Source organism: Haemaphysalis longicornis, unplaced genomic scaffold (genome assembly GCF_048455015.1).
Source record: "Haemaphysalis longicornis isolate Haplotype H1 unplaced genomic scaffold, Haemaphysalis longicornis Haplotype H1 scaffold_6, whole genome shotgun sequence".
Taxonomy (NCBI): Eukaryota; Metazoa; Arthropoda; class Arachnida; order Ixodida; family Ixodidae; genus Haemaphysalis; species Haemaphysalis longicornis.
In genome coordinates this window covers 44,918,513-45,062,691 of record NW_027526407.1, presented here as the reverse complement: position 1 = coordinate 45,062,691, position 144,179 = coordinate 44,918,513, and the positions used below count along the sequence as shown (strand labels likewise).

The following is a 144,179-nucleotide window of genomic DNA, read 5'->3' as shown; positions in this document are numbered from 1 at the left end:
AAGCCTTCAATCATTTTCCCAGTGCTACCCTACTCCTGTAAAATGGTTCACTGTATACCGGAACTTCGAAGATGACCCACCTTTTGGCGGCACATCGAAATGCGTGCGGTTTGAGGAGGTCGGTCCTTACGAGAACGCCACAGCACTGTGCCAAACGGAGTACTTGCCGGACGAAAAAGAGTAAGATTGACCTGTGTTAATTACGCATCTGAGTGCACATTGAAGGAAGGTATCCTTGTTCATATATTCGTACACGTGCTTTGTTTACTTAAAAAAAACTAGCGTGCAGTTTTAGCGGGAAGCTGTTAGGGGTAACGGACATTGTCTACGTACAAAACACAAACAGGGGAAACTTCTCTGTTATGGGTCTCGCGAAATTTTAGGGACGAAGCACCTTAAGGCCGAGGCCTGTCCGTCCGGCGTCCGGCGTCAGTGCTCACGGTACAGCTCTGTGTAAATCGGAATATCTGTGAACAAGGTTCACAAAAGGTTAGCAAAAACAAAATGAAAGGTTCACAAAAGGTTACACACAGATAGAAAAGGGGAGAGATAGAGAGAGAGAGAGACGCAAAGCACCGTGTAAATCCAAACAACTGTGAACACAAGGTTGCAAGAACAAAGTAAACGGTTCACAAAAGGTTAGAGAGAGAGAGACCGAGATAGACAGAGAGGGAGAGAGAGAGTGCTCCTGGGGAGCCGTGCTGCGCATGTGCGAGGAGCATCAGATTGGATTGGATTGGAATGAATTGAATTGGATTAGAATAAATTGAATTCTTTAAGATTGGAAATCATTTTAGCAGCAGTAAGCACTATCACGGGTGATTTACAGTAAGAACGATCCCCAGTGCTTCGCCCACTCGCCATGATTCACTTCGTGGAGATGCGTGAATTTTTTTTGCTAAGTGTTTCGAACACGGAAGAACTACCCGTGCAGCGTCTGTGGCTAGATCTGATTTTTTTTTTGTCGTTCTATATCGCGCTTGTTTATTTTGATAGTCATTGCGATCATTTTATGTGTTCGCAGAAAATAAATAATTAAGTATCTAACGCTTTTATTGCAGACAGCTAGTGTTACAACTTGATTCAACGCCCGGATTCACTGCTAAGAACCTTCTTCACTTTACACCAGTTGGATGTAAGTGTTCCGTCATGTTGAATGAGATGTTACAACGTGCAAGTCCACAAACCTAAATACCAAATTAAACTTTAGGTTGACTCCCAGGTTCAAATTTTAGGCAATGATTATCATGCTTATTCACCAGCTTCTATTATATTTGGGATGAAGTAATTTAAATAAATTCCAGTGCCTTAAGCTTCTCCTGGCTGGTAACCTTTTTACTACTTTTCCGCTGAATATTTGTACTTTCTGCTCATTACCGTTAAAAAACACGTTCGCTACGCCAAAAAAGACCAAGACACTGAAGGATAAACGATGCAATGCGCATACTATTGTGTGTCCTTTTGTATCTTCGTCACTTTTTTGTGCAGTTAATGTCTGCTGTGGACAACCGATTCACCCAAACCTAAACCTTGTTACAAAAAGTGTCGTGACCAACGATGTTCATAATCACTCTTTCTAATACGGAGGGCAACACCCTTGTCTATAACACCAGTTTCGTACTTATAGCATTATCTTGCCTGCCTCGGCCGAAAAGCATTTGAAGAAAACTATTGTGTCATTCTGAAGTCTTGACCATATATTTTGACCTCAAAGTTTTTTGTGAAAAGTTTGAGTCCGCAGTTTTGAGAGGTAACCAGTTGAAAGTGAACTCAGTGTTACAGACAAGGGTGTTGCGCACTGTACCACAACAGCCTTGTTGTAGTCACGCCAGCTTGTTCCACTAAAACCTTAATGAGGATGATGATGACATAGGGGCAGAAATTATGAAGAGCCGACGTCTCCAGTAAGCCAGAAATCCCTATGAGATATCCCATTACACAATCGGACATTGGTGCTGGTTGAAAACCAATTTAATGTTGAGCAAAGCCTGGCGGACTGTATAAAAACTACATTTTTTTAAACTACGGCACCTGTTGAAGCTTTCCTCTGAACGTGCGGATCGTTAACACGAAATTCCGCTGGGCGAAGTGGACCGGGAGAAATGCTAGGCCATAAGTGTGAGGGAAAATGGTGAAGAGACAAGCAGCCCACAAGCAGGTGTTGGGATCGTGCCTCAAGAAAAAAAATTAAAGCCGTTCCACTCAATACAATGTGAAAGGTGTCGGAAGGGCATAGCAGTGACTTGCCATAATGGGCTGCAGCGCTGTTATTTGCTCAATGCTGACACACAACGCACTTCAAATTTCCCGCCTTCGCAGAGCTCGCGCGCCCCATGTCTGAAGCGGCGCCAGCGGGAGTTCGGTTCTTTTTGTGCTTGGTGTAATTTCGTATGCTGGAGCTTTTTGCGTTATTTCGAACGCGCCATTGTTTTCTTGCGTGCGTGGAGTCTTTGTGCGGCATTTCGAACGCGCCAGTTTTTTCTTGCGCGGCTGGAGCCTTTCAGCGTTATTTCGAACACGCCATTTTTTTATTGCGGGGCCGCTTTTTTCGCTTACTATCTTAAAAACCAACGCAACGAGCGTTCCTGGCTAAATAAACGCGGGGGTGGCCAGTTATATACACAGATTTTGCTGAAATTTACCTGTATTTTTGTTTGCGCTAAACAAAGGAGAGATGTATGACAAGCGCCAGCGGTTCACGAGGTTAAAACGGCATGACTATTTAAATCGCGTGGTTTTCGAAGCTTCAGCGTGACTCCCTGACGACGGTACACACGGCTCCACTTGGGTTCGTTATCTCGCTGCGCCGCCCGATTCCGGCAGTCGCATTGAGCGATTGCGAGCTAGGGCAACAAGGTGAGCCGATAAAGGGCTCTGCACTTAAAATGGGGCTAGCGAGGTGAAACCGGCAACCTAATCACTGGGCGACCCCATAGGTGCGCGGGTTTCGGGGTTTGCAGAGGCGGGGAACAATAACATGTGCAGCCAATTCGAAAGAAAGCACGCTTCTCGTAGTAAGAATCGTACGAGGGTCCCTTGCGTTATGAAACCGGAGTCTATCCGATTGTGCTACCCCCGCATTCCGGGACCACATCATTTCCTTTAGGTTTGTAGCACAAGCGTAGACTTTGTAGGCCTTTTGCTTCAGGCTTGAGCACTTTCGATTTGGACCTTGATTTAACCACGTTTCCATTGCGAAGGCTTTATTTTTAACCATCTTATGAAAGGGGCAGAACTAAGAAAAGCCAAGTTAGAGCAATTTAATACCACCAGCTGCGCTGATTCCTTAGTCTTCACTTCTCCATTGTGAAGATGGTCCAATATTTTACAATATAAGTAAGAATTGTCTGCGTGTCTAATGCTTGTGCGTAGATAATCCGCTATTTTGTAAATTATACTACCAAATTTATTGCTCGTTGATGGACGTGAAAATTCTGAATGAAACTTGCTTCCACTTGGTTGTACCAATTTATGCGATTATTTGAAGGGCATATTCCAGGTTTGTGAGTCATGTATTTCTTTTACAGCAAAAGAAACTTACGATTTGCTACTGTTGTACAGCGAGTGTTCAAGCTGCCACATCTATCGACATCTTTATATTGACAATGGTGAGCAAAGCGGAGAAGCTCTTTTTATGCCGAAATTAACAATATCGAGTGTATGTATCGTAAACACCGCGCTATCAAAATGCGAAATAAAAGAACCGAAAAACGTGTAAACACAATACAAACACTGTAAAAAATCACCAGCCATGCACTACGCTATTTAGTTGCACAAAAATACATAATTAGCGATGTTATTGCACCCAATCTTTTTAAAAGTGCAAAAGCATATTACTGGTCAGAGGCGCCATAGAAAACTTCAAGCAATATATTAACGGAATGTACTTGGCTACTCACACCAAATCTGGCCATAAAATGTGCAATGAATACAAGCGGCGTAAAGACCTGTGCGCATTATTACAGACAGTGACCTGAATTTCTCCACTTTTGTTCGTTGTGCACGACATTTAATTTCAAGCAGAACTGCGAAGACTACAAGAAAGAGCTCACTTAGGAGGAGTGCTTCGAGAGACTGGGCGGCGGGAGGTAGAAAGCAATATAAACGACAAAAATTGACAGTTTTTCGGGTAACCTAAAATGTGTTTGCGAAACGCATATCGCCCTAAAGATTATGAATGATTCCTTATTGAAGGAATGTTGTGCGAACATTACTATAAAAGTATTGGAGATGTCTCATCATCATGGTACGAAATAAACTCTTATGCTATTTATCTCATAGAGCATACATACAAACCCTCTCACACGTTTGGGGCTGATGATTAGTTAGCATAAAGTTTTACATCCCTTTTTTATGGTTATAAAGAAGTGATAAAAATGTTGAAGCTCATATGAAGTTTGTTAGAGAAGTGTACCCTGAACATTACGGCGCATTTGAGGGATTGAAAATTGGCAGCGAAAGTGAAATTTTATGTATTAGGTTTTTTCGCGGACGTTCTAAAGGGTCAGGCTGAAATTGGGTCTTTCAGCAGAGGCGCGAGAGATAACAGTAACTGTTTAAGGTTACCGCCACAGATGAGAAAATCATTAAACACAGCTGTTGGGCAAGGTGCTGCATTATGATTGAAAAATTCATTGCGACTTCGACAACAACACAAAGGAAGAACGACGCGGGACAAGCGCACACTTACAACTAACACATATTTCAAACATCGTCACCTATTTATACAGGTATTACTAGGAGCATGCGCACTGGAATACAATATGTAAAAAGGAGCAAAGAGATGATGGACACAATCAAAATGACATTTAAAAAAAATTGCCCCCACCTCCCCGAAGGGAATCGTGAGGAAGTGCGAATGCATTTCTTGCGCCGAGAGTACACGGCGTAGCAATTCTGACATCGCCTTGAGAGGCGCCCAGCCAGCGAACGGTCTAAACTGGAGCAGAGCGAGCAGGAGACTGTAGCGAGAGAGCGCGCGCGAGCCGACCCACGGAGGTCTGGCGGTTTATCGCTGCATATAAAGGGGGGTACGCCGCGCTGAGCGCGCCGAGCCAGGTGGCTGAGAGAGAAGGCGGGCGCGCGAGAGAGAGGGGTGCGCGCGCAGCTGCAGCCAGCGAAGAGAGAGGAGGAGCGAGCGAAGGGGGAGGGGGACGCGCGCAGCGGCGCACGGCAGCTGCCGGGAGAGGAGGTGGTGCGTGACGTCACGGCGCGGGTGAGGAGAGGGATGCGCGCGGCGCACACCGCCGCGCCGCGAGGGAGCGGTGAGGGCGTGGCGTCACGTGGTGAGTGACGTAACTGCGCCGTTGCTACCGACGCTCCTCTCCGCTCTGCGCCGTTGCTAGGGAGAGCAGGGCTGCGGACGCCGCCGCCGCCGGCGGTGGATGGTTTGGGGTCGCTTATAAAGTGCATCGCGCTTAAAAAATCAAACTAGGAGACACGCAAAAGCGTAGATGCATCGCAGACGCACTTGTCCCCTTTTTTCTTAACGCTTCCAAGAGCTCCGTCACTACTGTACTCTCACTCCTGCAGAGAATGTGAATCAGCTCGAAGAAAGGTCTGCCTTTTTCCAAAGAACGGACAGGCCTGCAATCTTCGCAATGCGCGGGTAAATGCGCGCGAGTATGATTGTTAAGTGAAGAACTGTGCTCGCGTGCCCGGTCATTCACACATCTGCCTGTCTGGCCGACATAGGCCTCCCGCATGAAAGCGGTATCTCATGCACTACTTCAACGTAACAGGGCACAAAGCGCTTGTCATGCTTGACTCCTCCTCGCCACCGCCGACCCTCTTTCACAATGGTTATCACAGCGGTTGTAACAGCGGTTATTCCTTTGCCACCACCGATGCCTCTTTCACAAGTTCCGTAGTCCGCTGATAGCTGTCGTCACACCATTATCAGATGATTGAGGAGAATCAATAGAAGTGCGAATAAATGTGTGTAATATCACCCGATAACCGCCTCCACCGCCGCCGACGACAATGTAGCCGGGGCCGTTGCCGCCTCAAATTCCACCTAGACCACTATCTGCGGGTCCCTGCCGTTGGAACGCCGGCGTGAGCACAAGATTCTTCTTTAGCTCCAAAGCCATTCCGAGCGACAATGTCACGTCAGCGGCCCTCGTTAACCAGCTGGTTGTAGTTATTCGGGCGGGAGAATAATCTTAGTCCCGCCGCATATAAAGTCTCAATGTCCCCCTTCGCTGGCGTATTCCACGCTAATCATGCGCCCTTCCCCGGTTGTCGGTTCAGGCCTGCACGGGTTGGGGCCATGCACGCACACAAGTGCTTAAAGCCGCTACCGATGACATACTCGTTCAGGTGGTAGGAGATCTAAACGTGCAAGTCTTATGGCTCAATGCACCCTCTCAGCTATCCCCCGCAATCGAGCTGTCTGGGCCTGGAGTAGTGTCTTGCATAGACAATAAGATGCCTATTACTGGGCAGTAAAAGGGACACCCACGTGTGAGTCAACTGCTTCAATAAATGTCGTGGCCCTCGAGGTGTTAACTCGCCCTGGGACGATGACATGCGTTCGCTTGGAGGAAGAAAAGCGGAAGCTCAAGATGCGTCAGCCCGAACAAAAGAGTGAATGGGCGCGAAAACAACGAAAAGCCGCTGCCGCCGCCATTGCCGCCTCCAGTTCCAATTGGTCTACAAGCTTCGAATCCTTCGTGGATGAACAGCTACTGGCCCGCTTGGAGCGCCGACGAGGGCCAATTTCTCTTGTTCAGCTTAAAAGGTTTTCACAGCGACATCTTTGACAGTATCTTTCACTTCTAAGCAGCCGCTCATGACCAGTTGCCGGTTTATGCGTGCACGGGTTAGGATTGCTGGCATGAGGTTTAAATGTGGCCGCCAAACAGTCCAATGCGACCTGTCCGGTGTCCAAAGTGTTAGAGTGGATTGGGTTGGCGTATTACACAAACAGCAAGATGCCTACGACGCGGGAGGAAAAGAGATAGCTATGTTTGTCCGCTAGGATAAAGCTCGGGTCTTTGCAAATTTCATTCAGGTGATTGGCTAAGAAATATGCTCTGTCGTAGATTACAATGTGTTTTGTGTTTTTTTGTGTTTTGTTGCGTTCGCTCCGTGGTGGGCGAGCAGATTCGCAGGTCATCTGTTTTCACAGAGTGGAAGCGCAGTATTTGTTTGAGGTAGAACAACAGGCTTCACCTTAGGATGTTCTGGCGGCTTGGCACCTAGTTGGCCTTTGGCTTTCCGAAGCAAGGCTTCGACAAAGCCCATCAAAACATAGCTCGGGTAACCGAACGACAGGAGACTCGAGTTGAGAGTCAAAGCTCTATTGAACAGCATGTACGCAAGACTTCTTCAGTGCGGACTCTAGAACAAGAGACGCCACGGCCCTTTTGGCAGTCTTTGAATTGGAAGATGAATATGGCAGAAGCTGTTTGCGGGCACGCGGTCGATAGACCCAACAAACATGGTCGGATAAAACTTAAAAATTAATGTCTAAAAACTGCCGCAGAACCTGTCGGAGAACCGGAGAACCAGAGAAAAACTGCCGGAGAACCGGAGAACTAATGATATTAGTATTACCCGTCGACTGGTTCAGCCACTTTAGGTCATTCTAGAAATCAATAAAAAGATAACGAGACGCACGAAAGTAAATTTATTTGAACAGAACCCTAGAATAGTCACTCAGGGTCCCGTAACTCGAAGTAGTTTAGAATTCTTGCGCCGGAACCAGTTTAATAGTTTTCGGAATAACGGTATACATCTGGTAGTTACAAAAACAATGCAACTCCGTTATTATCTTACTCATACAGTGCGTGCCTCTTCTTGTATTTAAATCCCCAGTTCTTTTCTTCCATATTTCTCTTCCATGTTTGTCCTTTTTTCCTGAAATTCAGGAGCTGGGTGCAGCTACTGGCGAGCGGAAAGTGTGCTGAAAGAAGAAGACCCCTGCTGCGAATTCATTTTCGATTTTTACTGCGGTCCTGGCCCCAAATATAACATATCCGATGGATGCCCTTTTTAGGAATGAAAGTTCCTTTGGGAGCACAAGTTCTTGATCGGCGTTTTTTTCTGCAAATGACTGTTTCTTTTGCATCTTTTCTTCTGTGTAAATTTTTTACCTTTCTGAGCGTCGTTTCTTGACGTTGCCACCCTTGTAAAAGCGCTTTATTGTCTACTTCATTTCGCAATTTTCCATGCGAATAAACACGTCTTTGGCTTTCACAATGCTCCACTTATGTTCATCTTGTTCTCTTTGTGTCTTATTTTGAGAGTCCTCAATCGCATCACGGTAAAAAGCTTCACCCAAACTGTGTATTGCGGTATCTTTTGTTAACCTGCAGAAGCACACCCGCCCTTGACCATTTCCCGATGCAAGTACACAAGCAAATTCCCCTTAGTGCACTGAGACCGCCGGGAAAGTTGACAGAATGGTGAATTCATAGAGTGATTTAGCATTCGTGTCCCTAGTACATCCCTATGCTTAGTTTAGACTATTTAAAAATGGGAAGCAAGACTGCCACAGCTGTACAATTACCTTGAGTGAGCTTCCAGAGCTGAACCGGGCATAAATTCGGCAAATCTTGATGGAAGACCCTGTAGGGGTAAGAAAAACGTGTATAGCAAAGCTTTCTACCTCTACGAGCCAACGATTCCTTCGTGGCGTGCGGGACAAGAAGCTCCGAACGCGGATGGGGACGAGGAGGGCGGCTTTAACTCCCGGAGCGCAGTGTAGCTGGCGCGGCGATAGGGCGCTATTACCCAGCGTTCCCCGCGCACAGCTGCCTGCTCGCATTGGCGGGCGCGTTGGAGGGACGGCTTTGTCGTGTGCTTTAGCGGCGGTTTTTTTTTACAGTTCGGGCATGTCTTGTGTCCATTGCGCGCTTCCTTCGCACGGCTTGATTAACTTGTTCGACAGCCCCTCCTGGGTAACCCGGACCCGACGTAATTAAGTGGTCGTATGGCAAAGATACGTTAAGGCTTGGATTGCAGGGCGGGAAGACAAAATCCAGAGACCACATACAGACATCTGGCCGATAGAGGAACGCTACGTTTTGCGCGCACTGCTTGCCACGAATAGGACTCGGTTTTCCAAACTGGTGAATACCAATTTGGTAGTGTTTTAACAAGTATTACAAAAGGCGAAAGGAGCAACTGGATCTGATAAATATTATTTATAAAAGTTCCCGCAGCTTTTTCGCAATTCTCAAACTCACTAAAGTAACTAGTTTAAATTGGTATAGATAGGAATCAGTAAGCTCACATGCGGAATTGTTTCGGTGTCTGCGCTTGTGTCGCAGGGTGCTGTAGCCCCTATCTTGCACATCAGGGTGGCTAGCTTTCGCTATCTCCCCCTTCGAAAGACGCTCCTCTTCGTTTTCTGCCGACGTACGGCTGGGCTATAGAGGCGGCGTCTTCCGCCGCTCTAACGCAGCCGTTGCCGACTCTGCTGCGTCCGGGACTCCGCCACCGCGAATTCCGGATAACGGGCTGGTAGAATCTCTCGTTTCGCTTTTTTTAGAGTCACGTGTGTGAAATCAAGGGACGTCGCATGGGCAATTGTTTTGGTTTTCGTTTTGGTTGTTGTTTTGGTCGTCGCAGCGCCATATCTACACTGTGCTGCGGGGGTGAAAACTGCCCTTCTCCTCCTCATCCGCGTTCAGAGTTGCTTGTCCCGCACGCCACGAAGGAATTGTTGGCTGGTAGAGGTAGAAAGCTTTGCTTTAAAAATAACAGAAACTATTTCGCTTACCCTCAAGCTAACCAAATGGGTTGGCCGGTACGAGCGGATGTATTTCTATTGCTGCACGATCTGCATCCGTTGCAGCTGTAGAGGTACGCTGTGTTATTGAGCAACCCCCTTTATTGTTTCCGCTGTCGGGTATCCGGTCGCCAACCGACACGCGCTCACAGGGCGACCGCTGTAAATGAAAAGTGTTATTGCACTCCCGAGAATGTGCGCTTTTATGTTGTCCAATCGAAAGCGGACTAGCACAATCCTGTGTGCGCGATCCTAAGGACAGAAGCGTGCTAATTTCTTTCCCTGAATGTTTCAGCTTGTTTTCTGACATGAGGCGTACGTATCCGGTTTTCCCTATATTCAAGTGGGTGTAACGTCTTGCCGGTGGCAGGTGTAATAGACTGAGCCTACTGTTGCAGCGACTGAAATTCTCACGGATTTTTCAATAGTAGCCATAAAAATTTAATCTGCGCTTGGTGTATAATTTAAGATAAGACAACACGAGCAAAATAAGGTAAAGCAAGTTTGGCGGTATTCCGTTCCTTCATTTTTTCTGTGTACATCGTTTTTCGCAATTATGATCGCGGTCAGCGGCCTCTTGCATTCGACAATTGGTTCAGTTCAATTACATCTAAGAAATACACATATCAAACAATTACTATTCACACCGTCTTGATTGCTTCAGACCTTCATTATGGGCACTAAAACAACAAACGCTTTACTACCATTCAGCGATTTCTTATTTCTCGTCGGTAGTTGCTGCTTCAATAAAACAGAGGGTGCACTTGACTGTTTATTTTGAGCATGGCATGGTAAGCAAAGATACCTTGCTCCGCAATAAACTACCCTACCTACACTACTTCTTCCTCTATATCTGCTGGCGTAGTAAAAAAATGGGTGCACTTGTCTCCCGTTTTTGAGCGCAACTTGATAAGTAAAATAATTTGCGGTGCCTAAAGTGAAAGCAAGTTTATCATAATTAAACAGAGTGCTAAGCTTCATTGGTTGTGTGCAGGTGACGTTATTATTGTGCCTTGTTTTATTTCACTTGGATTCACTTTTTTATTGTGCTTTATAAGAAATACTACTAAAACAAGTTTGAAGATTCATTGGTAGGTTTTTAAGCGACCATGGACATATTTTCCCTCTCCCATTCGAACGTGAGACTCGGTCCGATGGCGTCGGCTTGCTCTGCCTTTCTGGTTTTCTGCCCTGTGAGAGGCAGTTCGTGGGCCGCGCTTCAATACGTCACCGTGGAAACGTTCGCACTATTAAGAAAGCAGCTCTCTTAATTCTCGAACGAAGCTCTCTTAGCAAGCTCCATGCGCTGTCGCGTTATGTCATTTCTTGCCGCCGATCCACTTGTGGTTTTACCTTTGATGGTTAATGTCTGTGCCGAGGCTAAATTTCGGCGTAAATAAAGCGAAATACTTCTGTGGGGCGATAATACATTGCGAGCGGTGAATGAGCAGTCATTCTGCGGCGTATCTGAGGCACACTCCGGCTAAAACGCTTTGTGACCTTACCTTGGTAAATAAGGAAGAATTCGGACCACACGAAAAACTGGATGCGTCAATTGAAAACCATAAGTACCATAATGTGATAGCCAAACGCCTATGGGCGAAGAACCTTGAATTCCTGAAGTATCAATTGAAGGTCTCCAGATGGATTAGCTATAGCTGCAGCGAATTATAATTTTTGGCCGTGCAAAAAGCCGGCCACACTTTAGTGTCAAAAAGATACTGTACACATTAGTGTTGCGTAGGCTGCTACAGTAGCAATTGTCATGCGTACTGTGATACGATGTGGACTCAAATCACCCACGTTGCGCGAAAGTTGAAGGAAATCATAACAGCGCGGGAAAGAACGTCGCGAAGTACAGTTAACAAAAGCATCCTTACCTTTGTATACCTTTTACGCGCTGTATTTACAGTGCAATTGAACACCAAAGCGCACAAAAACAGTGAACAACCCTGCAGTCACTATTGTAAACTGTAGATAACCATGGTGCACTTATCGATGGATAATCTGCTTTGGGCATGCAAAGTCGTTTACCTCGAGGTAGAGAAGTGACGAGGCCAGTAGAACTGTTGTGCCCGTTGGAGTTGGGCGAGTGAACTTTGTCGGGCGCGGAGGATGTTGTAAATTGTATTTGAACATCGCGCTGGACTGTCGCGTGGTTGGAATGAGCCGCGCAAGGAAGACGACGATAAAGAGGATCTGTACATGCAGCATGCAGCGCGTGCTGTGCCTTTTGACTGTCTTCAAAAAAGAACAGGCCACTTGCTGAGATGGATGCGGGGTTTCGCGTCTCTTTTCTTCGGTGCCACTAAAAGCCGAGACGCGGTTTCCCCACAGTCACACTGCAGGGTTCACGTAGCAAAAAGCGTTTGTGGCGACAGCTCATTTACTGCTGGTACAAGCCGAGAAAACGTGTCATAGTGTCAATCTGACCTTCAGCCCAGCCAAGGGGAAGCGAACGGGTCGCACAACTGCGCGAGCCTAAAGTGCGCAATCGCGCATTCATTCTGGCTTGTGGCAGGAGAACTACAACTACCGCTCAAGCAGCTGGCGGGCACGGGGACCCCGCAGGGCTCGGTGATCTCCCCTCTGTTGTTCAACCTCGTCATGATAGGCGTTGCACGAAGATTGGAACGCGTTAGAAACATCAAGTACACGATCTACGCGGACGACATCACGCTGTGGTCAACGGGAGGAAGCGACAGCCAGATCGAGGCAGCCCTCCAAGAAGCCGTCGTAGCCGTAGAAGAACACCTACGACCCACCGGACTCAAATGTTCACCAACCAAGTCGGAACTGCTAGTGATCTCACCGCAAAGTGCGCGACGCCCGACAACGCAGCACATCAACGTGGTAACCCAAGACGGAACGCCGACACCGCATGTGCAGACGCTCAGAGTTTTGGGGCTGCACCTCCAGGACCTGAACCGCAACAACGTGACGGTACAGAAGCTCCACGCAAAGCTCTCGCTGGCCACCCGCCTACTCAAGAAGGTGGCCACGCGGTACCAGGGCATGAGAGAGGACAGTTGACTCCTTTCGTCCTGGCGTAGTTTATCCATTTTCTCCACCCGCGACTTGTCGCTTTACTCTCTACGTTTCTAGTACGCGGCCGCTGCATTTTTCTCGACTGTGGGGCTGTGCTCTGCCCTCTTTTGAAAAATATCCTATACTCTTGGCTTGTTTTTCTTTTCTAGAGTTTTGCTGCGTTTTCTGAAGCGAATATTTTTTTCTATACCTAGCGGCGCTACTCTGAAACATAGAAGGCTTTCGTCTTAAATTTTGAGATGTCTCTTTCATGGTTCCTGCGGGGATCCAAAGAATATATTTATTTAGGCACGTAAACACACCTTCAATGAGGGATCGTTATACTGGGGTTGATAAAACAAACATGCATGGTACTATTCCAACTTGATTTTCACGAACTTGAGCTTATGCCGAAGGCTCCTTCGCACAAGCCCGTGGGGTTGCTTGAGCAAATACAGTACATTCATGTGGCTAAGGACTGTCGCTATAGAAAGCGTCTAACCGTGAGACGTAGCCTGTGGATTTTTAGCAGTGACATGTGAAAAACGCGGCTAAGGGGGCAGTACCAGCTAGCTGAGGCTATTTAATTTCGTTGCTCTATCCTACGCTTCCCTGAAGAAGTGGCCCCTTAAAAGGTTTCTTTGAATATAAACCGCTAGACGTGTTTTGCTTTGTTTGTTTTTGTTGCGTGTGGCGTGGCTCGAGGAAATTCACATTTCTTTTTGTTGTTACTTTACCTCAACCGTTTCTACACTATTGTGTTTTTTTTTTGTTTTTGTTACGAACCATGATGGTAAAAATCTTGCTAAATTCCCAGGTTAATCCAAGCGGATGTCACCTTAAGCATTACGATTCCAAGAAAGACATCAAATTTATTCAATACGTAATTTCAGAGTAAGAAGGCTACACTCTCACACCATTTGAAATTAACGCACCTTCAAAGGAGCCATGAAGACAAAACACAAGTTTGTATTATTCGAAAGATTTCGTGTTTTATAGTGCCCTCAGCGCTTTTCCGAACGCAAACAATGCTTTATTCACTGAGAAATTATTTATTTAGGGTAAAATTTTTATTTTCCCGCTAAATCGTGCGTTTTGGTCTTCTGCAATGACATCACAGGTCCTTGTTTACCGTTAGTGAACATAGATGGCGCCACAACACCGCGGAAAGCCGTTATCTGCCTTTGGTTTGCTTGTGAACGTATTTGTACCTGGCTTGTTTTGTTCATGGAGACAATCGTTTCGTAAAACATGATGCTCGCTCGACAAATACGGTCACGTAAGACATCGTCGCTTGCATCAATCGGCCAGTGTCGTCTGAAACAACCCCAAAGACTCGCAGTCTTGTGCAGCTAAACAAAGCATAGTGCGCGCAGTACCAACAGCAGTATACGCACCGGTACTTCTATGTTTACGTGTGCTTTCTAACTTCCACTATTTGTCCCACCATTCTTAAGCCTTTTAAAAGAATTTTCCCTAAAATTAAGCGCAAATAACTCGTTCGGCAAGCTTATAAGCTCTGCCAAATTTGCGTTTGGTTTTGCCACCCTCCGGCAATTGCAGAGCTGTCTGGTATGACATCTTAGGTTCTGTTGCGAGAAATGAGCTAGTGGGTCGCATGGCCATTCCATTTTTTCCTAATTATGTAACTTATTTGAGCGGAGTTTACGTCAAATGTGGTGTCAGTATGATTCTAACGAGGCAATCTTTTGAATCAACCAAACAAACTTGTGTTTTCTCTTCATGGCTCCTTTAATAGCCCGATCAAAAATATTCAGTGTCCTTTAGTTAATCAACCTGAGCTACTGCAAGACAAGCTGTTGGTGATATAAATATTTAGCCAGGCAGCACACATACTCGTGCTTAATTTTGTTTAAAAAGATATTCCTGGTTCTAAAAATACACAGTCCTAAATAAAACTTTGTGGTGTTCCACAAAAAAGCTTACCTGAGCCATTGCTTCATTAAATTTATCATCATGTTTTTTTTTCATATTTTATGAATGCCACTCTTATAATATTGGCTATTAGTTCAGTTTTAGTTTGAGAATCCCGCAGAAATTAAGGGCCAGACCTTGTTCACGTGCAGGTAAACGAAATAGCACAAAAGATGTTTAAATTTTCTCGAAGAAAACTCCGTTACGCTCTCTATATAATCTATAGCAGGATTTTATATTGATTCATTTTAAATTCTTTCTGCAGCCTTTATTTCAACACGCTATGGCAAATTTAGTAAAACATGTTGTGTTGCTCGGAGACAGAATAATTGGGGTTGTGTGCTGTGTAGTATGTCTTATCCCAGAATATTTAGAGTTCTATGTAACTGCCTATTATATTTCCATGTCTACTTCTGCCAGTTTGTATGACGCACTGCGGCATACGCGGTATATCAAAATTCTTTACTGTAAAAAACTTTTGTAGCTATTCTTGACTGCAAAGTGTAGAGCACAAACCAATGCCTATGTCTTAAAAAAAGCACAGTTGATATAAACGTCTGATACATGAATCTGCTGAGTGTTTGCAATTACACAGTAGCTAAATAAATATAAATTACAATGAAAACGGGACAAATCTGCAACACGAAAGATTACCATTCTGCGGCGCCCAAACTATTTGGTTCCAGCACTCTCAACATGTTTACCATATTCGTTTCAGAAACCTTGAATGTTCAGAATAAGGTGAACCACAATCCTAAGGCTAAAATCCTTGCGACAGAAAACATTATTTTTGGACAGTTTATTTAGAACATAAAATTTGTTAGGATATCGAAAAAAACGTCTTCGGGTACACTCTCCTATTTTTTGGAGTTAATTTTATATCTGTGTGGCTCAAAAGCAAAAGCTGTCCTATTTTCTCTATCCCCTTTGAACTACACTGGATTTAACTAATTATATTTGAAATGTTAGAACCCACAGAAACGTTGTGTCTAGTCACAGCAATAAACACACTAGTAAAGCTTGTCGTGACGCTGAATTTCCAAATTTTGAGCTTTTCAGTTACACCAAAGTACAAAGCATGCTCGGAGAGCAATAGGTACCATTAATATACCTGCCGTGGTTGTTTTACCACCACTTAAGATAGCGTGGTGGTATTTGGCAACAAAACTTCAGGAATCGTAAATCGTCGACACAATGGACGAGAAAACGGCAATAAACCCGCAAGTAAATTGTCCTGAACTTTCTGAGAAAGTGCTTACAAACGACAGGTCGCTTTCAAATTTTTGCGTCCCATGTTTTGCTATTTTAGATGTTAAGGCAGTAACGGATAATTGAATAACGCTGTGTATTTTAGTAACATTAGTTGGCTTTCTTTGGGGACGTCTTCCAGTTCCCTTCAGGTTCGCTGTGTTTGTTACGATAAACCATTTCCCTAAAGCTTTTTCTAAATTTATTGTGCACTTTATTTTTTTTTAAATTCAGGAACAGGGTGCAGCTACTGGCGCCCAGAAAGTGTGCTGGAAGAAGACCCCTGCTGCGACTTCGTTTTTGACCTGTACTGTGGTGCCGGGTATAAATATTACACCTCTGCCGGATGTTCACCTTAGATTAAAATTGCTTGTAGCCCAAAAACGTATCAGCATACCTCTGCAAATAAGTGGTGATTGTGCACTTGTATTCAATATCACACGCTCAATTTAGCTATGACCGTTATCTAAAACTCGTAACATTCTTTGCTTGAGCGAAATGCCTGCTAGCTCCTCGCAGCCATCTTGGCAGAATAATACCTTGCTGGTTGCTGGAAATCACTCGACACGGATATTGCGTGTTTGAGTAGCGCGACCGGTTCGAGCGCGAGTAGGATATGAAGAGCTACTGCGAGAATAACTATAGGTGCGAGTTGTGCGAATATAGTAATGTTATAGTCACTGGTTGCATGACTGTCAGGATAATCGTAGTGCTGTGGCCCACCATTGCGACCGTGTTTAGAAAAGTGGTTGCAGTTGTGAAAGTACGGTTCCAGACAATAAGCGAGGCGGATTGTACATTTCCCATCATAGAAGTTAAGGCTTCTGACTGCTGTTTGACGACGGCGCCCCATTCATTTGTGCAGAGAAAAATATCGAACCAAGGTGCCTAAAAAGAGTGAAAAAAAAGTGAAGAAAACCTTTCCTTTAGCCGTCAACGAGGGAAACAGCAAATTGTGAACAGCAAAAATGCGACAGAGCAATCATATACAGTCATATCTCGATACAACGAATCAGAAGGGATCGCCAAAAACCGTTCGTTATTTTGAAATATCGTTGTACTAAAAAACGTGCGGTTATAAGTCAGTGCTCACGCATAGGAGTGAAAATGACTTACCTTGCCAGTATACACGTGTGCAGGCAAGCAAACTTTAAAATAAAAACATTGCGCTCACTTCAAAGGAGCTTTATTTGAAGAAATAAGTTATTTTCATTTGTCGAGTGCAGCAATTCACCCAACGGATTCCGCTCTGCGCAATATCGCATAGGGTACATAATCACAACGAGCGATGAATAAGGATTTCGCTCATGTGCAGTAAAACATCAATTTTCTACACTACCTCACCTTCTGTGTTCTCTGACCCACAGAAGTCTTCGTTTGTGCCGGGAAAATGACTGCCGTCGCATTTTGTTGGCTGTGTCGTTAGCTGCATTCATCGTTGGATCTGGCACTAACTTCCCAGCAAGATCACTTACAACAACGAAATACCTGTCCGCACACGTGAAGAGCGTGAAAAACAACCGAACCACCAACCGGCCCCCGACTGACACCCAACGAGAGAAAAAAGGGTGGGAGATGGCTAGGCTGGCTAAGCTACGGCACATAAACGTCTAGCTTTGTGGTAGCGCTAGGAATTGTCACTCAACATGGTGATGGTGATAGCTAATCCACATGGGGGTGCACACCAAGAAACGGCGGTTTTTGTTTCCCGCGAAAGTTGCGGCGTTTTTGCTTTGCCCGCATTCGTAATAGTGATGTTCCTCAGCTTTAAATGAGAACATAAAGTACGTGCGTTATTCTGAAATATGCGCCACACGGAATTTCGTAGTTCTGAAATATTTTTGGAATGATAACATAGGCAATCTGGCGGGGATTTGGAAAATGTTCTTAAACGTGCGGAAGTCGTTTTGTGGTGTTCGTAGTAACGAGATTTGTCTGTACTCCAATTCCTTCAAGTATGAAGAGGGTGCTACACGACTTAAAGTCCCCACAAAAGAACGAGGACGAATTTTAGAAGCCATTCTAAACCTCAAGCTGCATGACCAGCGAAGCTGTAGTACATGACACTGTGTAAAGACGGTTCGACGTCGTTGTGGACATCATTTGGCTATGTTAGTAATGATAGTTTTGTGATTCCTGTTTTGTGATTTATGTATAAGCTTATTTTTAGGCTTGAACCTGAAACGGGTCCTTGGTTAAAGTTAGCTTTCATTAACACTCTTGTTCACTAGTTGAATTACATAGATTACGTTACCATTCCAACAGAAGTATTCTAGCACAAACTGGATGTTTCATTCTTTGGGTTGTTTTGAAGTGTCCCCATTGAAGATCCCAACACGATCACAGAGGCATTGTGATCAAACGTGTGGCAAGATAAGGCTAGGAAGGCGGCAACATTTCATCTGAACACGTTTCTATTTGATTCAGTCACCACGGACCTACTTCCGTCTATGCTGTTTATGTTCTAGCCAGAACACATCAGTAAAAGCATTGACGACTACAATCACAATACTGCAACCCGCCTTTTAACGACTTGTTACAACTGTCATGGAATTAAGAAAATCCCATAAAGGTGCAGCATTAGAGACAGATAGACCATCCCGATCCGCGAAAGTGGATTTCCAGTGGAGATGTTGTAAACCAATGCTAACACTGATGGGAAAGGGTACAAAATATTCCGTGTTGTCTCGGCGGGCTTGTCTCTTGCACTCGGCTTCTCTGCCGTCAGATGCTGATTCCTGATGCAGGCGCTCAGCGACTTCGGCGAGAACTGCTGGGTCGTGCCTAGCCTACCGCATCCACTAGCCCTTGAATGACGTTGCCCCGCTTTCAAGAGCAGCTGGAAACCAAACACTTACCAGAACACATGGGGATGGGGATTCCCATTGTTCCCCGATGCCTTATAATCCATTCTGCGGTTTCGATGCTTGTTTTGCTGTTTTTTTTCTTTACGGGAATAGTGAGCTCTCTGCTGCACGCCTGATTAGCCTGAAGCACGCACGCGGCGTCTTTGGCGAGAACTGGTGGGTCCTGCCTGGGTGTTTTTTTTTTACGCAACGACATTTTCCGATCAACGAGTAGCTAACATCGCTGTAAAACGAAACTCCGTTTGCACATTTCTTTCAATCACCATATAATACCTCCCTTTGGAGAAATTCGCGCACCCCTTATGTTCTGTGAATATTCAAAAGGTTGGAAAATATACCCCCAGCTCTTTTAAAGGGGCCCTGAAAGGCGTTTTGAGCACACTAAATGAACTAGCGCAATCGTTAGATTGGGTCGTCAACGTCATCTGTGCCAAGTATTACTCTTTTACGCGCAGCGGAAAGCTCACACTTTTGTTGCAAAGTTTGTGGCTTTTTTCTCACCCTTTCCTTCGTGTTTTTGGACGCCGCCATCTTCACATGTCTACATCATCGATTCCCAGATGTTCGTCATGAGCTAGACATCCTGTTATTGGGCGGCTTTTTTACGCACTTCCGGCAAAGAGATGAGTCGTCTGCTCAGCGTCGGCTCCCCGGCTGATCTGCCGGCGGAGTGCCGGAGTGCTTGGACATTTTACGACAAACGAAACAAGTGTAAAGAAACGTGTAACCGTTTGTATTAAATGCAGCACGGCCATAACACGACATGGATATTCCCTTACCTGAGTACGTTCCGTAAAGAAAGCGTTGAAGCCCCGTGGCACTTCTTTCGTGCAATCGCAGAGAACGCCCTGAGCCGAATGCCCGGGTTTGACGCATACATTTTATTCTACTTGAAAACAATCCAGAGATGGGTTTCGAACGAACACAACGTCACAACATGCGTTGCAAGTCTGAACCGCGATTGAAAGACGATGGGTTGCCTCCTCCTGCCCGTCGTAAATTCGGCACTCACCTCGCGCGCGGTTTGCGGGGACGAACAGCAAGTCACTTAACTACGGCGCACAAGCCGAGATGGCTTTTAGCCACGCACACTGCACATACTCCATGCGAAGTTGAGTCGTACGTCGCTCGAGAAAGATAACCCAGACCATGGGAAGCACTATCCATCCGCAGAAGCACAACGTCGCATTGCATCGCGAAACAAAGACGTCCACAACACACACACACCATCGCCTCCTGTAATGTCAAACGCATCTCGCACTTCCCAATGGGAGTGGGTGGTACGCCTGCAGTGCCCACATGTCGCGAGGTGGGGCCCCGAGCTGAACCGGGAACACGCAACCGTAACTGAGTTCTACAGTGGTTTGTGCCTTGTTGTCAATGCAACCGATGTTTGAGATTCTCAAAGAAGTGGCGCTCGCTCCAGCGCTAGAAAGCTCAGAGCCGCGTTGGAGCATGCTTTTCAAACGTTGCCGCTCTCCACCACGCGTCGCCCCAAGCTGAACTGGTCACATGATTGAAGGGTTTTGTGCACGGGTTCTGTATCGATTTATTATGCCTTTTTCATATGCCGCCGCAGGAATTACGACCGCCGCAAAATAAGACCCGGCACCAGCGGGGCCACATCTGATACGGCACTTTTTGGATAAACAGTGTCGGTGCATCAAAGGGAACGAGCGCACGATCTTCCCCGTACGGCTGCGAGTTCGCCGCCGATAAAAAGTCACGTGCCACCGATAGCAACTGCACCAACGAAGACCGCGAAAGGGCAAGGCCAGGCCGCCGCACACATGCGGCCAGATTTTTCGTTCGGTTTTCCAGCCTTGAGCGAAGTGCGGGATTCATGGTGTCAACAAAGCTTGCCCGTAGCAGACGACAGTAGCAGCGCAATAGCGGAAGCACGTCACCGCTGCGGAGCGCAGCATCATGGGAGGCAAGGCTGGCGCGCCGTCAACAGCGGAGGGTAAGTCGAAAGGAGGAGGAAACGCGAAGCGACGATAATGCGCGGTTTTTGATTTACGATTTCTCAGCTAATACTCATCGCTTTAACAAAATTCTTGCGGGAGGAGATTGCAAATACATTGCTTTATTTGGGTACATGTACATCCATGCATCGGCGGAAGGTATTTCAGGACCCCTTTAAGGCCGACTTTATCGCTCAGGCGTAACTACACATTCTTTTTTACACTAGTATAAGACTTCACATCATCCATTCTTTCACAAGGACCATGAGTGTCTTCTTTGCTAAAAAACGCATTGTTTGCTTTTATCCTCTGAGAAAAAGCTGAGTGACCGCCCTGTACAGAATAGTGTTCATAGGTGCTTCGCATTCTTGCCAAATAAAGGAGTTTTTAATCACTCACAAATGAAAGCGAAGTAGTCGTACGGTGCATCGGCCTCACATATTGATTTTAACACATGAACATTAACAGGTCGTGGGACGAAATTGATGCTGTTGTCATGTGGATTGACGCATTGACCACGGAACTAGCAGGAGGAAGCACGAGGTAGCTGCGTCAAATTGACCCAGAGGTGAAAGACTTAGTACCCCAAGACCCAAGCGCTTTATCCGGAGAGGTGAGAAGCCAAGACAAGGCTGCCATTGGCGTAGCCACGTCTAATGCCGCAGTTGCTTGGGGAAGTTCGGACATAACGGGCTGCCACTTGTACGTGGGGAGGCAGAGTGCAAAATAAAACGATAATCAAGTGAACGGCCTAATAGGCGGCAAAAGCCATGCGGATCATAAGGACGGTGGCAAATGTGGATTCTACTATGCAACAAAACAGCAACACGTTGTCAATGCCGCTAATAAGCAAGAGAAAAATAAAAACCAACTGTGAGCAAGGGCGCTTTGCACTGGTTGCAAGGTGTGCGGGTAGGACTCATCAGTAATGCATCAGCGTGGGCTTGTTGTAGTGCATAGCGGACTGGCAAAGCCCTTAAACTTTGATAACGAACGTGGACGGAACAAAAACTACGGGAACGCAAGAAAAGGTGTCCTTGTCTTTGGCTGCCGTTTTATTTATTGCGTCCAGGTTTGTTTTTCAAAGTTTAGGCGCTTCCCTGCTTCCCGCCGGGACGGGAACGTTCTTTTTTAAAAGTTCTGCCCAAAAACGGGTGTTTTCAGCACTGAATACAGTAGAAAGGGACACTAAAGGCTGAAAGGAATTTTATTTCAATGGAAAGATTGTACGTTTCGTAGCTCTTTTGTATTTCTTCCGACTGGCAACGATCCGGTATTTGCTGAGAAAAGTAAATAACCTGGCGTTTCCTTCACTCCCTTTCTATGATTTTTTTGTAACTTAGCTATTGCGTGCCAAAATAGGAGCGACACCCCGGTGCGTTCCAGAACTCAAACGCTGGAAACGGTGACGTCTACGTCTCAGAGCCATGGCCGAACATGCAAACGTTCCTCTGGGCAAGGAGGGTGGCTTGGACTGCTGATGATTTTTCACCGACAGTATGAGAAACGCGTTTAGAGGTTCGAGCGGTCAGTGTGCCTGCCTGCTCCGATTTCCCAGACCCCATCGAGCCTGCTGCTATAGCATGGAGGGCAACGGCGAAGCACCTTTTGAAGCAACAATCGCCGTTTTGAATATTAAGCGTGGCGTCCCGCGCTCCCTGCTGGCGGCGTTCAGGAGGGCATCTTCACTTCACCTCGTCTCGTGATCAGAGCCATCTCATATTCCCATGTACGGCGCGCACATAGCGTGAAATGAACACTCTTCAAGGCAGGCGTGCCGAGTAGTCATGTGGCGCGCTGAACACTGTCTTGTAAGAAAGGCATAGCAACGCACACTTTACGGATTACCAATGACAGCTCGAGGTGAACGGAAAATCACAAGGGCGGATCGTTCAGCTAACCGCTTCCGGTAAGTTCATTTCACGGGGGATTATGTTAGAACCGGGAATGCGCCACCGATAGCAATATCTTAAATAAATTGTTACTTCTCTCCCCACTCCTCCTCCGCTCCCGGAGAATGAAATATTGGAAGCTCTGGTGGGTCACTTAACCACCTGCACTGCATCTTGTTCCTTTCAGCGCTTCTAATGAAATGAATTTAGCTACTTCCAGCCGAGTATATTTCTTGCAGATACCTGAAGCGCACAGCATCGTAGGTTATTGACCTCGCTAATTGCGCACCAATATTATTCGAAAACGAAATTGAAAGCGTCATGACTAACTGAGTAAGTAGGGAACCAGCCAGCCTCACGGTGTATAAATGCTGCAGTCCGTATTGTTACATACGATAACCTCACGAAACCTATGATTTACGTTTTTTCACATGCTCAACCACTTCGCAATTGTTTGTTTCAGGAAACGACAATGGATGCTTCTCCAATGAGCAGTAGCCATTCATCCCTCTTGTGACGTCACGAATCGTAGTACCCAAAATCGTACAGGGCGTCGTCTACTGTTTTCATGTTTCTGGTGTTTTCTGCCTTGTTCAACAACTAATAGTGGCGGTAATGATGTATTTAGATTCTCGGAACCGTAATCCATCGATACAGGCCAACTCGTTTTGATCCCTCAGTGTCCCTTTATACCCTGTCGAGTTGAATTACAACGTGTATCCGAATGTACCGGCGAAGGTCAAAATTTCGCTATCCCACGAAACGCTATTTTATTATTAGAAAAAATTGTGTTAAATGTTTGCTTTTTTTCGAGGCCGTATTCCTGCGGCTTCAAAACCGCCCATTTGTACGTGAGAAATAATCTTTCAACTCACACGAACCGATCCAGACTTCCAGGACATGTTTACTTTTGGTGCTGCAGACGTATACATTGCAAAAGTATGTAATTCGAGATGGTTATCTAAATACCATAGATGCCAAATGCGGTGCTGTTTTTATAAAAAATTGCCACCCTTACGTAACATTGGTATTTTTTATGTCCTAGTGCCGTCCTATGCATAATAAATTTTACAACAACAACAATATATTTGTGTTAATTGACCAGATGTAGGGGAAATCCCCAAGGTGGAGTAAGTTTCTGTAAAGGAAAGTTTGACATCCACCTAAATGCAGCCATACGGCTACAAAGGAAAGCTATACAGCTTTCTCGGAAACTTCGCAGTTGAAGAAAAATTCGTCCTGGTCCATCCTGGTCCAGGACGAATCCTGGACCAGGCTACAAAGGAAAGCTATACAGCTTTCTCGGAAACTTCGCAGTTGAAGAAAAATTCGTCCTGGTCCATCCTGGACCAGGACGAATTTTTCTTCAACTGCGAAGTTTCCGAGAAAGCAGTATAGCTTTCCTTTGTAGCCGTATGGCTGCATTTAGGTGGATGTCAAACTTTCCTTTACAATATATTCGTGACGCAAATGGCGCACGGGTACGCGGGCTGTCAGAATCGGACCCAGGTGGGCCAGGTTGAACTGAAAAGATTGACACCCAACAGTTATGGCATGCTCAAAAAAACTTGCTTCTAGCTTTCTATGCTCAGCACTTGCAACTCTTGAGATCACTTGACTTACAATTTTAGGTCAATTGAGAAATAATTGAAGAAAGTGCACTTATTGATATTCTCGTAGACTAAATTTCAGCCCCGAAATGCATTTCACAAGAATTCGAACAGGATCATATGTTTTACATGGTCACTTATAAAACGTTTACGAATTGTTATCACCACAAACCGAGCCGTCTTGTAATGCGGACGAAAACACATCAATAATTGCCTTATAAAATACACTTCGTAGAACTGGCGTGGTTACATATTCATTAAAAACGCTTGGGTATAGAGGTTAAATGAATCCAGTCACTGTTCGACATCAGTTTATTTTATATATATGCTCTGCCAGATATAAGACAACACAAAAAAAGCATATTTTATAATCGCACTTCTCAATTCATTCATTGCAAGACATTCTCCGCGGAGAGCAATATTTCAGACTTTATTAAAGAAGGAGGCGGGAAATCCTCACAGCTGTGAGATCCAGTTTTGGTTCCTAGCCGTAGGTATTTTCAAAAGGCCTCTCCCAGTTGTGATATCCGCATACACCACGCCTGCATGTCTGTGAAAACAAAAGGCAACGAACAGGTAAGGATTTGGAAAGGTAAGGTTTCAACAGTCGTAAAACCCACAGCAGTGACGGACGCAGCCTTTCCGATGTATCTATGTCCACGCTCGTTATGATGTACGATGTCAATCTCAAAAAGCCGAACCAGGTATTTAAATTCATACTCGTACAACCACAGTCTAATATGGGCAAAAACGCTGGGCTTCGAAGATTCTGTATGAAAACTTAAAAAGCCAAAAGAAACTGGGATGAACAAAACCTTTTTTCTGCTCCGAAAAAGTATCATATAGTGAAATGATAGAATCAGAACCTTCCGCGATTATTTGTACTAATTACTAGTGAAGTACGTTCGCCAAAGCTGCAACATCACACAGGGTCAGTTTTACACCAAAACACAGGTAAAATATAAGCGAAGAAAAAACGGCATCATCATCAAAAAAAGATAAACGTTGGCTATGAACGCATTTAGGCGCTTGCTTGACGGCCATAGTAGATTCGATGTGATGTTCCGCCTGACGTAAGGCCTAACGTTACCTGCAACAGCGCATTCATTGCTAAGCGACGGGCCGTAAGTCTATCGGCACATTAGAAGGGAGTGCGACACGTGGGTATTCAGCACCACTCGAACTGCTGCCGCCGCAACAGGAGGGGAGAATGGAGTAAGCTTCATCATACATTGAAGGCGGCAAGTACCTCTCACTAGTCTTCAGGAGCACATTGCCTAAAAAACTATGAAGCTTTATCACACCTTCCTGCTGTGAAAAATCTTTCAGAGCATGTCTAGAGGGGGAGTTTTAAGAGCCTGGTTAAAACTACTGAGGAATAAAGAAAATCCAAAAAGCCTGCGGAAATACAAATTTACCGGCGGTATTCTGCGGGTGAGGCGGATAACCAGAAAAGACCAACTGCGCCAACTGAACCAACTGCGCTTTCAAATCACAGTCGTATTACCACTGTGGAAGCAATGTAAAAACAAAACTTATGAATAACCACATTCATGTCGTGGATCTCATAATCAAGAAACGTGCACATAACAACTTAGAACTGCCCTTGTTGCTAGTCGCAAGTGTTACACAACTTTTCTCCCTTTGTGCGCAGTTTCTTCAGATTTCCGATGAATCCATATTATTGAAAGTGTCTTGTAGGTTGGGGAAGAGAAAAAAGAATGCTTAATATCTTATACCGGACTATAAGCATAAACTCAGCCCACCATGCAGAGGGCTTGTGTTTGAAGATTTTTATCTTTCAGGTTAACTTCTGACGAAAGTTCTGCATAAAGATTTATTTTGCACTGATTGCATTGCATTGCATTGCATTTTGCATTGATATCCCAGCAAAGCTGCGTTCGTCTCACTTGGGTAAACTGACCAGCTTCTTATGTCACTGAAAACCATTTACCCCGTGTACGACATTCGTACACCGCTATACTGCACGCGCCATATGCCACTCATAAGCAGAAGACCACATCAAACACAAAATAAAGTATATAAAAGTACATTTTTATATTGCCCTCTTCAGTCCTCGTATACGTGGCGAAGTCTTCTTCGAGTGATCCCTCGGCGTTTCACAACGGGCGGGAGGGCTTCCCATTATACTAAAGACCCCCCAATTTAAAGCAACTAATCTGGCACTGTCTGAAATGTGGGCGCTAGAGAACCTAATCCCTCGTCCAAATGCACCCTCCTCATACATCGACCCTCATACACTGAAACCCTCCAAGCGGACGTTCACTGCTCACTACTCTCAAAACGTGGCTTAGCACGAAGAGTTTTGGGCCTTGAGCCTGTTCTCTTCAGCCCACGCGGCCTCTCCCAGCCTCTCAGGGTGCCCCCATATTTCTGTTATAACGCCCCCTGCAAGATGCCCAGACCACAAACACCCCCCCCCCCCACACTTCTACTTCCGTTTCCCACACTTGACCAGAGTCTTCCTACCCCACAACCTCCTACCCTCCACAACGTAATGTGGTCAGTACTGTCATGCCACCAATATTTCTGTCTAAATCGGAATGTCGAAATTATTGCCAAAGTTAAATTATCTTCATCATCCGGTATCGACGACATAAACTCGAAATATCTAAAGAACACTCAACATATCTGCGCAAAATTGTTGTGCCTACTTTACTCACAGTCGCCTTCCATAGGTCAAGTTCCTGCTTACCGAAAACACGGAAGTATCACCCGAGTATTCAAATCAGGTATGAGACAGTCACCCCATAATTTCCGACCCATTTTATAAACCAGCATCCCAGGAAAGATCATCGAACATGCCATCTATACCCGGATGATGGTCATCCCAGATTCAAATAACTTCTTCAATTCCAAGCAGCATGAGTTTTGCAAAAGATTTTTCGTGCGCGACTAAACTGGCCATGTCTTCGCGCGACTAGCATATTAACTTGGACTGTAACGGGCAGAATAACGCCATCTTTCTGGACATCGTGAAAGCGTTCGATAAAGTATCCCATAAACGCCTTCTGTTCAAACTTTTCCGGTTAAACCTACATCCCGGCGTCGTAAAGTGGATCCGTGAAAATTTAAGTAACCGCACTCAAGGTGTCTTTGCTAACAATGCTACCTCTGCTCCCCGGACGGTAAAATCCCGTGTGCCGCAGGGGTCAGTTCTGGGCTCGCTTTTATTTCTCATATTTATCAACGATCACCCAAATCACCCATTCTGTAAAATCGGAATGTTGGGCGATGAGTGTGTTATTTACCACGCTGTTTGCAACGCTTCTGGTAAGTTAGCTCTACAAAGTGATCTTAAAAATACAACAATGGTGCGAAGATTGGCTAATAGAACTTTACAATCACAAATGATAAGCCTTATTCTTCAGCCGCTGCCGCTCTCCACTTGTTTTTCTTTGCTATCAGCATCATTCAAGTTTAATATCTGGGTTTCACATTCTGCAACCATGTTTCGTGAAATTTACATATTACAGGCGTCCAATCATCGAAAAATAAAACGATAGGATTCTTACGACGTCATGTCGTAACGCTCCTGCAGCTGTATTATAACCTTACAAAAATGTTGCAAGAACTAAATTAGAATATGCTTCCCCAATCTGGAGCCCGCAACAATCGTATCTTCAAGACGCCCTTGGGTCTCCTCGAAACCGTGCAACTACATTCACCCATATCTCGTACTCATATGACGTCAGCGTATCTTCACTGAAAGAAGAAACTGAACTACTCCACCTTTCCTTTCGCCGTTGTATAACAGTTTTTATTTCATAACTTTTCCCACAATTCGATGTAAATGCCAACTTGTTTTTTCCTCCAGCGCACATGTCATAACGCACTGGTCATGCCCTTCAGGTAGCGCGCCCACGTGCACGCGCCGTTACTTTTTCTACATCACTGTTTCCCCGCACAGCAGCTGCCTGGAATGGACTTTAAGGCGACTTTTCTGCAATTATTTGTACTTCAACCTTCACAAACAGCATCACTAATCACCTTTCATGGTAAAACAAACGTTTGTATTCGACTCAGTTTTTGATCTACCAACCCCTTATGTATTTGCCCACGAGGGGTCTTTCAGTAGATAAAATTAGATGAAATAAAATGAAATGAAATTCCTTCCTCAGTTTGAAGAAAGCGATACTTTCTAGATGTCACAAACTGTGCGCATCAATCGAGGGTGCCACACAATCTGAGCATCCTTGACCGATGCTCAGTGCCACCCTTCATAATATTACCAAATCTTAAACGGTCCCTGAACCGGTCATAATATCACTGGATACCGCGGGATGCAGTAGTAAACAAGTGCAACCACACTAGGAGGTCCCTGGGACGCAAACAATATTTTCTCACTAGACAAGCATTTCACAACTTTAGATGAGTAAATTTGCCGCAAACCTGCCAATTGAATTTACAACCCCATTGGCCGTCGGTCCCCCGATGCCGTATTACCACTACCCAAGGCGGCTGAGAGGCAAGCGATGCAGCAGAAGGTGCTAGGGATATCTGGGTCCGCTCAGGCCACCACTGAGAATCATTCATCGCAGTGTTCAATGCTCGAACTCTTTCGAGCGACACCTGTTCGTCCTTTCTTTTACATGAGCTAACTGGTATTCGATGGGGCATAAAAGTGTCGAGGCAGCTATGGCGGGTTGGTGATGGATTTCTAGCACTCATTACCGGAAATATTCTCTTTTTTTCTCGGGCATTCTAAAACTAACGAATCGGGGGTTGTGTCCTCGGTTTATTCGGCTATAGCAGGGAACGTGGTAGAATTTCGCACCATCAAATAGCTTGTAGCATCTCTTGTGATCATGCTCAACAAAAACAACAAGTTGCCCGTGGTACAACAATAATGAGGTTGTAGACGTTTTTTAAAAAACTTTCAATTGGGAATAAGTAAGGTAAACTAAAGCTCCTATACCTGTGACTACCTACAAACCGAAAACGCGTCCTGCGTAAGTACTCCCGCAATACCGTACAATCTGACTGAGGTTTCGAAAAAATGAGTTGAAGCCTCACGGGATTTTTCTTTTAGATACCTTATTTTTTTATTTTCTTTTAGATACGAATTTTGCTGCCTTATTGCACAGTACATGGCATTTAATCTTTAGTTTGCCGTTTTTGTAAGTGATAATTGTAAAATTGCGAACGTGTTGGACCGTTTTTGAGCTAGACCGCACAGAAATATCAGAAAGCATTCAGTGTCCTTCTCGGCTGCTCTATTTTATACATTGCGCCCCTCCTGAAACGTTCCGTATATACGGAATAATGGGAATGCATAGTACGTTCTAGGCATGACACAAAGCCACCACACAACTAGAAAGATTTTTGAGGAGCAAATGAAAATGAAATAGTAAATTCCTGTCAAAACTTTTAACACCGGTTTTGTATCTTTAAGACGACCAGAACCGCGAAATCATTGTCCTATGAATTCGGTATGTACGGAGTATACGGAAATCATACGGAGAAATATTTGCTTATTATCAAAGATAAAAACATGGAAACAGTGCCCAACGTTCATATTGCGCGACCTCATGTGATTTCACTGTTTGTGGAACTAACTGTAGTTCCGCTAGGGGGCGTCATACTCCGTATGAGCTCCCTATTTCCATAATTCCGTATATACGGAACGTATTCACGCAAACCTAATAATCAGCCAAGCGGGCCCAATAAACCGATGTTAGGCCACCTACCTTCCTTTCACCGCAGACCATTGCTTCGGGCATGTTGTACTGTCGACACAAAAAAGAACGGTAGTTCCTGTCCCCACCGGTTATCCAGCAACACTCAATTTTACACCTGCTGTAAGCCACGTTGTTCCTCTGGAACGAAGAGGACGGAACGGTAAAGACACCTACATCGTTCCCCAAAGAAGGAGCGACCGTGCAACAGCAGCAAGGTGATAGGTAGTCGTATTGCCACAATGGAAGTAATATAGGAAGACAAACTTTACGCGCAACCACATCTATATCATGGTTGTAATAATAAAAAAACGTGCACTTAAGGAAGTTTTGTTACAATTGTGTGTAGTCCCAAGAGTTGCACAACCTTCTTGTTAACAGCAGTGCTGTTTAGGCCGACTTTCGTCCGTCCGTCGCACTAAAAAATGTAGAAGCCTAAAAAATGTGGGTTGGTCGTGGGATACGACCCCGGGGCTTTACGTTGTACAACCGGCAACCAAACCACCGGGCCCCTTCAAGGACCGGAGGTGCACGGGGTTTGCAGCGGCGGTGAACAGTAACATGTGCAGCCTATTGGAAAGAAAAATGGACGCTTCCTGATGTTGCAATCGAAGATGGGTCCCCACAGTCGTGAAACTTGCGTCTATCCAATTGAGATACCACCGCATTCCAACCGCACATTTCTTTTGGGTTCGTGGCGCCGGAGTTGACTTTACACTTGGCCGCGGATGCTAGCCAAGCCTCCTAAAATGGTCTCCTAAAGCGGTTCACATGTATCCTAAAGCGGTGCACTTTAGGAGACGTGAAAGCCTGCAGACGAAACGGTCTGGGCCTGCCAGTCATGGAGAGCTTTCAGGAGTAACTTCGGAAATAAATGTAAGGTTCAACAGCCGGTTCTCCGACGAAGGGAGAGGGGCCGTCAGCTCTGGTGTTTCTCCAGCCTTGTGAAATTTGTGCAAGCTGCGCAATTTTTTTTATCTGCAGTTTGTGCAAACTTCCAATGAATTTATTTGTTAAAAAAATTGGTTATGGTGTCCAAGGAAAAACAATGTGGTTATTACTATATTTAGGGTAATATAAGCAATAAACTCCGGCCCGCATTCATTTAGGTTGTATTTGGCGTTGTGTAGTTTTGAGGTTCATTTATGATGAATGTTATGCTTCAAGATTTGTTCTGAAGGGCTCCATCATGTTAACAACACAGCGTAGCAAGAAAATGAACTAAAGGTGGAGCACGCAAGAAGAACGCTGCGGTGTAGTATTTAGGTGGGTGACCAAATAAGCTCAATGTTACACTTTGCTTTGCGATGGCGACAAAGCCTGTAATTTTTAAATGCAAGAGCATTTAGGCAAAGCCAGATTAGACACACGAAAACGCTCGTGCTAGAGAGAATAAATTACCTCAGCGGAGCACATTTATACTGAAAGGAATGCAGACGTAATATTTCCTTCCAAGACCAACATTCCTAGGTTTATCTAAATAAGACACCCCTGAATACTAGCAATAGAAGCTACTTGCAGTCGGCTGCATCAAACACAATTACAATTCACCTTTGTGGATTCTCGGCAGCTTACCTTCAGATAAACCGGTAGGCTGCTAGCCTAGCCGACATGAAATGCTTACTGCTTGTGCTGTGAAAGGGTGGCCTCTTAATCAGTCTAATGAAGTCTATAAACAAAAACGTACGTTGTGTGGCATGACCCCATATTTTCTCGGGTGCATGATGAGGCACAGTTGCAGGTGTGTCAAAGTGTGTCCTGGGAAGTACTTTGTTCTATAACTTGTGTCGTAAAGAACTTGAATGCACTGAGGCCGGAGAGTCCTGCGAAAAGAATAGTTAAGCAGCGATTACACGATTGGTATAGTGGGACTGTCGGCGCGTTCAATGATTTCAAGGACGAGTCTCTTGCAGCTTTCGTCATCATATTAGCTATGCAAGCTATAGGTGTTTTATTTTGAATTCCTTCAACACGGAATCCGGTCTAAAACTTTTCGACATTTAGTTTTGCTTCAATGGCATAGCATGAGAAGAATTCTCGTTGTACCAGTCAATTCTCCCCCAGTCACAGTTCAGTGTTTTGGAAGTTCGCTAAAAAGTATTTTAAGAAGGTGCTTATTGGTTGCACAACCTGTTCCACATCTTAGATCTTAGCTACATCAAATTTGAAGACATATTAATGGCGTTAAGTCAAATGGCGTCGTCTAGCCTCGAGAGGAGCATCATAACAAGTCAGCCTCCAATCAAATACCTGCCTGAAACAATGATCAGGGCTCAGAAGCTCGAACCTAAAGTTACATTGTGTCAAAAAAATGAAGGGGCCCGTCTAAGTAAACACCACACCTGCAATACAAGGGCAACTAAAATTTATGATGCAGCTGCAACAAGTGGAGCTCATAAAATAGTGGAAAGGCGTTTGTATTTTTGCGTATTCAAAAACAAACTTTTTTAATATAAAATACTCTTCGTTTTTATGTTTTTAATGTAAATTTTTCAGATTTCAGAGAATCTTTTGTGTCAAAGGTCATATGTGCTCCTTAAATATGAAGGAAGCTCACACTAACGCGTAAGACTTGAAGATAGAGAAACTGTGCGCATCCTTCGCGACCATCCCAACGTTGAAGTGCACGATTGCAGCCGATTTGCTTTTCCTTCGCTGCCGCAAGGACGCTTACTCCATTTTTGTTGCTATATAACGACGAAGAAGAAGCAAATCGAGGAAGCAGAACAAAATGAACGGAATGCGTACACTTACTAGGCGCATAGTAGGTGCCCGCAGGTGCAACGTGTATTCTATCAACCGTTCTGTGTTGGCAGGGGGACTGATTCCTTTCCCCATAGTCACAGCCGAGTGAGTAAACCGTTTTACTCTATGTGTGACTCTATGTCACTTTATATCAGGCAGCTTGTCAACCGGTTTTTCTTTTTACGAGACTCCCCGGAACGTTTTCTACGAACTTTCTTGCAAAGAGAACTAGCCAGTGCTTTGCCCATATTCATTGTTTCCGCATCGAATGAAATATTTGGTACAATGAATGGCGATATGAAGGAAGTAGTGAACTTGTTTAAGTTTCTTACTGTGTGATGTTCCATCGAGCACCTCCTAACAACCGTATTTAGGGAAGACCTTTACCGATAATATGAAGGAAGCGCTGTTCCCGGTACCGCTGTATCGCTCATTATACAACTATGTGCCTGGTCAGGCTGTTCTATCTTGTGTAAACAAATGGCTGTCCCAGCGCCCATGAAAACATTTTTTCTTTATGTTACACACCAGCACCGTCCCAGTTGAAAATAAAAAGGTTTCTTTGTTGCCTTGTCCAGGAAAACGCATTATGTGAAAACCCAGAAACAGTTGAGCATGCGTTCACGGAGTGCTGGGACGCCATATTTCTAGGGTGTGTTGCAAATGACTTTAAAGAAAGGCAGGCCCATTTCACCAGACAGCATACGATTTCTCTCTGCGCAAAGTGATGGCAGTGTGCCGTACGATCTTATCATAGCTTTAGGCCTGCATGCCATTTGGAGGTCGAGGTTGGCAGTGCGTCGTGCCGATCCTGGAGCGCTCACTCTGAACAAGTGATTTAAACAAAGTATAACCATGCTGTATAACATGCCCAATTTACAAGACCCTGACCACGGATGGCTACCAGTTTTGGAAGAGCTGTGAACTTTTGAGGTTTAATTTAAGTTTTGCCCTCAGCAAAAGCTCGGCAGACGGTTTTTAAACTATCCTTGACTTGAAGCATGTTTTGGAAGAAGTGACAAAAAAGCGGTCGTAGCAGAGTCGGCAAGAGATACGTGTTCGAATCCGGCCGGTGCCAGTGATTTCTTTTCTTGACCCTATATACGGTGTTTCGTGAAACGCCGGAATCAACGAATTGCTAAACTGCTCCGCTGTAATATCTCTGCGTATTCCATAAATAAGTGCTCAAAGTGTAAATAAATGTCTGAAGCTGCACCTTCACGTTAGTATGGAGTACTATACGATAAAGTTCCCAATGCACGCGTGTGTTACGTAAGTTTTTGCAGTACTCAGGCTATTTTTTCTACTAGAGTTACTACACAATTTCGGTAAGTGATACGTATACCCAACATTTTGTCTCGGCAGAGGTAGATTGTGTCGAATAACCGTTGTCACCTGTAAAATGCTCGTATCTGCTGCATTGAACACGGCGACAGTGTGTATTTCTTGAGGCCGCCCTCTGCGTAGCTCATGAGGTATCCTTCGCGCCAAGGACAGCTTCGCGCTCCGGGATGACCAGGAATATAGTTAACAGGACCGTTGCCGTCATGTGTAGCGCCTAGTCTGAAAAGCAAAACGGTTACGGTCAGTGTGTTCCAAGTTGGTGCTTCTCCCTTAGCTTGAGAAAACAAGAAAACGTGCTAGTTGAAAGTGTTTTATTTTTGCTTGCGCCCATTATATAGTTTAACATGGTCGTAAAAGAGATTACTTGTAGAGAAGGTAACCGCAAGCAGTCTCTCTTAGCGTGAAAAAGCTAGAGAAAGTGCAATTACGAGATATTTTGTAGTTCCTTGCGTCACTCATACACTTCGAGATTGCCCAAAAAACTAAGTGAAGAGCCGGTTGCATCACGCAATAAACATTTAATATCTCGTTTAAAATCATCAGTAATACACCAGTGGATGCGCTTACACTCTTCGGCGCGCCGAATATTACCCGCGTATGGAGACATGAGCCAAGGCTGTCTCTACTATATTCTACTAAAATGTCACCACCATTTATAAAACATTTTCCTATGAATGGGTTGACACTGCTTCAGTTTAGACGAGTACACTGTACAATTGTATTGCACTGTACAATAGTATAATTCTACGAAGATGTTAACCTTGTACTGCGAGTTTTAGATGGTCAATTAATTTGGAAAAAGAAATCGGCATAGTGCGCTACCACGTCTGATACGGCCGCCAGTCAACAAAAACAAGGTTAGGGGACCGCACGGCCATTCTTTTAAGTGCGAATGCACTTCTTAAGCGACCCTGAACCTGCGTCCACCGGCGATGTCCGCATAGCATACCCACGTGGGGGATTGGCCAGGAATCTCCTCGTCTTCCTTGGCAACGGGGAGAGATGGGCACGCGCTGCCTGGCCGCTGACATGGCACATACCCACGTGGGGGATTGGCCAGGAATCGGGCGTGAGAAGGGCTAATGCACCCGCTTAAAGGAGTACTGACACGAAATTTCAAAGCTGAGGTCCGCTCTAGCAATCAAGTACAACGACAACACAAATAGGTGTCTGTGAATAAATGCATCTTTCTTTCTTTATAGTTGTGTGTGTGTGTGTGATCTCTCTTTTGCGAACATTACCAAACCGCGCAAATTCAACTCGTGCATTCGCACTTTCACATTCTTCCCCTCGGGGAAATGGGGGGAATTTTTTCTGACCCTATTTCAGAAGGCAACTTATTCAAGCACATTTATTGCTGCCTTAAAGGGACACTGAAGTGATATGTAAACATTGCGGGATTACTAGCGCAAATTGTAGTCCGGAGTCCCCAGGCCATGTTTCGACCACTCTAGGCGCGTTTACGCGATTTTATTTAGTAGAAAAACTAATTCGAAAATGCTGTCCTCCTCTCTTTACGCTCGCCCATTTTCTGTGGCGTTTTCGTGTGACGTCAGGAGGGGATGAGCTGGCAATGGGCTGCGCCACAGCTGCGCTACTGCACGGCTCCCCGGCCGACAGAGTCAGTCGGCCCAGCGTTTCGTCCGCCGGCCGCCGGCGGGTCGTCGCAATCAAGGAGGTTAAAAAAAATTGCTTTGTCGCAATTCGTTCGCTTAGTTGAAACGAAGCCAGGACACGTTTGTGAATGGAAGAATCTGCTTTTCTTTACTTGGTTTGTTTGTACACTGTATCTAGCTCCAAGTCAAGGTCGCGTCACACAAGCGCTGCACAAGCGCACATGCGACGCTTCGCTGACTGGTACGCCAGTAGGAAAATATAAGGCCTCTTGAAGGCGGGAGAAGAGTCAGCGAAGTCAATATAGGTACTAAGGAAATAAAATCAACTGATATTTTTACCGTACAGCGTAAAACTAGGGCGCGGGAAGCACTTTTTTGCGCTGGGCGAGCAAGCACAGCGGTCAGCAGCACGACTACGCATCTGCGAACGCTTTTCCGTCTACGAAATGCAATTGCTAGACGTGAGCTACTGTGGAAACTCGGGCGACGCTTACTGCACGATCGCAGTACAACAAATAGCCACCTAAGCTGCTTGAAATGCCAAAACTAAATAAAAGTGTAAACCGGTTGTACAATATATACCGTATATTAGCAAGGCATGCGTGTCCTGCTCCGTAGCTCAGCTGTCTGGGGCGCTGGGTGTGTCACCGCAAATATTTTGCAAGTCACGAGTTCGAATCCCCGCGGGTACGTGCTTTTTTTTTTGTAAATTACCTTTTGTGTTTTCCGCCGATGTTTTCTATATTGAGTTCACCTTTTTTTGGGCCGCAACGTTCATGGCTACACGAACTAGTTCACAAAACGCGCGCAGGCTGGCACTGGTGCGCTAGCGAGGTCTCGTTGGCGTGCTGTTGCCATAAGCACCGACTGCTTGCGGGCAGTGGGCACAGGCCAGAATGAACAGACGCTTGGCCTGGTGCGAACACGCTTTTTACGATACAGGCATGAGGGAGGCAAGCTCCAAATATGGGGGAAAAGCGCATGACATTTGGTCGTCTGCGGGTACGCGGAGGGCGTTCATGCACTGCGTAGGTCTCGGCTAGTGAATGCTACGACTACAAGCCGTCCTGGGAGGCTTATCTTGTGCATATTACAGCCGACAACATGGCAGAAGCGCAGTACGATGATTACTGAGATATTGAGAATGCCCACCCAACAACGCCATTGGTTATGTTTTACAGAACCGAAACCGAAACCGAAACTTGTGTGATTGCTAACCTTGGGCATCGTCCAATCACGGCGCCCCTCCTCCCAACGTCACAGCCTTAGTTGGTGCGGCCGCCGCAAACCGCGCATGGTAGTTTTTCTACTTTCGCGCTTTGTAAAATAATTACCGGTTTGTCAACCGGATAAACGATGAAAAGTGTGCGAATTTGAACCAGTCTACGCAGTGCAAGCAAAAACGGGAGCTTGACAAATTCACTTCAGTGTCCCTTTAAAGCTCACAATATGTTCGTAAAGAGACTTTTGCTTCAAATTGGGCCAGTACCACAGGCTGTTAGGCAATTCATTTCAAGGATGCGATTTTCCCGTGTCGGAAGCTGTCAATCCCTGAAAATGTGCTGCATTCGAAAGAACGAAAGAAAGAAAGGCCTAGGACACATAGGCATGAGAGTGGAGACAAACTGGAAATTTTTGTTGGCTTATTCAGACCTGATGTCATCCCGAATCCTGTGTTCAGAATACCTTGGGAATTTAGATCTGATGGTTACATTCTGCAACACTCTCCCTCAAGTGTCATAAAATTTCTCGTGAGCGCAGCCTACTGACGTATTTAGAAATCTATGGGCACGTTTTAACACGCAGTGGCGTGCCTCTATTTCATCGAGCTTAACTGGCTGGTGACGTGGTGGCGAGATAGTTCGCATGCTCAAAGCCGTTTTGAGAAAAACCTAAACATTTAATTAAAAATTGCATTATACCAGATATTCATAAGCTATGTAGTACAGAATAGAAACTTATTTGTCACTCGTAGTGCAGAAAATACTGTCTATAAGGCTTTTGCATCGTGTTCGCGCTGTGTCGGCTTCCTATCTTGCTTTACGTCACGAAGTAAGGATTCACTCAATATTCACCCTACCACACGCGGACTCTGAAGACCGCGTTCGACAGATTACTTCTCGGCGTAAACATATTAGTTGCTTGCGCTTTAGAGCTCCAGGACCACTTTATAAAGTTTATTTCTCCTACCTCGTGGTAGAGTAAGAGAAAATCGCTGCGTTGCTAATTAAAACGTTGGCTTCGGCAAAATGCCTTATCCCAAAAGTCAACATCATTGAAATAGATGTGATTTTTGAGGAGTGTTATTAATGACAGTGCTTTACATCAATATGCATGATCTACAATAGGCGACTATGATTCTCAATCCGGCAAGGAAGGCAACGACCATAATGTTCCGAAGTTCGCACATAAAATTTGCTAATTGTGCACTGTGGTAGGCATGGATGACAGTTAGGTTTTGTACAGCGCTCAAGAATGTTAAGCGTTCAAAAATATGACGTTCTCGCTTTTTGTGCACAAACTTTGCAAACTTGCTCATAAATCAACTTGCTGTGTAATGACATAAACACAGCAAAGTACAAGCTTGCCTCTCAAGCGAGGCTGAAACATTTTATAGTGGAGAGAAGAGGGAGAAAACATATTTCTTTTTATCTGTCTTAAAATAACATTTCACAGTAAACGCTAATCTTTTCTGGTAACTTCTCCGTAGCACAGGAACCTTTGACGTGGACTAGAAAGTTTTCATATGGCTGCACATACTCAACTGACTGCAAGAAAACGAAAACAAAAAATTGACAAAATGAACCTTACAGTGTTTCTCAAGGGATGAATGGATGTAATGGCGCGAACGTGTACATTCAAGAGAAGAAGTTCACTTACCAGGAAAACAGCAATTTTGAGTTATTTCTCTTCCGCACTGCAGCCCGGAGTACTATGTGCGGTTGTTTTCATTAGTTCAGTACTTATACATCTCACATGCATTCGAGCGTTTGTTGGGCTGCTATAGGAAGAGAAATAGTCTGAAAAAGCCTGGTCCGTAAACTTTTGATGGTAGCTCTACATAATATTGCACTGCAGTGATCACTCGTCACTCTATATTCACGCACGGTCACCATGGGCTGAGTACCTCATTATTCATTTAAAGCAGTTGCGGGCGGAAAATACCGTTTGGAATTTTGGTGTGCCTCAGTTGCAAAATTTGTGTCCCTGTTTGGCTGTTTTTTCGCCGCCTGCCAATTTGGGGTTGGGAAAAGGCGTACAGCGTGGCAAAATAGTGTTTTCGCCTTCGTTGCGCACCCGAGTCGGCTGGCCATGTGTTGCGGGGAGAGAGGTAGAAGAGAGGGCCGCGGCCAACGGAAGCCTGCACCCGCCGGATTTTCGGAAGACGCGCTGCCCGGGGACTGTGTGCACGGTGCTGCGCGGGGTTTCCGCGGAGAATGGAGTGTGAACTGGTGGTCCCCGGGCGGATGGTCGCGTCGTGGCGTCGGCCTTGAAGGCTGTTCTCTGCTGCCGAGCGACGACAGCGGTGAACGCCGGTCCGACGAAGATCGCTTCAAGGAGGTGAAAGTGCACGGCCGGAGTTCGCCCAAATTGCGTCGCTAATGAGCGGCGCCCCACCACATACGGCCGGCAGTTTCACACGTCACGCCGGTGAGATCATCAGCCGGACTGCAGCTAGGCTGTTCTCCCCTTCTACACTCTTCTTCGGACTTTTCCTAAGCATCTTCTCCGCCGTACTTCTTTAGGTGGACTGCACGGACTTCTGTATCTGTCTTCTTTAGTGCACAATGTTGTACGTGTTCCTCGCTGGCCTTTGTTAGGATTTGGAGGAAGCCTCCGACCACGCCTGTTGTACACCTTCCTCTGACTGTCGCATTTTTTCTTGCATTTTGTTGCGCTGGACTTTGTAGCCATAATCAGAATAAAGAAGAGGATGCTGCCGGTGCGGAAACAAAAGAATAGGAAAGAAGAGAAGGATCATCGGAAGCAATGTACATTTGTAGCAGTCTACCATAAATACAGTTATTTTTTTTTACGGCGCCTTCGCTTTCCTTTCTAACACATCTTATGGTGCCTGGAAACGCCGGAAAGAAGAAGCCGGGTCACCAAGCTGGAGGAACGAGTACCAGCCAAAGTGAAAGAGACGGCGTCGGTGTCCATAAATAGATGAGATCTCGGTAAAGATTCGAAGTATTCCTACCATCGGGCTTTTGAAGGGCACCAACGACGCGGACGGCTACATTCGGCAGAGGCACGGTGGTGCTGCCCAAGGCCGACCGACAGGATGGAAACACGATACCGCGACGACTGTGCCGTTTCAGCTTCCGCGATTTCCCTCGGTGGATCCAGGCTGTGATTCCGCGAACGGTGAGGGGAGTGCCGCAGCCTATCGCACAACGCAAAAGGCACTACCTCAACAACACGAACGAATTTTCATTCGGTCCAAAATACGGCTACAAGAACTAAAGGTAAAAAGGGCCAAAGAAAGGATAGTCGCTCGAGAACTGTGCAGCAACGCAAAAGAGACATTAGGCTTGAATCTAAAGACCCCTGTTGTGCATGTTATGTTGGAGAGATTTCTGAACGACTTACGAAAAACTGAATGCGTGCTCAGACAGTTAAATGATGAAATTGAACAGTTTATCGACACCGACAGCCTACACGAGGAATTCGCTACCTGCATTGAATATGAAGATAAGATAATTGATATTATGAGCCGATTGTACCTTCGATTAGAAGACAAGGCTGACATCAGAAAATATTGCAAAGTCATGAAGACATTGAATGAATCAGCCAACTTCAAAGAGATTTTACTAAATAGAGTATGCTACGAACCATCCTATTTTGAAAGCACCTCTGAAGAAGTTCGCTCACCAGAAACTGCGCTCTTATCACATTTCCGACCGCAAGCAAAAGGAGAAACCGCATCACCTTCGTTGGCTAGACTGGACATCCAAACTAAAGTGGCCTTGTCGTCAACGCCACTTGAAGAGTCCTCGGAGAGGCCCGGGAGCTACACAGTCTGCTAAACCCTGTAACACCTTAAGATACCCCTTACAGAAAATGTCCCAAGCATCAGAATACGAGTGCTTTAGTTGCGAAATTTGAACGGCGAGATGGGAAGCAAAGATTTGTAGTGAACGGCCACAGATTGGCCAAAGATCCAAAGAGTGTCATTGCACGTGGGGGGCGTCGCAGGTTGATGTAAAATTCTCAGGTCACTGCGGGCGTTGTTGGAAGAGCAAGGCAGCATCCCACGTGGACGGTATTAAGTGCGAATGCACTTCTTAAGCGAGCCTGAATCGTCCGCCGCCGTAGTCCGCATAGCAACAGCTGCGGGTGCGCGCGCTCCTCGTCTTCCTTAGCAACAAGGGGAGATGGGCGCGCGCTTCCTGGCCGCTGACATGGCACATACCCACTTGGGGGATTGGCCAGGAATCGGGCGTGAGAAGGGCTAATGCACCCGCTTAAAGGAGTACTGACACGAAATTTCAAAGCTGAGATCCGCTCTAGCAATCAAGTACAACGACAACACAAATAGGTGTCTGTGAATAAATGCATCTTTCTTTCTTTGTAGTTGTGTGTGTGTGTGTGTGATCTCTCTTTCGCGAATATTACCGAACCGCCCACGTGGGGGATTGGCCAGGAATCGGGCGTGAGAAGGGCTAATGCACCCGCTTAAAGGAGTACTGACACGAAATTTCAAAGCTGAGATCCACTCTAGCAATCAAGTACAACGACAACACAAATAGGTGTCTGTGAATAAATGCATCTTTCTTTCTTTGTAGTTGTGTGTGTGTGTGTGATCTCTCTTTCGCGAACATTACCGAACCGCGCAAATTCAACTCGTGCATTCGCACTTTCACATTCTTCCCCTCGGAGAAATGCGGGGAATTTTTTATTGCCAAAGCACTCAGCTCAGGAAAGAACCAAAACGCGCTAAGTAAGGGGCTGTTTTCAGGCCGCGGAAGAATTCGTATCGCAGTTCGAGACCGTACAAGATTGGCTGTGAACTTCACGCTCGATACGTCGACTGCAGCGATACTCTCGGCCACGTCCAAAAAACGGGCCCTTGTGGCAGTATTGACATCGGACCGATTCAGCGGACTTGACAGGAACGGATTTAATGAAAGTTGGGATCTGAATCTACACAGTCTATTCACTGACGGATCAATGTTCATGGGACCTGTGCAGTTACGGTACTCAGGGGAGATGGGCTAACTTCATTTTTTTTTAGGGGCCGGGAGGATGTTGCATTTTGTTGCGCTGGAGTAAGTAGCGATAATCATAGTGCAGAGAAGAACGTTACCAGGGAGCAAAAAAATGAAGAAAAAAGAAGAGAAGGATCATCGGAAGCCATGTACATTCGTAGCAGTCTAGTACCTCTGTGGTTTGTGTTCAATGTACTCTCTGTCAGTCTGTTTTCAGCTCTGACCCCAACGGGATGCGAACTGAAGTGTGTTGCTTTATCTGTATTACCCTCTGTGTCGGTCTGTTCTGTATTTCCTGTGCGTGTTGAGAAAGTAAATGGGCTTTCTTTAAACACCTATCCGCTTTCCCGACTCGTGCCTCAGGCCAGCGGCTAATCAGGCGTGGACCTATCGCCCGTTACAGGTCCGAACTACATAATCTGATTCGCACGTAGGGGGGATTTGTTTGTCGCGCTCTCCTCCTCCCGTCCAGCGCATCGGCCACTAAACCACCTTTAATTTCGCGGCAGCCTCCGCCCCCCCCCCCCCCCCAAAAAAAAAACTCATGTAAACCACAACCGAATTTCAAAATGACTATAGTCGGGAAGAAGTTAAGAACCGCAATCGCTCATGTACTGTATCACTCCGCGTAAGCGAAGAACCCTGATGTCGAGGGGCGCGTGCGTTTATAATGGACATGCTATGAATGCGTGATATCGTTTGCCTGCTATTACGCAGTTTGTTTGTGGTCGCTGCTTTAATTTATAAGCATGTTGAGTTTAAAAAATCACGAACACAGCTTGTGCCATGTTCAAAATACTCCCAGTAACGCACTACTAGCGCCGGGCGGAGTAACGTCCAGCTGCGGTGATGACGCGCAGAGGCAACTTCCGTTGCCGTCTTTAAGTTGTACCCACCCATAACCTGTACTCTGCTATACCACGTTTATTGGAGGCATAATGACTCTCTAATGAGGCAACATTACGTATAAATTATTGTGCATAACTTTAACACTTACGAATGACCCATTTCATGAGCCATAGTGTTCGTCCCGTCATAGCTGTACGGCTTGTCTTCTCCAATGGCTACCTTATCATTCTTACATATTCCACCAACGTAAGCCAGCCCTGAAACATAAGAAGTGAAAGGTTCGGGATTTAAACTTAGGGGTAGTCAGTGAACGTGTTTCTGGAAACAGAAACATGTTCCCTAATTTGTTAACTTCTAGCCAGTCACATTATTCAACAACATAATAAAAGAAATCCCGTGGACCAGCCCGCATCCCACTGGGCTAAATTTTGCAAATACCTTTTGTCGTGGAATGTTGCCGTTCGCGTTCTGCATCGTTCCTATTCCACATGGCACATTGGTTTTTTTTTAAAAAAGCACCAGCCGGAGCATTTGCTATTTCGTTTTATCTCGACAACATTACACTTTTTCAATTATTCTTAACGCAATTATAGTTTTATCAACATAAACTAATATCCTGGAATGTGGATTAGGAACCTTACCTAACAATTTTTTTTTGCAGGCCTGTGTTTTTTAACACCATGGGGCAGGACACAAATTAGAGGATTAACACAATTATCCTTTAACACAATTAAAGGATAATTTTTCTAGCGTTTAAGCGAGGAAAAGTGTTACATAAAGCTACCATCTGGTTATCAATGATTTGATCAGCGAAACTCATTCTGGAACAACACGCAACTAATCATTGGATTGCAGACTGCATGCTACATCCCTAAGATTATATTTGTTGAAAAATGAGGTAAAGTGTTGTTTCATTCGAAGATAAATCAGAGTTGATAGGTAGAGGCGCTACATGTTGTAAAATGATACCACATTTGTGTACTGAAATAGGCAGTTGACAGAGGCACATGCGGAACCGAATACCGTTTTAGGGCTACCTTTTAGAGTGAAAAGAGGCTATCTGAATTTGTTTTATTTCAGTTACCCTATACCAGATGGCAGTACATCACCTGGGAACTCAACCGTGTAACCAAAATGCGCTAAGACCCTGCCTTCTGTTAGCGCAAAAAAAAATCTAGCGAAGTTTCATTTTTTTTTTTTTTTTTTGCAACGTGAAGTACATGCATAATTGTGGCGGTGCAGGTAATTATTCATTACTGCGCCGTAATGTTAAAGCAAAGCTTTGCTACCTTCGTCCTGCGATTTCGCGGAGGATGCACAAGGTGACCTTTGACCGGAGACACATCCCCGGCGACACACCCATCGAAGCGCATCGCGTGATTTGTCAGGCCCGCTGTGGGCGCTGCACACGAGGCCACGTTTTCAGTCGTTCTGCGAAGAACGAGCAATAGTTGCCACCGCCGCTGCGGTGGAGGCAGCAGACCACCCCCGCAGCTTCCCATGCATGCGGCGCTGTGTCGGCTCCCGCCCGGCGATGGTGCGTTCGCTATGAATGATCGCCACGGTCGCCCCGGTAAACACCTCGTTCGTCCGGCCTCCTTCTGTGAGCGTTGCAGGCAACCGAACAGCTCTAAACGTGGTCGGCAATACAGCCAAATCAAAGGTTAACCACGCGAAACCAAGACTACACCAGGCTAAGCCAAGCTTTTGCTTTTCATATCCAAAGTTAACTGAGCAGAGCCGCAGCTATTTTGTTCAGATCAACAACCTCGGAAATCATTTTAGAAGAAACTTGTAATGTGTCTCCGCTTAGGCTTCTCAGCAAGAAGTAATAATGAAATATTGTGGCAAGTATAAATGATTGCTACCAGGGTGATCCCAACGAATAAACACAGACGACATCTACGCTTGTGCGCTTTTAGATGTAGGAGGGATATCGTTCTTCTGCGTTGTGTTGATTATTTATCACGAAAATGGGACCATTTTAGTATCCCGAAGCACCACATGGCCTAGCGCACAGAGCAGCGCCATCCTTCATTTGAAACATAGAGCTGACGGTGTTCATCGGGCCACGGGTGATTCGAAACGTAATTTGCATAAGCATCCGCTTTTTAATAACAGTAAGTTTTATTTGGGACACGTTTTGATACGTTTCTCTTCATATTATAGCCTTCCATTGGTTTTTGAGACCCAGCATTAGCCTTGGCCAATTTTTGTTGTTGGCTGACAGAATGTTAGCTGGGGATCAGGTCTAAGAAGAGGTGCCTTGGTGTGAAGACATCAGTTTCGAGCACAGTTGCGAGCACCGTGCAACCAGCAACGTGGGTAGAAGGGAAAAAATTTGCGACCCGGGTGCCACGGCGCGTGCTGCAATTGGGCACCCTTGTTAACTTCTCCGCCGTGGTATAATTCTATCTGAGGCCGTGATTGGGATCTTGCTGCGCCCGATTTGAGGTTCAGGTGGACGAGGACACCGTCGTAGTTTGCAATTAGCGGGGATATCTTTCTCTGGACGCTTTAGACAGAGGGAAAAACTTTTTCATTAAGAACAATTATGTTCTCGCGGGAGTGGTGCGTGCCTCCCTGGTACTCATGCGCCGTCTTGGCTACAACCTCCCCTCAACCAGCTGGAGCTGGTCGCCGAGATGGGAGCTGGACAGCAGTTCTTCCCACTACCCTGGGGGAAGGTGAGGGGGTACTGGGAATGTAGGCTTGAATATTGGTCGCTCTAGGATGATGCCTTCGAGTGTTCCTCGTTGTCTGCAATGTGTGCATTGGGCTTCAGACTGATAATGAAACAGGAAGTGCATTGGCATAAGATGTGGGATTGTGTTTTATTGGAGTTGTCTGAGTGTTGTTTCTTGCGTTTTAGTGAGCTGTGGATAGGGTAGAGAGAGTGTTCGGCGCTTGATGAGCTAGGATGATAGCGGGCGGCCAGCGCAACACAATACCGCTCGATAAGCAGTCTAATGCTCTGGCGTCACAAATTTGTGCAAAGCATCTACGCTTAGACCCAGAACTATGTATGCAATAGTGCTACTTTATCGTATAGTGATCGTCTTTGATCGCGGCTGCTAAATTCACCATCCAAGATCTCCCAGCTCCGATTGCCATCTGAGAGAGGGATACTAGAAGCAGCGGTTTCTTGTGCTGTGGCGCAAAAACATTGTCTGATCGGCACGCGAGCCGACACAGAGAGAACAAAACATCTTCGAAGGCGTGGCATGCGCAAAAATTGCATATGCACTCTTTCTTTCGGGTAGTACTCTCATTCTCGGCGACCCTGTGGTCACGCCTCTACCTTTGCGAGTTCCAGTTGTCGCGGCGCACTTTTGCGGCTTGGCGGGAGCTCTATTTTCGTTGCCGCCGTCGTAGCTTCTTAATTCCCGTTGATGATGATACTTTTTGTTGCCCGCCGAATGCGCACGGCTGACGAGCAACGCTGAAGAATGTAGAAGCTTCAGGCGACTAAAAATTACTCATTGGGCATAGTAGTGCTACTGCGTTATTAAACAGGCTCAGCTTTTTAGTTTGTGGTGAAATGGCTGTCATAACATGCAATGAGCACCGGATGTTCCGATACTTCCACTTTGTTTCATGTTTTAAGTAACTTTGTCCTCACCTGTAACACTCCGCTCCGCTCTACCACGAGTTTGTGTGACAAAATCTCGGCTGCAACAAACAAAATGTTGATGTTATTTGCGACATATTTTGAAATAAATTAACGCTCGCAGCCCCATTTTTTATTTTACTGGTGTAAATTTGAGTATATATGTTTATATGATTAGTTTCGGGGTGCACTTTTGCCTTCAACAGAAATTCACGCTCAAATGAAACTGCAGCAACCATCAATGTTCCTAATATTTTGTTGCATACCGAAACTTGCTTTTCAATAAATGTGGCCTAGGATAGAAGAAACATGCCGTGAAGCAACAAATTCTTACTTTTGCTCCAGCAAAGATGACCATAAACCTTCTCACTTCCTATGAAAGCATTGTACAAAACGTTGAATACCCATTTAGCAGTACCCTGTCATCATACTGAATAAAACGACGATGACGTAATATAATCAAAGCTGAGTAAGAAGAAACAGCGACAGCTCGAGACCCTTATAGCATTGTGCGCGTGACAAGACGATGAAGATATTTCTTTGAATTTTTAAGTACGTCGTTCTCACGTTGCTTGCACAATATAGACAGCAGTGTCTCTATATTAGCCTTGTAGACATGAAATATTTAGTGAGAATTTGACCCACCATCCTTGTGCTCGAGCGTGCTCCTTCTCACGTTCCTGTAAATAAGCCTCCTAAAGTGCTTTAGGCTTGTTATTTCAGAATGTCTGCACGTATATCTGGAGGCTACGAAAGCAAATGTCTTGATATGCACGCTTCCATGAAGCATGCATATTCGTGCAAGTTCATCAAAACACTGATTGATTTACATTTTTAAAGAATTTTTTTGGAATCTAACAATCGAGGAGATTTGTTTGGTCTATAAGCATGCACTCCAGCATTCCAGCGGGGTTCTAAAAAAAGTTTCGTATTTTATACATTTGGTACAGCTTCTTTTATTGCGTATCCATTTTTTATAGATGGCTTTGATTTTGCATCGTCATTTATTCTACTAAAGAAGATATTGACAATACTTATATATATTCTTGGTAAAAATACTAGAAACTAGGAGTTAATTGCACCTGATAAAATACGAGCGCGTTTTCAAAGACGTCTTGCATGATCACAAAATGCACTTACCTGGTAAGCAGGAAGACAAGGTCACATAAGGAAAAATCACTCTCCTTCACAAGGTTTTTCACGTTTTTTAATGTCTGCTGTACGTCGACACCATGGTAGGCATGTCCAAGCAAGCGATCATCCTGGATATGTGGAACACAGTTTTTCACTGGTTCGGTAAGTTTGACTGTCGCAAGCGTCAGAGAACCGACATAAGGGTGGCGGTAAATAACTAAACTGTGAAACGTTCAGAAGTTTGTTACTGTTGATTTTGTCCTATTCATATTAAAACTCCTTGCGTTAAATACTTTGAGGCCGGTACACGGGACGCCCGGATTCTTATCACATCAAAAATATCAAAAATAAATAGATGAATGCAAGTTCAAAATTCGTTGTACTCAGCGTAAGTACGATACGACTGCGTTATTTTTAAATATTCGGCTATACTGTTGGCCTCTAATACTAAAAGAACTAACGCAGTTTTGTGCTGTTTACGTTGTTTACCACAAAATGAAAATGAGTAATGTAATTACCTTGTAGGTATTTGTCAGGAGGTAACTACTGAAATACTTCTGGTTGTTTTAATTGGTGAAATTCTCCAGCGGCCCAGCCACAATGAATATAGGAAAATATTAAGTAGGCAAGCAAGCAACGTCGTCTGGATTGTAAATAACATCACTACAGAGAGAGTGTCTTACCTCAGCTGAGAGGACACTGTTAAGCTGAAACCGTATTCCAGGATTCATCATGTCAACGTATCGAAGATTTACCTGATGGAGAATGAAACAGTAGAACACTCGATGTGCCTTTGCTAATAAATGCAAAGAAAGGCCTCAAAATTGAAGCAATCAAGGTAACAGAAAAGTTTTGTGAAATCAGGATTGCGGATCGAGAGTAATAATTGGTCTAAGCTGATAAATTGACTTCATTTGTGAGGAGCTGTGCATCAAAACATAAAGTGCGAAATATTGACATGAAATGAAAATAAACTTACCGCGTTGAGCATTATTGCAAGATATACAATAAGTTGTTCTCTGGTGTAGAACGACCTGCTGTATTCTCTGGTTGTAATAACGCAAAGCTCGACCGCGAATGTACCTTCTCTTCTCCCCGTGTGCGCTGGGGGCATATCTGTAGAAAATGTACAATAATCAGCTTTTTGTATTCCCTGTACCAGAACGCTTTTTCCGTTTCATTTCGCTTCAGTTTAATTTAGACAGACGACGTGAGGGGTGGAGAGGCAAAAGACAGATTTAGTCTGCCCGACCGAGGCATTCTTCCCGTACATGCAATGTTGCACTGCAATGGTGGGAAATTAAAAAAGAGGCAAAACATGAAAACGTGCTAAACAAATTATACCAAAGAAGGACAAAATATACTCATTTTTTTCAAGCCACATATCAACAGACCCAACCGAACGGGCAACGCATAAAAGAACTAACTACACACAGTCACGCTTAAGAATTCAAGAAAGAAAGTAATTCCTAATTTTTTCAGTTAACACGTGGCGTGGCATATATTATTGAAATATTTGCGATTTGTTCAGGTTTAACTTCTGCGCTCTGGAAAGTAGCTTATATGAGCAACCAAATTCGACCTTGAGTTAAGCATTGCTCAAATAAGGGCATGGTAAATTCGAAGAAATTCTAGCAACTTGCCTGACGTTGTCCGTGGGTAAAATATACTTCATAGCGTTCTGAATAAAATTGCGACTGAAGCCAAGTAGGCTTTCTTAAGCGGCAATAAATACCCTAATCCTGAAATATATATTTTGGATAAAAATTTCAGTGGCCATCTATTTGTACTTCCGTGTGTTTTAGTTTTTATTTGTTCTCCAAGTACGTTAACAGCGTTAATTTATTGAAGTGCTTGTAATATTATGGTTGTTTTTGAAGTAAAATTACTGACACTCAAACCGGTCAAAAAGTCTTACATAATGTCAGGGGTCTGTCCATTCGTTCTGTGACTTTGAACACCTTATGGAGCATTGTCCCTTCGGTGGAGCGTGCTGCCGCTGTGATTGGTTCGATCCTCAGCTCATGGTTAAGAATTCCTCTCTGAAAGTAGTAAAGAGTTTGCAAGAAATTTCTGTTTCTTCGCGAAATGTGGACACTTTTATACATATGTGCGGCTTGAGGGTACGATCCGTAATTGAGAACATGCACCAGAATATGCTCAAAATGCTTTTTCTAATAACGCCTTTCCTGTGGTAATTACCGATGAATACTTCAAATTTCCTCGGTTCAAAAAGCTTGGTAGGTATTCCTACCTATGTTGTATTCTGTGTCAGTGCAAAAGCGGTACTGAAGAAGTGCGCACAGAAACCTCAGCCTAACAATCTAACTTTGATTCTTTTATGGGAAAGCAACAAAATATTACGTTATACCATTGGTAACAAAACGATCGCTGGCATTTGCGAACGAAACGCAATTTTGTGTACCTAACGATAACAAGGATTCCTAACACGTTCCACGGATGCGACATTTTAGCTTACATTGATCGCTGAAATGAATAACCTCCCCGTGAATCACGTTAACGCTCAGTTAGGCTGCGTTATTTAAGTACCGGCTTGCTACTACACATAAGTAAATACCCTACCGACCCCATAGATAACAATACTTCATTCGGCAGTAAAGATACCCCATTCCACAAAACGCATAACCGGAAGACCAGAAGAGGTAAGCTGTTTTACGTGTCCTTACAAGGCTACAGCGTCGCTGACTTCCGCAAAAACAGCTTTGCGTAATGAAAAGTGAAGATCAGTAGCAGCACAAGAAAATCCGCTAAATTTAGCTAGCATTCTGCTCGGATTCGAGCGTTCTTAAGCTTTCTTTCGGAGACAACAACGTCTACTTTGCATAGAGAAGCGATATTTTTGTAAAGAATGATTAAACTGAAAATGCGAGCACGATGCGAGAGCGAAGTCCCGTGTATTCTCTATTCTGTGCCGCTGTCTTTTCGGCGCATTTTTTACCTTAAACGGCGAGGGGCTTCGCGTTCTTTCAAGCACCTGCAAAGTGCCGTAATTTTGCGTGTTTTGAATCCTAAGAAGAGTGTTAATGTATTACGTTCGACGATGGTATAGGAATATCCAAGGTGCTAGGATTGCAGTTTTCACATCCGTTGATTTTACAGTAAGCAATTTTGGGAGGCTTTCTCTGTGTATTCACAACAAAACTAGTTGTCTCATTTAATTGGAGGGGAAGATCACCCCTTTGTCGTAAACCTCACCCGTTTTTTGTGAATAATCGCTCCCGGTAAGCCTCGGGTGCCACTCGTATAGCCTTATTTCTCCGCGCGAGTCTACGTCAGCCACCTCTAACTGGCCACCATTGCCATCTTGAACCTAACTCCTGCACATCATGCTTGTGTATTGGCATTTAAAAGGCTTCCCAGGAAGCGAGGTGTGGTAAATATATCTCTCGAAGTTGCGGCTATTCCAAGACGACATTATTCAAATCGCTCACATTTTCTTTTTCCAATACCTGCGTTATGCGATTCACTCAGTCTTCAGCCTTAAGTGATTTTGGAGGGACACTTACCACTTCCAGTCCACCATCTCTCCGATTCACGACAACCGATGATTGGTGGGCACTATCATGGTACAAGTTTTCTTCAAGTAGCCGACCATTTAGCTGCGAAATAATACAAGAACATTTTGACACTTCACAAGTATTAAACAAGCACTGGTATAATGAACTCGAATGGTTTTCAAAAACTTTCCCAGCCCTAGAGGCTGGTGTGTTTTAAAAATTGTATAGCTTTGGTAGAACACCCTTTGAAATGGCTGAATGGTAGCTCAACTCTCACAGAAACAGCTCAGTTATTAATGCAAAACGTTCTTAGGCACTCACAGAGTGCCTAAGAGTGCCGACGATTATATATTCTTTGAATGTTTCCTTTATGAAGGGTGCTTTATTTTTTGGCTTTCGTCTAATTTATTCGTGATATGCCTATTTTTACGTGTGGTCTTGGGCATACCTAAAATGAGCACCCATACTAAAACTAGCCACTTTCATCAACAAAACTAGAAAACTTCGGGTGGCTATATTTTTGAAACATAGTGGGTTTGTGCCTTCCATACTTTCTAGCCTGAAGAAGGGGTCCCTAACCATGCGGGGACCGGGCAGGATGCTGGGAGCTGTAAATCAGACTAAGGCGATCATACCCGGTAATACGGTGCTACAAAACTCATTTCATGGCAAATTGTCATACGGGGTCAGGCTACAGGCATATGGTTTCATACACCAGTACATAGCAAACATTTTGGCCCTGCAATCTTCCACTGCTATCGATGGATTGGTCCTCAGTGGCTTGCGAAAGGTTTTGTATGTTGAATCTTACAACCAAATGCGTTTCCGTCGTGGTCCTGCGGCGTTTCGCAAAAATTTCTGGAAAATGTGTTTTCCTTTGGCACTAACATCGCACGCGCGCTAGCGTTGTCGCTTAAACAGGATCAGTTTGATAACTAAAGTTTCCAGTCGGGAAAATAGGGATTTTCAATTCATGTGCAGCTTTCCCGCTCATGACAGTCCTTTGAACAGTCATTACTCTTTCGTTATTTAGCGAAACACAAACTCTTTTTGCACAGCTAATATTGGGGTGAAAACTTGATTTGTGCACTGTTTCAAGTCTTGCACGTTGCGCGACTAAGTTCCAGAGCCAGGGAAACTATCCCATACAAATGCTGGGGGAATAAGATTTGACAGCGAATTACACAACAAATATTCAGAATCCTGGAAAGTCCTTTCAGAGGTTCCATCGGCATGTTGACTTCTTGCTTTATACCAAATATCACTTTCCCATAGTGGGTTTGCTAGCTTCCTGAGAGGTCGGAATTTTGAGCAAGAAAGCTGCGTATGCATTGCTGAAAGAACGAGCCTACAAAAAAATGGCGCTGAAAGTAGAACACAAGCAACGATGTTTTAGAGGTGGGCCGTATGTTGTATGCGAAACACGATCCCGGTCGTCAATTCTTAAACGACGACACTTATCGCCTGAGGCCTTTGACTGGATTCTTTTGAACAATACTTTTGTATTTGTTAATAGTAAAAAATACTAACACCGGAATTAAGCTAAGTCCATGTTCATAGCTAAAACTTTTGCGCAGAAACAACGAGGACTAAACGGAGACACGAAGACCAGCGCAGACTAACAACTGAAATTTTATTCATCACTCAACACATATATACCCTCTTTGACATCACCCGTGCATGCTCAAATGTGTACGCATCTCGTCCTACACACAAACACAAGAAAAACACACTGTAACATTTGCATTATCTCATGTCATCTAACAACTTAATTTCCTTATCCGACCGGGCTACTGACGGTTTACTTATGCACTTTCCCTTTAATTTCGACATCTGCCAGGCTTCCACTATCTCTCTTGTAGTCCTGTCTTGTTGGTGGAACTGCGTCGTCGCTAGGTCAAACAACGGCTCGCACTTCTTTGTTGTGCACTGCGCACTGTGCGCAGCCAGATGCGTGTATGGCCGACCTTTGAGGCTGGACGTGTGTTCCCTGAGCCTTACATTTACGCATCTGCTCGTTTGCCCAACGTACTGGTTCCCACATGTGAATGGAACAAAAAAGTCTACAAGATTCCGTTCACATGTGGGAACCAGTACGTTGGGCAAACGACCACATCCGCAAATGTAAGCCTCAGGGAACACATGTCCAGCCTTAAAGGTCGGCCATACACGCATCTCGCTGCGCACAGTGCGCAGTGCACAACAAAGAAGTGCGAGCCGTTGTCTGACCTAGCGACGACGGAGTTCCACCACCAAGACAGGATTACAAGAGAGATAGTGGAAGCATGGCAGAGGTTGAAATTAGAGGGAAAGTGCATAAGTAAACCGTCAGTAGCCCTGTTGGATAAGGAAATTAAGTTGTTAGATGACATGAGATAATGCAAATGTTAGTGTGTTTTTCTTGTGATTGTGTGTATGATGAGATGCGTACACATTTGAGCATGCGCGGGTAATGTCAAAGAGGGTATATATGTGTTGAGGGATGAATAAAATTTCAGTTGTTAGTCTGCGCTGGTCTTCGTGTCTCCGTTTAGTCCCCGTTTTTTGTGCGCAAAAGTTACAGCGATGAACTGTCACCAACTAGCCCGCCTTTCAGTGTTATTGAACTTTATTTCTAGTTTTTCGGGCTCAGTTTCTATGTACTCTCAAGTGGACGTGACAAACCCTGCTGTGCTCGTTCCCTTGATGGCTGTGTGCGAGTGCAAGGCGCGCATCTATGGGTGGCACATCAGGCACAAGACATGCGCGGATGAAATTCAGTTTTCGGCTGGGTGGCTTCCGGTTTCGGTTTGCGATTGCCGTAGGATGTGCGCTATCCTCAGATCGGAGAGCTGGAGACGGACCTGGTATCTCAAGGATTGTTTGCGTGTGGCCTGTTCATCGGACGTAGGAGGCAGGACAAACTGGAAGGCTTATCGTGACTGGTGTGACTCTCCAGTTAACCTCACCGAAGTGATGCGGCGCCAGGTATGGACTTTGTTGCCGAAGAAGGAAAAAAGCCTGCGCGGAGCCAGGGAAGTTGCTAATTCTTGTCAACACACGTTTGGACGAAGAGCAGCAACGAGTACTTAGATTGGGCCCAAAGTTCTGCACCGAACCGACACTGCAGACACCGGAGAGGCTGGCGCTGGCACGGGACATCTCCAGGAACGTGAGTGAAGAGAAAAAAAAATTTTTGTTTTAAGGACTGTGTTGACGTTGTAGCCAGTGCTAAACGCCGAGGTAGAAAGCAGGCAGATATTGGATCATTAGCTCGGTATTTGCATTCAAAGGATTTTCGAGTCATGAAATCGGACAAAGAAAATTATCTGATCGTGATGCCGGATAGTATGTATTATGAAAGGGCTCTGAACGTGATGGACAAATGCTTTAAAGAAGTGGCAATAAGGCCTCAGGAAGCAAAGAAACGTGCACTAGAATTGTTAGAAAAGTGCAATTTAGACAATTTGGCTTCGCAAGTGAAAAAAGAAAACGGACAAACACTCTAGGTGTTTTATGCGGCGAAGACACATAAACCCGAGGTTCCGTTCAGAGCAATCGTTTCGGAACACAACTCCTGGCAGTTTATGCTCTCGTGACTCGTCCTTCCTTCAAAAGATGCTCGCGAAGTTGAACGGGAAGGACCCATTTTTGGTGTCAAACTCGGGAGAAGTTGTGCAATATGTGTCTGGTCCTAAGGAAGGGAAGTACATGAGGTTTAGTGTCGACATACAAGACCCGTACTATTCTTTGCGGCAGGATGGAATACTGGAGAGTGTGAGAGCATGTATTGAAGAAGAGAATGATGAAGTCTCATTTGTTAACAAGTGTGGGATGTCTGTGAACGCTTTTCTAGAAGTGCGTAGCCTGTATCTTGACAGCACGTACGTGTTGTTCAAAAACAAGGTGTACATCCAAAAACAAGGAGTGTGCATAGGATAGAAATTGGCCCCGGTGTTGAGTGCAGTGTTTTTGAGCAAGGTGGACAGACTTGTGAAAGCAGAGTTAGAGGGAAGGGTGCTCAGAATCTTCAGATATGTTGACGATTATTTGGTACTAGGCAATTACACCGAAATAGAAACGTTCAGTGCCCAGGTAGTTGACATATTCACCTTAAGAGGGGGAGGGCTAAACTTCACATATGAGATGCCAAAAGAAAAATCGTTACAATTCCTGGATGTATAGTTCACCTTTAAAGAACACCACTTGTGCTGGCAGTATTCACCATGCACGGAGAAACCACTCTTAGAGTACACGTCTGGCCACTCAAGGATAGTTAAGAATGGGATAGTAATGGGGTGTATGTAATCCGTTCTCGACAAAACCTGCAAATACAAAATGGAAGAAGCGTTTGGTGCGCAGAAGCACCGTCTTGAAAAGGCAGGGTACCCAATGGCGATGTTGCTAACAGTTAGCGAAAGGCTACTAAAACGAGTAAAAATGGATGGTAAGCAGAAGGAAAAAAGAGCCGAAAACAAGGACAAGAGCATGTTAGTACTTCCTTATGTGCACGGTTTGTCTCAAAGGCTCAAAAAAGCCGCTGCCAGGTACAACGTAAATGTGGTTTTTTGTGCCAAAAACAAAGTGGTACGCGTGTGCCCGGCGGTTAACAGACTGTACAAAGAAAGGGCTAGCAGCAAGACTACTAAATGTACTACGCGTCACACGTACAAATTTTTGGATTTGAAGAAAAAACGTTGTGTACAAGATTCCGTTCACATGTGGGAACCAGTACGTTGGGCAAACGAGCAGATGCGTAAATGTAAGGCTCGGGGAACACATGTCCAGCCATAAAGGTCGGCGATACACGCATCTGGCTGCGCACAGCGCGCATTGCACAACAAAGAAGTGTGAGCGTTGTTTGACCTAGCAACGACGCAGTTCCACCACCAAGACAGGACTACAAGAGAGATAGTGGAAGCCTGGCAGATGTCGAAATTAAAGAGAAAGTGCATAAGTAAACCGTCAGTAGCCCTGTCGAATAAGGAAATTAGGTTTTTAGATGACATGAGATAATGCAAATGTTACAGTGTGTTTTTCTTGTGGTTGTGTGTATCACGAGATGCGTACACATTGGAGCATGCGCGGGTGATGTCAAAGAGGGTATATATGTTTTGAGTTGCTAGTCTGCGCTGCTCTTCGTGTCTCCGTTTAGTGCTGGTTTTTTGTGCGCAAAAGTTGTAGCTATGAACTGTCACCAACTAGCCCACCTTTCAGTGTTAATATAAGTCCGTGTTTTATCGTATTTGGGAGCAAAGAAAAAATGGGCTGCACACGTGTGTTGTTTGTCTAGACACGCTTTGTTATTTCGGACACCCCTCTTTTAACAAACTTTATTGTGCACAACGTAATTTGAAAACAATGGATTGCCTAATATATTTTTTGGCGGAAATTGCAATTTCAGCAACCACAGAAAAGTTTCTCGCCAAAACGAATCGGATCCACGTCTCCCCACTTATTGCCTCAAAGCATATGCACTCTGGGAGTTCGCGTTGATAATAACGCCAGGTTACTCAACAGCTATTGCTGTGTCAATTTCCATGGCTGCTGGAAGAATTTGTATTTCAAATAAAATGATGTATTGGTTAAATTCCCTAAATGTAGAGGTTTCTTGTATAACTTTGTTAGACAACGATTTCAAAACCTACTCTTTGGCTGTTTCTGCCACGTGGTCGAACGCCTTGACATAAAATTGGAGAGCGTGGCTTATTCTTGAAGAAACAAAAAAAAAACCGGCAAGCCCGCACTGCGCGTCTTATTATTTATGGGGAATACAGAAGGCTTTCGTGGGACACAATGGAGGTCACTCAAGCTAAGCTTGTGGACAAAAAGAAAAGAGCTCAATTTTTCGCTCTTCTTTGTCAACTTACGCATCAGTAGCCATCACGATTGGGGCGGACGTGTCGTAGAAGGCAGCAGTAGTCTCAGGTCTCTACAATCTCAGGACCTCATTTTTATGGAAGCAGCATAAAAGGTTGCCCAAGAAATTTCACAAAAGCAAAATCACAACTATGTTTACCTATATCGGCACCTCCTGTCACTCCTGTTCTCATGTATCTTCATGGCGGGCCTCCCTTCCCGGTAATTTTATGCAAACAGCTGCGTCAGTGCATCCCCGATGGGGTGAAACGGACAGCTAGGATATCTGGCATAAAGATCCGAATTCGGCTGATGGTGGTCATATGATCTTATATTCACACGTACGATCTCTCGCACTTCGAATGTTTCTTGGTCCGTATATAGGTATCGATCCATCAAAACGCTGTAGATATAAGCACACCTAAAACGTTGATTTAAGGCAGCTGTCTGCCTATGCGACTCTGCAGTGAGAAATAACAAAAAAGTGGCCGTAACAAATTTATATTTGTGCTCGCGCACACTTGCCTTGGGAGCTTAAAATAGAATGGCGTCAGTACGTGTTTAGAGTATATATATGTATATATATATATATATGTATATGTATGTATATATATGTATGTATGTATATATATGTATATATGTGTATATATATATATATATATATATATATATATATATCTATATATATGTATATATGTATATGTATGTATATATGTATATGTATGTATATATGTATATGTATGTATATATATGTATATATGTATATGTATGTATATATGTATATATATATATATATATATATATATCTATATATATCAAAGTTGCAGTCCTTATTGCCAGTGCTGTTTGGCGTTTTAACAGTGTTTTATAGCGCCGAATGAGGTATGATTGCATTTTTTTTGCAGGAATAAATAATTGAAAATTCAAGTCGAGAAAAAATGCGCCGTTTTTTCCGGAAGCGGAAATCGAACCCACAACCTCCGCATAACGCGTGCGGTGCTCTACCATTGAGCTAGTTCCGCGGCGACTCCCCTCTCGACTATACGGCGGGGTTTTGTATTTACGACTGCTCAGAGCGCAGTCAACTAGCGCCACCCCTCGACCACCGCGGGAAGACGTAGAACGTCTTTTCCCAGCGGCCGCACGTAAGACGTGGTCGGAAGTCGGGGATAGCCAAAGGCATTTCAGACTGCTGAAGCCAGAACCCTCGTAATGCATTTTGTAGAACAGAGACGTACGGGACGGGGGATTCCGTAAGGACACATATCAAAGTTGCAGTCCTTATTGCCAGTGCTGTGGGTTCGATTCCCGCTTCCGGAAAAAACGGCGCATTTTTTCTCGACTTGAATTTTCAATTATTTATTCCTGCAAAAAAAATGCAATCATACCTCATTCGGCACTTTATAACACCGTTAAAACGCCAAACAGCACTGGCAATAAGGACTGCAACTTTGATATGTGTCCTTACGGAATCCCTCGTCCCGTACGTCTCTGTTCTACAAAATGCATTACGAGGGTTCTGGCTTCAGCAGTCTGAAATGCCTTTGGCTATCCCCGACTTCCGACCACGTCTTACGTGCGGCCGCTGGGAAAAGACGTTCTACGTCTTCCCGCGGTGGTCGAGGGGCGGCGCTAGTTGACTGAGCTCTGAGCAGTCGTAAATACAAAACCCCGCCGTATAGTCGAGAGGGGAGTCGCCGCGGAACTAGCTCAATGGTAGAGCACCGCACGCGTTATGCGGAGGTTGTGGGTTCGATACCCGCTTCCGGAAAAAACGGCGCATTTTTTCTCGACTTGAATTTTCAATTATTTATTGCTGCAAAAAAATGCAATCATACCTCATTCGGCACTATAAAACACTGTTAAAACGCCAAACAGCACTGGCAATAAGGACTGCAACTTTGATATGTGTCCTTACAGAATCCCTCGTCCCGTACGTCTCTGTTCTACAATATATATATATATATATATATATATATATATATATATATATATATATATATATATAATGTATTAGTTATTGGTGCAGGACAGTCAAATAAACATATGCCATTACCTAAGTATAAAATTTCAGTGCTCTGAAAACATACTTGGAGCCTGCCGAATATTCCGCGCCTGTTAAATTAGCCTAAACCTTAAGTCCTGTCTCGAGAAATAAATTTAGCTTATAGAATCGTCACCAGAACAATAGCGTGTCCAGTGACCCTGCTGTATTGGACAATGTTGAGTTATATTCTCCGGACTAACCATTGGCTGCATCGTTCAACTTTGCCTTACGCTTAGGTTTGTGACTTTGTGGCACAAGAATGTCTGCAAGAATTCAAGCTACCCCAAATCTGAAATAACAAGTGATCGAGTGGCCCCACAGCAAGTATGTTAAGCAAAATTAGAAAACAGGCGTGCGCTTCATATTGCCTTTAACAGGCTGTTACAAAACCACACGCCAATCGAACACCTAGTGGAAGATGGAGGCTCTGTTTTTATTTAATCGGCCTTTTCAAATTTAACTTGTTTAAAGGGCACGTATTGGATGTGTACATTTGTCCAATTATTTTCATTCACTGCTGGCTAGTTTACCCGCGGATTTAACTATGAGCGGTATTTTAAATCATGCCTGTTTCTCGCGTCCTGTGTTCTGCAGGTGTGTTGGTCAGGTATGACGGCACAGTTTTCATTGACCGCAGGCTACCACGTTTAACCTTTATAATCAGGGTGTGAATAAATGCAAATTCTTTATTACAGTAAAAGGGGGCAATCAAATCCTTGAAGTGTAATATATTAAAACCACATTGCAAGCCAACGTAACGTCACTACAGTATTTTGTGTGGCAGCTGAGGATGGCACATGGTGTTTTGTTTCTGCATGCGTGTACTGATAAATATAGGTCTACTTCTGTTAAGCAGAGAGCGGGGTGGGTCGTGGGATCAATGCGTGTTAACTACATTTCAGTAGAAATTTAGGAAGAAGAAATAAGCGTGCACAGGACATGTACCCCGAAGGAAAATAATAACAGGTCATTAAGGTTAACCGTGCGTATCCCAAAAAAGGCAAGAATGGGATGTAGTCAGAGACAATAACTTTACAAATACACTTCAGTGTCCGCTTAGTTGTATCCCTCAGCGTCGTTCTTTATGTCCGTGCTTTATAGTTGTCGCTGCTGTCAAGTCCTCGCGTCGAGGATGACAGCACGGCGGAAAGAGTACCCCAAGGTGTGAAATATTTGTAAGAGTGGAGGTAAAAAAGTGTTTTAGGTTTAACACTTCTAAACCTAGTTATCCCGTGAAAAAGCAAAGGCTTTCTTACCGTGTTTTGTGAACGCTAGTCTTTTCATGGGATTCCGCACCCTGCGTCCAACTATCTCTATTGAATATTGAATTTATTCTTTCGCTCGAGCTGGAGGGCATGCATCAACCTCCCAGCCGGCGAGAAATCAATGGCGAGACCGAGGATCCAAGCTCTGGCAAAGCTGCTTACAAAGCAGCGCTTCGATGTGTGCGCATCGTGCGTTACTTTTGTCTTTGTTATTAAGTGCAGAGCACTTAATGGGCTCGCTTACGGTCGATGCGACTGCCGGAATCAGGCGGCGCAGCGAGGTAACGGACCCAAGTAGAGCCTTGTGTACCATCGTCAGGGAGTGAAGCTAAGGCTTCGAAAACCACGTGGTTTAAATAGTCGTAACCGTTCGAAGCTCGTGAACCGCTTGTGCTTCACTGCAGGTACATGTCAGGCTACAGGTACATGTCAGGCAAAATCTGTGTGTATAACCGGCCGCCCCGCGTTCATTTAGTTAGGAACGCTCGTTGGGTTGGTTTTTACGATAGTAAGCGAAAAAAGCGGTTGCGCCGGAAAAAAATGGCGTGTTCGAAATGCCGCATAAAGGCTCCAGCCACTCCAGAAAGAAATTACGTGTTCGAAATGACGCAGACAGGCTCCAGCCGTGCTACAAAAAAAAACCACGTGTTCGAAATGACGCAAACAGCTTCAGCATACAAAATTAAAGCAAGCACAACAAGAACAGTACTCCCGCTGGCGTATTTGCAGGCAGGGGGGCCGCGAGAACTACGAAGGCGGGAAATTTGAAATGCATTGGGTTGCAGCCTTCAGCGGATAACTGCGCTGCAGCCCATTATGGCAAGTCATTGCTGTGCACTTCCGACAGCTTTCACATTGAGTGGAGTGGCTTTAATATTTATAAACCCAGTCAGCGCAAAGTTTTCATGTATCAGTGATAAAATCATCGCCTGGTCACGTGTTTGGCTAGCCCTGAACTGCACGGACAAACAGCCCAGCCCCTGCTGGGAGATAAAGCGATGCCGACGCTGCTGTTTCACACTCTCCTGGCCACGTGGCACCTCTCCAAGGAACCTCCGAGCAAGCCAAACGATAAAAACGGCGCAGCTTGCAGTCAGGCTGCAGAAAGTCCTTGCGAGGTGATGAGCGGTTTTGGAAAATGTGGCCTGGTGGAGCTTTGGCTCTAATGTACCGCCATTCGGCCCCTTGCTAGAACTCTTGCCTATGCGTAAGCAGCGTAACCGATGTCGGTACACATAGGCAGGATATAATATCGCAATCAAATTGCCATAAAAAGTTCGTCGCGTAATGTTAATGGCAAAGTTAATGCTTACGAATTAAAGTGTTTGTCTGCACACTTTGATCCTAGCGTGCATTTCAAACATATGCTTTGTATAATGCATACAGAGAGAGAATGCTCTTGATTGAAAACGCAGAGAGTTTTGCCGGCATTTGCAATCACCTACAGGCTCCTCTGCTAGAGGTCGGGGACATAATTTCACACTGAGCGGAGTTCAACTAAGCATAGTTAGTTCGCATTTAAGCCTGTAAAGATGTGCTTACGCGTACTCCGAGCTTTCTTTTACTTGATAACCCTACGCGTACCTCATGTTTGTTTCGCACACTCTTTATTAGCGCGGTGCATTCTCACAACAAATATCACACAAGTGTCTGTCTGTGAGATATTCCTGCTCTTTTAATTCATAGATTAACGTTCTTTCGAACGCGTATCTTTGACCATTGGAGGGGGTTAGGTGTTAGGGTCAACGGCGCATTAACCCCAACGGAACTTTGTTAGTTTCTCGGACTTCATTTTACATGGATAAAATATAGCGCGCGTATATCACATGCAGCAATTTAACAGACAACGGTGAAGCTTGCCGGGGACGTGTGCTTAGAGCTGATGAACAATGGGAACGACCCCTACTCGTTAGCGATGAGGAACGGGCAGAAACACCCCCGTAGCGCATCAACAAGCTTCGGAACACCGTCTGTTCCTTGCATGCAGCGGCGGCTTGGACGCCTGCTTTAGCACTGCTCAAAGCACTTAGATGTCATGCGTCTAAAGCATCCTAAACAAACTCCTAAACAGATTAACACATAAGGCAGATCATCATGTACCACATGCACAACAGACGCCGAGAGGCAAAGCGAAGGAATAAATGCAAGCTTAGCAAATGCGTTTACTGCCTTTGATAAACGCATTTACTAGTGTGTGAAAATGAAGAATTTTTAATTTTTATTCTCATAAAAATAACTGATTACTACGCTGTTGTAGTCATCCACAGCGAAATGTTTCCAACAAACGACCTGCTGAACCGTAACTTACTCAAGACTGCAGATTTCCCCACCCGTAACCATGGTGGAGACGCGTCGTCTACCATTGCAGGGTACTGGTGCGAACAAGGCTCGCACTTTGGGATTTTAACCTAGGCAACCACGTTAAGGAGACACTAGGTACATGTGTGTTTATGCTTTCCCAATCCCTTCTGTTGTATCATTACAACTCCGTATTTCCAATATTGCGACTAAAAACGGGCGCCTACAGCAGTTTTCAAGCGGCGCATTGCAACGAGAAAAACAACCGGAGTCGTAAGTTTCGGGGCCACACTTGCCGGCAGATGGCGATTACAACCTTGTAATCACAAATAGTATGACCTCCGTTTCCTCTTCAAAATTACGACATAAAGTGACCTGCGAAGAACGGCCGCGATCGACAGGGCCCTCGGGCCAACCCGGACCATTACACAATCGTTCAGTGTCATTTTTGCATTTACTTCAGCTCTTGATATTCAACCATCAGTAAGCTAAAACAGAAGAAATGCACGAATCTCAAATAAACACGTTTTCTGTGTCATTTTTTTGACAATAGTTCGCCAAGGTACAATTTGTGGCGTTTGAAAGGAGCGGCCGAGAAAATCCTTAGGTCGTGACTCGTACTCGTGGATTGTAGCACTCCCAGTTCCGAAATTCCCAAAACGTTTTGAGAAATATAGGTGTGGCATTTCGAACCCTTTAGTGGAAGCGATTCTTCCAATTATACAAAATTTTCGCGAAAACTGGTAACCGTGTTCTGGTAGCAGGAAAAATTCATTTCAACTTCTTCTGATATGTTAACTTCCTTAGAAATTTAGTTTGTATTTGCGGATTCCTCTGTTGAATGGTACAAATGCACAAAATATAGAACTCCCCACAGCGCATATCAGATTATTTATTAGCATTGAAATGTTCCCTTTTTTATTTTAATCCGTTGCCTTAGGCACACGCTATTAGTACGGAGTCATCCATAGACAGATTTACAGAGCCCCTACTTTTAAGTGCGTTGCCATGATTGCAATGAATGAAAAAAAAACACAAACACTCACAAGAAGTTGCGTAGAGTCATTTGACAAGCTCCTCATGTGGACGTATTTGGCCAAGACTGAACTCTTCTCCAAGTTCAGCATGAGACCGTCATAGACGTGCAGCACCAACCCCCCATCGAGTGCTCTGCTTTCAAGGATTCGTGGATACACTAGACGCTCTGTAAGGTATTGCACGGTGCGGTTATTCAACGGAGTAAAAAATTGTGTATAACAATAACCATGATTTTATTTTATTGCGGTGGCGTTTTTTTCTTTGACTGCTAGCTGGTCGGAATTTGCTGGCCACTGGTGCCCTAAAATGTTAGTTGTTTTAATTAAAGCATACAACAGAAACCATTTCTTAACGAGGAAACGGATTCAGGGACATTAGAAAACACCGAAAATCATGGCGAGAGTTTACTCAAAATGAACACGTTAAGCTCTAATGCGACACATAGAAGTATTACTCTCACACCTGTAGCACTGGTTCGTGTAATAGGCCACAGAAATTAGTACAAGCACGTCGCAAAACGCACGTATTCCTCGAGAGAGAACATGAGAAACATATATTTAGCTGGTGCCATTAGAGGTAGTATTACGTTTTGCAGCTGCAGTGGCGTTTGAAGAAAATAAAGTACGAAATGTTACGTTCTTACAACGCACTCAGATGTACAATGTATGCCTATTTTGAAGACCAGCAAATCCAGTTATTTGTAAATCTTAACCGTAAGGCATGCCGACATTTCCAACACGTAGTAGAGAAGTTGTGTAATATTTCAATCATGATTAGTACAGCGGATACTGTATTGGGCACTGAAGTGCTCTTTCGTACGTATTACTCATTAAAAAAAAATGCCGGGAAAATATTTTATTCCCTCTTTTGCCCTACTAACCGACATTACTGGGGCGTGCTGTGTCTCTAGTGCTTTGTGCCGTCTTCATGCGATGTACGCAGGTAATAAACACACTATACTGTGTGCTCCCATTGCTTTCTGATATTAACCCTAGAATGATGAAGTTTCAACAAACTAGAAGGTGCTGGTTGCTGTTTAGCTCAATGTCAAAAATTTTTAGTTATGGTTATTCCAGCCCACATTAGCGTATTCCCTTTATTGTATTGAGTGGTCGCTTGAAACCTCCACTAATCGATTAAATTTTTCATTGCATTTCTTTCGAGCTCATACATATAGTTTTGAATTAATATCAAACGATTTCATTTCTTGAGAGTTGATTTCTTCTTAGTTGAACGAGGTGGTTTAGGCTAAAGCATCACGAATTTGTAGTTTTCTTTAGACATCAAGAGCTGAAAACAGCAAATTTGATTTCCAACTAAGTGGTTGAGGAAGGAATATTTCTCCAAACATAATATTAGGAATACATTTTGCACTGATAATTTGAGATAAGACCCACCTACACTTTATGCAGAGTATAAGGTAAGAGCAAGTATTTGGTGTTGGAAGAGATCTTTTTTTATTTTTTTTTATTTTTTACTGCAATATTTACTGCTGGCTGAAACGAAACCATAGTGTTCTGATAACCCACAGTTTCAAGTGAAATGGTTATAGGGCATTTATTCCTTGCTCAGAGAATCCCCTCCACACAATGCATTAATTTTTGTAGGAATTACTGATAGATAAACTACTTTACTAAAGTTAATAATTGTTTCGGTTTTTAAACTAGTTATCACTGTTATTTGGGGCAAATGAATGTGTCAAATTTACCTGTTCGAGTGGGGCTGATCACAGCAAAAAGTATCACGAAGACGGTATTGCCTTCCATTGCGGCTGCCACAGAACTTGTTTTCAATATGTGCGGTGATTCCAAGTTAGCACCAATGTATTTATGATCATACAAAACTTCGAAAAGCCGCACTTCCGTGTTTGGCCCACAAACACGAGTCACGTGACACATTGCTCGTTTATTGTTTAGCCTTAGCTGCACACCACATGAAGCTACTTTACATTAGTAACGTATGTCATAAAGCAGGTGCAAAATCTGCATATATGTCACATTTATGTGGTTGGACCTCCGACATGTATTTGTAGATATAAGTACTTGAAAACCTATCTATTTTTATACACGTCCTCAAAACATAAAGCTTCGCGAAAAGTATTTCTGTATTATTTTTTTATTGAAAACACTCAACTTCGTCTTTACTAACGTGGGACACTTCCAAACCAAAGAAATCTTGGGGCTATTGAGAGACTTTTTGTGGTATTTTTTTTTCAACCTGTTTGCATGGTGATGGGCTCTATTTCTACCAATTCGAAAGTGTTTGTGATACCGTGTGTCCTGTGTAAAGTGATCCACTAAAGACGCGCCTGTTTTCAAAATGCGCATCCTGGTAGTGGAAATGTTTCAGAACAAAACGTCAGCACTGTCTAATATAGATAAGTATTTTTTCAATGAGGTAATGTATTGGAGTCATGTGCTTGTGCTCCGCTAGATGCAAACTGCCTAATGCAACAGTTGGTGCCTTAATAAATACTTGACCTCTGCAGACCCAAAGTTTGCGTAAGGAACAACAGCCAACTAAAACAAAAATACCCACAATTCAAGCACTATGACAGTAAGGATAAACACCACTGTTACCTGTAAGGAAGCAGTACTCAAAAGACAACATCAGCAACGAATGCTGGACAATATGTGCGTAAACATTGCGGAAGGCCATCTTTCAAGCATTGCACAAATTATAGTAACGTAGGTGCAACATTTACGACCGGTCACATTTTAATTATTTTGAACATTTTACAATTTGGAATATTTGCAAGCAGCCCAACCACTGCCGCCTTATAGCGTAGCTGATGGAAATGCTGCGCCTGCTGAACGTGGAATATCACTTTTGAAACTTCCCAGCTGATGGGGCTACGTCTCGGCGAATTGTTTTTTCTTCGCCCTTTTTTTACACGCCAAGCAGAGCCACCACACAAGAAAACATCGCATAGAGTAATTCTCGAGACCGGCAGAGGGTGTACTGGATTTTCCAGGTTCCGGTAGCACTGGTCCGACAACCGTAGTGGCGAATGCGAAACGTCAAAAGACCGCAGCTGATTTTCTGTCGCCTTGTGGTGGCTTCCAATGTTTTCTGCGAAACACCGGAGCCCTGTTTGTTTCTTTTTCGCTTCAATTACAAGGATGATTCAAGAGCTGCTAGGTTTTGTGGATTTACATACGAAAACATCGTCATTCATTGTCTGCTGGAAGCATTTGAAAGCTCGTAAAATATTCTTCAAACGTTAAATTCCCGAAGCCGGAGCTTTTAACTAAACCGAAAGGTAGCTGAAGACGCAGTCATCAGTTTCTGATAGCCTTGCTTTTTTGTCAAATAACCTGATCCTTATTTACCCGAAATAAATACATCCTTTAAATATTAGGCAGCGTTCGGTTTTTTCCATAGGAATGCAAGTTAATTTTGGAGTCGATTTGATTCCCTTTCTTAAGGACTGAATATTCTTTAGATCGCGCTGTTACGGCCACAAGCAAATTATGATGCCCCCTGAATTAGGCGGAATGCCAAAATAACCTTGGAGATCGTGCTTGTTTGTTTTACCATTTATTTATTTATTTATTTATTTATTTATTTATTTATTTATTTATTTATTTATTTATAATACCTCAAGGGCCCCAGTCAAGGGGTGTTACATGAGGGGGTAGACAGTTCACAAACAGATGATTTGTTCGATGGCTTCTTTGAAATGGGCGATGCTGGAGTGGTGCATGATGTCAGCAGGAAGATCGTTCCATTCTATTGATGTTTGCACAAAAAATGAAGAGTGATGGGCAGTGGTATGCACATGTGGTGGATAAACCGCTTTCGAATGGCTAATACGGCATGAAAGACGATGAGGTGGAATGATAACATGGTTTAGGTGCAATGCATGATAAAATTTATGGAACAAACACAGTCTTGAAATTTTTCGGCGTGAAGCTAAGTTAACCATGTTAGCTTGAGATTTTAGTTCGGTGACGCTACTGTGATAGGAGTAGTCTGAATAAATGAATCTGGCTATGAATATGTCTTCGTCATATTGTCTGCACTGGGTACCGCTCTCTTTGTACAGAGTGCATAATTGAACGTCATTGGTTGCAACTGTTATTTACACCAAACTGTACAACGGGACTTCTATGAAACGTGAGTAATGTAATCCGGCCGGCCGAAGAAATTACCGGGGCAAATAGAAATCCCATTTAAGCGGCTGCTTTCCTTCACTAACTGTTTTATCTGGAACTCTTTAGTCCTCGTCCACTAAGATCAGATAGCAGGACATAGCTGTTAATTGTTTCATTTATAGCACCTTCAGACAAAAATAAATCCAGTAGACTGTATTCACCTATGGGGAAGCTGTGATATTAGAACATTGGCCTCGATATCAGCATCATCGCTCATAATTTTGGTGCTTAAAAAGCCGCCGAAGTACAATTCGTGCTTTTCGATGCGCACTAGCGGCGTTTATTATAGGCCATCGGGCTCGCTTTTATCGATGCTCTACTCAAGAACACTAAAGCTGTCGTGAGGGTGACAAAACTCTGTTTTGGGTGAAATAAACTGATACATGCCATGAGAATTTCGAATGGTGGTAAATGCGAATTATGCTATAACCTATAAAAATTCGTCACATCACTTAAGTCTGCTTACGCACTTTGAAGGTGAAAGCATTGCGATACTTTTTCACTGCTATGTATTATTTGTGCCTCTTTTACAGTTTTTGTTTGTATCTTTTGAACCAAATTACCCCGACATGCTTCTTCTCTGCTACGCCGTGCTTGGGATGGTCTCTTCAATTAATTTCTTTGTGTTATTTCGCGAATTATGCCTGACACATGCCACAGCTTCCCTGGCATCGGTTTTGTGCGGCTGATTTGTGCCTGTTATGCTCACGTGCCATCATGTCCGGGTGTGGCGACGCCCACAGAATTCTACAATTTATATTTATTTATGTGTTTCATATACCCTCCTGGCCCTCTGGGCATTGTTGAGGAGACTGGTACAAAGCAATAAAACGAAAAGTTTCAGAACGACCGCAATGAAAGAAAAAAAAGGAGTTGATAGAAATATACAGACCAGTTGTATAACAGCAGTGTGAAAAACGTTCGAAACATTTTTATATAGACGTGTTCATATTTAGCACTTTTTTACTAACAAAAATTGATTTTATCATAAAGACCTAACGAAGTACGCAATATTTTGAACAAAAAACACAAGGCAAACAATGTACACTCACCACTGAGTGTGGTAGTCATTCAGTTGCTTTAAATTGGTCAACTATTGTTACGCGCATTAGGGCAAAGGGTAGTTGATTCCACTCCCGTTAGTTGATTCGACTCAATAATGCTAGAATTGCGTGCCGTTATTGCAACATTAGAATGGTGCTGAAGTATGTATGTGTGACCGGTGACCGCTTCGTTAGCTCTTTGATTTCTAATTGCTTGCTGGTAATGAGGAAAATGCACACAATGTAGCTATAACCCATGTTGATTTATTGTGTTTGTGTCTGTTTGTCTGCATTTTGTGCTTGTATTTTTTTTCTTGCTTTCTTTACCACTTTTCTTCTTTCATCTCTTTTTTCCCTCTGTATCCAGTTATCGCTATCAATGAATGGTTTTGACAGAAGTGAAAGCCGCTGCTTCCAGGTGACACCGAACAATACCACCTGTTGGCTTTGGCGGGCCCATTTTACCTCTGTACGTACTTCTTGATAATAAATTATTATTTTTATGTTTTAGGGATGAATGAATATAACTAAGAAGTAGCATGGCATGGAAGCATGCAAGTTTTTCTGAATGATCTGAGCGTGATGAGATATAACTTCGTTTCTTGAATAATGTGTTCTGAAGTGAAGTACTACGCACATATATTTTAAAGAAAACGCAGATGCGCGAAATTTTCCTGCGCAATGAAAGGAGAGGAAGGGGTAGGGAGATTTTTGTAAGCATTACGCTGGAAGCCCGGTAGTAGTTGGAAAGAATAAAATCGGCTGCACGGATTTGCGCAGCGTCAAGGGCGTCAATTAGCGATTTAGTGAAATGGTCCCAAACTGAAGCAGAGTATTCGAGTTCGGTAAGGATTAGTCCCTTAGGCAAACGAAGTATATGAAAGCTGATGTTTTGGAAAAGTTTCGTTTGGTATGCCCGAGCATGCGGTTAGAATTGGCCGTGATAGTAATGACGTGCATATTCCATGCCATGTTTTATGTGCTAATGATGCCAGAATATTTATACGACGCAACTAATAGCAAAGGGAAATTGTTAATATAAAATGAAGAAAGGAAAGAAGATTCCAGACGAGAGAAGCACACTACTTTACATTTGTTAGGATTCAGGGTCATTAATAACTGCAAACACCTGTTACATACCGAGTTAGATAACATAACATCATTAGTGCCTTTTTATATCATGGTATCGTAGACAATATTTCATCAAACGATGTTTAAGGATGCTAGGTTTTTAGAGAGGTCATTAATATAAATAGAAAACACTGCAGGGCCAAGCCCAAAAGGTCGGAAACACCTGAGGCAGTACCAACTATTGAGGAAATATGGCCTTTAACACACACATATTGAAAGCAATTAGTCAAACACATTCAATTCTCTTAAAACACTGTGGTCCATGTTAACACAACTTAATGTAAACAAACATTGGTGAGAGATTATTTCGAATGCCTTGCGAAAAATTAAAAATGTACAATAACTTCAAAAGCCCGACCAACTGCGGAATTAATGCCGTTTTTTCGAATGTTACTAGTAGCGTTTCGCACGAAAAGCATTTTGAACACTCCTGAACCAATGTTGAACATGCGTAAAAAAAATAAAATATTTGAAGAAAATTTTAAGGCATCACTATGACGTGTTTCGTTATCTTACAGCCGATGCTGGTTAATGAAGTTAGGCACTAATTGCGTACTGAATGCCGCTCGTCGGATTTAGGGATTCGAACCCCTTACCGATCTTCCTGTGGTAAGGTAGATTTCACAGTTCCGTTGAATAGTTAAATATTTTTGTTAATATAATGGCTCACTAGGCCTTTGTGTTTTTAAGAATTTTCTATTAATATTGTCCGGATCACTCTCACACGATAATTTTAGACCATCAATAATTTGTACAACGTGACCAGAGTCTAAACTAATAGGATCTATACGAAGTCTTGCATCAGTGTCCTACTTGGGGAATGAGGGGTGAAAAGCACGTTTCAGTTAGTTCTATTATATCGAGTGCGGTGAAATGGGCAAGTTGGTGAATGTTCATGGTGAAAACAGGCAGTAAAAGACGAAGACAACGATAGGGTAATTCTGCGCCGTGTTTGTGTTTAGCCTATCTCTGTCTTCGTCTTTTATGCACAGTTTTCACAATGTACTATTATATCATCAACCGTAGTTTTCGGGCTAGGTATGAAATCGCCAAGGTGGACGACGCTGCGTATATTAGTAAAAAGCATTTATATGTTATCGAATTTCCGCGCGCACCGTTGACCACGGCCAGATACCTATGGGGGCGATGACAGCCAGCATTTCCTGTGCCGCGTTTCCGATTCACAAAATTGCAAATTTTGTGAAACTGGTAAATGAGTGCATCGAAGCTGCTTATTCAGGGCGAGTGGCCGAAGTGGGTACGTGTACGAAGACAGTAACATTAACAACGACACCAAGTTATTTTCTACTACTCCATCGTGTTGGGATAGCACAGCCGCGAGGGCATCGTACGATGCTGCAACTGAGACATCCGGGTTCAAATCCCTGCACATAATACATGTGCTTTATTTATTTCCTATTTACAGAAGCTCGTATTTCATGACCGGGCAACAACAACAGCGGCGCTTTTTCACAAAATGAGACAATTGAAACTTTTACCTAAATATTTCATCTTCAAGGATTAGACTTCATGGAAGGCTGACGTGGGATAACAGCTTTAACATCGCGAAATTTTTTCCCAACGTTTCAGTCCTGTCAAACTAGGTATGTTCCGGACCATTTATCAATATTATGAAGACATTATTGGTCAGGTTATATGCTAATCTAAATAACGATCGCTTAAGGAGCGGTTTGAGCACCAAAGCTATTAAAAATCAATGTGTGTTGCTAGCATTACAGATCATGTGACATAAACCAATAACGCGTGTATGCACCTTGACGTTTTGAGTGAAGAAATCAAGTAGGGTGGTGCGATTCCGATAGAACAGAATATTTGAGGAGCCCCTAAATCAGCCTAAACGTTTTTTTGCGCATAACGCATCCACGAAAAAAGCGTTTCTTCCGCGGTGTACATCCACCTCGAATTCTCTTCATTGTCCTAAGTACACTCAAGCTTGTGCCTCCGCTTGTTTAGCTTTACGGAACTCATTACCGGCCGAATGCTGCGGTTATCAACTGTGCCCGCTGAATCCACTCCCATCAAGCCGGTCTCTGATGAGGTGCCGAAGCGAAGCAGGAATCCGGATGATCACTGCAGTCCTCCAAGCATTTCTATAGTTTCGGCAGTTCATAAACGTAAGGCTGGGATTTCAGTTTGAACTTTTTTAAGTGTCTCTCCGACCGCACGGTAGAGATATTTTCTGCGTATCTCCACCTTCCACTTCAATAGTAGAAAGACGATTGCCTTCAGCCACATTTCCTCTAGGGAAAAAGTTGAGGTTTTTACTTTCTGATCACTATCCCTCCCACCTCAAGCGGTCTTGTCCTTCCTTCATACTTCACCCGTGATGAATGATGCGATGACTAGCATATTGCAATTCTAATTTCCGGCGATTCCACTGTTGCGCGCCTTCTTTAGGAACCTTTTGTTTTTGTTCTGCTTGAAAAACCTCGAGCTCGAATTTATTGTTTGCTTTTATTTTTATTCTCTCCGGCACCGTTTTTAAGGAGTTCATTGTTTTCGTTTCCTATCGTTACAACAAATCCAGCTTATATTCCTAGCAAATGTGAGGGGGATGCTTAGAAATTTCTAAGAAATTGAGGGCGAAATTGTACAGAACTCACTGTTGATCTGCTGTTGAACTGTCGGTGGAACCTTTCAGTCCCTCCCAATACCATTTCAACATTACAGTGGAGAATACCCACCTAAACCCGTTGCGCTCGCTAGTCCTTGCCGTTTCCCGGTGCGTGCTGCATCGCCCTTTCTCAAAGCCGTCCTCAAACCCTCTTCCTGCACTCCTGTTTTGATTTCCAGGCGCACAATTGTCAGTTCATGCTCCCCGACTTATGCAACTTCAACTGTTTCGACTACTTATTTCTAGACCTCACCACGCACATACTTCAAAAATGATTTAAGTCATTCGTAATTAAGTCATTAAAAATTTGGTGCTCGTTTGAGACCCACATTTTCCCCCTTTCATGCTGAACAGTGTTATTTTCTTACTGTTTAATTATGAATAGTGTCTGTAGTGTTTTGTGGCTGCCTTGCATATACTTCGTGTTCAGGCATCGAGGTAATCAAACATCGAGGTGTTCAAGGCTGAATCGAGGTACCCTCTGAAAGTTACAAAGACCAAAACGTTTTTACAGCAAAAGAGTATATCGGTTTAGAAAAATTCAAGCTTCGGTTATTTACGAACGCAGCTTTACACGTTGATGCTCCTTTTATGAATAGTGCTGTAACATTGAAATGGCAAACACCGGAATATCGACAAGAAATAGAGCACATTAGGAAATGAGAAACTCATCGCTGTCATTAAAACATTTTTATTTTGCAACACCTTTTTTTCTGAAATGTGAAATTGATTTGAATGAAGATGTGTGCAGGGAATCTCTCATTCGCTCCTTAGTATGTTAACCATAACTGTTTTCATATGTCTTTGCCCAGTTGTGCACACCACACACACCGCGTTTGCATGTCTGCGGAAAAAACAGGGAGAACAAAAGTTTGTGACATGGCATTTCAACCACGTTAGGTATTCAAAAGTGCATAACAATTGTTGAAGAATACAAAAATTGTTTTCTGCATAAACGTTTTGCCTTCACGCATGGTTTTAACAAATACCAATCACTTGAATTAAACCGCAAGGTGTACGCAATCTGAAAGCACAACGCACAATTTGGCTCGAAAATGCTTCTTGCGTAAGCGATTTTGCAATCCGAACTTGACGTTTCACACTAACCTATATTCCAGTGAAAAAACAAATCCACCTGTTATCATACTGTTGAGACTAACAGGATGGTGGGCCTCAACATTGGCTAAATTTTTGCGTAGAACAAACTGGTTTGTTACCGCAGAGTGATGTAGCGGAAAGAACTTCAAAAAATTGTATAGCTGTAAGCACTTCGGCAAAATAAATATTTGTGTAGACCTCAAGTCACGGGTATGCTGGTTAAACTTTGAAAGGCCAAATTTGCACAGAAGACCTATTGTTTCTTCACTCAAAATATTCCTAATAAAACAAAAAAAGTATTGTCCTATCCTATCTTGGAAACGGAAATGGCAGTGCCTAACCAGACTTCATTTCATCCCCTTCCAGAAACAAGATTCACGCCCTAAACCTTCTGTACAGGGAATAAAAACCTAGGCTAATAGACCGTCTGAGAGGTAAAAAAGTGAACCGACAAGTATTGGGGTAGCGGCTGCACATGCGGCCGTACGTATACACAGGACATTTGATTCGTCCAGTGATAACAAATATTTCCTCGTCTCTTGCATTCAAACTTATTCCGAACGTATCGTTTCGTTATGAAATGGCATACCTTTCTTCATTGGTGCATGCAATAAAACATGAGTATGAAATATTCCAAAGGTCTTGAAGCTCCTGAACATTCGCTAGTAATGCATGTTTTCTTGCAATGTTCTGTTTTCTGATACTGAACGTATAATATTCATAGCCAAATCATCGAAAAATTTGTTATTTAAGAAGCAAACATTAGAAAATGCGTTGTAATGGCATCAGAATTAATTTCTACGTTTTACTTAGAAGGGTAGCCCTACAAGTAGGTGTTAATTCAACTGGATAAGTAAGTAAAAACTGAAAGCGGCGCCAGGTGCACGCCATATGCGTTCATCAATAGGTTAAGCTAGCGTCAGTGAAGTTTATTCAACACAAGTCTCCGCATTGCAAGTATTACCCAATGCTGGACTCGAGTATGAAATTTTTAATTTTTCAAGCTGACGCAGTTAGTTCACTGGCTACAGGCGCAAAATATCTCTAACGAGATATTTTTGTTGGACGGCTAGGTTAATAGAAAGGCGTACATTTTTTCTGGATGTCGTCCTCAAATATTACACAAAATACCATTTACCACTTCGAAGACCCCCCCCCCCCCTTCCAGAACCGGTGATGCCACGTACCGCGACATCTGTCGGCTCACACGAATCGTATTGCAATGATTTTACGGAAATTGTTGTGTGGTAAGTACAAAAGGGATGTTTCAACAGAGAATGAACATGGTGGCAGGCATATTTCTTATGAGTATGCAAATTTGTATGGGTATCACTTTGTAATAAAATGTTTGTGTTATCATTTTTATCCTACCCCAGTGTGGATATGTGTACTTGGATGTAGGTCTGAAAAAGAAAAAAAACTATCCTTGGTGATCTCGTTTTAGGACGCTGATATCTTCAAGCCACATGAATCCTGTGCAGAATCGGCCTTTAGTTGGCCACAAACCTTCAGCAAAAAAAAATGTTAAATAAAATTTTGAAATGAGGACTCCTGGTAGGATATTTTCGAATCTCCCTCAATTAGCGGACGCACCTAGTTTCAATCTTCATTACATATAAACCGGCAAAAAAATTATCGAAAGTCGTCTGTACATTTTCCCCGATACTTTTGCCGGACAAACCATGATGGGGATATGCGATGCCAAGGCGAACACGAGGAAGTACCCGCGTAGAAAAATTTCCTCCTGTTAAATGTACCTCCAAAAACTGTGCGGCCACAAAAAATCAGTCATACTTACCATGCCTGAACCACACGTCATGGCCTCCGGCATGTTGTATTTTTTACACATGTACGAAATCTGAGAACCAGTCTGTCCTGTTACCCAGCAACACTCAAGTTTGCATTGTGAATACGCTCGATTGTTCCTCTAGAAAAAAAAGAGAAAGGAATGCTGTTGATTGTAATATAAGCAGCAGTCGTTAGGATTACGTTGCACTCCATAAACTTGCAAGTCCTCGGACCTCCGAAAGGCACAAATGTCAATATTTCTTCAGGTAAAGCTGATAATTATGAGCATTTGCGAAATGTTAACTTCTTAGGTTGCCTACCAGTCGTTTACATGCTAGAGAGAACAAGCTAAAAACACCTCGTTTGGGTTAGTGGTCTCTCATCGATGTAAGGTCAATACTTTTGTGTTGGCCTTTTGTAAAAACATTTGTCTAGTTTAAACGTACCGCCTTAAAAATATGTGCAGCATTTCCCAATTGCGGCTTCACTATTGATTCAGTAATTTTTGCGTGTTTTTCTTAGCGATTGGTCAGTGTTGATATGTTCATCTAAATGTTCTTAGTTTTTGTGTGTGTTTTTTTTTTCATCTAGGAATTGCAAGCACTACTCACGCCGTGAAGATTCCCTAATAATTTATCGCGATAAATACCTAGGGTTAAGAAGACAGAAATTTCTTCAGTTAAGAAGACAGAAATTTCGTCTCGATTTCCTCTGCTCACTTACTAACCATGAATTGGCTATCGACCCCTCCCTGTATACATCCGCCCTCACTACAAGACACACGCGGCACCACCTCCCTAGATCGCTAACACCATACCAAGCGCATACTGATACTTTCAAAGTTTTCATTCTTCCCGCGTACCGTGGCTGAATGGAATTCCATTGCTGAGCCATACTCATTACACACTGTATAGCCCCCTTTTTGTTATTGTTGTTGTTGCTTGTGTCTTGGATTGGCAATGCAATGTCCGCCGTTTCATGTTTTGTCCCTTTTGCTCTTTTTGTAATACTATGCTACTCAAGTGCTCGTCCTGCCTGGACCACAACTGTGGTCTGCAGTAGGTATTACATAAATAAATAAATACCTAGGTCAATACCTGTGTTTGTAAAGGTAATGCAGCAACTGTTTAAAATATATGGGCAATATTTTGTAAAACCAATTATCTAATTTATACATAAAACCTCCCTAAAAATACGTGCAGCATTTCCCAATTGCTATTTCACTGTCGCGGAAACTACCGCGAGTCATGGCCCAGAACCCTAGAGAGAGCGACCCGTGCTTCTCTATTCGTTCTGATCGAACCACTTATCCTGATGATGATCGTGGCGCGTGCTCACGCCCGCTTCGTCATCTCCGTCCTTTTCTACATCTTCCCGCGGGCCCAAGATGATTAGGTGGCAAATACAATACAGGTACAGTTTTTAAACTTGGAGATTGCCCATAAAACTTGTCATACAGCACCGACACTTGGCAAAGTCCCCATTGCAATTGCGGTGCGTTATCGGCCAGTGTCACAATCGCGATGTCGTCTATCTCCATCTGCGGTTTTCGGTGTTTTGCTTACTTGGCTTGGCGATGGATTCAACAGCGCGAGAACCTTCCGGTTACACATAACCGTATGAGTTTTCGTCCAGCCACCCGACACCTGACGTTTCGGCCTCGCTGACACAAATGCCTGGGCACGTTCTCGGTTGGTCCTGAGTTGCCTTGTGAAACCGCTTATGCGCTGGGTGGTCTGTCTGTCGTTTCCTTCGTTGCTGTTCTTGCTGTTCTCTATGTGCGCACTCTTGCATTTTCTTGAACTTTCTTGGGGCGTACCTTTTACCTTCGTCTTCCCCTTGGATGGGCTTTCGTGACTGAAAGCTCTCGAGCATGCCTTTACGGTCCCCTCCAATACTGCGCTTGGGTTCGTCGTCGGATCCTTAGGTCCATGTTCTTTCGGGGCCGTTTCGGCGGGTCCATTTTTCTGGAGTCCACGTGTTGCGTTTTCAGTGGCACTATCGGTGCATTCCCGTCTCCACGATGTGACCTTCGACTCGACTGTCTTCTGGGTAGCTGCACGCTCAGGTGTCGGCTTTCTTGCTCTACATATTACCTGCGTCTCTGCGTTGGTAATGACTTCTCAAAATTTTTGCTTTTGACTTCTTACGAGTGCTCGGGCGGGCCTTAGGGTTTTAGATTTACGGCGATGACCAACAGCAGCTCTTCCGCCGCCATACAGTAGATGCTTCAAAGTCGAAATGCCTCCGTGGGCCACCCGACAGGCCCATGGCGCTGGCTAACCTGCACTCCGGAGAATGGAGCATCCCATGAACCGTCCAACCTAAAACAGTTTCCACCACTGTCAGCTCTTCGTTGATTCTCTCCACCCTGCCCGTGGCCACCTTCCAGCAGGTGTCTGAACCAACCAGTACGCTAATTTCATTTGCGTTCCATGTACTCGGCTCGAAGGTGTCGGCTATGTCGTACCGCTTTTCGATAAAGGTTTCCATGGTCGCAGTGTCGTAAGGGAACTCATAAGGGAGCAAATCTTCGGAACTTCTAAAGCTTCCAACGTGACCGGCTTTCCACGAGCCTGTCCGCGTAGCGTCACCTGTACTCGACGGCACCGTAGAACCTTGGGTGACTTCGCGCTGCCGGAAGTTACTAAGGGGAGGTCTTCTGTGCCGTCAACCATGTATTTCAGGGCCCTATCCGCATCCTGGTGAATGAAGGTGCGTTGGTTTCTGGTGTCTAGAAGTACTCGCACTAAACCGGTCGAGCACCCTCTGCCCAGGCCCGAGCCTTCGGCAGTAGTACTGACGTTGCTCCGGAGTGCCCGCTCGAAGCCATCACCACAGTTGGCGATACCCCTTGTCCAGCTTGTACCTGCGGCATTGACCTGGGCTTGGTATGGTCAGCCGGCAGGATCACGTCACACAGCACGGTGAGGTGATGCCTTTTGCAGGTACTGCTGGTTAGGTTGCGCGACGCTTTGCACAGACGAGCCACATGGTTGTGTCTGCCGCATCAGAAGCAGCAGCGAGCATTGCACAATCGCGTCTTCTTCTCGGCCACCGACAGGATGACCCGACAGTCCACCACCTTGTGACCGTGGCTTTCACACAAAGGACACACCGGTGTGGCTGAGGACTTGGTCTCTGCGGTCAATGTCAACGATGAAAGAACGGGTGTCTCCAAATGCCCTGGGGGATTAAAGTCGGTGTACTGGACGGACCTTGGAGGCTGTCCTTGTCTTCCTTCCTCCCGTATTTCGATTTGAACTCTTAGGAATAGCCTCACCTCTTTGACCTGGCCACCTCCTTGCTGCCGCGCCACGGATTCGTCCGTTCGCCCTTATTCCGTCTCCTTAACCCTCTGCCGGTGCATTAGAGTCAGGTCATCCGGCAGGCATCGGAGGAGCACACGGGACAGGACTACAGCGTATTCCTCTCGCGGAACTCCCAGGGCTTCCAGGGCGCTGACACGGAGTTGTACCTTGTCGTACATTTCGCGGAGTGTCTCGATATCCATTGAGTTTCGTATCGGCTTCGATGCCATGAGTTGGTGAATGCGCTCATTGATGAGCAAGTCTCGTCAGCCGAATCGCTGAGAGAGAGAGAGAGAGAGAACAACATTTAACTAAAGCCTTCACCGCGAGGTCATAGTTTGCGTCAGCAAGCTGGATTCCCTGAATGTCTCGTTTGGCGTCGCCGATCAAGTACGTCAATAAGACTTAAACTTCTCTTTCTTCGACAGCTCGGTATTTTCATGGATCGTCACGTTAACATGATCCCAAAACGCTTGCCAGTCGTGCAGATTCCCCGAGAATGCTGGGATCTGGATCTTGGTAGCATAACCACCCGATGACGTGAAGCATGCGTATGCCCACCAGACGCACCCGTGGGGTCAATAACTGGAGCGGCTGTCCCTCCCCTGGCGATGAAATCGGTCGCGCTGGCACTTGCTGGGCGTTTCGTACGAGGAAGCGTGCTTGAGAGACGGCGTAGGATATCTTGCGGGTATACTCTGCCACTCCTTCGAGCTCCTGCTCCAGCCCGTCGTGATCCGTTGCATCGGCGATTTTCTCGTTGAGGGCGGTGAGCTCAGGCTTTCAATGTACGATGTACTCCACGTGGGAGCTCAGGGTTGCCGCGTCAGGAGAGGGCTGCTGCAGCAGGTCATTCAGCTGGGTGAGAGCTCGCGTGACGCCGCTTCTGATGGCGCCACGAGTCTTCCCAAAGCGGTTGATCGACGAAGCCATGCGGGTGATGCTCCGCAGGGCGATTTCCCCTGGTAGATCGGCACCAAAGATGTCGCGGAAGCTACCGCGATTCATGGCCTAGAGCCGTAGACAGGGCGACCCGTGCTTCTTTATTACATGTGATCGAACCACTTGATGATGATGATTATGATGAAGATGATGATGCTGTCCTCAAAGATTTTGGCACGTACCCTCAAGAGAGGATTGGCCAGGGCAGAATCGGTTGTTAAATACGTGGGGACTTCAAAATAATAAATAATCTCCAGAAAGAGGCTGTAAAAGAAAACTTAGTTATAAATAAACCGGAATTACCCATTATTAGCACCCATGAGCAATTCAAACAACCTGAAGCAGAAAGAAAATGTTGAATGCAATTATATGTATCCCTTTTGCGACCCCCAAATTTGATGCGCCAATATATAATATAAGTGGAATCGAAAAAGTCAACCCCAAACGCTCAATTTGGTCCTTCAAAAGCAGTTGTCTAGCTGTTGAGAAACGGCGACAGTTGGGGAAAAAATGTTCGATTGTTTCGGGGACCTGGCACGGCAGACATAGTTCTGCAGGTGAAAGTCCTCATCTGAACAGATAGAAATAGACCCTATGCGAAATTGCTTGGCGATCTAGCAACACTGATGTAAACGAGACCGTCGGCCATATTGGTACGGGCGCCGATCGGGAAGTCTCGTATTGTTTACTGTGGAAGAGCAGGTGACGGTAACGCGGTATGGCTCAAACTGGACGGCGTTTTCCGGCTCCCGACCGCGGATTGTGGACGAAGGACTTGTCTGCGCTGCCGACTGTGTCCGAAGACTCATACCACTCGGGGTGCCGCGCCAAAGACCCATCCGAGCGGCAGCGGAGCAGGGCATGCCGCCTAGCCACCGGGGCGCATTGCTCGCCTTCATCGGTGCGGACAAACACGTGCGACTCGCAGTAAGTAAATCCTTCTTTGTTTTTTACTTGACGCAAGTTAACCGGTATGAGCATTTGTACAGCACTTTGTTCACCGTTGTTTACCATGCAAATGCGCAGCGGCGACCCTGTTGCAGTAACTCTGAAAGAGGAAAGCGACAATCGCCAGACCATACCGCTAGTGGGTGGATTAGGTATTTTCAAATGCTGTACATTGAATTTACGGGATGATTTTTGGCGAAGATGTTCACGGAAAGGTTGCGGCCGTTTTCCGTGACGGTCGTCCGCCCGCGCGTTTGCCGCAAAGCAATCGTGCTTTGCGGCAAAGTCAACTACAAAAGCGCACATATGCCTTGAATTTTCTTTTTTTGTGTGTTTTTATTAATTATTGCGCATGTTCTGCGCAAAAATCTGTTTGTGTGTCTTTCTTCTCCTTTTTTTGGCGGTGGGGTGGTTGTGTTTGTTTCTAAAGCGCATGTTTTTGGTGTGCACGAATAGATAATACAGTAAAACCTCGTTAGCTCGAACTCACTGAACTAGAAGATTTTTTTTTAATTCGATGGGTCATCGGTATAGCCCGAATGTTTACCTGTTTATCTCGAAAGATTCTGGAAGTGAGTTCCAGATAATCATATTATTGTTTGCTTAAGTTATGACGAACACGATTATGCGGGTACTGGTATCATTACCCACGCTGAGGTTTTTAAATGTTAAACTTCCTTTTCTTGAAAAATGCATTAACAAAGCATGCAGAGATACTTGCACGCTCGAACTTGACAAACAATTTTGACATCATTGCTGTTTGAGGTGTAGATTATTGCCCTTGCAACAGTGTTAAGGAAGACACAAAATCTGGTCATTTTGAGTCTGTTCCTTGCGGCCACTTCTTTCTGCTCTGTCCCTTTACCATAAACTGTAGCGGACTAGTCCTGTTCTTCACTGAGTGTTATTTACTGATACTCTCTCTGTTCTTGCAGGTTGGTCCTCATCCATGTGCTCAGCAGCTGCTTTCGCTCCCAGAAGAAAAGTGGCCGGCCCTAAGTTGTGTGCCTATCCTTTGAGACGGACAGTGGGGCGATTGGGGAGGCATCGTGCGAGTGCCCGGCGGGTTGCAGTGGAGCATGGAGTCACATTCTGGCTGCTGTGCACCTACTCGCCCTCTTGCAAGCCGAAGGTTTTAAGAGGCGCCACCAAAGCTTGCGTGCACTGAGCTGCCACAACAGTGGGGACGTCCGAGACAGCAGGGCATCAAGCCATCGAGTGTCCAAAACATTGACTGGAGAAGCCCGCGATAAAATGGCCCCTCCCTTCCCTCGCCAATGCGTCTGTTCGATGCACTTCGAGTACAGGAGCAATGCGAGCAGCAACAAAGTGCCGTGCAGGCGCTTGGGAGAAAACTTGGTAGCCCTTGGGAATGAGTTTTTTGCCCCAGTTGTGCTGGCCTCCCGCTCCTCCTCCTCCTCCTCCTCCTCCTCCTCCTCCTCCCCCCCCCCCCCCCCCCGCCAGTGACAGAAACAAGGACTGGCATGGAACCTGAAGGGTCACCTATGAGCTACCAGCAAGCATTCAGGAGCACGCAGAACACGCAGAGGCTGGGCAACGTCGTGTTTACTAGACCGCGACATGCAGGGGTGCGCGAATGCTTCTTTTTGTTCCATTTATATCCACAGTTTGCTATACTGCAGGCGCTATAAATCAGCGAAGTAGTTTAATTTACTGGGATTTTCTCTGTGGATACAAAAAACGCAAAAGCTCTCAAGCTGATGCGCGGCAGCCTGATGCTACTGTGGCCGTTTTCTTTTTGAATAAAACTTGAAAATTGTCTCAGCTACCTACATCAATGGCCACTATCATTACGTCGGAGGCATGCGTGCAGCGTGTGTCAAACTAGAGGAGTGAGTGTGTATTTTAGGCGCAAAATATTCGACAGTAAATACATCGTTGCTGGAATGACAATGGGCACCAAGTTAACTTGACGTAACAACAAACCTTTCAGCCCGGAAAATCGGGAACCAAGTGCAAACGCTCGAATTTTCCACCGTTAGATCATCATAAAACAGCGTTCGCCACTTCTGCAACGACACGCGGCTAAATGCAACGTAAAGAAACCAACAACACACTCCCATACCGTGCGCGCCCGCCACAGAGGAAATTTTCGACGGCGTAGTGCAGCAAGAAAAGTAAAGTTTGTTTACAGCCCTAGGCAAGATAAAGGCTCGTGTAGGGGCTAAGCGGTACCATTTAACAATGAAATGAAGCGGGCGCAGAGCCACAGGGACGAGTAAAGAAACAGCCTAATTTTGGCAACGTGTGGTACTTTTCCCGGTCGAGCGCCGCTGTCAGTCGCGTGAATAGGCGGCGCACGCTCAGCCTTCATTTAGAATACAAAGGCTGGACAAGAGAACTCCAACACAGCTGTATTTTTCATACGGACAGCGACTACGGAACCCCGCGCTTAGCGAACCAACGATAAATATTCGCTACAAGCGCACCGCGCCCAGCGTGTCACAAAGGTTGCTCGCGCCGCACAGTTCGCGTCACAAAGTTCGTTCAAAAGCGTAGAACTTCGCGTACCTTTTCTCCATTTGAACCGGTATTTCCGCATTGCGTGCTCTGCGGCACGAAGCAATGCTCCGGCATTGTAGTCCATCACCAAGAGCGGTCAATGCCCGCCTTCTATGTTTTGCTAATTGGTTTCGGTTTCAAACGACCGTACCAAAATGGCGGACCTAGTTACCGGAGTCGACGTGAGATGGCGGGGCGCATTTTGCATAGGGTCTATTAGGCCTTGGAATCCTGCAGCGCAGTTCGGTAAAGGTCACCTCGCATTGTCGAGAACCACGAAAATGAACATTCCATCCGAACTTTAAATGTTGGTACTCTTCAAATAACAAAAGTGAGTCTGAACGAGTAGCGTCAAAGTGTAAACATCGTCTTAATGTTGAAGATGCAAATAGAGCCAGATTAGGAATTCTGAATTGAATAGGAGCTGTGACAGCGAGATTAGCTAAATGGTCCGCTAGCTCGTTGCCCTTGATGTCCGTATGGCCAGGGACCCAAGACAAGCATACCTCCTTCACGTGCCTAGGAACAAAAAATAATAGTGTGTGGTACAATGATCCCCATGATGATCGTGGCGCGTTCTCTCACACCCGGCCGCTTCGTCATCTTTCTCCTTTTCTACATTCACTGCTGTTTCAGTGGGTTTTTTTTTCTTAGTAGTTAATTAGTATCGATATGTTCATCTAATATTTTTCTTTAGACGCTTTCTACCACCCAAGGTATAAATGTGAGCACTTCACAGATTCGAGATTTCCAATCGGAGCTTCTCTTATGACTAGTGTAAAGTAATACGATACGCCCCCCGCTGCTTGTGGCGCAAAGTGTGCATTAAAAGTTGGAGTCTTTAAAACTTCACTAATTGTTGAGAAGATAAGGACAGGATAGAAAACTGAAAGACGAGAAAATGAAACACGAGAACATCCAGAAGAAAGGTAAAAAAATTCACCCTAATTGACTTTCAAAATCCGCTGAAAGTTATGCAGGAATTACGTTTGGATGCTGTGGGCGCACCACAAGATGTTCCCAACTTATTGTTCACCATTTTTTTCAATGGTGTTACAAAATCATGGATCGTCGCGGTGAAAGCAGACAGGGAAGCTTTGTGATATCACTGCTTAACTTCCGATAGAGAACTGATTACGAGTAACAGGTATTTATTCAAAGGCACAGTTAGTGCACCAACCTCGTTTCCTCTCTCATGAGTAGGATTATGTTTAGCGGCGAGGCCGGCTTCATTCGGCAGTATGTCTTGTACGCCAGTGTTCTCATGAGTTCCAATGTACACGCTGTCACTTAGTTTACATTGAGACTGCTCTTTAGGTTATGCTCCAAACTGTTACGACTCAAAAAGAGGAAGCGGTGGAGTAAAGAGGGCATGAGAGAAAGTGTGTTATTGTAACTCAAGAGCAAGTTACAAAAAAAGCCTTATTTTATCTCTGTTTTACTAGCACAACTGATTAAATTGAAATAAAACTCGCATGTTTTTCCTGTGAGCGCATTAACATTGACTATTGTGGTTTATACGACCATTTCTACATTTTACATTTATTTATTCAAGGCTACACCTCATTTCCGAATGAGATGATAAAAAAATGACATTCCGGCAATCCGGCGGTGTTCCTGCAGTAAGCGTGTTCACAACTATCGGTTAAGCACGTTATCCATGACAAGAAAAAATGAACAACACGTGATTTAAAGGCGCACTTGCACCCCTGTAATAATGGAAGTAGTTTTTACGGTGTATGCAGGTTGAAACAAATTTCAGGATTCCTAAAAATTTCCCGCTTCACGCGAATAAATAAACATCCCTCCGCGGAACTTTTTTCTGCACTTCCTAGAATATATTTCATTCCTCTGAAGTAGCCAGATTCACTGCTGCGTCTTCGATTGACCACGGAAAAACCTGCCCAGAAATTTCATGGTTTTCTATCCTGCCGTCAATAGCGGTATTAAATTATTTTTCATTTTTGATAAGGCTTCACATAAGCTCCCGTGAAGAATTTTTTATTCATCCGAAAATATCGAATTTTTCTTTTGTTTAATGGGTAATATACTTAGATTTGTTTATGTGTTTCTTAAAATTATCCTTAAAATAATGAGAGGGTTCTAAATCAGGTAACAAATGTTACCTTTATTTTCACTGAGGTTTAAGGTCTAGCACTTCCTTGAAAGGGGTTCCCAAGTAAACTTAGCTACTTCTCACCCCTGGGGGTGTAGCAAACTATGTTGTTAATTTCAATGCAGGTCTTAATACAAAAAATTTAACTGATATTACTAGAATATGTTTCAGGAGGGTAAAATTGAGACAATGACAGAGAAATTTCTTAATACCTCATAAAGATAAACATTATGATTTGTTTCTTTGAATAATATCAAAATGTATTAATAAGATTGGCGGGTAGGCGAACGTGCAACAATTCATTAATTTCAGTAGTGGTGAGATCAATTGTTAAACAAGTTATGCATGTTTCGAAATTAATTTATCAAAGACGTAAAAACGAATCCTTAACAAATATTTTACTCTGTGGGTAAACCGTAGAACGATAGCTACGTTTGAAGTCAAGAGCTGCAATAAAGAGCCAACTGAGAAGTTTATGGTTCAGGAGAACCCTCGATTACTGTGACTGCCACAAAGGAAAGTTCTGGAAGTACTATTGGCTCGCAAAGAGTGGTGTTATTTGAGACGAAAGAACCTGTCTTTTTCTTTTGTTAAACCTCACAATCGATGCATCAGTTTTAATGTATTTCACCGAAACATACGCACGTTGTATGGAATCACTCCGGGATTATTTCGGTGCATGATTTGGCAGAACCTTCTGTCTGTCACCGCATGTCCGGGGTAGTAGGATGTTTTGTAGATGGCTTGTTGCTGAACCTGAATGCATTCTCCCTTTAGGGTTCTATAAAACAACAGTGAGAAAAATCCCAATGAGCGCGTTGAAATGAGCGAAGTACGATTTTATGTTTTTTAGCCATTCCTTGCACATTTTTTAGCCGTCTGCTATGTTTCACAATATTGTTATGGCGACGTTTATAATTCTTTTTGCATTTTTGTAATTTAACTAGAGTTAGTGAAGTAATTGCATTTTCTATCGTCGTTTGTGCGCAGATCAGCATTTATTGGAGTATCGAAGAGAAAAAATATCACATTTAGATATGTTAGGTAAAAATATAGTGAAGAGTTTGTGAAACCAACCGAGATACAGTTCGCAAATGAATCCTTCTTGATCGCCTATACGCAAGCCGCATTCGCACTCTAATTTTTTATGCTTAACTGAACTGATAAGTTAAGGTGCAGTATACAGGGTGATCAAGGTTAATTCGACAGGTTTTTTGCTTAAATTAGGCGCTTAAATATACTGAAGACCAACGCTACAGTGAGGTTGCGCGACAAGGGAGACACACAATGAGGAGTTACCTGTTTATGTCCGTGTCTTTATTAACTAAAATTGAATAATTAACTTTATATGAGCTGCAGTAAGCAGGAATTTTTGTATTGCAGGGCTAGACACAATCTTGTTTCTTCAGCGTTTCGTTCGGCAGAATTTTTCTGTCCCATTCGTACTCCGAGATATCGAACTGGGAAGTTTAACTGCGATTACTGTGATTACGCATGCTAGACAGCCTTTTTTCGCGCTGGTCAGCACTATCGGGTATGCGTAACCATGCGAACGGCAGTTAAACTTCGCAGTTTCATATCTCGAAATACGGAAGCGCTAGAAAAATTCTGACAAATGAAACTGCGTAGAAGCACGATTGCGTCTGACATTTCATTACAAACATTCCCGCTTAGTGCAGAAACAAAAAAGTTAATAATTCAATTTTAATCAATTTAGCCATCGATATCCATAATTACTTATTCTGTGTCCTCCTGGGCGCATGCCCTCACTGCAGAGGTGATCTTCACGTAAGTCTAAGCGCCTCATTTCAAAAAGCCTGTCTAATTATTTTTGATAACCCTGAACATAAAAGAAACTTTTGCTTGATTGAAATAGCTTGATTTATTTTTTATTTCAGAGTAGCCGAGAAGTAGCTAAATTGGGGGGTTTCGTGAACACGGCCTCATTTTGGCGAAGTATTTCAGCAATTTTTGCTCGGCATTAAATTTATCGCGGTTACCCCGAGAAAAAATGCAGATGATTGAGGTCATAAATTGAGATGACAAATCCAACGCCTCCTTCGAGTAAATATTCCTGAAAGAAACCATACTTGCGCTCTAACAAATGGCCCCTAATGCTCCACCGCATCTCATTTCTTTACCGGGTAATGTGAGGTGAGCATTTCGCCCTCTCACTCCATCATCATTGTACAAGATGGAGGTCTTATGTTAGGAGAGAATAGCCTCATTTGTTGTCTTTAAGGCAGACTGCATTTCCTAAGTTGTTTGAAATGCTAGTTTTGACTAAATTGTACACTCAGCTTACTATTGATTTGCCTCAATATTTAACAGCCATCCACAATAATTATTCATTTCAACTTCAGGGGTTACATTGATTTGCTGATTTGTTGTGGTATTCTAGAAGGAAAACTAATGCGTCTACATTACAATACCCCTCTTATTTCAAAAAACTTCCATTGCTTAGATATGAAGAAAAGAATTTATATTTTCTTACACGCGGTACCTGCTATGTTATCACGTTCACTACGTTTTGTACTTTCAACAGCAATTCAAATTACTTTATTCCTTATCCATTTCTTTGCAGCGAACTTTCTGTGTAATGTGCAGCGAGTGGCATCGTAACGGCTGCCACTTTTTTCACGTGTATTTGTTGGCTTGAATCACGTGTCACCAAAACATGTTATTTTTTGTGGTTTTTATTTCCACGGGCAATACAACTCCTCCCAATTTCATTTTTGCTTTCGCAGAAACTGGTGGTTTTACACAGAACCTGACGGGTTTAAAAGTGTACAGCCCTATCATTGCGGTAATTCTACAGATTTTCCGATTATATATCCTGCTACCTTTCCCACAGCATGTCTTACAACGTCTACAACTAAATTTTTCTCCTCCCTCAAAGCCTTCAATTACAGTTAATTAATTGTTATATTGAAAATACAGTGTGCAAAAAGACATATACAGGAAATGGTCCCGGAAGAGACAGTTTGTTGTGCCTCTATCAATTGTTCTTGGCCGTCTTGGTTACTTAGCGGTTGCTCCCGTATTTTGTTTTGGGCCCCTCTCTTTTTATTTTTCGGCAGCGTGTGTTGACGCTTTTCTTGCCACAGTGCCCAAAAAATGTAACTGCCCGGTTACGGCGAAATGCAGAAGGTTAAAAAAGACCCCAAGGGCAGTCCAAGCTATGAATGAATGACAGACAGACAGACAGACAGACAGACAGACAGACAGACAGACAGACAGACAGACAGACAGACAGACAGACAGACAGACAGACAGACAGACAGACAGACAGACAGACAGACAGACAGACAGACAGACAGACTAATGAAGCAGGAAGCAGAAAGAGGTTATGTCTCTAACTCCAAACAGCCCCTTATAGCCTTTTCCATAAGCCTCTAACAAGAAAAAACTCTGGCACTCCTTCCGCACGCCTGGCAAACTGTGCCGTAATCGGGTCCCACTGCCTTGTGACACGACTGGCTGCCTCTCAGGCGCCATACTTGGTGTGTAACCTTTTTTTATGGCAACTGTAACGGCGTTGGCTATCGCACAGTTTTCAGGGGCGAAGAAATGTTGGAATCTTTTCCATTGTGCATATGAGGTTTCCAACTTTGTCGTGCAAGTGATTGGCAGAAAATCCGCCATGCAAGAACATGCCGGCAGGTCATCCGAGCAATGCGCCGCGATGTAAAATGTATGCCATAGACAACCCTAACTTAAACACTGGGGATAGACTTTGTTTACACTAAATAGGCAGCGTTACGTTTATAATTGCTTTTGTGCGACTTAAATTTCGCATGTTATAAACTTGTGGTCAAATCTAAATATTTCAAGCCAAGCTTCCTAGTCGGAGTTTGAGATAATTGGCAGTTTAAATGTAAATATTTCTCCCAGAAAAAAATATGCAAAACATTCCAGGCAACATCCTGATTTGTGTGTTTAAATACATGCCTTTGGTATGAGATTTTATCAGTTGCCGAATGCCCTACTGATCTCCTACTTTTGAGTGATGGGTTAGTTTATCAACGTTGCGTTTAATTGGATGATGTGCTTTCCTGGGGGTACTGTCTACGTCAAAAAATTATTTGGGAATTTCCATACATCCACTTTTATATCTCTTTATCTGAACACCGAATCGCTTCAGGTTTAATGACCGCGCCAATTGAGTGATATAACAGCACAACAGTTCTTGATTATGGCCCAGCCACCCACTACTGCTCCACGGAAGTGTTCACCCGTAGGTAAGACGCCTTCGCCCTGAAACCGTCAAACCAATTAATGGTACAGGTAACGCGAAGAGGAAGATCGAAAAAACACAGCACAGTCTCGCGAGACTTGAACCACGGAGAATTACACAATCTTCAACGTTATTCTTCGGCCCGACTTATTCAGCTGTGGTTGGCACGTTGGTGAGCACAAAAGGATATTGTTTTATATCAGGGTTTTCAAAGCAATGGCTTAGAAGATTCTGCAGATTTTCTGCTCAACAAACGCCAGTTCTTACGGCGTTGGATAGACAATTGTTGCGTTAATGACTTAAAGCCACTACATTACGAAATGTCCGCAGAAATTAATGCTCGGTCACCATGGTGTAGCAGCGCAGTTTGAAAAACGATGCTAAATAAACTAATGATTTTTATTGATCAGAAGCGTACCCACCTGAAAACAGCCTGAATTTGTCGTTTGCTGCACGGCGAGAGAGTGTACTTCCTTAGTCCACCGTCCTCGTAACTCATGAGGTAGCCGTCTGCCCAAGGACACCATTGTGCCGAAGGATGGCGAGGTATGTACTGAACGGGGCCGTCACCATCGTGAGTTGCTCCAAGTCTGAAACATTTTGTACCAAATTCTGAGAATAGCCCCCAAGTCTTCAGCCGTTGCTCCATTTCACAAACCTTAGCTTTCTTTGGTAGCCCATGGGGTGCTATATTTTTTTTAGGTAATGCCGTTAGAGCCGTAGTGTGGATTGACCTTGATTTCGCTACACCAATTCAAGCATCTACCGTATTTGGCATCGCGTAGCCACATCGAATGACTCTTCTCGTGTTTAGTATGCATGTGGGTATATATTGTTATATTTCCCAACCCCATGTATTGGTATTAAATTTTGCATGTAAAGTGGCTCGTTCATTTAGAGTTTTAACAGAGGAGCTGTTTAAGCATCACTTCCAACCGTGACGGGCGTCGCTCAAAACACGGCTTAGAAGAGGGGAGAGGAGGAAAGTGCTAGGCCAAGATGTTTGACGGGAAGTGGGGATGAAGCAACGAGCCAGCATACAGGTGTGGGGAGGGCGCCTCGCGGCGCAGATGATTGGGCGGGGAGGTTCGCATCGAGATTGGCTGCGCCAGGTGATGACGTCATCTCTGACGTGCAGGTGTTCTCCTCGTGGAAAGAGACGGCGTGCACTCGGCCGCATCAGTGACCCCCCTACGTATAAGATGGGCACACTTTTGTGGGGATTGTGGCTGCCCGCATCCCGACTGGGTACGCGGCAGCACTCGAAGGGCCGCGCGGCTTGCGCGGGATTGCGCAACAAGACGGCAAGAACGTGGCCTCGGCACGGCCACGGCAAGAATAGAGGGGTTCGCTTGCGCGTCGCGAGATGGCGCCACCGGCGCGCGCGGAGTGGCCTCGGCGGAGAGGCGGCTGCGGAGAGCGGGGACTTGGACTGCGGCGCTCAGCCAGCTCGGCGGCGGCGGGCGGCCGCTCCGAGCGAGGACGAGACGCTGAGCGACCCGGCGTGTTCCCCTCCAGCCTGGACCGACCATCGTCCACCGGTAGCGGGGGAGTCGAACGACTCCAGCCGCTCGAGCAACGCGGGACTCGTCGATGACCGAGAAGACGGGGCCAGCTAAGGGAGGTTATGGGAATAAACCCCCCTTTGAGGTTAGCTTCGGTTGCTTTTGTCTCTTGCCTGCCTCTCACGCCGGCGCCGTCTACACGGCAGCCGCGTGCGGAGGATCGTCGGAGTATGACCCACACCACACTTTATAAAAGCTAAGTTGAGGTTGGTGAAGGGCAGCACCCCCGCACTTACCTCACTCTTCCAATTTCAAACGTGAAGGTGGGAAAATATGTTTATTGCAAAATGTGTATGATAATTACTGAACAAATGTCTTACGCTCTCTAAGTTTTGTTAAATATGTAGTTTTTAGCAGATTCAGGGCGTTACACAGTGCTTTCCGGCAAAAAGTTTTTCGTTTGTTTTGGACACAAGTTTGAGTTTTTTGTTGTTTTTTCTGCGCAAAGTGGTGGCTACCCTTGGGAGTTTGCGATTTCCAGTTTTATTTATTTTTCCTTTAAATTTCAATTTTCCCCCGACATATCTGCGTTTAATCTCATATAACAAATATGTCTGACTTCACGAGATATGCATTCTCCTACAGATACAAAAACCACCGAATTTTTAACCCTGTACGCGAAGACATTTCCAGTAGTTGCTTTTTGTTTTATTTCATCTTACACGCCCGAGTAAAAAATTAGGTAGACCCCTGTATTTTTGTTGGTTTTCGTGCAGCCTTTTGACCTCTTTTCTTTGAAACGAAACTAAAACTTGAACTATGGCGATCAATAAGTGTAACACTAAGTAACACCGCCGAGTAGCATGTAAGTAACACCGCCAATTGCGAACGTTGGTGGGTATATAGAGCATTCCACTTTACCTGACTGAGATGCCACGCAAGGAATCCGCGTCCATTAGAACGCCGGCAGTGAATATTCAATCCCATTATATTCAGGTGTACCAAAATATTAAAGCCTCACGATAAATTATTTCTTCCCAAAATTTACCTTTGCTTTATTTTGGATCTACCCCAACAACCTGTATAACCAGGTGTGTTTATGAAGGCTGCAATTGATGTAATATGTTCATACATATCGCTGAACGCACTGTAAGCTTTGCAAGCATTGTGAAATATTGTAAAGATTTAAAAGCAAATGGGAGCGAGGTCAGTGGGTAACTTTGGAATAGGCTGTCGAAATAGTCGGAGAGATAAATTAGTTGGACTTGCGGTGAGAAACAACCTGAGAATTATGAACACATTTTTTTTAAAGGAAAGGGTAGAAAAAGGACATGGAAAGGCTCCAACGGTAAACAAGAACAACTAAATTGACGTACTTTTAAGTTGCAACGCCGGTACTGCGCAGAACATGAAGGTGTCAAGATTCAAAGCGGAGATGATACGATGGTTAGGCGCAAAGTTACTCTTAATCTCAAACGAGAAAAAAAATGAGTCTTGTGAATACCAAGAAACCTGACATGATGTAGCTCAGATGATTTTAAATTGCAACTTCACAGCAAATTTACGATTTTCATCCCCGGGAGGGCGAGTAGAGTGTAGACATGCTAAATGACAACCAAACACCAACATCAAGAAATACGCACCAGCTGTGGTACAGGTAGCTTTTTAGGAAACAAACTGGAAAGATAACTCAGTAAGTAACGGAACTACGCAAAACTTAAGAACATGAAACTGTCAAGTACGGCGGATCTGATTGAATTAGTCGAGCTGTCGAAATATTCAGTACCAGAAATAAAACGATCGCCATCCATGCGTACAACATAACAGTGACCAAAGGAAACACTTGCAATACAAGGAAGCTTAACGCAACTAAACAGAAGCTAGCAATAGGGTAAAACAGACTGCACGCCCTCAAACACGAGGAGGGTAACTTTACGCACAAAATGGACGAGAAAATCAAATTAACAGAACGATTTTACGCCAGGCTATATGCCTTGGACGTGTGACCAGGGGAAAGTACTACTAAGCGTAGAGGCTTGGCTTGACAAATTTCACTAATAACGAAAAACAAATTTCAAGGGTCTCAAGGGCATGAAAAGAGGGAAAGCTGTAGCTGACGCTGCACAACCGTGAATCTTATAAAGAAGAGATGAGATTTTGTAGTGAAAAAGCTTGCTGCACCATTTTCTGATTACATAAAGACTCTGAAAGTACCCATATCCTGACAAAACGATAACAGAATCCTGATTCACAAACAGAGGGGCACGAAAGACCTTACGAAATCCATACCGATCAGCCTGGTCTCCATTGTATGCAAGCTGTTGACCAAAGCAATAGTTAACCGGAAAAGTAACAGCCTACGTTCTCATCAATCCAGAGAATAGGCTGGGTTTAGGAAAGCATACTCAACAATGGAAGAAGTTGACGTCGTCACTAAAGTGGCATAAAAATAATTAAAGAATAATAAACCTCTTTACATGGCGTTTATAGACCAAGAAAGCAGCGTCTGATTCAATGAGCACCACATCAGTGTTGCAAGCATTGAAAGTCCAAGGAATAGCGGGCACCTAATTTTACCTCCTAGATGATTTAGATGTCCTGGCAGTATAATCCTTGAGACATCAAGCGGCGGCGAATTCCCGACCGGTAAGGGAGTACAACAGGGAGATACCAGTTCGCCAAAGCGGTTCAGAAGCATGCCAGGGCAACACGAATAGTTGAGCCATTTGAGGCTTGCAGACGATGTAGTTTGCTGAGCGAGTCCGCAGAAGAACAGCAAAAATTGGATCAGGAACTAAATGCAGAAAGCAAGGCCGTGGGGCTAAACTAAACATGAAAAAATCTCAAGTAATGATGAATACACATGCCCAAATCACCCTTTTCAGCATATGTAACGAAGCGATACAAGAAGAAGAACCTTGGCCCGGTCGTCTGTGGTGAATCCAACCACGAGAGACAAATCCTGCGCAGAATTGGTGTGGGCTTTGGTGTACTCGGCAAACACTTCAAAATAGTGAAAGTAAACTATTTCTATCACCAAAAGGAGAATATACAATGAATGCGTCGTGCCGGCGATTACATAAAGAGTACAAACGTGACGCTTTACTAAACAACTTTAAAGAAGACGTATGCCCCTCAATGCGCCATGGAACGAATTAAGTAAGGAATAGCACTCAGGGACAGGGAACGAGCTACCCGGATCAGAGAACTAGAGTTGACGATATCATAGTTCAAATAAAGAAAAAGGAATCGACTTGGGTGGACACGTAGTTTGGCCAAATGACAATCGGTGGACTCCAAGGGTTACAAAGTGGACACCGAAATACGGGTCTAGAAAAAAAGGAATGCCAATTCCTCGTTGAAGGGAAAAAATAAAGAATTTAGGAGGCAATCAATGCACTCGACCGGCGCGGGCCAGAAACGGTTGGAGGTCGGTGGGCGAAGCCTTCGTTCTGCAGTGGACCTACACTCCGGGACTACTTTCTGCGGCAATGCAGTCAAGGCAACGAAACCGAAACACGTGGTTTCGCTGCGCCGCTGAAAAGTAGTTCGACAAGAAATAATTGCCTACTGTAACGTAAGAACTTGAAAACTGTATATTTTTATTTTTTAGCCTTTGATTGATAAAGGCACTAAAATTATGAGGCAGAATATGCGAAACAGAGAGCATTACTCTTAGAGTTTCGTGTTTTCTGGTTGCGTCTTTCGCTGCTAGCGTCGCAAAGGTTCCCTTCCAAACGAAACATGGGGTCTCCGTCGACGGCACTTTCCTTTTCCTCGGGTAGCTCGCCACTTTGTCATCCGCATACGATTTTTAAGAACATTGAGAAGCAAACGCTGTCAAAACAAACAAAGCAAGTGGTTCGGGACGTGTATGCTAAAGTGAGACTGACGAAACTGGCACTCTCCGTCGTTAACGCAATTCGTTTGGCTAGCTAACTTGCCGGTGTAAACGAGCGTGTGCGCATGCGTGTGTGCGTGCTCTCTTTCGGGATTCCGCGGCCGTGCTATGTAAGCGCGCTTCTCGTGTCGATGGTGCTGCCCAGTTTTCAGCTCCCGAATACGTGCATGCCCTAAAAACTGCTGCCCTTATAAAATTCACTTCTGGGTGATACAGACTTAGGCGGTATTGTTGACTGTCGGTCCTACTTCTCCAGGTAAAACTTTTATTTGTGTTTACAAACAAATGAAGCGTGGGGAAGGAGACGCCAATGTGCCGGCATGTTCGGTGATCGTGGTTTAGCCCACTCGAACACGGAGCTCATGCCACGAAATGGACTGAAGCAAATGCGTTTCTGTCACGCCGAAACTGAACCGAAACCACTCTGTAATTAGGTTGGTGCAAAAACACAGACCAGTTAGCTGCTATCCCCTCCGTAGCTTTCTCTGCATTGGCACAGAAAGTTGAACCCGAGTATAGTTGGCTGTTGGTAGTGATGAGGGTGAGGGGCATGCGCAGGGCACCAGTGTGCGCATACAATATTATAAGTGGTTCGTCACACATCACAGTATGGAATGTATTTTATTCAGGCTTTCAGGCTGTGTTACATTCGGAAGTTTTTATAAAATTCTACTCTCCAAATCCAACTCTCGACTCCCCAAATGAATTCAACGGGAAAACCCGCCTAGATGCGTTTGCCGCTTGCTGTTATGAGAATGGTTTTTACGTGAAAAATGAAAATGATTGCTGTTCCAAGGAATAATTTCAACCGCAAATTTGTGGAATCTATGGAGCCACGCCACGATGCTTCCTATCCGTATTTGCATTGTTACGTATGGAGAAATCATTTTTTTTGTCATCTGCACTTGGTGATATTTACGATTCACCCTCGATATAAGCTATTCTTGGCGAATGGGGTTATTGCAGTCCTCATAAGCACGCAAAAATCTTCGTGTGGGCACGTTTGGCCGATCTGCCTTTGTTAGTGATAATCTCAAAATGTCTACGTTCTTTTGATAGTTGCATTCAAAGTTCCAAATATTTATCAATTCATGCTGCCAACCTCGGGCATTTATGTCATGCAAGCTACTTCAAATGAAATGAAAAATTTAATGAGAAACGTATGACCCTAATTTTACGCGGTGCGATAATCCACCGTGGCTCTAAGTCGTATGTGGGAAACCCAAGGGTGCCTAATGTCAAGCAAAGAAACGGCAGAAATCTCTTTTCAGTATTTCTGGTCGGAGAGGCAGATTGTTCAGACTTGCAGCACTGCGAGTTTCTCTCACATGGGGTAAAAAAGTTGTAAACACATATTTTGTTACCTTACTCGAGCACGCCAAAGTACTCTGAATACTGCAACCTCAATACGCTATTCAGTAATAACAACAAGCGTTTGCAACTTACGTGTGCCCCATTTCATGGGCCCATATGTATGTTCCATCGTAACTGTGTGGCTTGTCTTCTCCGACACCAACCTTATCAGCCTTACATACGCCTCCAACATAAGCAAGGCCTGAAATGTACATGGCGTAAACATTGAGCGCTCAGTAGAAATCCCTTGAAAATATATCGGGCTAAGTATTTCGAGCAACTTACTTAAACAGATTACAATTATAATTTGACTTCGTCATTTTCTTTAAAGTACCTTGGAAAGGCATCATCCGGTGGGCAAGACAAACCGAAGTAATAACACAGGACAGACACATGGAACGAGTAAACACATCAAACACCAATTTTAGTTGTCTCAGCCGCGAGCTACCTTAGATGGCCAGCGTCAGTGAAATCGGTATCAGCGTGACGAAAGACAGTCGGCGTCCTGGGAACCGGCTGGATCTCGGTGACGTCGAGTAGTCGCTTCCGGAAGCGGAAACACTTTCCTGCGCTCCTGCTGTTGGTAGTCTCATTTCGTCTGGCCGGGTGTCCCAATGGCATCGACAACTTTGGCAAAGTGGTAAAGACTTAACGCTATCTTTTCAAAAACTAATGAAAGGCTTAGTTAAATAACGGAAACTAACTCAGATAATATCCAATTAAAAATGAAACCGCTAAATAATGACTAATTACACAAATTTTTCAATTACTTTTAAAATTTTCCGCGTCCCGGTTTACCCCGCTAGCCCGGGCGGGCCAACGCCGATCACGTGAGACCACCGTACGGTGCTCCTGAAAAAGCGTGCGATTGCACGAGTTTTTAATTCACGTTACAACTCGCATTTTTTTTTCTGCCAGAGTGGTGTGACGTACTGGCGTTGCCCGCAACCAAACCGTGCCCAGAACAGCCATCTGTACTGCCGGTGACCGAAACCGGAACTTGTCGAAAGAAATGCCTGGTAGCTATTTCTGTGCTGACTGCGACCGGCTTTTGTTCGATTTTTATTACAAGTGGGCGCAGAGGTATTGTTTACAGCCTACACAACAGAACGCTAAAGTATGGTGTCCACACAACTTTAGAGATCGATACCAAGGTGGTCACAATTAATACGCAGCCCTCAAGTACTGCGCGCCTCATCACCTTTGTAGCTTCGGCGCGTTAAACCTTGAATTAAAGCAATCACTTTAAAGCAAGCACCGCATTAGCTAAGGTAAAATTATTGACATAGAAATTGCTGTCGTCATTGAAGTTTTAATGACCACCGAGAGCCCTTTACTAGCAGAACGAATGATCCAACCATTAAATTTTCAACCAGCCTCTCCACCAGTATCGAGCCACAGATGATCTTTGTAGTCAGGCAAATCCTACAGCTATCTCCTTATGATGCCGATTTAACCTCACTTCACTGCTTAACAATAGAGATAATACACAGTTCACAGAATTCAGAATTTGCGAACGGCACGGTAATATAGTGAGAACGCGGAAGTTCAGAAATTCGCCACCAATCCAAAGCACTTACGCTTTGAGCGTAAGCACTTTGACCGTAAGTAAGAACGTAATCTCACCGGTTACGCTCTTGTCAACCTTCTGGTCGGTCACACTCGCAAACTCTTGCCTGAAACAAAGAGACGTTCTAATTAGTACGTAATTTTGGTACGTATGAACAACCCAAAGACAGAGCGAACGTAAGTGGAGGGCTTCCGGCGGATGTTATTAAATTACGTTGGCCTGGGTTTTTCCTTGGGAGAGCCAATATGGCTATGCACAAAGCACTAACTGCGTCTACAGCCCGTTCTCCTGTAGCGAAACAATTACTGTCATGGGTTAAAACGCCAGCCTTTTTCTCTCCCGTTACATGAAAAGCTTGGTCTGCGGCCTAAATCATCATAACTAAAAACTACCCACCGTAAAAAAATTCTCTCCAGTGTCAGGAAAAAATAGAACTAGTGTCATAAACTTTGATATTGACGATTGTACCGCATATTGCTGAGAAATACAGAGCGATTTAAAGGGAGATAAATGATGGCGTAACCACTAACATTGGTGGATATTGTGCCGCATACAGATTATTATCTACAGCACAGGGGAGACCAGATAGGCCATAAACCAAGAGATGTCTTAAAAACTCGATTTACTTGTTTCGAAGCTTCCGGAGTATAGTTTCATACCTGAGGAAGAAAGCACAGTAGCACATGTGTCCAGAAAAACGCCCTTGCCTTGTTTAAGGCAAATCTCTGGTTGTTTTCTGTACAAAATACGAAATTGGAAGAAATAGAGTGGATACGTGGCAGTGAGAAAAAAATTGATTGATGGATGGTAGGGTTTAACGCGCCGACGCAACACAGTCGATGAGGCACGCCGCAGTGGAGGGCTCCGGAATAATTTTGGCCACCTGGGGTTGCGCGCGTCGAAATCTCGTACACACGGGTGTGCCCGCCGCGAGCGGGTATAGAACCCGTGACCTCGTGCTCAGCAGCGCAAGTGAGAAAAAAGCCGTTCTATTTGGCAGCCAGTGCGAGAAACCATAGCTAGCGGTCTCTTCAACGGCAGCTGACGCCATCATCTGTGCTTAACCACACCACTGGCAAAACGATGCACTAGGAATGCAGAACAGGGATGTTCGGTTACCAACTTCCATAGGCACTTATTTATGCGTGGTGATTTCTCTCAAACATAATGTAAATTCCCACCCCACTCACAACTGCCAGTGCAAGAAAAGATCACAGTTTCTCCTTTATCAATGGCTCTCTCAAGATGTGCGAAAAGGCATCTAGAAAGGAGAGTGCCATTTGAGAACTCTTAACGTGTCTCTAAGGTTCTTACGCGACCGGTGTCATCACAAAAGAGGAGATTGGGAACCCGCATGATGAAGCGCTGGATGACTTGCTCCTCAATGTGAGTCAGTGAGTCACTGACATCTCTTGTCAGTGTAAGGAATACTTGGTGATTAGACAACGAATGTTTTGATTCAGTGGCGGTAGAGCCAATTCGGCAGTGCTTCGACCGGAATTTCCGCTGCGCCAAGGGGCTTAGGTCTCCATTAACCCCCTAGAAGGCAGTGTTTTCGCACTTGCTTGGAAGGGGCTCCCGCAGCGAACATCCCTCATCGGAGAAGCTGCAGAGATGAAGGCCCAGAGGCCATACATGGTGGGGACACTAGGATGAAGCCGTGCAGAAGCCACAAGAATTGAAATAAATAAAAAGTAAAGTGCGATGATGAGGTTAAGAATGTGGTGTACAGCGACAGTATCAAAACCAACAGCAAAGGGCAGCATTAATACACCAATATGTGTAAGTATTTCTGCAGAGCAAGTGCTGGCAACCTCACGACACTAGCTCTTTATCCACTTTTGTCTCGGCGAGGCAGAAATTATATTCATGTGGAAGACAATGTTCTGACACTCTTCTGCTGTGTCAAGAGCAACTTACTCTGTTAGCAGGAAGACGATGTCGCATGCCGGAAATTGTCCATAACTAACAAATCTCTTCAAGTTTTTCAGTGTCTGGCTGACGTCCACCAAGCCCTGCTGTATGTATGATAATAAAGCATCGTCCTAAAAGTAAAAATACATTTTAGTACAGTTGTCATTTCTTAGAAATATTTCTTGTGAATATACACAGGGATTTTTCTTGTTGCTAGAACGCGAAAGCCGTGTAAAGACGACCTTCATGACATAGTTGTAAACAATATATTTTTTTATCCCCAATATCTGCAGTTGTTCAGGACATGACAGCAACTTTGCAATCAATGAGAGCTTGCTTCTCGGCTAGTTGATATAATGCTACTTATAAACACTGCGCTAAGTTGATATTTACGAAGACCAGGGAAGGACGACACAAGATGCACACATCCGAAAGCGTCACTATCAACTGGCTTTATTTTCCGACACCATCTGAAAACATTGGAAACGTAAACGTAATAAAAAAATACTCAATCACAGCACAGAAATAAATCCGCGTTCAATTGTTTGATAGTTGTAATCGTCACCTCTTTTTGTCGCTGTCTCGCTCAGAGCTCGTAAGCGCGTGGTCGCTGATTGAAAAAAAAAATGCAAATGCTAACCACACCTCGAAGGGACAACAATGTTGGCACGCTACCACAACCGAACGACCGGAGAAGTTATAGAAGCTTTCAGTATAGCATCGGAGAGTTATTGGGCATGCGTCACCCAGCCATCGAAGTTTTTTAGGATCAAGAAATCTAACTTTTGCGGAAGTACACGCCTGGTGTGAGTGGGAGTGAGAGAGAGAGGAAAGCGAGCGCGGGAGACGAGCTCTGAGCGAGACCAGGGGAAAAAAGATGACGATCACAACTTCCAAGAATTGAACTCAGATTAGCTTTTGTGTGGCGATATAGGGTGTTTTCTTCCTTTGCTTACGTTTCCAACGCTTTTCGATAAGAAAAATAACGCCAGTTTATAGTAGCGCTTTCCTATGCGTGCATCTTGTCTTGCCGCCCTTGCTCTTCGTCAATATCATTTATCGCAGTGCTGTATAAGTAACTTTGTAAGCTAACCCTTCTGCAACTTAGCATATGAAAATATCCGTTGCTTTGTTTTAGGCTAACAAACAAAAGCCCTGCTAGTGATTTATTTTTTCTAATTATGCTTCGAATATTAACCCTAAATGTCCAAGGTTTTAAAAACAGTGACAAACAAAGAGAGGTGATTCACTTTGCCAGAGAAAATTTTGTAGATCTAGTCTTCCTCCAAGAAGTGAACTTTTTTTCTATTGAAGACGTCAGAACGTTTCAGCAGAACTTTAATATTCCGTCTTATTTTTCTTTGGCGTCTAACCACTGCTGTGGGGTGGGCGTCCTAATCTTCAACCACACCATCCGTTGCTCCAGTTTTAGTTCGACAGATAGTGAGGGAAGATTGCTAGTCTTGAAATTTTCTCTTTCTGGTGCCCGCTTTAAGATCATTAACGTGTATGCTCCTGCACGCGTGACAGCTACAAACAACTTCTTTCGTTGCCTAGGGGTTTATCTTTTGGAGCGCGTGCCCACAGTTCTTTGCGGAGATTTCAACTGCGTCCTTGATAGTATGCGTGATGTACGCGGGCCGGGTCAGGGACGACCGACGTGGAACGCACGCGAACTCGGGTTCCTAGTGCAAGACTTTCACCTGGAGGATGTATGGCTGCTCCATTGCGGAAATTATTTCTCTCCCACGTGGAAGCGCGGTTCCTCAATGTCCCGACTAGACAGGTTTTATATAACTCCAGACCTAATCCCGGCTGTGTCAAACATTGAAGTAAATCAATTCCCTAGTATGGCCGGTTACATTTCCGACCATTACCCAGTGCTCCTGTGCCTATTTACAGGTCACCGTAGACTGGATGGCGCCCGGCACTGGAAGCTTGATACTAGAATACTGCAAGATGACGTAGCTTTATTGTCCTTAAAAGCAGATATTTCTTCTTCCCTACCGGTCGAAGTTAGCATACAACAGTGGGACAGTTTAAAATCCATATGGAGGCAACAAGCTCAAACAGTTGGCCAACAAAAAAAGGTTCGTGACACAGCTGAGCTTAACAATACGCTCAAGCGTATCCGGATAGTTAGATATGATAAAGAACTAACGCCGTTAATGAGCGAATATCTTGGCATCCTTAGGGAGCGGTACAAACGCCAACTGAATGAAACAATGCAACCACCCGCTTCCTACAATATTCATGGTCCTTGCAACGGTAGTTTAGAAATTCAAAGATTTTTGGCGACGCGTGAAGCTCCAAACATTATAGAGTGTGTGCGCTGCCCGGATAACACCGTCTCCACAGACCCATCAGCTATAAAATCAGGGTTTCTTTCTTTCTTTTCTGATGTCTTTGCGGGAGATTCGCTCGAGGTAGATGAAAGACACATGGTAGCACAACTATGTTCTGCTTCAAATTCCCTACCTCAGGTTCCACAAAGCATACACTCCCAAATACTGAAGGACGTAACCTGTTCCGAGCTATACGACATTTTAAGAGGAATGAAAACCGGATCGGCGCCTGGTCCGGACGGTTTGCCAACGGAATTCTACAAGCGTTGCTGGGCAGAATTAGGCTCTTCCTTAGTGCAACTTATAAATTCAATCCTAGCAGATCAGCGGCTTCCAAACTCGTTTAAGAGAGGCCGTCTAATCTTACTTTTGAAAGAAGGAAAAGACCCCTCTCTCCCGAGTTCTTACAGGCCAATAACCGTTTTGAATTCGGACTACAAGATTTTAACTTCCCTTTTGGTATCCAGAATTAAAGCCCTTTGGCCGGACCTCCTCTCACTCCAACAGGTTGGCTCGGTCCCATACAGAAATATTTTTTCGGCACTTAGCCTAACCCGAGACATACTAGCCTATACGCACCAAACTGGTATTGCAGGCCTGTGTGTCTCTTTAGACCAAAAACAGGCATTTGATCGGGTCAATCATTCATACTTGCTTGCCATATTTCAGGCATATGGGTTTCCCTCTGAATTTGTTCAGCTTCTCCGAGAATTGTATGATAATTTATCCAGTGACCTGGTCATTAATGGTGTGGTGCAGGGTGAAATTGCAATTCATAGAGGTGTCAGACAAGGATGCCCCTTGTCGCCGCTTGTGTTTGTCTTGTGTCTAGACCCCTTCATCAGAAAACTCGTTGATAACCCCAAAATTAGGGGTCTCCCCTTGCCCGGACAAGGCTCGGTTAAAGTGTCTGCGTACGCAGATGACGTCACTATTTTTATCCGGGACACTGATAGCCTCACGGCTGTTTTAGGGGACTTCAAGTCTTACGCTCGACTTTCAGGTGCCGAGTTAAATGCCACAAAAAGTGCTATTCTCCCTCTGGGAAACGCTACACTCGCCCCCATTCATAACTTAAAAATAGTTCGAGACCTGATGATTCTCGGCGTCAAATTTACCGAAGAAGGTGTTTCTCCAGACATGTGGCCCGAGTTAGTTAAGGATATTCAAAAGAATGTTGCCCGGGCTAGGTCTTTCAACTTCTCTTTTTCGGAGAAATCGTATCTGATTAAATGCGTTTTTCTTGCTCAATTCTTTTTTGTCTCCAGGATTATGCTGCCTCCCAATCCTGTTACGCACAAAGTGTCCCGCGACATTTTTTCTTTCTTTTGGGATGGAAGCACGGAGCGTTTAGCGAGAGATGCCCTGCGCCTCCCACGTCGCTCTGGGGGTTATGGTCTCCCTTGCATCGACCTCATGAGCCAGTTGTTGGCCCTTAGAGTCGTCTCTTCACTTCTCAGTGACGTAGAAGCTCAGGGCAGACCTTTGATCCTGTACTTTCTCGGTTCCTCTAGACGGGTTCTTTGTCCAACTATGGCCAGAAACCTGTACCCCAGTGCAGCTTTCCCGTCAAGACTGTTCAAGGCCGTCATTACTTTAGCAAAGGAAATTCGTGCACTGGATGCTGATCTCGATTTTGTGAATGAACAACCTGCCAGGCTGTGTGAAAAAATAGTTACTGCGAGGTCGGGCAGACGTGTGGATCCACCAGATTTCCCCTGGTTACGGCTGACTTCAGGTAGGCTACCAGAGGACGCCAAAAACATCCAGTGGCAAAAAGCGTGGCGAATCCTTCCCACAAAAGATAGATTATTTCGCTGGGGAGTAACACAGAACTCTTCCTGTCCCAACTGCGGTCAACCAGAATCCACGGCTCACACGTTCTCAAGCTGCACTGTTGCGCGTTGCTTTTGGCGCATCATACACCGTGCCGCTCCAAGTTTGGGGCTTGCACGGTATCAACTGAGAGAACAGTGCCCTGGCACTCCCCTTGGCAAACTATTCGTAGTGATTGGCGATTATATACTATGGCGTAATCGCTGCAGGGCTGTAGCACAGAATCGCAGGCTACGTATGCAGTGGCCCTTGCTTTCCTTCTTCAGACAACACCTCGTGACCTTTTTGGAAGGCGAGTTGGCCCTTTTGGGTGAGGAAGAGTTTTTGCGACATTGGTCTACCCGGTTTATTGAGGTTTCAAACAAAAGGGTTATTATTCATGCCAGTTTTCCAGACCTGTGTCCTTAGGGATTTTCGTTGTAACAATTGATCTTGGTGTTAGAATTGAGTGTTAGTGCGCTACAGTACCCGTTGTGACATAAAACCAACCCTGTTTTGTATATTGCTACATTCTTGAAGCGAATGTTTTTGTATCATGGTTTTCCTCGCATGTTAATCTTTTGGTTGTAAGCAACTCTAAATTGTTTGTATGTTAATCTTTTGTCTACAATCAACTTGAAACTGTTTATGTGTTTCTGTAAGTGTCTGTAACTGGCAGCTTTCGCGCTCTATTAGTTTTGTAGCGACAGGCACTGCACTTGTTTAATTGTTTCTGGTTGTTACGTTGTATCATTGATACCAGGATTTTTTGATAATAAATTTATCCTTTCATGACTACTGTACGTCCGAACATAATAAAAACACACTAAACTAGGCGTCATATGATCATTAATAATGTATTGAATGACAGTATCTAATACCTTTCACTATATTTCTAAAATGCTCCGAGAGCAACATTTACAGGACCTCCAATTTCAGACATGTACACTTAAGACAAAGTTTCTACAGGAGATTCTAATCTGCGGCAGTAGCCAGAAAAAGTGACATTACCTGCTGCGCGGTAACACCATTCAGCTGGAAGCTTATTCTCGGATAGACCATATCCACGTACCTTAGCCGAACCTAATGCGAAAAAAATATACGTAGGAAAATTAAAATCACATCTTTTCGCTCGTTCTTCTGTTCAGAGAAAAGTTCTACAAGGCATCCTCAGGAGAGTGTTGGAAATGTCCGGGCATGCTCACTGGCGACAATAATATCGAACTCAGTCACCTAACCTGAAAACAGTATGCCTATTTTGAAGGGCCACGGATGTTGCCTTCCAGTATAAATGTACAGTTTGAATTCAACTCTGCCACATAATACACTTTGATGTTTTGTATTGCTTCTACGTTATTGGCATTACGTACGCCTTTACAGTCAACATCCGCAGTGCTTTCAGGCCTCTGGCTGCGTGTCGCTTTCTTTTTTGCTGCTAATTTTGCTCAGCTTTGCAACCAACCTTTCTTCGATAATGGGCGTTTGTAATATGGAGCTGTTTTATTCACATAGCTAGGCAAAGATTTTTATCTTTTGACAATCTTTATTGTACCTTTGAAATTTTCATTCAAATTGGGATTTGGAAATTCTGCCCACGTAAGTAATCTCTCGTTTGCCCCAAAAATTGACTGTGAAATTACAAAATATTTTTTCCGGAGTATAACGAGCAACATTTGTTATGAGTGCCGGAAAAACGCTGCAACAGGAAGGAGTAGAAAAGGAGAGGTGCCCGCGCAAGCAGCGCGGCATTTATATTACAGTGACCACCAATGAAACTAATCCTACCAATCTGTAATCGGTGTCGCATCCGTTGAAAATTTTGCTTTTTTGACAGCGTGGTAAGAGAGAGAGCACCGGCAAATTGTGCAAGTCAGAAGTTTGGCCAACTTTGAAAAATATCGCGTTTTAGTTTTTGACGTGTGTGTTGACAGCAGCAGCACAGGCAACGGAGAGATGTGCATCAGCGCAAGGAGCTTCAAGTTCAAAAAATTTATCGCGCACATTTTTAGGATTGGTTTTGACCTCGCTTGCCTGCATTTATATCGTTTAAGAACGTTTCTGCAATTATTGGCAGAAACAATATTTTCGGCTCGTCAATTAGGCTAGACGTTCGATCTAAGACGCTGTTCCAATTTTGTAAAACATTTCAACACGAACACCGCGTCGCGAGGTGAGCTCAGTTTATAAATACCGCAAGCGTGCTTTTCACAAACAGGATCAGGACCATCAGTGAGCGAGTTAAAAGCATACGTTCAACAGACAGTCCATCATTATAGGGCATGTAATTAGATATCATCCTTTAGCACACTTCAAAAAAGAAAGCTTCCTATAATTCTCATTCTTTAGAAACCCTAAAGCAATGTTAGAAATAATTAGGAGCAACAGGGAGGAATCACAATGAACGAGCAGTAACAACATCATTGAATATTGCATTTAGTTAAACAAATATTCTGCGCACATTCAAAGAACAAAATTTACGCCCCAACCAAAATTTTCCAGTCTTTCAACTTATCGGACGTGCAAATGTTCAGCCATTGTTGAAGGTTTCTCGATGAAAACAAACACCTGCATAGGGATTCTATTCCGCGCTCGTAGATGCGGCTCGAACTCAACCGCTTATAAAACAGCAAAAAATAACCTCATCCTACGTGGTCGTGAAGCTAAAATGTTTTTATACCGCATCATTTATCGGATAGGGAAATCAAGACACCTATTTTCTTTTTTAGATTCACGAACACAATGATCGAAACGTACGGGCGGACATAGAGGAAAACAAAGTGCTTCCTTCTAAATTACTGTGGATATTAGGCTGAGACCCAGCTAAGAGAATAACGTTGAAAATAAAAATATTCGATATTTAATGCGACAAAACGAAAGCCGGGCTAAGAGGTGCGCCGTAGGGGACGGACCCCGATTAATTTTAACTACCCAGAGGACCTTTACCCCGCGCCGGAATTTTGACACACGGGCGTTTTTGCTGCTCGCCCCCATTCGAGAAATGGCCATCATGGTCAAGATCGAACCCGCGGCGTTGGGCTCAGCAGAACAACACCTTAACCACTGATCCACTTAGGAAGTCGGTGAGAACATCTGCAGATTGCGTTAGGCTGCGACGACCTCCTTGGAAGCAGAGTAAGCGGTGACAAGAAACAACTGCGGCGTCGTTAAAACTGCTGTGAGTGTTCCACAGGTTCCCCAGCCGCTATCTTTCAGCAAGCGCGCCATGAGCAGTGAGCCGTGGCTTCAGCAATGTAAGGATTGCATTGTAGCGCAGGAGAAGCGATCTTCGGCTACGATTACATCTTTTTAGGAAGCATGGATAACATCAAGTCCAGTTAGCTTCGCAGCAATGATTCCATAACATAGCGTGTATACATTCGGAAGTAGAGCTTGACCCGCCTTCCGCACCATGTTTGGCGCAAAAATCGGAGTCCAGACGTCTCAATCCTATTTTGTTCAAAATATCTAGAAGCATATATAATGCACCTGACCAGAAACGATTGCATTGAATACGCAAGCAGAAGGACAGAAGTGGACGCTCCAACACTAAACACTTGAAAGTTTCATCTAAAGATTCCAAGTAATGTCTTTTTTCTTCCAAAGCAGGCGAAAAGAAAAAAAAAGAACAAGCCATCAAGCTCGAGGTAAAGGCCCGTCGGCCAAGCGGACGGCAAGGTCTTTAAAATGCCTACTTTTGACCCGAAACAAAAGAAACTAAAGCGAAATTGGCAAGACCACCTAATTGGCAAGAATATCTATTAGTGCAATTACGGGGTAGGAAGTGAAGAATAGAGCAGTACTTTTGCGAGTAATACGGACAACCTGGACACCCAGACTGCGAGACGAATGAAACCTCGGGGGTCATGGGAAGGTAACGCACTGCAGGGGGAAATAGGAACCCGACTTGCTCTGAACATGAAGATTAGCGCAAATATTCTTTGTCTTCGAATGGAAGCAGAGTGAGTTCATTTCATTCATTCCTCAATGTACTTTAGGAACAGACCATTTTTGTCACCACCAAAGTGTGCTTTTTAAACAAGAACAAGCGTCACAATAGCCCAAGAATATTATAAACACGAGGTAAACCTTGGTATATGTAGAGGTCCGCATTGGAAAGGCCGGAAATAGACTTCACGGTATGTGAAATTGAGGGCGTCACAAACAAAAGACAGGGCGATGCGCAGTTTGCAAACCGCGCATTACCTTTTTAGTAAATATAAACAAGACCTATGTAATAATGTCTTGTGAAAAACTGACGAAAGGTTTTAATACAGTGGAGAAAGAATTGCGTACCGCGTTAAGCATTATGGCGAGGTATTGAATCAGGGCTTCGGTTGTCTGGAACGCCGTTCGGTAAGACCTTCCGGTAACAACGCATACTTCGACCATAAAAAAATCGGATCCTTGGCCTGAAATACCTGCGAAAAAAAACATGAAAACCAGAAAAGATATTGATTTTTTCTTTCCCAAACAATTTTAGGTTCATGAAATGTAAATGTTTTTATCTTTAAACATGTACCTTGTCTTCTTGCAAAGCGTATTTATTCAAGGTTTATTTATTCTTCGGAAACTCCAACGTTCCACGCATGTTATATAATAGATAACTAATATTAATTTCATTGCGCCTGTCCTAGAATGGTTTTAGAGATCACCCTACAAGAATAAAAAGCTGGACACGTATACGCCAACACCATTACGCTGAATCAAAAATAGTCCCGTTTGAAACCCAGCTTCTAGAATCCTGCGATCAGCAGACAATTCGCGACTGACATTATTTCAGCCTCCATTTCATAGACTTCTGTACTGAAATATTACAGTCGGGCGTTTTGTTTCTTCCTTGGAACCTCGCATTGTATTCATGTATTGCTTTCTCCCCGCACAAATTTTGTGACTGATTGCGTGGCTTCGAAAACTAAACGCGCCAACTGATTTTTAGTGCATGCCGCTGTATGAGGGCAACTATAAGAAATTTGAATTTCCCCGAATTCTCGCATGGCAAATTCCCTTACGTTGACGACGCCTGTAAGAAAAGATTGAAGCGTGATATAAAGATATGAGAAGGTGCTTAAACTTTTCTTTAATTAGCGTACTGAGTTACGCCACAAGGACTCATGCACCGAGTATATCAAATAACGACTATATTTCGACATATTACGAGTTCTCTAAGAGTGGGATTTTCCACTCGTGACCTTATATGGAAGCATTTGTTCACTGTGCTGCGTATTCCTCATATGTATTTCTGGCGTTTAAGCTGCAAGTGAACCCCCAACAAAAAGGGGTGGTTTGTATGCTTCTTCATTTTGCCAAATAAATATTTCATGTTCAGTGCCTTCTGCTTCCATTGCACTTGCAATGTGAATTATTGCGTTTTTAGAAGTAGTACTTCCTGTTGAATTAATTCATTCAGCCCGACATGGTTTCCCGAAGGAGGATACGATGAGCCTGTCTTTACAACCTTTCCTTCTTATTGTGAATGTTTCTGTAGGGAAACACATTATAATAGGAAGCAGCGACTTAAGTAGGTTTCTACAAAGATACTACCTGAGATCTTGTGTCAGTTCTGGTAGACTTTGGGTGCTTGCCGCGCCTACCATATCACAAAGCACGCTACTCTGACTGTTGATCAAAAACTATTGTACCGATCAGTAAATGGTTCACTCAAGTTCCTCACCAGGTTGACATAGCTCGGTTACACGTGAAAGATTTTTGGAAAGCACAATCGCATTCATCCCGGAAACATGTGATACACGAACACAACTTTTCTTGTAATGGCATCCCTAAAACTATAAAACTGAAGGAAGTTCACACTACCACGTTAGATTTGAAGGTAGAAACGCTGTACGCAACCTTCACGACCATCACGATTGCAGCCGATTTGCTTCTGTTTGGTTGCCGCAACGACCTTTACTCCATCTTGGTTGCCATCTTGGCGGAGAAGAAGCAAATCGAAGAAGCAGAACGAACGAACGAAACGCGCACACTTAAACTAGCACCCGCCGGTGCAACGGTATCCTATCACGTGTTCTGTGTCGGTGAGGTGGCGTGATTCCTCTCCCCACAATGGCAGCGGAGTGAGTAAGTGGTTTGACTGTGGGGCACTAATGCACGGTCGTAATCAAGTCTCCGGCCAGGTCATGACCATGAGTTAGTACCTATAGTCAAACGGAGAACTTCTGTGTCCCAAACCAGTGTATAGAAGTGTATAGAATGAAATATCTCGGAGGCAATAAACATGAAGTGCTCAAACGCGCCAAGAAAATGATTATACCCACAGGAGTGAAAACATTCTTTTTTAAATTGCACACTAAGACCTTGCCACTCCTAATGGGGATTGATTACAGCGGGTTGTTTTTGCCTTTGGAGTAGAGATCCCCAACACTGTAACAAAGCCAGAAAGCCTGGAACATGTTTTTGTCGATTGCTTGGACGCCGTCTTCTTCTGGGACGTCCTCCACGGACTCGCAAAAAGGGACTTCCTGTGACACCGAAAGGCATACGTTTTCTTGAAATTGAATGTAACGATGTTCCTTACAATGTATTATTTCTCATCGGCCTCTATGCAACATGGCGTAGCAGAATGGCTGTCAGAAACATGACGACAATGCCAGGCTAGTGGGTTCTTACTTTGAGCAAAATGTTTGCGAACTGAAGGAAGTGTACACCAAACAGGATTATGGTGATGAAATTTTGTCACTTATCAGTGCATCAATCGCAATCAAAGACCACAAATGTTAACGGCCATCTAAAGGATCCGCAGCGTTGTTCTGCCAACCTGAACGGTTTTTGTACGTGTGAGGCCAAGCCCCCCACCGCGGTGGCTAAGGGGCTAAGGCGTTGTGCTACAGAGCACGAGGACACGGGTTATATTCCCGGCCGTGGCGGCCGCTTTTCTGATGGAGGCGAAAAGCAAAAACGCCCGTGCATGCGAGATTTCGGCGCACTTAAAAATCCCCAGGTGGTCAAAATTAATACTGAGTCCCTGCACTACTGCGCGCCTCATCACCTGCATTGCGTCGGTGAGTTAAACCCTATACAATCACTCAATCAAGGCCAAGCCAGGCTGAAAAATAATGTGAAAGGAAGGGTTGTGTACGACCGTTACTACGTGTAGCTGTGAAAACAATCACAAGGCCAAGCCGTAGTTACGGCTGGCCGCTCTACGCAAGGTATGTTTTTCACCAGGTTTAGTTCGTAGTACCTTTTCTTGTTTGTACCATCTGTGTTTATTTATCAAAGACCGGCAATAAATTACAGTAAATGGTCGTAGCCTAGTGGGCAAGACGACTGCCTCTAACTCCGCTGATCTAGCGAACACATGTTCGAATCCTGCCGGATCTTTTTATACTGTTACACTGCATTTGGTGAAACGCCGGCATTGACCAATTGCTAAACAACTGTGCTGTTAAAATTCATGTTCGGGTGTTTGTTCAGCTGTTGCTGACATTTTAAAAACGTAGAGATACACAACAAAGCTTTGTGACCCGGGGGCCTAATAAATATAAATGAATAAACACGCAGATTTCTTTATTATGGACGTTTTTAGCCCGAAAGTGCCGGGTTGGCTACGAGGTGAAGGTAGTACATCGCTCCGAAATCTTCTTGACCACGTCGACATCAATAGCTGCGTCACAATATCGAAGACGTGCGTTTTCGTTTTTACCCTTCATAAGTAAACAACAACCGCGGCCAAACTCGAACTTGCCTCCGTGCACGGCACAGTATAACAAAGTTGAAGCAACATACATGCTCTTGCGACTAAGCTACCGCGGAGGGTGCTGATTAATCTGGTAAGTCTCACCCGAAAATGCATAAAAGCAAACATTCTACTATAACCAGCTTTATTTTCTTTGTTTTGAAGGAATATGAACGATATGTTGTTTTAGTTCAAAAGTGTAACATTTAGCCATCCTCCAGATCCCTGTTTATTTACCCACTGGCAATACTTCAGCCTGCGACAAAAGTATAACTCAAGACCATCGGAAATTTACTGTAGTTTCCAGAATATTGAAGCAGATACGGCTGACTTATACGCTCCAAATAAATAAATCTGTCGGAACTCACCGTCAATTTGGGCACACAACGTGACTGCGCCCGACTGTTTCACACTCCCTAGGCACAGTAAGGATTTCTTAATTTTACGACGTCAGCAGTTTATACCTAACGTCATGGCTATTTCTCCCGAGTTCGTTGCCATCCCCGGTGCGACTACTGGTTGCCGTTCTTAAGGCAACGTTGAAGACCAAACGTTGACGGGATTCATTTTTTGCACTTGCAGCAGGTATCTGCGCGAAAGATTGTGCTTCGATCGCACGCTAGCACCGAATAATGCCTTTTTTATAGCAACGTTAAACAGTACGTGTAATTTACATTCGTTCATGGATGATGTCTCGAGGATTTCAATTCGGAAGCATTGTTTAGTTTCTACCTCTGAAAATCGGCCAGTCTATTTGGAAGTGCAATTGTTTGTAACACTCACACCATGGAGTCTATGTGTAATATTGAATCATGATTGGAACCTTGGATCCTTTAGGCCTTCCGGCCTTTAATGAAATAGCCCTTGAACAAAAGGTTCAAAAACTATTCTGTTTAACAAATGACTGTCTGCCTGGCGAAGCGAAGATGTATCGAATGACCGCCCAATGCCGTAACTTTAAAGTCGCCCCCATTCTTTAAAATGTGGTTGCATTGGAGGAAAATAACTTCAAATAAGACACACATACCATAAGCCGGTTGCATATGTGGCCAAAATGATTCCAGCTGGCGGGGTGACAAGGGAACTGAAAAAATGAGAACACAGCAAGGAAAGTCGTCTTCGGCCATTCGCTTACCATTTCCGAGATAATGTAAGATTCATTCGGCGGGGAGTAGTTATGATACGTTAGAAAATTCTACTTGCATCTGTTCTTCTGTCTTCTTTACGTAACCTGTTGCGCTTGGGGGTATGCGCTTGAGGGTACGTGAAACACATAAAATAAATCGTAAGAAAGGGTTTACTTTAGATTGTCTTGGCTTTTGCACGCTAAGAAAAAGTTACCTTGAGTGAAAAATTGAAAAACTGAAGAAGTATATTTTGAATGACTGTGGCAATGAACTATGAGACCTTATTTAGTGCAGGGTTCTTTCAAAGCTGTTTTGGTCTATGCAATTTGTATGCGGCGTGTTCATTATTGTTTTGCTGTGCTCAAGTAGGACAGTAGTGTTTATTGCCGACCGCATTACGATGAACATGTACATCCATCCAACATACCAGCATGACTTTAAATGTTCACAGTGTTTCCATAATGTACCTGCTCTACCTCTCTATCCCTGCTACCTTTCGCGGTGGTATTTTGGTTCAGCATACAGCATTTTTTTTACATCATTAGTGCCGCACTGCGTTTTTTAACACTCGGATCTTTGGGCATTCTTCAGTTTTTAAAATAGGATCTTCCCCTCCGCAAAAGCACTAATAAACATTTCTCAAACTATCTCCGCCCATAACAATTCCGTCTTGCATAAAGTTATTACCAAGAAAAGAAACGCCCAAACCAAAGAATGAAATATTCTATGGTTATAAAATAGCCTTTCTGGTTTAGAGATATTGAACAGCATATGATGTACTGCATCAAAGTTTCTTTCGGGACAATTGCATCGGAGTAAAATGTGATTGCTGCTGACGAATACCACCTATCTTTCTTGTTGCTGAAGGAATGAATATTACAAATATCTACGTTATTGTCATAAAGGCATCTAGACTAGTTCAGTGCCCTTTGATTAGTTGTTTCGCTCTGCACTACAATCTCCGGTTAGTCACAAGGCTGGAAGGGAGCATGCAGTGTTTTGTTGGCGATTTACACAGCGTAGGTGGCTAAATATTACATTTTGAGCTAGACAAAACTTTCTCCATTGGCGAAATATGGCCTATTTATCTCGAAAGGAGTTTCTAGTGTGCTTGTGTCTATTCTTTTTTTCACAACTATCTGCAGATATTTCTTTGGGCTCAAGCTATTCTCGCTGTTTAGACTCCACTTTTCTACAGACAATTCTTGCTTGTACCTTGCCGCTTACTGGTTATAGTTTTAGCTCAATAATATTTAACCACTAGAACTTCAAGTACTCCTTAAAGCAAAAAATAACCAGCATCTAAGCACCAGCTAGGCAATTTTCGGCCTAATATACGTGTATTTACCGGCCCACTTAGTTAGCCGGTGACAGGGAAAATGTCGTAATCCTTTTATGTATTTTTGTTTAATTCCCTCAAAATTGCTTTTATAAAAGTCAGATTTTTGAATTTTAAATATTGTTTTCTGGGAAAAAAGTGCTTACCAGGCTGTGCTGGGCCATTCATCCTTTCTTTGACTTTGAAGACTTTGTGCAAAGTGGCTCCATCAGTAGACCGTTTTGCGGCGGCCACGGGAGCTATCCTCAGTTCATGATTTAAAATTCCACGCTGCAAAAAAGTTCGCAGATGAGAACTTTCGGGGTTTTAAACTGTCCTTGTAAGGCCTTGCAAAACCAATAGAGAATTGAAAATGTTGTCTGGTAAAACTTGTTCGGTTGTTTGTTTGGTTGGGTTTGGTCCCCTTTAACAATTTCGGGATGAGTATTTTAGGAATTCGTTATTGAATAATATAAATTAACACTTTATTCCAAATAAACTTCGAAATAAAGTTTATTTCAATCAATCATACGGTGTAATTTATTGCTTGCCAGATAATGCGGCAACAAGTAGTTGTCTTTACGGCAGGCACTGGAAGTGTTGCTAAGACCTTAGAACAGTGACGCTACGCTGTAAGCTTCTAATCTTATTAATACTTTTTGTGCTGCTTGTGTGCCTATGTGTTTCACTTAGGGATGTTGTCACCTTCATACTTTGACTTTGGTTACATTGCCTTTCATAAAGTAGAGCGCTCTTGTGCTTGCGCATAAATGCTTGGCTTTTTGTCTATAAGAGCAGATTTGCTTTGGTTGCCTTTGCGTTTAGTTACAGCCCTATATTATTATGCGGAAAAGCATTGCGACAGGTTTGTACACGTAACTCGTCGAATTATCGCCTGTACCACGTAATAGCGACCCGTGAATTTACATCTCAAAAATAAATCAACGTTCCCCATAATTTGAAGGTCGTTGCAGAACAAACTACATTTATTACTGATAATCCAGTGTGATGAAATATTACACAACTATTTTCAATTGCCTAGAGCAGCAGCCTAATCATAGTGCTCATTCAAGCACTCAGATTTCGCGTATATTTCATTCTACGTGTTTTTTCCGTGTAGCGATTTGTAATTAAATATTAATAAACTTATTCTTCCTGGAGGAACGTAGATTTTAACCTCATTGGAAATTACATTCACCTCTTTTGCGAAGAGACTTAATTTAAAACAGTTTTTACTTCAAGCCCTGTTCGTATGTTAGCTGAGTTAACAATTCACAGGCCCGTTTTAAGGCCACTGCTTCTTTACGCAATATGCGTCGCCACACACCGTGAAAGTGTGCATTTTTTTCTTTTAAATTAGTAAAACCTACCCCAAAAAATTTCTTCATTTCGACCCCGTCATAGCTACCCCGAAAAAATTACATCTTATAATTTTATGACACTGGTGAGAACTTTCTATTGCTCTAGCTCAACCCCCAAACTCGACAAATATTTTTTTCCTGATATGTACGTTTTACGTTGATCCTTCCATCTGCTCTTCTTTATAGGAATACTCAGCATCGTGAGTCATCATTTATCAGGTCGGCAGGAATGTAGATAACCAATCAGTAAGTTTTTTTATATATTTATTGATATAAACAGTGCGCTTCCAAGTAACGGTTGTAACCATCGGATACGTGTGCCCCTTCTATTTTAATGCAGAAAAAATTAAAATAATATGGCAAAATTGTACGCCATCGTTACAGCAATTTGTGCTGGCGCGCTGACCAGCCCGGACCCAATCGACTGGCTTAAGCCACTAGGGTCGCCTGGCTGCCGCATCCGACGGTGTCTTGTACTAGGATGCCCTCCTCCTTCCGAACACAAGGAACGCACACAATTTTGTTTGTCTCCACCTGAACACAGTTTACTCTCCGTTGCACGTACTCTAAACACCCAACGGTAATTGCTCATGTTTATCTGGAGCATTCTTGCTTTCGAAAAACTTACCACTTCCACAGCACCGTTAACCTGTTTGACGATGACCGATGATTGTAGCCGGCTGTCATGGTACAAATCTCGCTGAAGTTCTCTCCCATCCAGCTGTTAAACAAAGAACAACTCGTAATTTTCTTCTTGTTAATAGAAATACAAAACTCATCAGTGATGCATAGGGCATAGTAGCTTGTTTTATTTACGCTTCAATGGCATAGGATATACATAACAATGCCGTTTCTGTAATACATGTCGCTTTCGGGAACCGTTGAAATATGTGGAACGTCATTTAGGATGAACACGGTGCATGGGTATCGATGAGCATTAGGAGTAGTACACAAATAAAAAAAGACGTAGCACGTACAATGTGGGACCACAGCCAGCGTATTGTCCCTAAAGAAAGCACCTAGTCAATTCGTGTAACATTGGCAACTTGGAGAAATAATGTTTCAAAAGTACAACCACACAGAAACGAAGGATAGTTGGTGCTACATATCGTTTCAAAGGGGCACCAAAGATAAATTGCTTTTTCTTCTAACAGAAATAGCACACCTTCTGTAGCTCGGCTGGCTTGTTCTTTTGTATAAATTATCAGTTTGTATTCCTCACTCGTTCTCTACTATTCTCTTTGCTTCAGAGAGCACATAACATAGTGCTTGGAGAGAGTCGCGGACTTGTTTTCGGCTTCCTTCAAAGTTCTCTTACAAAGGAGACGCCGAGAATATTCTGTCTTGGAGGTGGCACTGAAGTGTAATAAGAAATTAAATGCCCAAAACGATGCCACCCTTTAAAGTAGCGAATGCGGCCCAGGTCCGGTGTACCATCAAGCTTTCACCATAGCCGAGCGCTCCTTCTCAGCGCCTCATGCTATTCCGCACGAAGGTAGTACGTATACAGGACATCCATCTTTACTTCGACGTCGTCACTGGCATCGTGACCAAATAAGGCAATAATATTGGACAAGTGTCTTATCTTCTACCCTATGGTAAATTCGTGCGTTCGAAGATATATATTCCAAGGCCTGCTAGAAATTCTGCGGGTATGAGAACACAGAGGCACCCAAATTACTGAAATGATTCGAAACTTTCCGTGCGCTGTAAACACTTCGAAAATTATACAGCGCCCAAGGTCTCCCCTTCGGTAGCAACATTTTTTTTTTTCTGCCGCAAATTTTCTTTTCCTTTCACCTCTCGCAAAGCGATGGCATACGGTTTCTAAGTGATTTTCTTAGCACGAAATAAGGGGTCGTAGGACGGAACTCCCGTTCACCCCTAAGGCTGAGATGAAGCTGGCGCCGATCACATTTTTATAGCCAAGCTAACAACGTATCAAGCGTGGTGGTGTAGTAATACGGTGTTTCTATCATGATATAATAGGGAAGGCTCGATTTTACCCCACGGACATAACTTTATTTTTGTCTGAATTTTTGTAATTCTAGAACCACTAATGTCATTTGGAATAATTCTTAATTTTTCCCGGATTTACTTATTATTGCAGTTGTTTGTCACGGTAGTGTACGGATTGCAAGTTGACATAGCTGCAGTATGCAAAGATGCCATCAGAACGAACATTATAATAGAGCACCATCGGACTTTTGGGCGGGCCTGCTCATTCCACCCGGTTTGTTCAAGATCTTCAGGATATTAGGTTTCTCCATCAAACGCAAGAAGTGACCTTCATCAACGGGAATATTAGAAAACGCCAGCCGCTGTAAGCATAAATGAACAATAAGGGCATATTATATTTGAACCCGTGTTGAAACAGCCGGAGCCAAGTGTTCTAGCAACACTTAGGCTGATCTTTGATCGTGGCATGTGACCATGAAGGCCTATCAGTAGAATTGGCGAAAAGGGATAAGAGATACGACTGTGAGAAACCTTCCGGTGAATAGCGGCCGGTCGGCCTATCTTAGGGATTCGCGTCACAATAGGAAGTAGCGAAAGCGAAGAAAAAGAGGAAAACATGATATAGCAGTAAAGGAGTTCTTGTTGAAGCTAGATTTCGTCCTTCAAATCACAGAAGCGGACTCATGATCCAAAAATAAATTGTTTACATAACTTTTCTTCAATCTTAAACCCAGGCAAATAGCCGGGGGGCAAGGGGCGCGTAGCAGGGTGGTAGACAGAAGTCGTCATTCTGTTTTTAGTGCAGTGCTACAATAACCGTTATGAGCACTACAGAGGCGTTGTTGACCGCAGTTTTTGATAAGGCGCAGTTTGCTTTCAATCATTATTTATTTTTTTACGAGTACCTTACAGGCCCATTGTGTAGGGCATTGAGTAAGGGGGGCAGAAAAAGAAAAAGTACACGTTTGTCTCGAATATACAGGAGTACTGTGTAAAAATTACTAACAACAAGGAAATAGTGCAGCGAAATAAAATACATAAACCAGCATATCACTTCAAAAACAAAGTAGAATGCACAAAGAAACAGTGTAGCAAAACAGAATACATAAGTCAGCATATCACATCAAAACAAAGTAGAATGCAGTTTACAAATGATACAGGATGCGTAAAAAATGGCTAAAACTTTGAGCAAAAAGGTAAGGATGTCAAGAAGATAGGTACCGTAATTTTCGAGCAAAAGCATGTTGACAATACAAGATAAGAATTCAATCAACAACAAAAAAACAAAGCGCAAAACGTGGTTTTTAGAAATTCACGGCGTACTGCACGTGCCAGACATATACAAAAACAAAAACAGCGTATTGAATTATGAGACTATCATGATAGATGTAAGAGTAACTTTCGACGGAACGAATCGAGGTTAGCGTCAGATGCTATGTTATCAGGAAGGGCATTCCATAACCTGATTGCACTGGGCAATGGGGATGCGTTAAAAGAATTTGTTTTCCCATAGATACCAATGATTATTTTTGGGGGGCAACAGTAATTTGGTTTAATACAATATAAGTTTGGTTGGATTGGGGATTAAAGCAATGTTAATCTACACGGAACAGTTTTTTTGCCACGGCGTCGTTTCGAGGTACAGCAGGATTGTCTTGTAATGACTGCTTTTACTAAGCATGAAAATTTAACCAGTAGTTAAGGATAAGACTTGTTGCTCAGCTTATTGGTTCTTCTTCATATAACAAAAGATGACACTTTAAAGAGAACGAGGACAGATAAACACCTGAAACAGCGGCACATGGAGCGCACATTTCTGGCATTGTGTCTTCCTTTTTTCTCGTGTAATAGCGCCCTAGGTTATTATTTACATTGATTACAATATTCATGTCTTTGGCTATTGTCTACAAGCACCAGCCGTACATTATTGCTGTAAGGATGCATCTTGGCGTTTGAAAGGAGAAATTTTAAGTATAGACAATGAACTATAATTTAGCCTGGCAAATGAAAACCAGTGCTTCTTTCACTAGAAACCATTTTATGCTCAAAAATATACATTGCACACGCATTCAAAGCACAATTGTGCATAAGATTCTTCTGGCAATTTTCAAATCAATTGTTAAACTATGAACAAGGAGGTTTTACATGGACCGCTATAATGCTGGTGAAAACATCGGACACTTACCAACACGTCTTCAGTCTCATTTCCATCTGCCATTCTAAATGAAAAATCTCTGGCTAGTACGGAACTTTTTTCGAGGTTAAGCTGAAGGCCGTCGTGAATGTGGAGCAGTACCCCGCCACGTTCAGATCTGCTTTCTAGAATCCTGGGGTACACGAGAACCTCTACAAAGAAATGTACACTGGTATTAGAGTTACGAGCCCGATAAACAGGTGTTTTATTAGCAGTGTTGTACATTTTATTGCTGCAACACTGCGAAGGCAGCTGTTAAATAATTTGATTGATTGTAGGGTTTGACGCGCCGACGCAACTCAGGCGATGAGGTGCGCCGTAGTGGAGGGCTCTGGATTAATTTTGACCACCTGGAGATCTTTAACGTGCGCCGAAATCTCGTAACCACGGGCGTTTTTGCTTTTCGCCTCCACCAGAAAAGCGGCCGCCGCGGCCGCGAATCGTACCTGCGACCTCGTGCTCAGCAGCGCAACGCCTTAGCCACTGAGCCACCGCGGCGGGTTTCTCTCTATCTCTCTCTAAAGCTCTTGACAAAGGCAGGCTTGACCTGGTCATAGTCTAGCGACACATCTGACGTCAGACGACCGTAGACTTAACGAGCCTATCCGGTAAGTCGCGTGCTTGCGGCGATGGCCCGTTTTGACTTAGGCCAGCTTTCACTGGGGGCTATGCATTTAAACCTTTTCTGGTACGCCTCGAGATAACCTCGACCATCCTCAAAAGGCGGCAGAAACTTGCCTGCGGTTAAGGTGTGTGGAACGACAACCTGAGTTTCACCAGGGGCTTTTCCGTCGCCATCTGTGTAGGGCCTTGCTCCTCGCGCCGAACTAGTTCCATCAAGTAGACCCGCAGCTGTAAATTGCGCAATTCGGTTTCTGCAAACCCCCTTTCTTGCTCGACTTTCATTCGCTCGGGCTCACGTTCAGCTGCTCTTTAATCACGCAAGCGCTTCTGTTCCGCGTGCACCCACTGCCACAAGTCTTCGCCGCGCAAGCCCATCCGCTTGTCCATGGCAATTATCCCCCGTGTGTCCATCAGGGCATTAGGAGTATAGGGATATACAAAACAAAGTCTCATCCTTCCGTGAATACAAATTATTGTCAAGTTGTGGGCAATTATAAATTGAAGAACTTTTATGCACGAGACTCAATATTTGAATTCCCCGAAAACCACTTCAACACAAGAAACACACAGAGACAACGAAGTAACAATAGGGAATGAACTACGAAAATGCGGCTGACCAAGCGGTAGAAAGTTCACACAAACGGAAAAGTGTCAAATTCGGGAAATGAGGGCTCTTGTTCCAGCAGTTCGGATATGCCAATTGCTAACCCCGACCTGCGACCACGTCTTACATGGCGGCCGCTGGGAAAAAAGACGTTCTACGTCTCCCTCGGTGGTCGAGTGGCGGCGCTAGTTGACCGTCCTCAGAGCGCTTCTAAATATAAAAAAAAACCCGCTGTTAAGTCGAGAGAGAAGCCGCTGCAGGATAGCATAATGACTAGTGCACCGCACGCGTTATGCGGAGATGTGGGTTCGACTCCCGCTCCCGGAAAAAACGGCGCATTTTTTCTCGACTTATATTTTCGCTTATTAACCACTGTATCAAAGAAACATGACAAACACACGTCATTCGGCACTATTCAATATTTCGGAAACAGCCAAATAGCACTGGAAATGACGACTGCAACCTTGATATATGTCCTTACCGAGTCCCTCGTCCCGTATCTTTCTGTTCTGCTACATGCATTTCGAGGGCTCTGGCTACAGCAGTTCGCATATGCCAATTGCTAACCCCAACCTCCGACCACGTCTTACGTGGCCACGGCCGCTGGGAAAAAAGACGTTCTACGTCTCCCGCGGTGGTCGAGGGGCGGCGCTAGTTGACCGTCCTCAGAGCACTTGTAAATATAAATAAAACCCCGCTGTTAGGTCGAGAGAGAAGCCGCTGCAGGATAGCATAATGGCTAGTGCACCACACGCATTATGCGGAGATGTGGGTTCGACTCCCGTTCCCGGGTAAAAACGGCGGATTTTTTCTCGACCTATATTTTTCGCTTATTTATCACAGCATCAAAGAATCATGATAAACACTCGGCATTCGGAAGTAATAAATATTTCATAGGCATCCGAATAGCACTGGCAATGACGACTGCCACCTTAGTATATATATATATATATATATATATATATATACATATTTATGTATGTACGTATGTATATATATGGGATCCCACCCGGCGGGCATTTTTTTCTCCACTTTCTGTCTTTCCATACTTAATTATCTGTTTTAATGACCTACCCAGTCTTCCCCTAGGCTTTCCGAGGTTTTCTTGACTGCCAACCCTGATATCTGTCTTACTTCAGCGAGCCCCTCAATTCCTTATCTGATACCCTACATGCATAGCGAGGGCCTCTGTTCTGGCAGTTTTGGCACCATAGGGAGCTTAAGAGGGTTCAATGCTGGTCGACCACTCCCGACATGTCGTAGACACTCGAGTTACGGCCCGGGGGTTAAAACAAAGGGTCCTCTTCACCCCGAGTAGTCCGAGTCCCGCTGGCTAACACCCCCAAGCGCAGGAAATAAAAATACCTGGACATAAATACCCCAGAAAGTGAAGGGGAAAAATAGCCCCGCCAGTAGCGTAGTGGTCATCGCACCAGACCGGTATTCTGGAGGTCGTGGGTTCGGATCCCACCCGGCGGGCATTTTGTCTCCACTTTCTTTCTTTCTTTACAAAATCGTTATCGGTTTCAATGACCTACCCCGTCCTCCCATTTGCTTACCGATGTTTACTGTACTGCGAACCCTTATTTCTGTCTTATTTCAACGACGAGCCCCTCAATTCCTCTTCTGATTCGCGATATATATATATATATATATATATATATATATATATATATATATATATATATATATATATATATATATATATATATATATATATATATATATATATATATATATATATATACATATATATATTAGTAAGTAGATCGACAGAGTGTTGATGACCAACTGACTTCCTCAAAAATTCCTCATAGCTCATAAAAGAACACTAAGGATTGCTACTTAGAACTTGCTTACATGATGTTCAGGTTGGGGATATTGCTATAACGCCTGGATGGAAACATTAAGTAAAGAGATAACCCGAGTTCTTGTAAATCCTCCACTCTAAAAGACGCCAAATATTGTAGTTGTGTATTCGTTTTTGTTATAACTTTCAATCGTTTGCACGAGAGCTAGATAACTGACTTTAATTATTGAAATACCTCTGTCGGAGTTTTTTGGTGTTTCTTTACATTGGCAATATTGTTACACGCGGAAACATCAGTTGTGCCGCTTGTTTTTATTCATTAACGTAAAAAGCACTTATACGCCTAAAGAACATGTGGAAATTTTAAACGGCTGGTGGCCGCAGCACTTTTTTCATGCCTTACGAGCCTGAATCATTTGCGGGCAATATATTTATCAGCATAGGCCTGAGTTCAGAGTTTTACACTTCAATTATATTTTTAGCTTTTTTCAGAAGGTCATGCGATATCTATTGCGAAGGCATACTGTTTCCTATTATTCCTAACTTTCGGCCATTTAAACGTTGTTTATTCGGTGAAAGGAACACAGAAAAAAATTTAGTGTAACGACACGCCAGTCACAATTTTGGTGTAAAATTTGTGCTTTTGTTATCTAAACCTTACAAATATTGCCTAACTTTAAATGAACACCGTCTGCTGAATTGGTTGAAAGTGTCACTTTGCTTGTTTTTTTTTTGTTCTTTGCGAGGACGAACCCCAGGCTAAAAAGTATCCATGCGAGACAATTAAAGAGATGTGCCTAAAGGGACCATGCAGAGAAAACACAAGCGCGTTTCATTCGAAAGATTTTGTGTTTTATGGTACCCCAGCGCTTGTGGTCGACAGCCGCTGCAAAACAGGCAGGCTGCATCGGGCGTCTACGTTTCATCTACCGGCCAAGCGCTGTCCTACCGCCTTGAACGTGCAACGTCATCCACGTCGGCCGAGCTTCATGCAATTAAGCAAGCCCTCCGCTACATTCTTCGTCAGTCATCAGCAGAATGGGCTATATTCACGGATTCTAAGACAGCGCTGCAAACCCTACGGCATGCCAGTTGCTTCAGCCTCCACGACCACGTATCCCGCGACATCATCTACCTGCACCATCTAGCCTACGTCGCTGGGCATCGTGTGACCTTGCAATGGATACCCGCACATTGTGGCGTTCTCGGCAACGAGAAAGCTGATGAGGCGGCTCGCAGAGGGCTACAACTGCGCAATGTAAGGAAAATTTTCTTTACAAAGCACGAGGCTGCAGCGCTAGCGAAGCAGCTTGCCTTAGAGGAACGAAACCGTCTCTGGTCTTTTCCCGAAACTCACCACTCTTTTCTGTATGACATAGACTCTGACCTGAGAATGAGGCTCCCAGAGCGAATCCCACGTCGACTTGAGACGCTCTACCATCGGCTGCGCCTCAACGCAGCACTTACGAACTCCTACCGACATCGCCTCGGTCAAACCACAAACCCTTACTGTGATAACTGTGGTTTGCCAGAAACTACTGAACACGTTTTATTAGAGTGTCCGGCGTACGAACAGGAAAGGAACGACCTCGCCAAGAAGATCGAGTGCCTCAACAATGGACTTTTATCATTGAAAGCTCTTCTTGGACCATGGTCATCTCCATCATCCCAGCGAAAAGTGTTAGATGCACTGTTTGATTATTTACACGACATCGGCGTCGCAGAGACACTGTAGAACTCCACATCGTCATCATGTGAGAACACCTGGACTTTTACGTGACCCACGGAACACTCCATGTAGCCTTCTTTTTTACCTCTTCTTTTTTCCCCTCTTTTTCGCCCTACTTTCTTTAGGGCCTTTACCTCCTCCACCCCATCCCCGCAGAGTAGCATGTAGGCGAATACATGCCTGCAGACCTATCTGCTTTCTTCTAATAAAGAGCTTTCTCTCTCTCTCTCTCCCAGCGCTTCTCTAGCAGATAACGATGTTTTACTCATTCCGAAAGTAATCAAGTTACAATAAAAACTTGATTTTTTCCACAAACTAAGTGTTTCGTGACCCTTGCGATGACGTAACAAGGACAACAAGTATACACGCGAACGCCGTTTAGTTTGCAAAGGACTTGTTTTCCGTCAGCTCTCCTAACTAGCGCGATGATACCGTGCAGCACCGCTGACTGCCCTCGCTTTGTTCATGACCATATTTGCACCTGGCTGGTTTTTGTAGCGATAGGTACTAATCGTTTCGTGAACCATGGGGTATGCTCAATAAACAAGGTCCCGTAAGACAATCTTGCTTACGCCAATCGGCCTGTGTCGTCTGAGACAAGAAAAAATGGCGGACTGCTGTGCAGGTAAGGTACAGCAGGCATAGTACGCGCGGTACCTACAACAGAAGGCACTGGTAGTCATATGTTTACGTATACTTGTTTACACTACCATACTTACTCCTACAAAATTGAAATGCATTACATTTAGCAAAGGTATCTCGCTCTGCAAGCTGATAAGCCCTGCCTAACAAGCGTTTGCTTTTAGCGGTCTCAGAGAATCGCACAGCTGTGCATATTACGTCATAGGTTCTAGTGCTGGTAATAACCTAGTGAGTCGGATGGCATTTCGCTTTTTTCATAATAATATAACCTATTTGAGCGAAGTTTAGGTTTAACGCCGTGTCAGTAGATTCTACCGAGGCGATCTTTCAAATTAACCAAACTTGTGTTTTGCCTGCATGCCTCCTTTAACTAAATGGAGGTAAAGTTCTCCGTCAGAGATCCTTGTTGTGCGGAACGATAATTGTGGAACAGCGTGGCAAAACAGTACCCAACTACGATATTCCTCGTGTGTTTTACTTAAACATTTTCCTGGGGAAATCTAATAAATAAAATTTGAGCCCGGTAGAACTCCAACATCGCTGCTACATTTAAGAAAGTTGATGTTGAAGTACTCGGTTATTGAAGTAAGTTACTACTTCACGACGGTGTTTATGTATGACAGTGGCTTTATTGAAGATATTTCCGTCTGCAGAATAAAGCTAGGTAAAATTGTGTACATTCTAAAAATATATGTTGAAAAAATGGTCCCGTCTGGGGTGTGAATAGATTAGCTCGGAGACAACTAAATGCTGCTTTCCCGTTGTTCTCCGCAAAAATATTTCCATCCGTATGCCCACTACAAATTCCATAATCAATGCGCGGAATCTGAGACAACTCACCTGTTTTCGATAGATGCAGAAGAGAAAACACAAGAACGAGGATATGGCTAGTTCCCATCGGTTCTGCAGAGAGTGATGAATACCTTTCTCTGAAGGATTCGTTCAAAGTATCAAGTGCTTTTGCGTGTCTTAACTTCGAAGTCGGGTATGTGGCGACAACTGACGCGACCGCTGGCTTTAATCAGTCGTTTCTGGAGAATCGTTAAAAATACCACCAAGGAAAAGTACGAATTATGATGTGGCAGCTGACACAACACCCATGTTTTCAAATCCTTTCACCTGTCTCTCAAAACTAGGATAGACAAAAGCTGACCTGGAACTGTTAGACAGCCACCAGAAACACAGGAACCAAAGGTGATTTTAAATCTCCGTCTTCATGATTTGGCGTTTTATTTCTTAGATACAAGAACAGACTAGAAAAAAAAAGATATTGTATGCCAAGGTTCCACTGGTGAGTCGTGGCTCAATAACGTTAAAAAAAAGCCTAACCTGCCTTCGAAATGAAAGCTTGCGTTTTACTCTAACCTTTATTAAGGACGAGACCGATTTAAGACTGGGAGGATATGCGCTATACAAAACGCACATTTATCTTTAAGTCACTGGTTGATGGGCCCATGCTTGGTTCGTATAACCGCATATTTCAAAAATATCGCCCATTTATAATACATACAGGGGACCACAACCCAACTCCACTTCATCGTCAGGAGTAATCGTAACCACATGCCAACACCTTAATTTTACTGGCGCTAGCAATTCTTGTATGAATCTTCGGAAACTGTGAGGACGGGTGTTCCTGTATTTCTCGTTTTAAGAAGGTTGGAGGGCGGTTTTAGAAAATATTTAGAGCCCCTCCATTCTGTAAAGACAGAAGCCCGTGAAGCTACAGCTCTAGTGGTTTTTGCTATGGTAGTGTTTTGCTAAAGTAAATTTATATATCATCGTTATTCTTTCACTTCGGCGTTTCACGCCGGCAAGTTGCTTTTCATCGGGGAGGGGTTCGCAGCTACTCGACAAGGTAAAACTTGTGGCGGCGATGGCCGCTGCTGCATGTTCTGCGGCAGCGGCTTTTCGTTTTCAGACCATTCGCCTTACTACCCACAGTAACGTTCCTTCAATTGCCGCTCTTCTTCCTCTGAGGGAACGTCACGCACCGGGCCGTATAGCGAGATCAAATGTCTACTGTTGATACTGCCGCTAGCGCATTGTTATCCGATTGCGCAAATTTTGAAAGAGACATGAGTGATGGTGAGGATTATAACCCTTGTTAAATGAGTGTCGGCGGTGGCAAAGAGAAGCGGAGAAGCGGTGCCGAGTAAATTGTCGCTTCCAGAAGAGAAACCCGAGGTCCTACACCTATAGTTTCGCCTTAAAAGCAAGGCTGTTAGCCGCGTGAGAGCAGATCGTTGAAGACAAATACAAGCAGCTTCATTAGTACACGACCAGCCAACGAGGCTCAGACGGGTTGAAAGTGGAAACCACTTAGTGTTGTCCGGATGACGGCTGTGCTAAAGGGGTCACTGCGAAAAAGACACGTCACGACAAATTGCAGTGCGACTCACTCGTGGAATGTGGACGGTATAAGTTTTTGACCGCACGAACAAGAACTACAACTCGCCAACCTTAGCTGCCAGGCGCGTGCCGTTATATGACCCGCACAATGCACCGCTCGCGTGGAAGGAGGTCACATAGCGACATATTTTCCAAAAACGCTGGGACCCCGAGGGTCTGCGCGACACTGGTTATAAAATACCTTCGCCCTTATCACCGTATTCCTTTACATTTGCTATATTTATAACGATTTATTGGAAAACAGCGTTCGCAAAACTTTTAAAGCCAATTCCCCGCCTGTGAAATCTGCGGAAACATATATACTTCGCCTGGACGGTCGTTGAGGCGGTTGCGCCATCTTTTGGCCCAGCGGGGTACCTTCACCTAGCATGACTGCCATCGCTTTCTCCTGACGCTAAGGGCATCATCACCGGACATTGCGAGACTCTAACGGCTCCGCTGTTAAAATAATCTCCTTGCCATCTGTTTCGTATATTGACTTTGCTGCCATAACGATATCCCCTAGAAGTTCTGATTAAAAAAAAGGCTGCATAGAATTTCGCTATGGCATCCCTGAATTAGCGATATGCGGAGCGATGATTCTCTCAGCAGCAGCCACCACAGTCTAGAGAGAAGTAGTCCACTATGGTATGTTGCAAAGTGGCTATAAATCTTCACCTTGAGCAAATTTTTACGAGCCGAGATACATTATTCAGAAATCCAATCTTGTCCGGAAAGATTTTTTCGGACATCCTCTGTGATAACCTTTGGCGATACTCCCATTTATATCTCAATCACTGTTCGGTTAAGTAGGCACGAGGGCTATACGCTTATCGGTGTTTAGATGTTTCCCAGTTAACTCAGCCGCCCATAGAGTATCCTTTCCAGTACAACAGTTCTCCCGGCGATGGCTTCAGATCGTAGTGTAGATGACTTGATCAGTCCATGGGTGGACTACATCGACATTTCCACAGTCGCTTCTACCGGCGAACAAAATTCCAAGAAGCCTAGAATTGTTTATCATAATTAGTTCCACCCTCTTCGTCGACATGTTCTGAGCAATAAGTAAATCAATGCCTAAATTACTGTGTTGAGCAACAGACGCGAAGAAAATCGGTAGTAAGCCTGATGTCGACAACCTAAATGGCTACCGCAACTCTGATCAATACGACAAGATTCAAAGAGGCTGCATAAATTTTGCTGAATCGTCTTACTTGCTCGTCTTTGTCATACACGCAAATTCATAGCCCCTGATGTCTAACTTTCGTATCTTTAGTAGTCACGCGTTCGTATGTGGCATGGTCTGCGGCATGGCAATGGAATTAAAGGACGAGCCACACGGGCGCCATACACTTCGACAAAATTGCTTACACCAAGCTTTACACGGCAAAACGCCCGTTTCATCCGTAGCACGTAGTTTTTAACAACGCAAATCTACATTACGGCTGGAGTTATATGCTAGCCCTGCTTTTTTTGTTTCGTTGATTTTATACAAAGTAGAAGCCCGCGGATACGTTTCTCCCTATTACATTTTAGTGACTGTTACGTCATGTTATCGCAGTCCCACTAAAATGTCTATAGACAACCATGAATTATAAATCCGATTAGTACGCAGTCATACCACGACATGTCTGTTTTATACGTTGCGGTTATCGGGCACAAATAAAGAAAAACATAGCAGAGTGTATAAGTGCACAGAAAAAATTAAAAAAAAAAACATTCAGATGCCTTCGCCCAAACAAGCGCTGTTGGTGCACTACCCAAGACCGGAAACAATCGGACACAGCACAACCTCTGTGAGAATTATTATCATTTTCACCATGACCGTTGTAGCTGCCTCATTAGCAAAAGAGCTCGGACTTGATAGTTCAACGTCAAAATTATCTGTTCTTTTACTGGGCATGTAGAACAGTTCGAAGCAGTGCCTAGGCAGTCCAGAACCCAGAACCTGTCTTGTAATAATATTTATATGGCTTAAAAATAGGAATAATCTCTGAAGCATTTGTGGTAATCCCAAAGGATAAAATCAAAGATACCTTCTCGGGAAACGTGCTATGATTAACCTTGTATGCGGAACTTACTAAAATATACGCTATCTCACCTTTTTACATCATGTAAGACATTAAAAAGAAAAAAAACAGGAAACAAAAAAAGATAATATTTTCATTTAGAGAAGTATAAGTTATTAGGCGCGTCCTTACGTATAGCACCAACTGTGAAACATTTGCCTTTGTCAGTCTGAGCAAGGTTAACTCGCACGGTGGCGAATAGAAGTTCAGCCATTAGGGCCGCCCCCTGCCATAACCTTTGCAAAAATCAAGCCTCCTCTGTCAAATGACGACGATGGTTGAACGCGTAGCTTTCTCGTAACAGATTATTCGGTTGTCCGAGTTTCCAAACCGCCTCGACCATGTACAAATCGAAATGGAGCAATCGCACAGACGCCGCTGTCATAACGCGGTGGACCAATTTTCGATTCCGGCCACGGGAGGGTTGTTTTAAAAGACGTCCCTGGGCTACTTAAACGCACATATTTTGGTCTGTCTGTTTGCCTGTCTGTCTGTGCCTCCATTCAAACAAGCGGCGAAAGGGACACAGAAGCTGCGCAATAGTCTTATATACCCACAGCCAAATCTAAACGTCTTAGTCCGGTGTTAATGTTCATACTTGTCGACTTTGCTGGACAAGAACAAGGCATTACGCAAATTTAGGACAGAAGATCAATGCATAAGTGATATTTGAAGTGCTTCTTTATTTAAAAAATTATGGAAGTTTGTTTTTGCGATAGCAAATGCAATACTACATCAACTGCAGAAAACCGTCGCCTGTTGTTTCCCCCGCGACTATACCTGCTGGCGGCATTTAAGAAGTCAAACAGCAACAGTAAAGAAAGGTTCCAATGGATAGGTTCCACGTTCCGTTCGGAACACTGTTGGAGTAGGGCAACGTGGATCTATAAACCTTGCAGTAGGGTGCCTCGGTTCACGCGTGCGTCCGCCGTACGGCAGCGCTGGCATCGAGGCACCCGACGTGGAGCAGTGGCACTCGGTAAATGTAAATTGACAAACCTCAAGCGTCTTATCTTTGGGGGAACTAGACGGGAGAGGAACAGCATGAGAGATGAACGGGAAACAGAAGGAAGGCATTTACTTGGCAGGGGTGCCAGTCGACCGTCGTCTGTAGTCGACATTTCAACGAAATGAGCAGATACTTATATTTGACATTTTCGTGTTATAGACGCCATCAGTGTTAACATTAGAGCTTCACTTTAAAAACAAGCATGGTGGGGAGGATCGCTGCCGTGCCTTTTCTTTTTGTCGCACGCTTTTTATTATCGCCGACACCAATCAATAACCTCAAAAGCTCGTTTAGGCTTTTCCCGGGGTCGTTAGCGGCTCCTAAGTCCCCATCGGATACGCCTAGAAAGACATGTGACAAAAAAAAACAGAAAGCAGATGGCACCAACTGCTGCGACCCCGTTATGCTAAGGTCTGCAGTCACCATTGGCTCCAACGCGTCAAGTGACATGAACGTGGGTATGCGGCGGCGGTGCACCCTTACAGCCCGTTCCGCGGCATCTTGCCTGCATCCCAACACGAAGAACAGGAGCGCGACTATCAGTCGGACTCTCAGCGGCGTGGGTACACGGCGCACCGAGCTTCGCCCCGTGGTCGCTCCCTCATATAATGGCTCAGCAGCCATGGACAAGCCATGTGGCTCCGTATGGCACAAGGTTGCGCGCACAATGATTGCACAGTTGACGGTGATTCTGCACAAATGACACGCGACGTTCATATTGTCACGTGTTTCATCGGCGCCAAGAGACGACTGTGAGGACGAAGAAGTGGTTGAGTGCGCGTGCTCTCTCATCATTGTCATTCAGAGCTCTGGCGCTCGCGCTCGGAACCCTGTGCTCGAGCTATCCGATTAAAGAGGCTCCGGCTGCTTGTTCTGACCCGGTCGTCTCCTTCAAGGACCCCGGCTCAGTATCTGCGTGCTTATAGTACGCGACACTGGTGGAGGTGCTGGGTACGACTACCCCATGCAAAGGACCCCTTCGGACAGCCCGGAACGGCCTAGCCCTGTCCACACACCTGTCCATCGGGCTAGTCGTCGCAAACGCGGACTGTCTCCAGAGTACGGTCGCCTTGACTTCACGGCACCTAGACGTCAGGCTTCGGAACCTCAAGTAATGGCGCAAGCACTTACTCCCCAGGTGACTCTCCAACAGCCTCGTACTCCGGCCATCTTTCACGGTGAGGTTTTTGAGGACGTCGAGGATTGGCTGGAGCAGTTTGAGCGGGTCGCATCGTTCAACCAGTGGGATGCTCGCCAAAAGCTGCGTGAGGTCTATTACGCGCTCGAACATGGTGCAAGGACGTGGTTCGAGAACCGCGAGGCGAGGTTGTCTACGTGGGAAGAATTCCGGCAGGAGCTTCTGGAAAGTTTCGCCACCACAGACCGTCGGGACCTTGCACAGCGGCTGTTGGAGTCGCGGATCCAGAAACCCAATGAAACCGTGACCATGTTTACGGAGGACATGGCGCGGTTGTTCAAGAGGGCTGACCCTGAAATGTCGGAGCCGAGGAAGCTGCGCTACCTGATGCACGGCGTTAAAGAACAGCTCTTCGCAGGTCTCGTACGAAACCCTCCTCGTACGGTGAAAGACTTCGTCAGGGAAGCAACAGCCATCGAGCGAGCCCTGCAAGAGAGATGCCGGCAGTTCAACCGCGTGAACGGCACTTCGTCCGGTACTGCTGGCGCCCTAACAAGTATGGCCAATGACACAATCCTTCGAGACATCATCCGCTCAATTGTACGAGAAGAGCTGCAATTGAGTGGGATTGGCGGGCTGGAACCTGCGCCTGCCTCGGTTGCTGATGTGGTTCGCCAAGAGATCCGACAAGCGCTTTCGATCGTGGAGCAGCAGGTACAGCCGCCACAGGCGAGTTATGTAACAGCTCTTCGTCGCCAGCTGCCCATCGCACACACACCACTGCCGCCCCTGGCGCCTCGAACCGACCCCCGACTCCAGAGAGCAGATTCCGCCACGTACTCTCGGTCCCAACAACAGAGTTCGTATGGAACGCAGGTGCGCAAGACGGACGTTTGGCGCGATGACAACAACCAGCCACTGTGCTATCATTGTGGCGAAGCAGGCCACGTTTACCGCCGTTGCCCGTACCGTGAAATTGGACTTTGAGGCTATTCACCCGCCGCCTCACGACCTCGCTTTGGCCAAAGACCCGCGGAAATCGAAGCTTACCTTGCTGCCAGACAAAGTCCCGCGCCGATCCTCCGACGTTCGCAGTCACCTCCCCCGTCGATCCTCCGACGTTCACAGTCACCGTCTAGCGGCTCGTCACCTGACCGTCGAGACCCCCGAGGACCGCCGCGTGGAAGATCCCCTAGCCCTGGGCGGGGAAACTAACCGCCGCAACCTCAGGAGGCAAGGTTGCTACCGGCAGGCCTTGGCAAGACCTTCGAAAACCAACTACGCCGCCGACCGAAGACACGACCTCGCCGATACGACAAACGATGACCTCGTCGACCGAACACGCAGCGTCCCCAGCAGAACACGCGACCTTGCCGACAGCACCCAGTATCCCGCCGACGGGAGCCACGACGTCGCCTTTTGACCGCACGGCGAGTAGAATAAGTATCGGTGAAATTGGCAGCGCGGACATTTTGATCTCCATAGACGGGCACCAATTAACTGCTTTAGTCGACACTGGTGCGGACTACTCCGTAATCAGCCAAACACTCGCTGATCGCCTAAGAAAAGTAAAGACACCGTGGTTCGGGCTCCAGATTAGATCGGCTGGTGGTCACCTGATGACACCTGTGGGCAAATGTACCGCCAGGATTGGTATCGGCGACTCCGAGTTCGTTGCAAGTTTTGTCGTCCTCCCCGAGTGCTGCAAGGATTTAATTCTAGGAATGGACTTCTTAAGTGAGCACAACGCTGTCATCGACGTTGGGGAACGCTCCATTAAGTTCGCCGCGAGCAATCGCCGCCCAGAACATGGAGTACGCCGTGCGCCGTTGCGTGTTATCGACGATGATGTGAACGTGCCGCCGCGGTCCTGCATCATAGTTCCTGTGATGTGTGATGTTCGCTGTACCGTCGATGGTATCACCGAGCGTATGGACGCCCTATTGCTGAATCACGACATCGCAGTTGCTCGAGGCGTGCTGCACCTCACTGAGGGCCGTGCGGAATTATTGCTGACCAATTTTGGCAAGGAACGCCGCCACGTCGCTAAGGGTGCCACCGTTGCTTACTTCGAGGAAATTGCGGGCAACGATGACTGTTTCGTATTAGAAGGCACTGAACCTGGCGAAGGCGCTCCCGATCCTATCCTTGACATCAATTCGAGCTTACGTCACGCGGAGCAGCGAGCCCTTCGTGAGTTGCTAATGAGCTTCAAAGGCTGTTTTTCATCATCGTCTGCTGTGCGTCAAACACCACTGACGAAGCATCGCATCATTACTGCCGACGCTGTGAGACCAATTCGCCAAAACCCGTATCGTGTATCTACCAAGGAGCGCGACGCCATCCGAAGCCAAGTAGAACAGATGTTGCAAGACGATGTTATCCAGCCATCTCGGAGTCCGTGGGCGTCCCCCGTGGTTTTGGTAAGAAAGAAGGACGGGACATTGCGATTCTGCGTAGATTACAGGAAGCTTAACCAAGTCACAAAAAAGGACGTGTACCCGCTGCCGCGGATCGACGACTCCCTCGACAGGCTTCGTCATGCCCGTTACTTCTCATCGATGGATTTGAAAAGTGGGTATTGGCAAATCGAGGTTGATGAGCGCGACCGCGAGAAGACCGCCTTCATAACACCAGATGGTCTTTATGAGTTTAAGGTTCTCCCTTTTGGGCTGTGTTCCGCACCTGCCACATTTCAAAGGATGATGGACACTGTTTTATCTGACTTGAAGTGGCAGACGTGCTTGGTTTATCTCGACGATGTCATCGTGTTTGCACCCACATTTGAGGAACACTTGCGACGGCTATCTTCCGTTCTTCAGGCCATTCGATCGGCCGGTCTCACGCTGAAAGCGGAAAAATGTCATTTTGGATACCAGGAGCTACTTTTCTTGGGCCATGTTGTCAGCCACGCCGGTGTCAAACCCGATCCTGAGAAGATAGCAGCGGTGACCAAATTCCCGACCCCTGCGGACAAAAAGGCTGTTCGACGATTTCTAGGCCTTTGTTCCTATTACCGGAGGTTTATAGAAAACTTCTCAAACATCGCCGCCCCGTTAACGTCTCTCACCCGTAATGATGTCACCTTCCATTGGACTGGGGAGCACCAGGCTGCCTTCGAAGAACTCAGGTTTCGCTTACAAATGCCGCCGGTACTCGCCCACTTTGACGACGAAGCTGCGACCAAGGTCCATACAGACGCTAGTAACGTCGGTCTTGGAGCTGTACTTGTACAGTCGCAAGACGGTGCGGAAAGAGTCGTCGCGTATGCAAGCCGAAACCTTTCTCGGGCGGAGACCAACTATTCGGCAACGGAAAAAGAATGCCTGGCCGTTGTATGGGCGGTGATGAAATTTCGCCCCTACCTCTACGGCCGCCCTTTCCAAGTAGTAAGCGACCTACACTCCCTGTGTTGGATGGCCAATTTAAAGAACCCCACGGGACGTTTAGCTCGCTGGTGCCTCCGACTTCAGGAGTTCGACCTAACGGTGATTTATAAGTCCGGAAAGCAACACTCTGACGCTGACTGCCTTTCACGAGCGCCAGTCGAGCACGCCGACAATGAAGATGATGATGACGACACGGCCTTCCTCGGAGCGGTGGACGCTACCATCTTGTCTCAGCAACAGATGGAGGACGAGGAGTTGCGGCCCCTTTTAGACTTTTTGCAAGGCCGGAATAGCAACGTTCCGAGGCTCTTCGCACGCGGGTTGAAGTTCTTCTGCTTGCGTAACAACATCCTTTACAAGCGAAACTTTGCTCCTTGCGGAAGGGACTACCTCCTAGTTGTCCCCGCGTGTCTTCAAACTGAAATACTGCGGGCGTGCCATGACGACCCAGCGGCTGGCCACCTGGGTTATGCTCGGACGACGTCCAGGATAAAACAGAATTATTACTGGCCGAACCTTGCGGCCACCGTGAAGCAGTACATACGGACGTGCCGTGAATGCCAACGACGCAAGACTCCGTACGGCCGACCAGCTGGATTACTGCAGCCGGTTCAAGTACCGAAAAGACCATTTGAGCAGATAGGCATGGATTTCTTGGGACCCTTTCCAACCTCTCACGCAGGCAACAAGTGGATAATTGTCGCCACCGACTATTTAACGCGGTACGCAGAAACGAAAGCGCTTCAGCGCTGCACAGCCCTCTCCGTGGCACAGTTTTTCATTGAAAACATCGTTCTGCGCCACGGCGCCCCGTCGATTCTTATTACAGACAGGGGAGCCGCGTTTAATGCCGACCTTGTACGCGCCATAACGAACCTCACAGGTACCTCCCACCGGCAATCAACAGCTTACCACCCGCAAACGAACGGCCTGACCGAGCGATTGAACAAAACCCTTGCTGACATGCTGAGCATGTACGTTGATGTGGAACACAAATGCTGGGATGAAATTCTTCCTTATGTGACATTTGCTTATAACACCGCCCGGCAAGAAACAACGCGCATGACACCGTTTGCACTTGTCCATGGACGCGAGGCAGAAACCATGCTTGATGCAATGCTGCCTCACGATGACGGCGACGGCGACGAGGACGTCCAGAGTTTCATCCAGAAAGCCGAAGAAGCGCGTCAGCTAGCGTACCACCGAATCACAAAACAGCAGCTGCAGGATTCTCTCCAGTACAACGCCCGCCACAGGCACACCGCTTTCGAACCTGGCGACCGTGTATGGGTGTGGACCCCAATAAGACGTCGAGGGCTGTCGGAGAAACTTCTAAAGCGTTACTTCGGTCCCTACCGTGTCCTTCAACAACTTAGCGACGTCACTTACACCGTGGTTCCCGAAGACTGCACTTCAACGAGACGGCGTCGCTTGCGCCCGGACGTAGTGCGCATGAAACCTTATTTTTCAAGGACATAACACACCCGCTCCGGTTGTCGGTGTGTCCACTCAAGCATCGAGACGATGCTTCCTTTGGAAGGGGGGGTAAATGTCACGTGTTTCATCGGCGCCAAGAGACGACTGTGAGGACGAAGAAGTGGTTGAGTGCGCGTGCTCTCTCATCATTGTCATTCAGAGCTCTGGCGCTCGCGCTCGGAACCCTGTGCTCGAGCTATCCGATTAAAGAGGCTCCGGCTGGTGGAGGCTCCGCACCTCCACCAAATGTAACGTGGTGGCACGACAGATAACACGAACTATGGCGAAGAGGAATGAATGGTCTATTTACAGTATTTACAATATGGCGATCACATAGCCAGAGCAGGGAACGCCAGCCCCTTCTTCGTCGTCGTCGTCGCTGGTCCTTTGTAATGGCGCTGAGTGGTATTGCCCACAGCTATGCCCCGTTACATTATTGCCATCCAGTGCAGCCGGCATGTGCTGCACCGATGCTCCCACCACGGTGCTTCCTATATCAGTGGCGATGAAGTCACCAGAGATCCGAGGGGATCAACAACACAGTTAAGGCGGTGCCCACAATGCCGGAATATTTTTTCAGAAATTTAACGTTACAGTGAAAGCTCAATGTGGTTACGGAACTACCACCAAACTTCTCTCCATCCAATTCTGCAATACCCACATTTTCTCCTGCGCATCATGCAAAAACGTCTGTTTTGATCGGGTGTATGTAGCTTAGATTTCATCTTGCAGTGCGCTGTCGCATTGGACTGACCTTAACGAGTTTGGTATATGATCACTAAAAAACTTTGCGTCGTCTTTTCCGTGGGCATTATTTTACCTTGACTTATGCGCGCTCTACTTGCACGAGTGGTACTTGTTTACATTGTACAGCGTTGTCAAATCTTGTCGCCGACAAATATTTATTCTCCAAGAGTTCTTATGGAAGTCTTCCTTGTGAGGGCTTTTTTAAACCTCGAGCCCTTTCAGCGGAAAGTGTTTGACTAGCACCATGACTTTTGATCATTTCGTACATTTCATTTTGTTTTGTATTTTTCCCAAAGATATAACATTTTAATTGTCGAGGACCTACAGCCTCATGCTGCTTTTAAAATAGATCAAGTTTTGGCAGATAAATCATAAAACAAAATTCACACAGTTTCTCTGGACCCTTCCCCTTCAAAAAATTTTGGATAAGGCCCACGCTTTATTACTATCGTTTCTATATTGCTCTGGTGTTCTGATCATAAACACTAAATTCGATGTGTTTAGCACCTCGTTAAATATAAACCTTTTCATTTGTCAAAATGCGCACTTATATAACTGATTGCTTAATTGTAGGGTTTACCGCGCCGACGCAACGCAGGCGATGAGGCGCGCCGTAGCGGAGGGCTCCGGATTAATTTTGACCACCTGGGGATCTTTAACGTGCGCCGAAATCTCGTACACACGGGCGTTTTTGCTTTTCGCCTTCATCAGAAAAGCGGCCACAGCGGCCGAGAAATGAACCCGCGACCTCGGGCTCAGCAGCACAACGGTTTAGCCACTGAGCCACCGCGGCGGGTTCGCACATAAATATAACGTTTATTAGGTTCTATTCAGCCATTTGCTGTACCTTTTTGATGGCTAAGATCTGGTATCCAAACTGTCTAGTGTAGTAACCCTAAACAATGCACACAGCCCATCGGCAAGGGAAAAAGGCTCACGTTACCGGAAATGCAGCGACATCTACATTTGCAAACCAAACCCCTCTAGGCCCTTTGCTTAGGATAAAAAGGCTTCCTTGACATGTTCGGCTACTAATTTTCCTGTATTTACTTCAACATGTCTTTATACTGAGAGGCAGGGCGTGTGAAAGTTGCTCAAGCTTAAAGGGGCTATGCAGACAAAACACAAGTTTGGTTCATTCGAAAAATTATCATAGGGTTCAAATCATACCGACACCATTTTTAACGAACATGTCGCTCAAATAAGCATATAATTACAAAAAAAGGGAATGTCCTCACTAGGTAATTTCCCGCACTAGAACTATGACATAATATGCAGAGTTGTGCCATTGGCGGAGACTGGCAGAAGCAAACGCATGCTAGGCAGGGCTTATAAGCTTGCCGAACGAGCTATCTTCACTTATTTGTAAAAAAATATTCACTGTACAGCAGTAAGAATGGCGGGGTAAACAATGGAATTCACGAAATTACACGTAAAAGTGCGCGCTGTTGTTGGATTGAGCGCAGTAAGCTTGTTGTAGGTGCACATTAGATTGGCATTTCGACTTGTCTCCGACAACTGTGTCCGATTCACGTAAGCGACATTGTCTTACAGGACCTTATTTCTCGAGCATACCCCATGTTTCCTGCGACGACTAATACCTACCGTAAGAAAACCAAGCCAGGTACAAATACGGCCAGAAAGAAAGAAACGACAAACTGCGGCCCTGTTCAGTATGGTGGCGCCATCTAGGGGACTACCGGTAAAAAAAAGGGGTTCCGCAGCACGATGGAGCGTAAACAGTGCACTAACGTTCGCTAGAAGAGCTGTCCTTGTCACGGCATCCGATACGTTACAAAGCAGATGAATTTTGAGGAAATAAAATTTTAACCTATATCGAATAATTTCTGACCGAATACAGCTTAGTTTGCGGCGGACAAGTGCTCGAGGCACTATAAAACGCCAAATCTTTCCAATAAAACGAATTTCTATTTTGTCTCTGCAGGGCCCCGTAAAGAATAACTGGGTGAAAGGAGAAAGCTTTGCCTAAAAATATATCTTGGAGGCTTTCACAGATAGTGCGAAATGTACTGGAGTTGCCTTGACCTACTCTTGGATGAGTGACAATTTTGTTTCTTGTGCGGACGACTTTTGGCGGGTCTGAAGACCTATGTCGACTCAGCACAATAGAAGAATTGAATCAACATTGAATTCTCCCCTAAGAACTACAAACCAAGCGTCACTAAAACGTTCCCGGGTTCTACAAAGCAGTGGGTTTTTCGAGAAAATAGACTAGTGGTACCCCCGCTCACCACTTTCAGTGGTCTTTCTGTTCACAAGGTCACGGTATTGAGACATAATTTCGCTCTCTGAAAATGGAATGAAAGTTTTGATGCGCCAGTAGTGCAGTCAATCTACCTCGCATCCATTCCGTAGCATCTATTGAATAACCATTATTTGGCACTGGTCGCATTGCAGACCGCACGAAACGTTTTCATGAGGTCCGTCTAGATATGATGCGAACCTATAGGTCTGCAATGCTAGGGAGTTTTGCATAATGTTTGTGTTTTATTTTTCAGCAGAACAAAAGCAAGGATGCACCTGTTCACTCGCGGATAGCTTTATAGATGCTTGGAAAATGGCATGTCTGACATCACAATTTCTTGCCTCAGTCGAACGCCTCGTTGAATATCCGCTCTTCATGGTTTTCAGCAATCATCGGCACAAAATAAAGACGTTTGTTTTTTCCAGCTCCACTTTCTTTGCATTACCTTTCATAAAAGCGGGTGTGTGACCATTGCTAAAGCAGCAAGAACCGTAACGCCAGGTGGATTTGTTGGTTTGTCCGGATGTGTAGAGCGGACAAGTTCGCGTTTTAAAGGAGCCATGAAGACAAAATACAACTTGGGTTTATTAGAAAGAGTGCTTAGCCCCGATAACAATGATGCCAATATCATCGCAATCTTCGAACAAATAACGGAGATATTAAAGAAAACGTGTGAAGCAGTAGCGACCCCCTAGCCAATTTCCCGCAACTCTTCTATGACGTCACGGAACCTTGTTTGTGCGATTGGCGGCCGCCTAACTTACCTGTCGCGATGACACATGACTGGACATCTGTAATGGGGCCTCTAGTTCCATTTGACCACATAACTTGAATGCTAACGTGCAGTTAATGCACTGAAAATTATGTTTTATTGTTGGCCCGTATGACGTCATTCTTGCTCATAACACGTCACTGTGGCGCAAAATTTGAAATTTTTAAATATTTCTTGCTTTTTTTCGTTAAAAAACATCTTTTGGGGCTGTAATGGAGCTGAGTAAGATACTGAATCCTAGTTCTTTCAAGTTACACGAAGTTGTATTTTCCCTTCATGGCTCCTTTAAGGCAAAACGTCCTTTATAGGCTATGTTCGATAGAGCAATTAAGATACAAAAAATGTCGTGAGATACAAAGAATCGTACAAAAAAGTTATAGCACCAGGCGCGAGCAGGGATTCACGCACCAGGAAACAGCGGTGTTAGAGGAGGGCTCTGAGAAAGGGCGACGCTGTGCTCGCGGAGGGAGGGTAGGCTGCGGCCGCACGTGCAAACGAACTTTGGAGGGGACTTTTCAGGGCGCTGGTCTTGCGGTGACGGATTCCGAAGTCAAGCAGAAAGTTCAATATCAGATTAACCGAACGTCCAACTAGTGTTTGCCTTCACATTTTAAGTGCAGAGCACTTTAAGGGGGTCGCCTTGTCGTCGTAGCTCGCTGTAACGCTCAATGTCACGCGAATGCCGGAATCAGGTGGCGCAGCGAGATAGCGGACCCTAGTAGTGCTGCGCACAGGCCTGAGGGCGTCCCGAAGAGGCTTCGAAAACCAAACGGTTTAAATTGTCCTAACCGTTTGAAACTCGTGAACCGGTTGCGCTTGTCATACATCTCCCCGTTGTTCAGCACACAGAAACCTGCAGGTACATTTGAGGCATAATATACGTAATTAACCCGCAGCACCCGCATTCATTTAGTTGGGAACGCTCGTTAGGTTGGTTCTTACGATATGAAGGGGAAAAAAGTGGCAGTTTAAAGCCGACACTTTTGGAATAAAAAGCAAGCACAAAATGAACAGTACTCCTGCTAACGCTGTTTCAGGTATCGGACGCGCGAGCACTTCAGAGGCGGGAAATAGGAATTGCATTGGGTGGTAGCAGTGAACGAATAAGAGCGCTACAGCCCATTATGACGAATTACTGCTCTGTACTTCCGACAGCTTTCACGTTGAGTGGAACGGCTTTAATTTTTTGAGGAAGCTGTAAGCAAACCCCGCAATTTTGAAATTGAGAACGTTTTGACATCTGGTATAAAATATTGTTATCGGAAGCAGAAGTGGACACTTCAATATAGCTCCAAGGGACCCACGCCGATAACGATGAAGCGCTGGGTTCCACGTAATGAGTTCGAGCTGTCATGGCCACATTGGGAATAGATTCCCTTTCTTTGTAAATGTAAATAGATCCCTTCCCCACTAACCATCGCGGGTCCTATCAGCCCTGCCGACACCTGACAATATTATTGTCCTTGAGCCACCGTCATGACATAGCTGCTCGCCGATAGCTCTCGCGTTAAGTCGTAACACATTGATCTAGCTTGCCTTATAGGCTCTTTTTTTTCACCCAATGCTACTTGCTTTGTAATGACTGCTACCACCTTTTCTGCACAATTTTGGTGACTGATGGAAATCTCTCACTATTTATCATTTCAGTTTGCCCTGTAAAAACGCAAGCATGTGAAACTATGTAACAAATAGAAAAAAAAATGGGCTATATTACCTTTGCAGGCACTTTAGGTACTCTCTTAAGCAGAAACTGTGCACTTAAAATATAGGGGGTTTAACAGAACAAAGCTGCACCTGGGCTCTAAGGCTCGCTGAAGTGTAGTGCTCGGAATTAATTTCGTCCAACTAAGAACCTATTATTTACGCCAAATCTCGAGATGCTGGTGTTTTTTTTTCCACCTCTATCTTTAAAGCGGCCATAATCGAACCGGCATCCCTGTGCTCAGCACAGGGGACTGATGCAAGCCTGCCATTTACGGTTTTGTCATTAGTATGCCAGTAGGCAATCTGTGCAGTATCATGACGTCTAAACATAAAAATCTCGCATTTATCAAGGCATTTATGCGTTTTACAGCCTCCTGTAAAACATGGTCGCGATCTCTGTAGATTTTGGCTTGTAAGCCAGCCGGCGCAATTCCAACACAGAGATCCATTAGTCTGTACTGGTCCTCTAGCAGGTCCTTTTTCCCCTTTAAATTGCATGGCCAACATTGTGCAGAAGGACCACAATCTCAGCTTGTTGGTGAGGGTTCTTGAACATCGCGAAAAAACAGCAAAAATTATAGCAATACAAAAACGTATGTGCCACAACGCTGTCCGCGTACTTATTGAAACCTTACGTGCGTATTAATTACCAACAACCCAGAAGCCATGTGACCAAGCATCGCACACACGCGTAATACATCTGACCACAGCCCAATGATGGAAATCTGTTTAGAAATCACGGTCAGGTATTCGGTTATGAACCTTATTGTTATTTTCGTGCTACACGTGCAAACGAAAGTTAAAGGCAGAATAACTATTTTTGCTGAGGCGAAAATAGCCCATATTTCGTTCTCCCAGTGTTAGTTCAAAGGCAAACCAAGCTTTTCTACAGAGAAATAAAGAATGAGGCATAATTTCTCCGCCCTGGGGACCACCTGGGGATCTTTAACGTCGCCGAAATCTCGTACACACGGCCGTTTTAGCCTTTCACCTCCATTAGAAAAGCGGCAGCCGCGGCCGGAAATCGAAACCGCGACCTCGTGCTCAGCAGCGCAACGCCTTAGCCACTGAGCCTCCGTGGCGGGTGCGCCCTACATCTAACCCGCCGCGGTGGCTTACTGGCTAAGGCGTGGCGCTGCTGAGCACGAGGTCGCGGTTTCGAATCCCGGCCGCGGCTGACGCTTTTCTAATGGAGGCGAAAGGGTAAAACGGCCGTGTGTACGAGATTTCGGCGAACGCTAAATATCCCCAGGGGGTCAAAATTAATCCGGAGCCCTCCACTACTGCGCGGCTCATCACCTGCGTTGCGTCGGCGCGTTAAAACCAACAATCGATCAGATGTAGGGTGCGAGTACTTCTTTGCACCTCTCTAGTTAGCGCTTTGATTACCGCAATCAAGGTGAAAAAGTTACCGCATCCAGAGTTAAAATAGGGCCAGCTACGCACTAGTGGCGTGATGATGGGAAACAGCGACGCTGGCAGCTCCAACTAGCTGATTCTTGGTTGGGCTTAGTTTTTGGTGGTTATGCCTGGTGACTCGCCAAGTTTTCTTCTTGGGTATGCTTCAAGGATCGGGGAAGTTTTCTGCGTGGCGCCATCCCTAGCCCTCTCTTCTCCCCCCTCCCTCCGAACCCCCGCAGCAATGAGCACCCGTTCATTAAACTACAGTCGCGCAAAAATGAAAGGTGATCATGCGTGCAATTGGCCTTGAGTTCAGTGGGCAAAAGCGAACGGCGCATGCTGAGGCATGCTCGAATTGATTGATATTAGTAGGACATGCAACATCGCACCCTTCTCCCGGATTGCACATCTCTGACGCTTCCAAGTTCAGGGGGTAGATCACGCACCCTGTAGTGAAGGCCACACCCTCGCGTGATCACCTTTCATTTTGGGGGGACTGTACAATGTACCCGTTCCCACCGGCTTTGCGGTGAAGGTCGAAGAGTAACGGGGGTAATGGTGGGGGCGAGCGTTTTCTCAAAATTTTTCAACTCGTCGAATGGCCATCGTTCAACTTGTGTGGTCTGGCATGTAGGACGCTAATTAAGAAGTTACTTAAGTTATCGCTTCTCGGACTTTTGGCTTCTTTCATTTCAGCAATAATTCTTCTCTTTGCACCGTCAAAATCGCAACGTTGCACTGTCAAAACTGCAGCATCAAGCGATATATCGATCCACACCGCGACGCGTTTCCAAAACTCTGCTCGTACCAGTTGTATCGCGTCTCCGACAGTTGGCGACACGAATTCCGCCCACACACGGCGAGGCAAAAGCTACGGTGAAGCTGTGGTGCCGGCGCACGCCATCACTTCACCGTTCGGCGAGGTTTTTCTC

The 144,179-nt window shown here is 44.6% G+C and overlaps 3 protein-coding genes across 3 annotated transcripts in view; 1 reads left to right on the top strand and 2 right to left on the bottom strand.

The window, feature by feature from the left end:
• Nucleotides 1-8,182, top strand: part of LOC144141525 (uncharacterized) — a 13,463-nt gene extending 5,281 nt beyond the window's left edge. The window contains exons 2-5 of the mRNA XM_077673071.1: nucleotides 23-180; nucleotides 1,062-1,135; nucleotides 3,528-3,608; nucleotides 7,875-8,182. Of these exons, the coding sequence (XP_077529197.1) occupies nucleotides 23-180; nucleotides 1,062-1,135; nucleotides 3,528-3,608; nucleotides 7,875-8,002 (441 nt within the window). The 3' untranslated portion in view covers nucleotides 8,003-8,182. The remainder of the gene's footprint in view (nucleotides 1-22; nucleotides 181-1,061; nucleotides 1,136-3,527; nucleotides 3,609-7,874) is intronic.
• A 16,434-nt stretch (nucleotides 8,183-24,616) lies between these two features.
• LOC144141524 (venom metalloproteinase antarease-like TtrivMP_A) lies at nucleotides 24,617-65,317 on the bottom strand. Its single transcript, XM_077673070.1, has 13 exons — nucleotides 65,204-65,317; nucleotides 63,504-63,661; nucleotides 51,019-51,111; nucleotides 49,410-49,533; nucleotides 48,471-48,607; nucleotides 48,175-48,246; nucleotides 47,498-47,619; nucleotides 46,370-46,419; nucleotides 42,896-43,004; nucleotides 34,122-34,289; nucleotides 31,669-31,804; nucleotides 29,994-30,122; nucleotides 24,617-24,832 (listed from the first exon to the last, which is right to left on the bottom strand). Exons 1-13 carry the CDS (start codon nucleotides 65,259-65,261, stop codon nucleotides 24,767-24,769), a joined length of 1,422 nt encoding a protein of 473 aa, XP_077529196.1. The 5' UTR covers nucleotides 65,262-65,317; the 3' UTR covers nucleotides 24,617-24,766.
• Nucleotides 65,318-73,147: 7,830 nt separating this feature from the next.
• Nucleotides 73,148-125,886, bottom strand: LOC144142548 (venom metalloproteinase antarease TserMP_A-like). Its single transcript, XM_077674133.1, has 14 exons — nucleotides 125,729-125,886; nucleotides 119,471-119,631; nucleotides 115,955-116,047; nucleotides 114,133-114,256; nucleotides 112,548-112,604; nucleotides 108,121-108,245; nucleotides 104,839-104,910; nucleotides 99,674-99,798; nucleotides 97,810-97,859; nucleotides 96,277-96,385; nucleotides 89,847-90,014; nucleotides 85,833-85,968; nucleotides 75,358-75,486; nucleotides 73,148-73,305 (listed from the first exon to the last, which is right to left on the bottom strand). The coding sequence occupies exons 1-14, from the start codon at nucleotides 125,784-125,786 to the stop codon at nucleotides 73,240-73,242; spliced, it is 1,473 nt and encodes a 490-aa protein (XP_077530259.1). The 5' UTR covers nucleotides 125,787-125,886; the 3' UTR covers nucleotides 73,148-73,239.
• Between the last annotated feature and the right edge of the window lie 18,293 nt (nucleotides 125,887-144,179).

Coding starts and splice junctions, on each gene's coding strand:
- LOC144141524 (XM_077673070.1), bottom strand. CDS start 65,261: ATGGAAGGCAATACCGTCTTCGTGATACTTTTTGCTGTGATCAGCCCC. Junction 31,805..34,121: donor CAGATACGAGCATTTTACAG/GTGACAACGGTT, acceptor TTCTTTTCGCAG/GACTCTCCGGCCTCAGTGCA. Junction 30,123..31,668: donor ATGGGGTCATGCCACACAAC/GTACGTTTTTGT, acceptor TCTTCGTTCCAG/AGGAACAACGTGGCTTACAG.
- LOC144142548 (XM_077674133.1), bottom strand. CDS start 125,786: ATGGGAACTAGCCATATCCTCGTTCTTGTGTTTTCTCTTCTGCATCTA. Junction 108,246..112,547: donor ACATATGCAACCGGCTTATG/GTATGTGTGTCT, acceptor TTTTTTTCGCAG/GTATTTCAGGCCAAGGATCC. Junction 97,860..99,673: donor ATCGTCTTCCTGCTAACAGA/GTAAGTTGCTCT, acceptor TCTTTGTTTCAG/GCAAGAGTTTGCGAGTGTGA.